Source organism: Dreissena polymorpha, chromosome 12, assembly GCF_020536995.1.
Source record: "Dreissena polymorpha isolate Duluth1 chromosome 12, UMN_Dpol_1.0, whole genome shotgun sequence".
Classification (NCBI taxonomy): domain Eukaryota; kingdom Metazoa; phylum Mollusca; class Bivalvia; order Myida; family Dreissenidae; genus Dreissena; species Dreissena polymorpha.
Window position 1 is genome coordinate 71,985,285 of NC_068366.1, and position 144,179 is coordinate 72,129,463.

The following is a 144,179-nucleotide window of genomic DNA, read 5'->3' on the forward strand; positions in this document are numbered from 1 at the left end:
TTATTTTTTGCACAAAAATGGAATCTACAGTTCGCGAATGGTAACTTACTAATGACTCATATGTCACTTGTTATGTGATTAACCAATAAAGGTTTGTTTCTCAGAGCGCAATTCACATATTACTTCATCCCTCATCTGAAGCAAAATACAAAATACCATAAATAAAATACATAGATTAAGTATGATGAAAATAAGATGTTGACAGAAGTTAACAAAGAATATAATGATTAGTAGCATACTTCAATTGATAAGGACATTGCTCATTCATCAAATATTGCGATAAGGATAGAAGTAAACACATGAAGTATCCATTTAACATTGATATTTATTACAATCCATCAAATCCTACGATAGAAATTATTGTACATAAATACATTTATTTGTTTCTAAATTATTCCGTTAACAATTTGGATTGTTCATTCGTTCGTCCGTCGACTCGACTAGGACCACTCAAGTCATCTTTGCGTCTGGGACTGGCTTTGTCTGTGTGTGCGCAAATGGCTGCTGAGGCCGATCCTGGCACGGAATATTCTTGTACAAAGGGGAGGAGTGGGACGTCTCCAGGCTTGCAACACGGGCCTTTCGGCCTTGCCTCTTCTCTGCCGTAGTTGTTCTGTTCGCCCCATACGTCTTGGCGCCATTGCACATGGAAGAGCACCAGGTGGTGCGATAAATTGCGAATTGTTCTTACGGTAAGTGTCTGGGTTGATTGCAAACTGGAACAGACGAAAGTCCCAATGGAGGCACTTATCCGCCATTTAAATTATTGTGAGGGGGCAGATATCCGCCTACTAAATTCTGACATGGGGCACTTATCCGCCCCTCCAGATTTACTTGGAGGGCACCTCTCTGCCCCCTTAAAATTAGGGGCACCTCTCCGGGGAGCACCTCTTCGAGGGGGCGCCTCTCCGGATACCAAAAATCTGCTCAATATCTGAAAGCGTTGCTTTAAAAACCTCCGCAAACGGTTGTTATAGAGAAAAATCCAAACAAATGTCGGAGTTGTAGACGATTGTGATGGTTTATCTGTGTTGATGAAGGTGAAAGTGAATATGTGTAGAAGATGATAAACATTTTAATACGAATTTATTATGAAACTTTAGAGGAAATTTGAATTCAAAGAGAAAATAATATTATGGTTATATGTCAGTCATAGGTTATTATACATTTCTTATTAAAGTTGTTTGATTTTTAAAGTTTGTATTCCTTCTTCATCAAACATCACACATTTCTGAAATACAAAGCTTTAAACATCGGTGTGAATTTCACACCAATCTGTAAAGCTCTAGACTTCAGAAAGTTGATGATTTACATGTTATATTCCATAAATAAATATCGCGAAATAAGTTTTTTAAAGCATAAAAATTCACCTTAAAAAGTGCCAAATTAAGAAAAACTTGAAATTCGGAAAGGGAGGCCCCTCCCGCACCCTCCCCGCTTGCCCCCCCCCCCCCCCGTCAAAATATCCTGCATACGGCCCTGATATGAACGCGGATAGCGCATGTTTCAAAGGGTGGTATGCATGAAGCTGTAGACAGTTTGATCCACTTTTAAGGTCACTATAAAGAAGTGTCAATAACAATGTGAAAATTTGCTTTAATTAATACGTTAGACACTAATTTAACATGCTGTTACATGGACAGACCTATTTATCTTTTCATTTGAAGAGTAAACACGCTCTTGAGTTATTTCTCTTTTTTTAAATATGTACTTTTCATCCAGTTTTTGCTGATTTTTGCACTACGAAGTGCTTTGCCATTTATCGGCAAAACAACGTTCTGTGTCTTTAAATGAATGATGACCGGTGCGGCGTGATTCATCTTTGAAATGTTATATTTAAACAAAACATTGGCGATATTTTTATGACATAATATCTTTACATTTCAATCTTTTCTCCGCAATGAATTTTTAATAGCTTCTTCTGCATATGAAAATGGTCGCTACACTATCGTCTTTTTTGATTTAGTAACCGCATTTGACGGATATAGGCCGTGATCATGCTGTTAACATTATTGGAGTATCATTTAGTAATCATAAAACACCGTAATTTTGTGTGAACTTATGTGCAAATTATTTTTTACACTAATATAAACCGCTGTATGTGAGAATAAATAAACTATAAACTCTTATTAAAAATACAATCGACTTTGGCATAACTAGTACTATTTGGATTTCAGTGTTTCCTTCTATAAATTTTAAAACAGGTCAGTTCAATATTGCTGGTCAAAGATTTGTGCATTGCTATATTTTAACCACTGAAACACTTGTAAACAAGTATGTCCTTTGTAAAAGATTCCATAAAGACGTCTTTTTTATTTTATTTTATTTTTCAATAAAAATCAATATATATCTATTTTTGTTGCCATAGCAACCAGAATTCTTGACGAGGAACAAAATGAAATGACGTGCATAATCTCCATATTGACATCTGTCAATGTTTTAAGTTTTATGAAAAGATATGAAGATTTTTTTAAGTTACTGCAGGATCCAGAAAAGTGTGACAGGCTGACAGACTCATAGAGGCTGACGGACAAACAGAGCGCAAACCATAAGTCCCCTCCGGTTTCAGAATAGAATGACATATGAAAGACACGTGTTATAAGATAAAGAGTCCTTCAATCGACGTGCTACGAGAACGTCAAACGCAAGTTTGCGCGTTTATCTTTTCAAGATGCTGCGACAAATAAATGGACCAATCAAATGGCTCCATGTTTTTCCACGTTCAAAACGGTGTTAAAGTAAAAAAGTGACGCGACAACAGACGATACCGAAAATGATCTGTTCGCTGTTATTTTTCTGCGTTATTACATCATGTCTGGCCACAATTCCTCGACCAAGAGGGGTTTCTATATCAAGTACGTTGTTTTTAATTTTAAGTCGTAATTGTCGTTACTGATCTGCTAAGATTCACGTCGGCTGCGGTCTAGGAATTTGGGTGGGGTAATGAAATGTTTTATTTTATTTATCATAGCCTCAGCGTTACCAGTTTCCGATAATTTAACAATAAAACTCACCTTTAAAAGTTTTCCGTGTTTGTTGTCGTCTTTTCGGACACTGCATCATCAAGATGAATTTTCAAAGTTTAATTTACAACGAAAAACGGGAACAAACAAGCCAAAATAAGGGATGTTAACAATAAAAACAAATGGACGTCAAAAACTGTAAAACAGAAAGTGCGACACCGGTTTCAGATTGTTGCATGAATTGTCATATCGTGCCGTCATTTCAAACACTGACTAAGGAAACAGCCGTGCAAATGTACTAACATTATAAACAAATTCAATGAAGAAACAATATTCATTGAAATAGCAACTACAAAACAAACAAAAAAAAACTTTAATTTAACAACATGGGCATTTGAAAGGAGTGTTTCTCTGGACTACTCTGACTGGTGTGCAGTATTTTAGGTGTGTCCAGTGTTGGCATACATCACATTGCGCCCATGTGTAAATTGCAAGAGACGGTCCAACTTTTGAAGTGAAGTAGGAGTGTTTTTCTCAGGAGGGCAAAGGGGCATGGCGCATCACTTTCAAAAAGGGCATTTTAACTCGCAACTTAGGCAAAAATGGGCAATAACGCTCTGTGAATACCTGGTTTTTGGAGAAACATGTTATTGCATCAGAGGCAGTTGTGGGAAAAATATAAACAATCACATTTAATAGTAATTTGTGTATTTAACTTACTTTATATATATACTTAATATGAATAGATTTACCGTGCAATGTCCATTTTTAAAAGCTCCATGCTGTTTCAGTAAACTGTACTACTACAGTATGACAAACATAAATGAAGCAATATATGCATATGAATCCGATTATACACAGATCCACTAACATATAAATGAAACCATGTTTGTCTTAACCCATTTTCTAACGATAATCTTGTCAGATGTTTTAACTTTGCGAGTAAACTGAACGCTAACAATTTGCAAACACTTGTTTACATGACATATCCTCTGCGTTATTACTTATAAATATGTTGTTGGCATCAAAAACGTGTTATGCATCGTTTATTATCACGGCAGGGTCTTCCCCAGGCCATTTAAGCGCCCCTTGCTGGGGCGCTTGAATTTCGAAATCAGAGTCCCCGGGGCGCTTGAAATTTTCCGATCAGTGTATTCTTCAGTAAAAGAAAGTGGAGATTGTCCAAAAAAATCAAGGTTTCCCTATCAGTGTATCAATATTCCCTGTTTTAAAAGAGCACTCGGTACCTACTTTCACAAGTAATCGCCATAAACACCACATGGGGTAATGGATAATCCACTGATAAGAGAATAGCATGACGCGCGTATCGATTATTCTAGCCACATTACACGGTCATTTAAATGCTGACACGGATGTATCTGGTAACTTTCCAGTCGTCAAACTGTGAAGTTCATCGTCCAATCGGTTACGCGAATGCTTATGAGGGCGGGGTTAACTAGCGACCATTATTTTTGATTGACGTCGGGCATGAAGTAAGAGTTTATCGCAGCTTGATTAGCAAGAAGTTGTACCATTGGAGTAATATCAAACCGGTAATTAGTACAGTACAGAACATTAAAGACGGTTTCAGGCATCATCATCACACCTTTTTACTGTAAACAAGTGTTACCTATGACTCATAATTAATACGAGAAATTAATTGCAAGTGGTAAACAATTAATTATTATAGCGAGTAAGTTGTTCAAATGACTCCCGGTTACAATTATGTGATAACAATTTATTTAATTCCAGTACATGTATATTTCAACATGTCCATTTATAGAACTGATTCACCTCGTTTTTCTGACATTTATTCGACACGTAATGCGCTTTAACAAATTTTCGTTGAATTAATTACGCACACTTGTAAATGTTTCGTCCGATAATCAATAGTTAGAAGACTGATGATGGCAACCGGCCGTGATCCTCGTGGACAACGTGAATTTCATGCATAATTCCGTCAAAACATTTATTCGACTCGTAAAGTGTGTAAACAAATTATCGTTGAATTTATAACGAAACGGTTAATATTTGTTGAAATCTCAAATGAGAATGATTAAATTTGTAATCCGAAACCCATTACCGTAAGTCGATGTTGACGCGTTTTTAATCCGAAACACACTTCCGAATGTAAATGTTACCGCAACGTTAAATATTTTGCTTCAAATTAGCAGTGCAAATTTATTTTGTGTCGAATCTTTTTCTCAATTAAAAAGAGCGCGAAAATTATGCAGCATGTACAACGTCGCGTCTATTGCATACAAATGGCGTGTATTGAGCGTTTTAACAAGCACACAACAGGTCAGGGGATTGACGCATATTCAGAGGCAATATTATATCAAATCTATAAATAGTCACTTAAAAAATGGCAAGGTTTGTGTTAAAGAAATAAGTGAAAGCTTTTATCGTTAATATTTACCAGAAAGAGATTGATAAAAACGGAATAAACGGGATTATCGGGTAATAAATAGAAACTTGAAAAATAGTAAGTATACAGTAATAGAGTCGGGTTGAAACGGATGTATTGGGGAATCGTTCTAGTCGGGATTTTACTATCTGTGCGGAAAAGTTTTAAAACAATTTAACAATATAAAAAAAGGATATTTTTAAATGACTGGGGGATTTTTTTGAAGAGTCATAGGGCACCAAACGACGTCTTTTGACGCTGTTTTTTTTTTTAGTTATAACGCACCACAGAACGTGAATTGACACGTTAAATTAAAAAAAATCAACGTCGGGAGGGGACACCCCTCCCAAACCCACCCCCGGGGCGCCTGAACAAATTCCTGGGGAAGGCACTGCACGGGTATTTCATTAATCCTTTTTAAAAATGATCTCCATCGTTAATTCGATCGTTATTTTCCATTTTTGCCGAGAGTCACAATTTATTTTCTGTGAACTCCGCCATCTTGTTAATTTAAATGATGTAAGCGACATGTGCGCATAGCAACGTAACGTCGTATAATATGTCCGCCTTTTAGGCGATTCGCAGTTTACGTTACAGTAATTGTTTCAATTATTAATTAAATACGATAACAAATAAGATTACACTTGTTTGTGTTTTGCAATATTTAATTACGCATGAATTTAATGCTTTGAGATTATTGAATTATGCATGAAATGCACGGGGATAACATCGAGGTTTTCATCCAGTCTCCGAAGTAGATGTCCACAATTTTATTGTGGAAGAGTACACATTACCGCTAAGTGTGCTCAAGGTATAACAAAGCCACCAAAATTATCTATTGATATTGACACCGGGTTATTCACGCATGACTAAATCACAACCGCGCGAATCTTCGCTGCCTTGGGGCCATTCTCTGATACTTGTTGGCTAAGAAGTTTGGTCGAGGGGCAATAAAGATGTTTTCAATAAGGGCACAATAGCGGGTGATCATGAAAGGGCAGGGCTGCGGTCTTTGGAAAGGGCAGCGTGGCACTAACTGGCCTTGAAAGGGGGAAGCATGGGGCTTCAAAAAAGGGCATGGCGCCGCGCCACGCTAAAACGACCTGGATAAAACACTAAGTAGTACTTGCACACGCAACATTTCTCATCGTCAGTCACATCATCATCTATGGACATGGAGTCATCATCACAGGTCTGTATTGCACGTGATGGTCCTGCTACTGGACTGCCTTTTGTCATTGCCTCGCCAGCGGTCGATGGGGCGGGGCGGACTCGGCAATGTATTGACGCACAGCATCGAACGTTTTATCTTCCGTCATTGCTTTGCCACCAACAACCTTGTGGATATTTTGGCGTTTTGACACTTTCTTCGAAACTTCAATGTGTTTATAATTGTGGTAACGAAAAAATCAGACAGTGCTTGAATATAACTGCTGTTAATTTTATTTGATGTCTTAAATTAAATACTTTTAAATTGTTATAAACGTTATTGATTGTTTCTTTGAATGGTAGGTCAGATCTTTGATTACCGAATTTTCTCTCGTATAGCGCGCTCCCATGTATAGCGCGCAGGCTGTTTTATTAATGCAAGAATGGAGAAACAAATATTTAAAGGCAATAAAACCGCAATATCGGACCGAAAATGGACGCCATTTTACTATTGCGCAATCCAATAATCCGGGGCATTGGAAAGCTTAATTACCGGTAAGCATTCAAAATAGGAAGCGTCATTATGATTTATAGGAGCATGGGTTGCATAGCACTATACTTTTCTGACAATTTTGTAATTTTCTAGCAACAGATTAACAGTCCTCGTGCATTTCGTGTTAAATGTGAGAAAATAAGAATTCATGTACATCATGTCATTCTTCCTCGGGGGGAAAGCATGGCTTTGAATTTGAATGCTGAATAACTTCGTGGCGCATGGGAGACAGTTGTTGAGAAATGTCAGTATTGACGTAAAACTGATAATCTATTATGTTGGACAAGTTGGGTTATTATTTGTCGCGTTACACAGGCGTGAATGTGATAAACAATGAATGCGCCAAAAATCTGGACCAAACTGGAAAACACTTAAGAAGTCCCTGTTCACACCTATGGTTACCTGAAAAAAAGACCAAATACCTTTACCAGTCTAACGTAAGCTGCCAATGTAGAAGTGCACAAACACAGACAAATAAATGTTCGCAAACTTTATTCAAACATTTTATTTTATTGTAAATAACTAATGCTACCCCGTTCATATATACAGACTTTTTGTTGTTTCAACAACGGCCCTTCAGTCTGTAAGATTATAGGGTGTATTTTTCTGGAGTACAAAAATGGCAGCTATTATGATTATTTTCGATTATGAAAAGAATTATTCGCAATTTAACAGCAAGGAAAGGGTTGTATCAATGTATTACGCGCACCAACTTTTTAATTTGAAATTTGGAATAAAACACTGCGTGCAATACAAAGTAATGTACGGTATTCATGTTTAATTAAATATTGGTGCTGTTTGACCTATTAACCACGAATTTACCGGGCGAAAAAATAAACAACATTGGCAGAAAGTGGTGTTTGTTTTGTTTCTTCCGCAGTTATTATTGAAGGATTTTCGTCATAAGAAGGCAATTATCCAATAAAATTAAGTTCAATGATTGTCCTTTAAATCATTTATCTGATATATGAAGATGGTTTCAAGACGCACATGAATATTCCTTAAGGCGTAACAAAAATAATTGTTTGTTTCCGGTGGCCCGACCCTACCTAATTTTTTGCCGCCGGTCCTAATCTTTTTTGAGCCTAAAATTCGAAAAAAATCGGACCGCGTATTTTTCGGCGACGGTCAATAAACTTGTCAAACTTGTCTACGTTATCTGCATATCATTTTTATTGTTATTGAAGCGCACGTGGTAGCTGGCCAATCAGCAATGAGTTTGCTCACACATGATATTGGGTCATTCATGCGCAGACACTGTACACTTGGAATACACAGTCAGTTGATCTTGTCGTCTGCCAACAATATAGTGGCCGATGGCAAACGTCGTATTTAAAGATTAGCAAATCAAATGAAGCGTACCAATAAATAAATTATTTCTAAGCTGATTACTTAACACCTTTTTCCCGACTATCGATCCGAATTAAAGGATGATAATTAAATAATTAGTTCTATTTCGACGATGTTACACCTTTTTGCCGATTATCGTTTGAAATTAAAAGGTGATAATTAAGTTGTTTTTTACCCACAAAAATGCTATTGTAAAGTTTTGCAATGTCTGCAGTCAAACTATATGCACATTTTATTTAATGTGGCAAACGCGTATAATTTTTCGGACTGTTGTTTTCGAATACATTATTTTTCGTCGATTATAATTTATTTTCGAAGTTCTTTATAGAAGAAATAGAATGACGAATGCACATGCTGTGATACGGACGGTGTGGTTTATAATATTTTAAATTGTATTCACCTGAAAATACAATTGGAAAGACTATAAAAAAGAACAATTAGTAAAGGCTCTGGATGGGGTGGTGGATCTGCCTTTTATTCCTGTTGGATTCCTGCGGCTGCGGTTCCAAGACCCCTGGCCTAATTTTCAGGATTTCAAATTTGGAACAATCGACACCTTTGGCTCACCTGGTCGGCTCAAAGAAATTTTGGGACAGCGCTTGCCCTGGTAGATAGACCTCACAACACCAGTACATAATATAATCTGAAAATGTGGTCCTTTGGAAGCATAAACTGCATCCAAGAAATATAATAGCACACCCAGTTTGATTGGGTTTGTTCATGGTGTTAATGTTACATGCAACACCACTCGCGTCCCCCAAGCATGGCTTTTGGGCTATTTAATATATTATAAATTATAAATAATATAGTATATACTCCATGATTCCAAAGGAACGGAAAGTATAACAACACTGAATCCCTATAGACACTGAGGGTCAAGCTTACTGCGACTTTAGTTATGCCTTTTATTGGTAATAAAATGGACTATTAAAGCCGCTGCCAGAAGTCAACATTAAACTCGGAAATAAGGAAAGCAACAAATGCAAAATTAATGAACAGCAAGTTTTTATTTCATTAAAGCATTTAAATAAAGCCATATTGCATTACATACATCATCAAATTTATTGTACATACAGTTGTACACAAAAAAATGAGAAGATGCACCATGTACACATTTTCTAAAAAAAAAATATTTTTAAAAATAAAATAATTTGCCTACCTACCTACCCTAATTTTTTAGGCCATGTCAGTGGAAACAAACATATTTTTTTGTTAGGCCTAAGTACTGCGAGTCAACCGTGTTGCAGTATACATACATGCACTACGCTCCCCCATTAACTGTATGGTAGGTTCTTTTTGATTCTTGGGCTCTGTTTGAGTTGTGGTTATAGAAATCATGTGAAATCATGATTGAATTTTCCCACATAATGCAGACGTTGCGGAAAAAAGTTTTGCAACAGTTGCCATCATTTTGTTGATCAAATATGCCACAAAGACAGGTCCATATTGTTCAGAACTCAATATGTTCTTAGCAAATATTTTCTCTTTTGTGTTTTGTTCCTATAGTGTTCTTATGTAACACAAAATCGTTTATTAATGAGTATTTTCCATACTACATCGTCAGTTGACATTTTTTCACAAGAAATTTACCTCTCCTTCAAGTTTTAAGGCTATTTATAGTATGCAAAACTTCAAATTGGAATAGACCATCAGAATCCATGGCTCAACAAGAACCTATTTTCAAGATAGCTGTTTGACACTATCAACACAATTATTTATTATCATTACAGACTGTAATTTTTTTAAAGCAACACATTAAAGACCAAAGATTAATAATTATGTTTATTTAGTCATATATTTATAAAATGTTTGTGATGTAAAAACTTTATGAAAATTGCCCACAACTCAAATGGTACAGGACTCTTACCCACTACCGCCTTCACACATAACAGAGTTTTTTGGCGCCTTGTTTTTATGCTCCCCCCCAAAAATTTGGGGGGAGCATATAGTCATCACTTCGTCTGTCCGTCTGTGTGTCCGTCCATCCGTGCACAATTTGTGTCCGGGCTATTTCTCAGCAATTAATGACCTGAATTCAATTAAACTTTATGGGAAGCTTCACTACCAAGAGGAGATGTGCATATTATCAGCCGGTTCTGGTCTGATGATTTTTCACAGAGTTATGGCCCTTTGAAATTTTCCATTAACTGTACATATAGTGCAATTCTTGTTCGGGCTATTTCTCAGCAACTATATAATGACCGAATTCAATGAAACTTTATGGGAAGCTTCACTACCAATCGACAAAATATGACAGCAAAACACAGACATGTTGCGAGAAAGTCGAATTTAATTAAATATTAAAGTTATTAGCCGAGCATGAGATCGGTTAGTAGTGTAATCTCGTTGCTTTTACTGTCTTTTAACGAATTCATTTGGATTTTGTCAGCAACTGCATGGGAACATGTGTGTTTTCGATGAAAAAGGTCACGTCCAGTGTTCCACAATCTTTCAGCAATAGGCATATAGTGCGTTTCATACCTTGTGTATATATAATACCTATACGAGGGTTATTTTTTCAAACTGTGTGTTTTTGTCAATATTCGTTGTTGAAAAGTCAAACCATGCACAATAGGTGTACATTTAACAATCTGGAACCCCTGGGGTAAGCTCAGTGGGGGGGGGGGGGCAAATTTATGATACTGCTGCCTGTGAGAGGAGATGTGCATATTATCATCGGTCTCTGGTCGGATGATTTTTCACAGAGTTATGGCCCTTTGAAATTTTCTATAAAAAAATTCTTGTCCCCCCAACTAGGGCTTAACACTAAGGCACGTCCAAACGACATTCACTGCCTGTACCTAGGTCAGGGCTAGCCAATGTCCCAGGAACATGCCCGACCGGTCGTGTGTATTTTGGGAGGGATTATGTGTTCTATATCAATAAACTGCATTTTAAATAAGCTTTTCAAAGATGCAACAATCTTAATACAGTATGATCAGATGACAATTAAATCCCAGAGTGAAGTTGGACACAACAAACGGATCGTATCTCAAAATAGATTTGGAATCTCCTGATTGCAAAAAAAAAAGGCCGATAATTCAGAAAATCCCCGGCAGTTTTCCTGGTAAAACACGTCAGTACCTATTTTTAAAAGGAATTCAGCTAGATACGGTTTGTGATTGGTTTCCTCATAGTGACGTGTTTTCTCGATAAAAATATGTTATAATCTAAAAGCCGGGATCGCCCAGGATCACCGGGATGGATGAAGGCAACTCGACATTAACACAAAGTTGCTATAAAATTATTAATTATTTATCAATTTTAAATAGTTGTAATTTGTTTGATCGATTAGAAGTGTTTTGACAATCTTTTTTACGCAATTCAATTAGCAAAACTAATATTAATGGTCGATCCCGGCTTTTAGTAGAGAGTTAACCCTGTACAATTGTTACGACTACCGTAACACGTTATTTTGCAAAACCAAAGATTCACTTACCATTTGGTGTCAGACGGTAAACGCGGCAATCTATGTAAAAAAAGGTTTGGCTTTACGGGTTGGGATGGGGGTTCCTCAGATAAGAAAAAAAAAGGGAAGGAGGAAAGTTAGAGAAAGTATGAGGAAAAAAAAGGAAATTTCTCCCGAAATGGCGTGAAGATTACAAATAGATGTCTTAAGTAGATGAATATTGAATTCATTAGCATTAGTAAGGCAAGCTAATAAGAATTATTGAATCATAATTGCGCATCTCTACGCACAAGAAAATACAAGTTGAATGATAAATATAAAGGTTTTGATATACTTGGGTCAGGGAACATGAAAGATTGGTCAGGGCTAGTAGGTTCTGCATTTACAAGCCCGAATGGACTAGTTGAAAAAAAAGTTAGTGTTAAGCCCTGCCCCACTACTGTGCCCTCAAGATGTTTCCTTTTATATGAATATATAGTGCAATATTTTTGGAAAAAAAAACTTTGGGCAGCATCATCCGTCTCCGACGGTTTCTTGTTTTTTTCAGCGGCCCAATCTTACATAATTCTCACTGCCAACTTAATCCTATCTTGTTTCCATACAACAACAAAAATACCTGTTTATTATCTTTCATCCATAAATGCACCTTTTAATATGATGCTCTTCAAAATAAATGTATTCATGGAGGACTTAACAATGTCTGCTTTTAATAAATTCTCATGCATGACTTGCATGTATGGAATCAGGCATGATGATATCCATATTAACAAATCTGCTCAGATAAATGGGGGGTTTCCCAACAGAGTATATATCTTGTGGTAACAGCTTTATTGATAATTTTTGACCCATGGGGGTAAATACCCCCATTTTTCAAAGCATGGGGGTAAATGGTCAAATTTTGCCTTTCTTGAAGGGTAATTTGCTAAAAGTAAAGAATATAGCCGGGATACAGACGCACTACTTTAATCATGTTAAACAAAATAAACCCTTAGCTATGTGTATTCCTTCATAGTAGCAAGTTTCTTGAAGTGTTTTTTGTTTTTTAACTGCTGGCAGATTTTACATTTAAGACGAACTTCGTCCTTATCGTTCAACACCGTGAGCCACGGAAAACTTTTTTGCCAACTTTCAACAGTTGTTTTAATAGCATTTAATTGTGTCCTATTTGATTTGAAAACATAGGAAATTAAATCAATCAGTATTGACAGTACAATGTTTTTACTCGATAAAAATTTTTCTGTATAAAAAGAATCTATTTGACTTTGAGAAGTAATTTGTTTTGGCTTCAAAGAAGCCAGCAGACCCCTTCATGTAATTTAATAAACACATTTTGAGGTCACTAGGTCAAAGGTTAAGGTCACGGTGACCTGAAATAGTAAAATGGTTTCCGGATGATAACTCAAGAATGCTCATGTCTAGGATCATGAAACTTGATAGGTAGATTGATCATGACTCGCAGATGACCCCTGTTGATTTTCAGGTCACTAGGTCAAAGGTCAAGGTCACATTGACCCGAAATAGTAAAATGGTTTCCAGAGGATAACTCAAGAACGCTTATGCCTAGGATCATGAAACTTCATAGGTAGATTGATAATAACTGGCAGATGACCCCTATTGATTTTCAGGTCACTAGGTCAAAGGTCAAGGTCACGGTGACCCAAAATAGTAAAATGGTTTCCTGATGATAACTCAAGAACGCTTATGCCTAGAATCATGAAACTTCATAGGTACATTGATCATGACTCGCAGATGACACCTATTGATTTTCAGGTCACTAGGTCAAAGGTCACAGTGACTTGAAGTAGTAAAATGGTTTCTGGATGATAACTCAAGAACGCTTATGCCTAGGAGCATGAAACATGATAGGTAGATTGATCATGACTTGCAGTTGACCCCTTTTGATTTTCAGGTCACTATATCAAAGGTCAAGGTCACGGTGACCCGAAATAGTAAAATGGTTTCCGGATGATAACTCAAGTACGCTTATGGCTACGATCATGAAACTTCATAGGTACTATGATCATGACTCGCAGATGACCCCTATAGATTTTGAGGTCACTAGGTCAAAGGTCAAGGTCATGGTGACCCGAAATAGTAAATTGGTTTCCGGATGATAACTCAAGAACGCTTATGCCTAGGATCATGAAACTTCATAGGTACATTGATCATGACTCGCAGATGACCCTGATTGATTTTCAGGTCACTAGGTCAAAGGTCAATGTCACGTTGACCTGAAATAATAAAATGGTTTCCGGATGATAACTGAAGAACGATTAAGCCTAGGATCATGAAACTTGATAGGTAGATTGATCATGACTCGCAGATGGCCCCTATTGATTTTCAGGTCACTAGGTCAAAGGTCAAGGTCACGATGACCAGAAATAGTAAAATGATTTCCAAATGATAACTCAAGAACGCTTATGGCTAGGATCATGAAACTTCATTGGTACATTGATCATGACTCGCAGATGACTCCTATTGATTTTCAGGTCACTAGGTCAAAGGTCAAGGTCTCAGTGCCAAAAAAAGTATTATCACAATGGCTGTCACTACAACGGAGAGCCCATATGAGGGGCATGCATGTTTTACAAACAGCCCTTGTTTGTTAACGTTGTACGCAGAGAATTTACATCATTTGCGTTAGTCCAGATTGGCTTGCTTAAATGTACGCACATAAATGATTAATTGAGCGTATCTTGGTATTTCGAATGCGTATATGACGCTGATACGCAGCTTATCTAGAACGCTGGGTAATGAAGGAGTTTCCTGCTGTACGTCAGGGAAAAAAATGCAATTGAATCAAACTGTTCACTTGTTTATTTTTTTGGTACTTCTTCTTCTGAACTTTTTAATATAGTTTTAGAATCATAAAATGTTTTTTGAAAACCTTTAATTGGGAATTTCCTTGACAGCAATTTGGAAGTTTGCAGTTTTTTTCTTATTGGGAAATTGCCGTTTTCCAGTACTTTATAAAGAAGGAAAAAAATAACTTCTTTTAATTAGACTGAACTGTCACCAACTCCTCAAAATTATACAAATTGTGATTGTTTTGTTATGACACTCTTTGTATGTTTAACAGTGGCCAGTTGGTACAAGCCTGGTGCAGAGTTTAGATGTATCGATGGAAGCAAGTCGTTGCCGTTTGAATACATCAATGACGATTACTGCGACTGCCCTGATGGCTCCGATGAACCCGGTAAGTCAACAACTCATTACATGTATTCACATCTGTGAAGAACTCATTATTCACATCCTGGTGTGTGAAATTTAAATGTCAATGTCTGACGTGTACAATACTGGCAATTTTCTTTTTTCAAAATGTTTTACAATCAAGTAACATTTTTTGTGTGTAAATGATTGTACAGTTGGTAGCTACCAATAGATATTATAGTTATAACAAATAACAATTTAGGTACCATCTTCAAACATTGTATGTGTTGACGAAAACTTCAACTTAGTAACTTGCTAGCTATTGCCACATTTAATCAAACCATATAGTGTTTTATATCTTATTGTGAACATTAGGTACATCTGCCTGCCCTGGTGGGAAGTTTCACTGCACCAATGCTGGATTCAAACCGTTGAATATCCTCTCATCTCGGGTTGGGGATGGCATTTGTGGTAAGTGCTTTGTTTGCTGAGGTACCATGATTAGGAATGATACAAATCTGCTGCACGCTTGTTCATGTTGTCCTTAGTAACCTTTATATTTAACCCATACTCAGTAGAGCGTTGTTACAAAATTCCATACATGCTTAATGTCCGACAAATGATATAAGCCTTACTGTAGGAAAGCAGGGCTTAATGCATGTACTTATATTGTCCCAGATTAGCCCGTTTTAACCAGCTTTAATGGTATTAAAGTCTAAAAGAATTCTCTTTTTAGAGAAATCCACTTTATGCTAAAAGCGTTGTCCCTGATTAGCCTGTGCACATGATTTCAGAGAGCAAGGCTCATGTCGGTTTCACAGTTATTAACATTGATGCAAATACCTTCAGACTGCTGTGACGGCACAGATGAGTGGGAGGGCAACATTGAGTGTGTAAACAATTGCAAGGAGCTCGGCAAGAAGATGAGAGAGGAGGCCGAGCTGGTAAGGCAGCTACAGGAGCAGGGGCACACACTGAAACTGCAGTACATGGAGACCGGGAAGAAGACACGGGCTGTGAAGAAGGTTAGGCTGTCTTAATGGTTTTGGACAGCTGTAGGTTGAGTGAAATGTTCCAATGTGATGTTCCTATGAAAATGTAACAAGTGTTTTCAGTTCTTACTTCTCACTTATTTATCATTAATTGCTTTGCACATACTTTATATTAATGACTAGTCTAATGACCCCCAACATGAAAGATAAATTTTTACTCTGGAATATATAGCACCAAAATGTTGTTTTTATCCCCTACCGGTTTCACCGGAGGGGACTTATGGTTTGCGCTCCGTCTGTTAGTCTGTCTGTCCGTCACACTTTTCTGGATCCTGCCATAACTTGAAAAGTTCTTATATTTTTTCATTAAACTTGAAACATGAATAGATGGCAATATGGACATTATGCACATCATTTCATTTTGTTCCTACGTCAAAAATTATGGTTGCTATGGCAACAAATAGACCAGAAATACTGCTGAAATCGGTGGTTTTCTGGATCCTGCGATAACTTTCAGAAATCTTCATATTTTTTCATGAAATTTTCGAACATGGATAAATGGCAATATGGACATCATGCAGGTCATTTCATTTTGTTCCTATGTCAAAAATTCTGGTTTCTATGGCAACCAATATTTATAAAAAAATAATCTGACAATGGTGGGATTTCTGACAATGGTGGAGCCGGTAGGGGACATATATTGCTTGGCAATAGTCATGTTTCAACTCCTTTTTAATTTGTGGTTGAATCTCACTCAAAATTTCCCTGTTGAGTGACCTTAATGTGTAGATGATTGTTAAGAAAGGAATAGTGACTGTGACCAGTTTTGGCTCTAATTATGTCCCTTTGTCTTTTCATCTTCTGTTGAATGTATCACCGATTTGTTTGTGCCCATGTATGTTTTGAGGAGGCATCTAGTTTGTTCTGTTCAATTCCTTCATCATGTAGTATATTGTGGTAGACTATAAAAAAAATCTGCTTTTAATGTTTAGACTGAACTTGAAGAACTGCAGAAGACAAAAGTTGAGCTGGAGACAGTAAAAAATGAAATGGAGCAAAAGAAGAATGAAGCAGAAACACCAGAAAAGGAGGCCAAAGAAAAACATGAACAAGCATGGAAAGGTATGGATTGAACGTATGATTGAAATAAATTTAATAGCATCACAGCACTGAGCGCAACAGAATTACAAGATTAATGTAGTCCTTGAGTTGCATAATAAGGCTCGTTTTACATGTTTACTGTTATTCAACATGAATTGTAACATGAAAAATGCATGGTCTCACTGAGCCAACAAAAGTTTTAGAGATGTTAATGAATTGATATATTTAGATTTTAGACTGTACCATGGTTATTAGTTGTAAATACTCAATGCCAGTTATCAAACAAACACATGGTACCAGAATTTGCATGCAGCTTTGTATATAATACCACTGCAATACATTGTCAATCCAATCATTTTGGGACTTAACCGTTGATGGTAGTCTATTAACATTTGTTGTCATTCACACATAACAATGTACTGTCATTCTATGTATATCTCATACGAGCCTCACTAAGGGAAAACAGGGCTTATTTCTTGTGCATAAATTGTAGTCCCAGACTAGCCTGTGCAGCCCAAACTGAATTTTTTGACAAGAAGATACTTCATTTTAACAAAAATTTCAAAATCAGAAAAAGCAGAATGTGTTCTCCCTTATTAGCCTGTACAGGCTGCACAGGCCAATTCAGGATAACACTTTACACACAAGCATAAAGTCCAACTGTCCTATAGCTAGACTCATATCCTACGTTGTAATTTGACTGCAATTATTTACAGAGGAGCTAGAGAAAATTAAAGCTGCCAAGGACAAGGTCAAGGCTGAGACAGCCTTCTATGAGATGGACGAGAATAAAGACAACAGGTCAGTCAGTGATTGTTTTCCTTCTTTTTATAGTACCCATAAAAGGCACTTCCCCAATCAAGGAAACATTTCCAAATTCCCAATTGATGTCTGAAAAATTCCCTAAAGAAAAGTAAGTTGTGACGTAGTTCTAAAAGCAAATTATCTGCGAGTAAAGACATAAAATAACAACTCAAACTGAACATATAAGCAAAAAAGCATGTAAAAGAATATTTTGATGGATTTTTCAATTAAGTAGGAAGCAATTAAACAGACCCATAATTCCCAATCAAAAGATTTCACAACGCAAATTCTTCTTATTTCAGTTTGTTTTTGCAAGTTATTTTCCCTATAGGCCTGGCAAGAATACTTTTTCCAATTCAGAATAAACACCATGGTCAGTAATTCCTGTATTTTAGATACACACTTTGACCCGTTTGTAGTCGCTTAGGAAGTCAAATTAAATTAAAGACCTGTCCTACTAGATTTAAGTGTTCAAGGCTTCATTTCTAACCACAAGATACCCGCTGAGCAGCAAACAGCATAAAACCTGAAAAGACTGCAAGTTACTCATAGGCTGTTCTGGTTTTATGCTGGTTGCATATTGCCATTTTCACTGTGCGTCTTTGCAAGAAAGGGTTCTGTAAAAGGCTGCAAAACTTGTTGGTGATTTTGTATCGCTGGATATTGTGACAAAAGAAAGTAACAAGTAATGGCTGATGATCATCCTTGCCTCCAGACTCCAAATATTAGCGGCATTTAAGAAGTAAATGGTCGTCAATTACTCATATCATTTGTAATGCACACCAAACTTTAATACTTGTAGATAAGTTTAGTGGTAAATTGTGCTTGTTTCACAGGTTGTTGTTGTATTTATGTTGCTGAATTCTGTCACTTTCAAATCTCTAAACAAAAATGTCAATTGATAAGGACCCATTTTCCCCATAGAATCATTGTAATGGTTAAATAAGTATTTGATGTAAGTGCAAAGCAGTTGTCAGGTAATGGATAAAGAATGTGTTCATATACTTAATTAGTCCCTTACTGGTTTCACCGGAGGGGACTTATGGTTTTGTCTCCGTCCGTCCGTCACACTTTTCTGGATCCTGTGATAACTTTAAAAGTTCTTCATATTTTTTCATGAAACTTGAAATATGGATAGATGGCAATATGGACATAATGCACGTCATTTCATTTTGTTCATACGTCAAAAATTCTGGTTGCTATGGCAACAAATAGACTAGAAATACTGCTGAAAATGGTGTTTTTTTCCGGATCCTGTGATAACTTTAAAAGTTCTTTATATTTTTTCATGAAACTTTAAACATTGCTAGATGGCAATATGGACATTATGCACGTCATTTCATTTTGTTCATATGTCAACAATTCTGGTTGCTATGGCAACAAATAGACTAGAAATACTGCTGAAAATGGTGTTTTTTTTCTGGATCCTGCGATAACTTTAAAAGTTCTTAATATTTTTTCATGAAACTTGAAATATGGATAGATGGCAATATGGACATTATGCACGTAATTTCATTTTGTTCCTACATCAGGCCTAAATTAAAATTGAGTTTGTTTGCCCTTTACCGACCGACCCACTTTTTACCCCCCGACCCAAAAATTTTTATTGCGATTTCTGAAAACGTATTTTTTTTATTTTCTTTTTTTTCGACGATGATAAAAGAGCCGAAAGCAATATTTATTCATGCGCGTATTTTAATGTCATAAATACTGACCTGTTATCGTATGCTTATACTTTCCAAGGGGAAATAACTCATCCGGAATTTTAACTGGGAATCCGCCACCTCAATACCGTAATACAGGCCAGGTTAAACATAGTGCAATGCAACCTAGCCAAAAATCGGTAACCAACCCTCAATATTCTTTCCGGATCAACCAGGTGTATACGTGTCTTTTACGGCTCTGAATTAAAATATTGTTTTTCACTTGGTTGATTGGGGTTTTGAATAGATAAATTGTGTTATTTATCTTTTTATTTCTCATTCGGATTAATTTGTGTGGATTTAATGGATTTTGTTTCATTTGTAAAAGGTAAGCCATGCTTGTTTTTATCGAACAATGGTTTATTTCTACCATGCTGGGTGTTTTCAGGCGCGAATGACCACGTGCAAAACGTGCTCTTCTAATACATTGCTAGAACGTGCAAAGCATGTTCTTCTAATGTGTTACGAGATCGTGCAAAGCGTGTTCTTCTATTGACAGATTGTTTATCATTTGCCATTGTGTGCAATAATGATTTTAACGTTCCGTATGACAATCTAATTGATCGTCATTTTATTTTTCATCTGTTTTGAATTAAACTTTTGTTTAATTTATGATCTACGGCAGTATTATTATAATTTTCATTATGGTCAAATAATGATTTTATGTGCCGTATGATAATCTGGTCTGTGACCAGTTTATGGTTGAATATGCTTTGCTCTTGTTTTTCATATATTCGACTACATGATGGTCGCAGAAACAAGAGTGGATAAATACCCGGTGACTTCGCAGATCATGGATGATAGTTGCAGTATCAGTCACCGGGTATCGGGCACGATCGCGACCGTACTATGCTAAGTCTCTTAGACAGTCGGTCAACATCAGACCATATGGCGACACCCGTCAGCCGGTCTTTGCCCGATGGCATTGGTCAAGGACATCGACCAATGCCGGACCATTTGGCATCCGCCATACGGTCATTATCCGGTGACAACACTGGTCATGATATGACCGGTACGTCACCGGGGACGTTGATCACGGACCATTGATCGACGTCTGACCGGCCGGTCCGGTCACCGGTCATGTCACCGGTCCGGTCCGGTCATTGATCACCGGTCCGGTCCGGTCACCGGTCATGTCACCGGTCCGGTCACCGGTCCAGTCCGGTCACCGGTCCGGTCACCGGTCCGGTCACCGGTCCGGTCATTGATCACCGGTCCGGTCACCGGTCCGGTCCGGTCACCGGTCATGTCACCGGTCCGGTCACCGGTCATGTCACCGGTCCGGTCACCGGTCCGGTCCGGTCCGGTCACCGGTCCGGTCATTGATCACCGGTCCGGTCACCGGTCATGTCACCGGTCCGGTCACCGGTCATGTCACCGGTCCGGTCACCGGTCATGTCACCGGTCCGGTCCGGTCACCGGTCATGTCACCGGTCCGGTCATGTCACCGGTCCGGTCATGTCAACGGTCCGGTCCGGTCACCGGTCCGGTCATTGATCATCGCTCCGGTCACCGGTCAACAGTCATCAGTTAGGCCTGCCACCGATAACACCAGTCACCGGTCAAGAAGAAGAACTCGGTTTTCTTCATTGAATTATTCTCCTATTCTTCGTTGAATACATCGTCTTCATCAAGGATTAGACATCGGACACGCTCTTCTTCGTCGAGCAGTTCTCATGGTCGCGGCTCTCGTAAGCGATCACGTCGTCACTCACGGAGACGTTATTCTAGAAGATCTCGGTCTCATCGCAGCCGATCCACATCTCGGCCGATCCAGATCTCGACATCGCAGGAAACGAGGACGTCGTCAACCTTCACGTAGACATCAGCGGACTGCATTGAGCACCACTGGATATTTATCGAACATACCTCTCCTTCATTGAGCAGTTCTCGGCGTTGATACGCTCGTAAGCGATCATGTCAATGCTCACGGAGACAATATTGTAGAAGACAATATTTCCAGCGTAGCCGAACAATATTTCGGCATCGAAGTTATATGGATGTCGCCACTTCTCACGTAGGCGTTAATGAACCTACTGGTCATATCGACGTTCTCCATTTTATTCCTTTAGGAATATCATGTCTCCATTCCACGTGTGATGGTTCTTCTTATGGCATCCACACATGTTGCAGTCACCGAGCCGTAGTTGTATACGAACACTAGTTCGTTTAACATTCAGGCTTCGGGATAAGCTGTTCTTTTCTCCACTACGACTACAAGGACACTTATGCCTATTAATACTGATAATCTACCGTTGTTTTCCGGTTAACATTATCAGATGACTTCGTGGATGGTCATTCTTCTGCACCAGATATTTCCATTCTGACGCAGTTATATTATACCGGTCCCGATCACCGGACATCGGTCACCATTCATCGGTCATATCACCGATCACTGATCACCGGTCAGAATAAGTGATGTCTCATCGCCATCGGATTGGATTTTTTTGGCATGATCTTCTTTTCCGAGCAGTGCTTGACATTGATAACAGACCATTTGGATTCCACCATTTTTTCGGTCTTTAACTGGTAACGTCACCGGTCATATTATGACTGGTCCGTTCACCGGGCTACAGTTACCGGTCATTGACCGGTCCGGTTCGGTCACCACTTACCAATTACCGGTATTCCACTGTGTTTTCATCGGTCAATTTTTAGTATCACGGGTATCGTCTACATTACATAGTTGTATACCCCTGGCTATGATTGTATTGAATACTATATTTTATGGATTCAACAATCTACATGACTTTTTTTGTTTTTCAATACTGATTTTCTACTGGCGACGGTCACCAAATCATGCTATATCTGTTATTTGTACTTCTATCTCAACCGGCTACATGCAGACTACTGGTCTTGCAGATAGATCGGCTGAAGTGGGCTCGGAGATTAGCATTGAGGTCGAACATTACTATTTGACCTCTATTAATTTATGTTCGAGACCCGAAGGATGAATTGTTTTAACCGCCTTTACCTGTCGGCTACAGACTTTGCAGTCAGTGTCACGGAACAGTTGGGACACATTAATGACGCTAGCAGGATTAGCAAGACGACATTTGTATCGACTTCTGCTTTTCTATTGCTCCTACGGCAGTGCATATTTTCAAGCTACTGGAATCAACAAGAGTTCTGATACATAGGATTGCCTATCAGATTGACCGCATAGCGGCTACAGTCTTGTAGATGGCTTAGGACCTATTGAACTCAGATCTTAGATCCTAGGATCTGGAGGGACCTCATCTTAAAGTTATTCTTCTATTACACTTCTGGCCATAACAGGCCGTCTTCCTATAACTGGTCGTATTCCTTTCGGAATTCGTCCAGGTTAGAAGTCTTGAAGTAAATGGATTAATCAAGTCAGAATTTAAGACTTCCATGCATTCTACCGGCAAGCGTGGACCCGCTTAAGGTTACCCCTAGGGTTTTCACCTTTTTCTGCCATCACACCTCCGATTCCGGAGGTACCACTATCAATCATATTTCCGTACTTCGCAAATCGATGACTTCGCGACCTGTATTATCCAGGATTTTAAAGGCGCCTGTTATTGGTTCAAGAAGAGGCTATATTCTGTAGATAGGTCATTAACTTATAAGTGTTAAACACTGTCCTATTCTACCAATTTTCAAGTGTGTTTGGAGTGGGAAAGTTCGGCTTGCCGTGGTTTCTTTGCCCACCCATCCTTGACAAATGGTTCCGGTCACCGGTCGGTATTTACCGGTCCGGTCACCGGTCCTTCTGCTGAGACGTCTTTTCTTACGTCCGTTTCAGCTTTATTTTTAAGATAATTGTATTAATCTCGGGATTATTTAATGACACAGATTTCCATCTTTTTGTCATTATTTACCACTATTCAATGGTGTCTAGACTAGAAGATTATCTTGGCAAGAATATAGTTTATTCTACCACAACCTTCCTTACATCTTATACAGATGTGAGCAGATAAGGTTATGGACGATCACATAGAACAACGTATCTTGATTTTCTCAATTATGTGGTATCCTAACGAATATCACCTGCACATATACATCTTGAAAAGCAAAAATTATTTTTAGCTGTTTTTCATTTACAACACATTTTCACGATTCCTTTGTGATGGTTTCAACTATCACACATCGGTCGTGGTTTACTTACAGACACGGAGGTGATCATATTATCACTCCTTGTAACTGGAAATCAGGAACTTATTCGTTCTTTGCAAGAACAACAAATTTTCTCTATCGTCTTTCTCATACCAGTTCGTCTCAACGCCCTGTTGGACCTTTTGTCCTGCAGTTCTTTCTTTCGAATTATTTTTCCGTTGGGTTCAATAATGTAATCGCGCATGCGCGCCAGTGAAGTTGCAGACGAGTTGCATGGTGTACATAGTATATCAAAGAATGTTGTTTATCATCAAACGCTAGTTATTAGCGTTATGCGATCGTATATCGCAGTGTATACCGGTATGCTGAACAACGTCAACAATGCAGTTCACAGAAATCGATCCAGCAGGGTGTGCGATTGTTATACATTCGTCCATTGACATAAACTGGAATATCTTGCCTTCTTGGTGAGTTTTTGCAATAACTGAGTTTTTGCCATAATTTCATGAAATATACGTAATGAACCATGGGATTATGGTTCTACGACCTTTTAAGTCTCCTGTACAATTATTTTCAGGAAACTTCTTCACAGGTCAAATATCATATCTCACTGAGACATATTTTTACTGATCCAAACATGTGCCACTTCATGTCTGGCCATTAATAACTTTTAGTTATCTCTACAGAAGAACGTTTTTCTGTTAGAGTTTCAATCCTTGTTACTTGTGCAAGGATAATTCCATCAGAACTGTATAAAGGTTCTATGGAAATTCATTTTTTTTTTTTTTTTTTTTTTTTTTTACTGGGTAATTGAGAGCATAGTTATTACCTTAATCACTCTGCTAGATACATAGAGGTTTTTCTCATCTTTTTCTTGATGATAAGAAATTTGTTCTTTTCTTCATCAAAGGATAGAGATTATGCTCTCGTATACCTAGTTTTGTGTAAGTCATCGCAACTCTGTGCTGTCTTACCTATTTTGGAACTGATCCAAACTATGGAACGTCAACACTATGTTTTTCGTTCCTTTACCTTCTTAAGCGGTTTTGACTTGTGTAACATGTTGGGATGCTTAATGAGCTCCCTATGAACCTTTTTCATCAGGCTTATTAACAGTTCCAATATAATTTTAAGACGGTTTTCCGTCTTATTATGGCTTTTACCATACGGAGAAGTGAAATTCATGCTTTTTCTGTTGAATACGACCAATTCCAGTTGGATCTATTGTCGTTTTCACTTTGTTGTGTCAGCCAGGATTCCTTGCTTAATATCAAGTCCTCTATATGGCTTCTACCTTCAAGTTTCCAAGTTTTCTTAAACTGGTAGTCATGAAGATGAGGATAAACTTCTTTGGGCAATCAGGGCTTTGAAGTTCTATCTCAGCAGTGTTAGTCAGAAGTCCATTCGAGGTTCTCAAAGACACTCTTCATTTCCCCCAAAAAAGGGGGGGGGAGATGTGTCTGCGGCTTCTATTTCTCGGGGTTAGACCTCGACTAAGGAAAGTTAATCTTATCCTATCTAAGGATTCATTCCTTTTTAGGATCTGACCGCATGAATTAAGAGCTCTGTCTGTTTTGTGGGCATATATTAATCACACCCCACTTTTTGACGTGCTCTAAGCTGTTTACTGGAGGAATCCGACCACCTTGTCATCTTTTTATCTTCGTTTTCTGAAGTGCCAACAATACAATTTGTATACGTTTGGGCTTGTTGTGGTTTCACTAACGGTAGTGTCTTCTTTACGACATAGACATATTACTCTGTCCGAGAAGTCATAATTAATACCGTTTTAACGAAGATTACTTGATATCATTAGCTGATAACCCTGTTTATGGGTTCTACTGTGTTGGGAAAATATATACGAACCTTCCCACCGCAGCTGCAAAATCAGCATACGATAACAGGTCAGTATTTATGACATTAAAACAAATTTTTTAAATAAAATTCATTTTAATTATTAAATACTTACCTGTTATCGGTAAGTCCCACCTCCCACCCCGCTATTCGATTAATATTTTTGTATATATATTGAAAGAATATTGAGGGTTGGTTACCGATTTTTGGCTAGGTTGCATTGCACTATGTTTAACCTGGCCTGTATTACGGTATTGAGGTGGCGGATTCCCAGTTAAAATTCCGGATGAGTTATTTCCCCTTGGAAAGTATAAGCATACGATAACAGGTAAGTATTTAATAATTAAAATGAATTTTATTTAAAAAATTTGTTTATATCCCTGTCTATTATTATCGCCCCTGACCGATCTAGGTCGCTCCGATGGTTGGATTTTCATACGCCCCAGAATAGACAGTAATGCAAGCGTCTATAACCAGCATCGCGATCGGCGGTGTTCCGTGAAAATGGCCGAACGACATCATACTTAACTATTGGTTCGCGAAAGTAGTTGGACATATACGAGTTTACGTTCGTTGTACACATGTTGTTAACGTGATCCAAGATGGCGGACAATTAAAAGAAATAACAATGCTCAGCGAGGACAAATGACTATCGAATTAACGACGGAGATCATATAATTAGTATCGATTAATGAAAAGAGCGTGTCATTCTACGATGGAGCATAGGTTTTAGATACAAATAAAACTCTCTTTTATTTGGAAATGTATGAACTGAATGTCACAGAACAAGTGATGAAGTGTTTGAAAATTGGAATGCAGTCTACTCGCAAAGAAAAATACATCTAACAGTTACAGGATTATCTTTCGAAAATGCAAAATAAAAGACAAACATGATTTGATTTGTATGCAAGTGGATCTGTGTTTAATCAGATTCATGTGCATATTCTGTTTTATTATGTTTGCCACACATAACAGTTTACTGTAATGGCATGTTAGTGAAATGGATATGTAAAGGTAAACTTATTTAATTTATTAATGTCTCTTAGCTTAATACATCGACAACACTCAAGTATATATGTTTAAAGCGTTAGTATATCCACAAACTGAAACTAACACCCTTAATTTATTTCCCCAAATCAAGTTTTCATACTTATGTTAGTTGCAATAATACAACTCCCAGCTATTGACCCTCTGAGCTGTACGTATGTAATCATTAAAGCTCAGAGCATTCAAGAAGAAATAATGCTTTATAATAATGTTCAGTTTGCCCTTTTATGAATTTACTTTGCCATGCTGAGACTATGCACTAACCAGTCAAACACTTAAAATTGAGGCCTGTAACAATTTCAACTGGCCTGTGAATTGTTTCTCCTGGTAGGCAAGTCTGGCCTGTAAAATGTGACGGTCTTTCGCCATGTCTGAATTTTTCCATTAAAGGCTTTGGGCTGTCTTTCTACACTCCTTCAATGCTTGTTGCATGCTAATTAAGCCCAATTTAAGGGAAAGGTTTAAGTTAAAAATAAAAGCTGTCTGGCTGTTAAATAATTACAAATGCATTTGAGCAATTAACATCATATAATGAACAAATATTTGATGTAATAACACACAAGCATGCATTTGATATTAATATATGCAAGAAACAGCAAACAAGATAATGTTAAGCTACATAGGGCTTCGTACACTGCAACAGTGCTTTAATAAAAGAGTTTTAAATATTCATAGACTATTAGTGTATTACAAATATAATTTCTCATATAAAATAAAATAATTTTCCTACCTACCTACCCACCTGTAAAATTTAGGGTCGGTAAAGGGCAAACCAACAATATTTTAATTGTGGCCTCAAAAGTTCTGGTTGCTATGGCAACAAATAGACTAGAAATACTCGTGAAAATGGTGTTTTTTTCCGGATCCTGCGATAACTTTCCTCTTTATATTTTTTCATGAAACTTTAAATATGGATAGATGGCAATATGGACATTATGCACATCATTTCATTTTGTTCATACGTCAACAATTATGGTTGCTATGGCAACAAATAGACTAGAAATACTGCTGAAAATGGTGTTTTTTTCTGCATCCTGCGATAACTTTAAAAGTTCTTAATATTTTTTCATGAAACTTGATATATGGATAGATGGCAATATGGACATTATGCACGTCATTTTATTTTGTTCATACGTCAAAAATTCTGGTTGCTATGGCAACAAATAGACTAGAAATACTGCTGAAAATGGTGGTTTTCTGGATCCTGCGATTACTTAAAAAGTTCTTCTTATTTTTTCATGAAACTTCAAATATGGCTAGATGGCAATATGGACATTATGCACGTCATTTCATTTTGTTCCTACGTCAAAAATTATTGTTGCTATGGCAACATATAGACTAGAAATACATCTGAAAATGGTGTTTTTTTCTGGATCCTGCGATAACTTAAGTTCTTAATATTTTTTCATGAAACTTGAAAAATGGATAGATGGCAATATGGACATTATGCACGTCATTTCATTTTGTTCATACGTCAACAAATCTGGTTGCTATGGCAACAAATAGACTAGAAATACTGCTGAAAATGATGTTTTTTTCTGGATCCTGCGATTACTTTAAAAGTTCTTAATATTTTTTCATAAAACTTGAAATATGGATAGATGGCAATATGGACATTATGCACGTCATTTCACTTTTTTCATACGTCAAAAATTCTGGTTGCTATGGCAACAAATAGACTAGAAATACTGCTGAAAATGGTGGTTTTCTGGATCCTGCGATAACTTCAAAAGTTCTTTATATTTTTTCATGAAACTTGAAATATGGATAGATGGCAATATGGACATTATGCACGTCATTTCATTTTGTTCCTACGTCAAAAATTATGGTAGCTATGGCAACAAATAGACTAGAAATACTGCTGAAAATGGTGTTTTTTCTGGATCCTGCGATAACTTTAAAAGTTCTTAATATTTTTTCATGAAACTTGAAACATTGATAGATGGCAATATGGAAATTATGCAAATCATTTCATTTTGTCCCTATGTCTAAAATATTGGTTGCTATGGCAACAAATAGGCTAGAAATACTGCTGAAAATGGTGGTTTTCTGGATCCTGCGATAACTTCAAAAGTTCTTAATATTTTTTTATGAAACTTGGAACATGGATAGATGGCAATATGGACATTATGCACGTCATTTCGTTTTGTTCCTACGTCAAAAATTCTGGTTGCTATGTCAACAAAAAAAATAAAATCTGACAATGGTGGAATTTCTGACAATGGTGGAGACGGTAGGGGACTTTTATTGCTTGGCAATAGTCTTGTTTAATATATGTTTGCACTGGTTTGTAGATTCTTCTATTAGAACTAGGGAGCTGAATGGTTGCATATCACCCTCACTCATAGTGGACTACGACCTTTTCTATTGTAGGGTGGATCTAGCCGAGGTGAAGGCTCACTCACAGTTTGATGTCGACAACAACGGGGAAGTGTGTGACACTGAGGCCAGGGTAAACACCAGAATAATTTGTATATTAACAAACCATAGAATATTTTGTCTTAGATATGAGGTTGACTCTGGGGAAACAGGGCTTAATGCATGCAAGGGGCATGTAAAGATGGACATATTTGTGTGTCATGGTGTGAAAGTTCGCACATCAAGAATCTTTTGACAGATGTGTTGTAGATTTCTATTACATTTTGTAATTACTTGTACTGATTGTACCTTATTGTAGAAGAGTATTATTAACCAGGTTTGGTTATTTGTTAACCATCATTAGACGGTGTGTTGCGCAAAAAATTACGTCAATATCTCCAAGGTCAAGGTCACACTTTGAGTTCAAAGGTAAAAAATAGCCATAAATGAGCTTGTCTGGGCTATAACTATGTCATTCATTATGAGATTTTAAAATCATTTGGCACATTTGTTCACCATCATGGGACGGTGTGTCGCACGAAAGAATCACGTCAATATCTCCAATGTCAAGGTCGCCACGACTAAAAATAGATTTATTTTAAAACAAACTTACAAAGGGGGTTAATTTTGTTTCTTCATTTCAAAAGTTCAGTTTGAGTTGTCTCCCTTTATCAGATTTTTTTTCACAATGAAAACCTGGTTTTGTGACAATTTTGTCCCTTGTTTTTGGTATATACTTGTGTAACAATAGAACGTAAAATGATGCAGTGCTTTTGTAAATTTTTCATCATGAGAGATATACACCAATTTTGTCATAGTTCTCCTGAATTTAAAAAAAAAAGAAAGAAACAAAACACAACCCAGCAGTGTCTGAAGTACCCTGCAGGAGCTTACCTGACTTTGGACTTACCAGTGATTGAGGTAGTGTCCATTAAAATTAGCAATATCAAGTAAACCATGATATCATGGTTATCTCAATTTCATCATCATGGGGGAATTTCCTACAAAAATGGGCACAACATATGGACAATCTGAATCTCTGTAAAACCGTCTCTTCTTTGACAATGACCCTGCAATATGAGCCTTGTTCTGGGAAAACTGGGCTTAATGCATGTGCATAATTGGCATCCCAAATTAGCCTGTGCAGTCTGCGCAGTGTAATCTGACGCGGCACTTTCTGCCTGAATGTTTTTTTCCTTTAGAAGAGAAAATTCCATAAAAGTGGAAAGTGTCATCCCAGCGGACTGCAAAGACTAATCTGGAATGATAATACATTGTTATGAACTTGACGCCTGGTTTTTCCAGGACAACTGGAATCTCTAGAAATTAAATTGTCTGTTGAAAATTACCGGTCACCTTACAATAATATTATATGATATTATATTTTTTTTATGCCCCAGGATCGAAAGATGGGGGGTATATTGTTTTTGGCCTGTCTGTCTGTCATTGTATGTGTGTGTCCCAAAACTTTAACCACAACTTTTACCTTTGTTAAAGTTTGGTCATAACTTTTTGAATATTGAAGATAGCAACTTGATATTTGGCATGCATATGTGTCTGATGAAGCTGCACATTTTGAGTGGTGAAAGGCTGGGCCAAAACACCCTTTTTGGGGAAGGGGCCTTAGCCTTTTTATGTCCCCCACCACTGTAGTGGGGGACATATTGTTTTTGCCCTGTCTGTTGGTTTGTTTGTTTGTTTGCCCCAACTTTAACATTTGCCATAACTTTTGCAATATTGAAGATAGCAACTTGATATTTGGCATGCATGTGTATATCATGGAGCTGCACATTTTGAGTGGTGAAAGGTCAAGGTCATCCTTCAAGGTCAAAGGTCAAATATATGGGTCAAAATCGCTCATTTAATGTCACTTTTGCAATATTGAAGCTAGCAACGTGATATTTGACATGCATGTGTATCTCATTGAGCTGCACATTTTGAGTGGTGAAAGGTCAAGGTCATCCTTCAAGGTCAAAGGTCATATATATGGGGACATTGTGTTTCACAAACACATCGCTTGTTTTAGGGGAATAATAGCGTGATTTTTTTCTTATTTGGGGAAAATATTTTAAGTCGTAATAGCCTTTTTATGTAATCTATTTATAGCTTTTGAATTCGGCTCATTCTGTCATTCACCAATTCGTCACGAATTACAAAATAACGTCATGCTTCGCGAGGTAAGCACAACTGATTCGATCAATACGCATACCCCTTTAGGAGAATAATACGGGAGGTAATGAAAGGCATATTCAAGCATTACGACCAATATTCAACCTAATAGAAGGCTAGACAAGTAAACAATTTTCACTTTTATACGAAGTTTATATATTATTTTTTGTGGGGAATTTTTCCAGTATTGGGGAATTTTTTTGTCAAATTAGGGGAAAAAAAGTGGTTACTTCGGTTGGGGAAGCGGCCGATATTCGGCTTCTTCAAAGAAAGGTTTTTTTGCCCTGAAAGGTCAAGGTCATCCGTCAAGGTCAAAAGTAAAAAAATACAATCCAAGGGAAGTAAGAAGCTTAAAGGGAGATAATTTTTAAATCTGCCAAATGATACATTGAAATTTTATTTCAAAGCGGCGCAATAGGGTGCATTGTGTTTCTGACAAACACATCTCTTGTTGTCCCCTACCGGTGAAACCGGAGGGGACTTATGGTTTGCACTCCTTCTGTCTGTCAGTCAGTCAGTGCGGTACACTTTTCTCGATCCTGCGATAACTTTAAAAGTTGTTAATATTTTTTCATGAAACTTGAAACATGGATAGATGGCAATATGGAGATTATGCACGTCATTTCATTTTGTTCCTACGTCAAAAATTCTGGTTGCTATGGCAACAAATAAAAAAATAAATAAAAATTACTGACAATGGTGGAGTTTTACCGTTAGGAGAACATATTGCTTGGCAATCTCTTGTTAATTATAGATATTGTGAGAATATATTATATTCGTACATTTGATGTTGCCGTTGCAGGAGCACCTAGAGCTTGGGGATGAAGACACGCACGTTGACATGGCCCACTTCATTGAGAAGGTCTGGCCAAACATTCGCGAGTTCTACAAGTCCCCAAGTGAGTTGCAGGCTGCTGCCAAGGGAGAGAAGCAGGGTGAAGTACCAGAGGCCCCGAAGGTATGACAGGGCTTGAATATTGTGATTTCCCGCTTGCCCGGGACAAGTTTTTTTAGTCCGAGCAAGTAAATTTCAAAAGATATAGTCTGACAGGGCAATTATCTTTTAAGAAAAGCTTCAATAATTTTTCCCACAGTTTGTCACGTAAAAAAAATGAAAATACAGGCTCACACAAGGTCATTATGCATTGAAGCATGTCAGAAACCCGAGGTATTGTCATAGCCAGCTCGTCGTCCGACATCCGCTGTCTCACGTCCGCCGTCTGTGTCGTGCTAAAATCTTAACATTGGCTCTAAAATCAAAGTGCTTTACAACTTTGAAACTTCATATGTAGCTGCACATTGATGATTTATACACGCCACACCCAGTTTGGGGTAACTAGGTCAAGGTCACTGACAAGCTTTCATTTATTCAAAACTGCACCCGTCGCCGAGCGTGGCACCCGTTATGCGGTGCTCTTGACTTAAAAGACATTTTCTTAAGAGATAATTATAATGTATACTTAGGTCTGGGTTTCTTACTCCTTTCCTGGGCAGCCCGGTACTATAAATATAGTTGCCCTTAGGGCTCAAATTCAAACAAACAAACCTACAAATATAAACAAAAGTAAAAAATATATAAGTTTTGGATTTGGTAAGAAAGTGCAGTGTACTAAAATTTTCCTCGTCAGTTAATCTATTCTATAAATCACTTGAGATGTCTCATTAAACCTCCCTTGGGTAATTTTGATGTGATATTAAAAAGGGATTTGAGCCTGGCTTTGGGAAAACAGGGTTTAATGCATATGTGTAAAGTGTTTTCCTATTTTAGACTTAGCAGTTAGCACAGGCTATTCAGAGATGACACTTTCTTCTTTTAAGATATTGTTCTTTGAAATGAACATTCTTAGGGAAAATGCAGTTTAGCACAAAGTGTCGTCCCTGTGTGGACTGCACTGGCTAATATGGGGCAACACTTTAAGCACATTCATTAAGCCCCATATTCCTAGAGCAAGGCTCTTATGATTGCTTGGATTAGAGTTTGACTGAAGTCTTAGAGCCCTCTTTAGTGAATTTGGTCTTGTTGACAAACACTCTTTTACAAAATAACAGGTTGGATTTTATTGGTAAGATTAAGCTTCACATACAAGAATAATCTGGAGTCAAATAACTGAAATATGGCAAGACTTAGTGTTCAGTGAACCGTTTGATGGAAATGTGAACTGTAAGGTACATACCAGGTTAAATATATTTCAAATAAAAAACAATTATTTTCCTATAGTATTAATGGGCTCAGTTGAAATGTGTATTTTTATGCCCCCCTTTGAAGAAGAGGGGGTATATTGTTTTGATGGATGTCGGTCGGTTAGTCGGTTAACCAACTTGTGAACAGATTGACCACTTGGCTTGATACTTCCCATGTGCATTGGCCTTTGCCAGTAGATGACCCCTATTGACATTAGGGTCATTAGGCTCAAAGGTCAAGGTGACAGTCACACTTATAGTGAAAATTGTTTTAGATCAATAACTTGTGAATGGAGGTACCCATTGGCTTGATTCTTCCCATGTGCATTTGGGTTGGAAAGTAGATGACCCCTATTGAAATTTGGGTCACTAGGTCAAAGGTCACTGTCACACTAAGTGTGACATTGTTTCCAATCAATAACTCGTCAACTGATTCACAACTTGGCTTGATACTTCCCATGTGTATTGACCTTGGACAGTAGATGACCCCTATTGCAATTGGGGTCACTAGGTCAAAGGTCAAGGTCACTGTCACAATAAGAGTGATAATTCATTCCGATCAATAACTCGTCAACGAATTGACCAATTGGCTTGACACTTCACATGTGCATTGGCCTTGGACAATCGTTGACCCCTATTGAAATTGGGGTCACTAGTTTAAATCCCTGTTGGGGGGAGGGGCATATGTGTCGGACCGCAGAACTCTTGTTCTTACTGCAATGAAAGCAAAAATAACCAGTTTTAAAATGGTATTTGCTAAGTAGAATAAAATATCAGAAGTATAAAAAAAATATAAATATATAAAATTACTTTCTGTGAAAAAGCCTACAAATGAAGGCAGGCACCACCGTCGCAATGTTCTACCTATGATCGAGCGCAAGAAACGACGACAGCAATTGTTAAGGGTAACCATTCTGTGACCTTTCACTTTTGTTGTTACCTTAAACCTTAGTCCTTCACCCATTTTGAAAGGCTAACATATGAATGACCTGGTCAGCGTGTGCATATTTGAGGCATGTTCTGCAGTAACATAGTTGAAATGAATATGTGTTAAGTGTAGTCCACATCATGTTCAATGGCTTAATTGGGGGAAAGTATCCTGCAAAATTAAATGCCTGGACACTTTGTGCTTTAAGGGTATTTTCTGTTTCAAAGTAGCCTTTTATAATTTTAAACCCACTATAGATCGAAAGTTTCAACATGGATTAATATGTGTGTATTCACAGACTCATCAAGGCTGGTGTTTTATGCAAGCTGACACTTTCAAAAGGCTGACTTTTTACACATGTGCATTTAGCCTATATTTCTAATGACATGCCTCACACTAAATGTATAACAATATTATTTTATTTTGCAATATTAGAGATTGGGTTGCAGATATAAGGCTGTTTTAACAAACTTAAATATTTGAAATAAACAGGCTATTCTGCTGGCATGGAATTTTCTGTTAAAAGGAAGTCTTTTCTCAACGAAAATCAATTCAAGTCAGAGAGTGTCGTTCCTGATAAGCCTGTACGGACTGATCAAGCAAATCTGGCGACACATGCATTAAGCTGCACTCAGTCACAGAGCAAACTCTATTGCACATTTAAACATTCATATATATTTTACTTTGATGTAGCCATGTACATCTTTTTTTTTCATTTATGTTCAAATGTATATATGTTTATATTAATATTATGGTTTATGTTTTTTCCACTCTCATTTGAAGTTCAGATTCATTTTCAGCTCTTTCAAAAAATAGCTTTCTGAATTTAGAACACATCTTCTAGAAAATACTAATGGTATCTTAGTATTGTCAGTGCCTAAATTTTTTTAATATCAGGGTTTGATAGAATATATACAATAGTTATAATATACATGCCTGCTACTATGGAGCATAGATTCTATGAAACTCACATCTTTGTTTCTTTGGTATTAATTCTGGCAGTGTGTAGCCAAATTACATGAATGTTTGACAAAGGATGACTTAATGTTGTTTAGTTGCTATGGCTGTTGTCGCTATAGTTACTGTTGTGATAGTTAAGAGTCTGATAGCAAATTGATGATCACTTTACAATTAACGCTTAAAGTTTTTGTTCAAACTAATTTTCAGTAAGGGTTAATTCTGGAATAGGTATTTGAGAATTGCTAATATTCGTGAATGCATTTGGTGATTAAAAAATATCCGTTAGATGTTCAGAGTTGTTCTTTTTAACCAGGTTTTCCGAAGGAAAAAACTGGTTATTAGATTGGCGAATGCGGGCGGGCTGGTTGGCTGGCTGGCTGGCGGGCGGGCTGGCGGAATAAGCTTGTCCGGGCCATAACTATGTCGTTCATTGTCAGATTTTAAAATCAGTTGGCACATTTGTTCACCATCATTGGACGGTGTGTCGTGCGAAATAATTACGTCGATATCTCCAAGGTCAAGGTCACACTTTGAGTTCAAAGGTCAAAAATGGCCATAAATGAGCTTGTCCGAGCCATAACTATGTCGTTCATCGTCAGATTTTAAAATCATTTGGCACATTTGTTCACCATCATTGGGCGGTGTGTCGCGCGAAATAATTACGTCGATATCTCCAAGGTCAAGGTCACACTTTGAGTTCAAAGGTCAAAAATGGCCATAAATGAGCTTGTCCTGGCCATAACTATGTCATTCATTCTGAGATTTTAAAATCATTTGGCACATTTGTTCACCATCATGGGACGGTGTGTCCCACGAAAGAATCACGTCAATATCTCCAATGTCAAGGTCGCCACGACTAAAAATAGATTTAAAAAAAAAAAAAACTTACAAAGGGGGTTAATTTTTTTTGGTCATTTCAAAAGTTCAGTTTGAGTTTTCTCCCTTTATCAGATTTTTTTTTCACAATGAAAACCTGGTTTTGTGACAATTTTGTCCCTTGTTAATTTATATATGTATGTGTGTGTTTTTTATAGTTTTTAGTGAAGAACATGTGTATATTAAGTGATGCAATATTTAATATGATGAATACATGTGTAGATATGCTGTCCAATTTAATTGAGAAACATGATTTACTCCGGTTTTAATTCTTGAATTATATATACCATGGAAAAAAGATACATTATTATATATGGTGCATTTTGCTACTATCAATACTTACAGTGTGCAGAAAGCAGAATTCTCTGGTTGGTTATTTGTGAAAAGGGCAGTTCACAAGATGCAGAATTTTACAAAACTAATTATGCTGATGCAAGTTCTCTGAACACCATTCAGACTCGATATCCTCTTTTCTTGTATTTATTCCTGGTCAATTTTAGCGAGGCTGTTTTCGGAGAAAACCCGAGCTATTGTCAAAGCCAGCTCGTCCGACGTAGGCGTCGTGCTAAAACCTTAACATTGGCTCTAAAATCAAAGTGCTTCCACATACAACTTTGAAACTTCATATGTAGATGCACCTCGGTGAGTTCTACGTGCCACACCCCTTTTTAAGTCACTAGGTCAAAGGTCAAGGTCTTTGTGACCTCTAATATCAAACTTTAACATAGGCTCTAAAATCAAAGTGCTTCCATCTACAACTTTGAAACTTAATATGTAGTTGCACCTACATGCCATACCCATTTTTGGGTCACTAGGTCAGAGGTCAAGGTCACTGTGACCTCTAATATAAAACTTTAACAAAAACCTTAACATTGCCTCTAAAATCAAAGTGGTTCCACCTACAACTTTGAAACTTCATATGTAGATGCATCTTGATGAGTTCTACATGCCACACCCATTTTGAGTCACTAGGTCAAAGGTCAAGGTCACTGTGACCTCTTAAAAAAATCAAAAAAATGTGACAAGCTTTCGCAGCCGAGCGTGGCACCCGTTATGCGATGCTCTTGTTACCAAGTCTGATCACATTTTTTGTGGGATTGAAATGCATTTTGAGTTCTTTTGTTCTCATAAATTTCATCAGTATTTTGAAATTGTAAGGAAAAAAAACAAAACCTATACTCAACATCAATTATGAAGCAAAATGTAATAGGAAATATTCGTTCTTACTTTTGTAAGTCATCCTTTGTCAATTTTAGGCCAATATACCCAACACAGGTGAATATTTAGAAAATGAAGATGATGATGAGGAGGATGAGGAGGAAGATATTGAATATGATGTAAGTGCTGAAAGGAAACCAGAGCTAAATACTCATTGCTTATGAATTGATGTTTGCTTTGAATTATTCCCAGTGTTTTGTCATTATTGAGTACAAGTATTGGTTAACCCCTGTTACCAAGGCATTTGGCTGTTCATTTTTCTGTTGTTGTTTTGGTGGAGTTCCAGATTTTTCTGAGGGATCATTGGTTTAAAAGCTGCACATAATGTTATATTAACTGCTTTGATGCAATACTTTTGACATATTTATGGAGATAATAAGGTTTTTAATGAACTGTGAATTAGGCAATATTTCTTAAATAGGCTAAAGTTGTTACTTTTGAGTTGTGGAAAGGAATGCGAGAACAATGATGTGTATGGAAATCACTAATGACTTGTAACTAGTGTTCTTGGGTTGAATGAATACTTTCTGAATATTTTATGCCTTGGGCTTGCATTCGCTCTTTAAATATATTATGACTTAGTCTTGCATTAACATTCCAAATTATGTTATCACGTGGGCTTGCATTCACATACTGAATGACGTTGTGAGTTGGGCTTGCATTCAGATTCTATATTCTGTAAGGACTTGGGCTTGCATTCATAATCTATTTTCTGTATTGACTTGGGCTTGCAGTTTCATTCTAAATTATGTTGTGACTTTGGCTTGCATTCACATTCTAAATGATGTTGTGACTTGGGCTTGCATTCACATTCTATATTCTGTAAGGACATGGGCTAGCATTCATATTCTATATTCTGTTTTGACTTGGGCTTGCATTCACATTCTAAATTATGTTATCATGTGGGCTTGCATTCACATTCTTAATGATGTTGTGACTTGGGCTTGCATTCACATTCTATATTCTGTAAGGACTTGGGCTAGCATTCATATTCTGTATTTTGTTGTGACTTGGGCTTGCAGTCACATTCTAAATTATGTTGTGACTTTGGCTTGCATTCACATTCTAAATGATGTTAGGACTTGGGCTTGCATTTTCATTCTAAATTTTTTGTGACTTGGGCTTGTATTCACATTCTAAATTATGTTTGGACTTGGGCTTGCATTCACATTTTAAATAATGTTAGAACTTAGGCTTGCATTCACACTCTTAATGATGTTAGGACTTGGGCTTGCATTTCCATTCTAAATTGTGTTATGACTTGGGCTTGCATTCACATTTTAAATGATGTTATAACTTGGGCCTGCATTCACATTCTAAATGGTGTTATGACTTTGGCTAGCATTATCATTCTACATTTTGTTAGTACTAGGGTTTGCATTCATATTCTAAATTATGTAAGGACTTTGGCTGGCATTCACATTCTAAATGATATTTTGACTTGGGCTTGCAATCACATTATAAATTATGTTTGGATTTTGGCTTGCATTCACAATCTCAAAATGATGTTTTGACTTAGGCTTGCATTCACATTCTAAATTATTTACAAACTTGGATTTGCATTCACATTCTAAATGATCTTGTGACTTGGGCTGATGTTGTGACTTGGGCTTGCATTCACATTCTAAATTATGTTATGACTTAGGCTTGCTTTCACATTCTAAATTCTGTTATGACTTGGGCTTGCTTTCACAATCTAAAGTACATAATGACTTTGGCTTGCATTCACATTCTATATTCTGTTTTGATTAGGGCTTGCATTTACATTCTTAATTATGTTGTAACTTCGGCTTTCTTTTACATTCTTAATTATGTTAGGACTTAGGCTTGCATTCACATTCTAAATGATGTTATGACTTAGGCTTGCATTTTCATTCTAAAAAAAAATATGACTTCAGCTTGCATTTACATTCTTAATGATTTTGTGACTTGTTCTTGCATTCACATTCTAAATGATGTTATGACTTGGGCTAGCATTTTCATTCTTTATTCTGTTATGACTTGGGCTTGCATTCATATTCTAAATTATGTTATGACTTGGGCTTACATTCACATTCTAAATTATGTAAGGACTTTGGCTTGCATTCACATTGTAAATGATGTTGTGACTTGGGCTTGCATTCGCATTATGAATTATGTTTGGATTTTGGCTTGCATTCACATTCTAAATGATGTTTTTACTTAGGCTTGCATTCATATTCTTAATTATTTACAAACTTCGGTATGCATTCACACACGTAATGATGTTGTGACTTTTGCTTGCATTCACATTCTTGATTATGTTTTGACTCGGGCCTTCTTTCACATTCTAAATTCTGTTATGACCGGGTCTTGCTTTCACAATCTAAAGTACATCATGACTTTGGCTTGCATTCACATTCTTAATCATGTTATGATTTGGGCTTGCATTCACATTCTAAATTATTTACAAACTTGGTTTTGCATTCACATTCTAAATGATGTTGTGACTTAGGCTTGCAGTCACATTCTAAATTATTTACAAACTTGGGTTTTCATCCACATTCTAAATGAAAGTGTGACTTGGGCTTGCATTCACATTTTAAATGATGTTGTGACTTTGACTTGCATTCAAATTCTAAATGATGTTTTGACTTGGGCTTGCTTCCACATTCTAACTTACATTATGACTTTTGCTTGCATTCACATTCCAAACTATGTTATAATTTGGCTTGCATTCACATTTTAAATTATGTTACGACTTCGGCTTGCATTCACATTGAAAACTGTTCACAAAGGCATAGCATTACTCAGGTAAATTTTCAAATTTAAATTGCTTTGTGAAATCATGAAATTGCTGTGTGAAATCAAAATTTATCCTGACTACGAAGTCGTGGAATGCACTGATAAAATCATATAATGGATGTTAACATGTTAAGAAAAAAGTTTAATGGTTGTATTAAACCTTACCCCTGTTATGTATAATGATCATGTCAGTCATGATAAGACCTGCCTACAATGTTGTATTACTGCATGCCTATCGCTGTATCAGTGTAGTATTAAAATAGCCACCAAACTGTCCGGTGTTCTAGGGTTGTCTTAAACCCATATACACAACAACCCTCATTAAAAGCAAAGAGAAAATGGCTTTTGCAACCTGCATAAAACTAGAACAGCCTGCAAGTAACTTGCAGTCTGTTTTGATTTAATGCTGTTTGCTGCTCATCAGTATCTAAGGTATGGAAATGAAGCCTTTAAAACTCTAAGCCTTTCAAGCCTTTAAATATCTAGTAAGAAAGGTTTTTAATTCAATTTAAATTTTCAAGGGACCATAAATGCGTCAAAATAAGTAGCTCAGTGGTAAAAGGTTAAAAAATCATAAGGCTGAGAAAACAACTTGCTGTGAATCAAAACACATGCACATGAGATTTCATTGAGGTGCTATTGGTATGATCTCTATGGGTAAAGCTAATAGCAAGAAACAAGTAGATCTAAGCCTATTGTTTGGTCTCTGTTCCAGCATAAATTGCCAGATCTCAATGGAGAAGAACAATTTCCACTCTATGTAAACGTCTGATACATTGAAATTCACATTATGTTCTCTGTCATTCTTCTTAATAAAGCTTTCTTTGTTTCTGTCTTTCATTAGCAATCTTGTACATGTGCATATGTCTGTGCTGTTAGTTGATGTGTATTATATTGTGTTGTATGCTGTTCCTGTGGTGTGTGTTTTAGCTTCATGTAAAATGTGTATCAAGACAAGAATATGCAAAGTAATGTCTAATACATTGGTTTATGATTTTTGTTGTTTCTTAAAGGAAGATTTGTGTGATATTATTTGTAAAAGAGACTTATGCAAGGTTCAGAAACATGTATATATTATATGCATTTCTCTTTTAATCAGTTTGACTGCTATCAAACCATTTTGATGCAATATTGTGTGTTTGTTTGTTCTTCTTTTTGCTGTATTCAACAGGATGTCTTGAAGAAGTAGTCAATTTTGACAACCTATTTTCTTAATTGTATGATTCATTTGCAGGACTGGCAAGTGTTGTCAATTATAAAATCTCTTTGTGGCCAGTGTTGTGAGTTTTAAATGAGCCCTGCTCTGGGCAAATGGGCTTAATGCGTATGCATAAAGTGTCACCCCTGTGTCAAAGAAACCACATTTTCCTTTTAGGTAATTCTTTCATGTATAAAGGCAGTCTCTGCTAAACAAAAAACTAGTTCAGACAGAAAGTTTAGTCCCAGATTAGTCTGTGCAGACTGCACAAGCTTATATGTGACGGCACTTAACGCACATGCATTGAGCCCAGCTTTCTTAGAACGAGATTCAAAAAATCTTTGTGGCAAGTGTGAATATTTTATTTTGTGTTTTGGTTTTATTTGTTGATGTGTCACATTTAAGTTCTCTACTCAGGAGGAGGGCCATGCTGAGCCCCATGCCACTCCTACCGCCCCGCCCTCTTCAACCATGGAAACGCCTGTATTAGTACCTCCTACCATTGTGGTAATATAGGGCTAATAGTTACCGTTCAGGATCTCAAAGTACCCAATCATAAGCTTAGTTTTTGCTTAAACTACAGACCAATACCAATTGTTATCACACGGGAGATTTGAAATTCATTGGCCCATATATTTACATAGAAATAACTTGAGCAGCGCTTTGCTAAAAGCAGGCAAAATGTATGTACATAAAGTCCCAGATTAGCCTGTGCAGTCAGCACAATCTCATCTGGGACACAAAAATCTAGTGTAGGTGGAACGTGTTGTCCCTGATTAGCCTGTGTGTACTGCACAGACTTATCTTGGATGACACTATGCAAATACATTTTGCCGGGTTTTGGAATAGTGAGGTTCAAATAATATCTGCTTATATACTTGCCAATGAATTTCAAGTCTCAGGTGTGATAAGAATTGGTCTTGGTTCGGTATTTTTAGCGAAGACTAAGCTTGTGATTTGGTACATGTGTAGTCTTTAGGCCTGGTGATTGCTAGAATTCTGGAGGGCGTTTAGGCAAAGTGTATGAAGTGAAGTCGTATGTTAATTGTGATGTAACATCATGCATGTGTGTTTGTGTTTTGGTACTCTTCAGACTTAATAATTTAAAGGCATCTGTTGATAATTGTTAAATATATGAATGGCTTTGGACAAAGGGTATAAGGTGAAATGATGTGTTCATCTCCATGTCACCTCGTGTATGTGTTTATATATTTTTGTTACGCTGGGAAGAAATTTATTAGAATCACCAATGATACCATTCTATGTTCTTGAGTTATAAATTAACATAAATCTGCTTATCTGTAAAAAGCATTATTCTTCCTGTATTAAGTTTATCAATTGTTTAAAGTTCTGTTTATTGAGCTTAGCTGTATAAATCTTAAGTAATTTTTTAAAATTATTAATTGGGAAAACACAGCCAAAATCATGGCTGGTGGTTAAGAAGGTAAGTTAATTTATATTTATGCCCCCCTTCGAAGACGATCTGTCCGTCCACCAGATGGTTTCCGGATGATAACTCAAGAACGCTTAGGCCTGGGATCATGAAACTTCATAGGTACATTGATCATAACTGTCAGATGACCCCTATTGATTTTCAGGTCACTAGGTCAAAGGTCAAGGTCACAGTGACCAGAAATAGTAAAATGGTTTCCAGATGATAACTCAAGAATTATTAGGCCTAGGATCATGAAACTTCAAAGGTACATTGATCATGACTGGCAGATGACCCCTATTGATTTTCAGGTCACTAGGTCAAAGGTCAAGGTCACAGTGACTCGAAACAGTAAAATGGTTTCCGGATGATAACTCAAGAATGCTTACGCCTAGGATCATGAAACTTCATAGGAACATTGATCATGACTGGCAGATGACCCCTAATGATTTTCAGGTCACTAGATCAAAGGTCAAGGTCACAGTGACTCGAAACAGTAAAATGGTTTCTGGATGATAACTCAAGAATGCTTACGCCTAGGATCATGAAACTTCATAGGTACATTGATAATGACTGGCAGATGACCCCTATTGATTTTCAGGTCACTAGGTCAAAGTCACAGTGACTCGAAATAGTAAAATGATTTCAGGATGATAACTCAAAAATGCTTACACCTATGATCATGAAACTTCATAGGTACATAGGTACATTGATCATGACTGGCAGATGACCCTTATTGATTTTCAGGTCACAAGGTCAAAGGTCAAAGTCACAGTGACTCGAAACAGTAAAATGGTTTCCAGATGATAACTCGAGAATGCTTACGCCTAGGATCATGAAACTTCATAGGCACATTGATCATGACTGGCAGATGACCCCTATTGATTTTCAGGTCACTAGATCAAAGGTCAAAGTCACAGTGACTTGAAATAGTAAAATGGTTTCCGGATGATAACTCAAGAATTCTTATGCCTAGGATCATGAAACTTCATAGATACATTGATCATGACTCGCAGATGACCCCTATTGATTTTCAGGTAACTAGGTCAAAGGTCTAGGTCACGGTGACCCAAAATAGTAAAATGGTTTCTGGATGATAACTCAAGAACGCTTATGCCTAGGATCATGAAACTTCATAGATACATTGATCATGACTCGCAGATGACCCCTATTGATTTTCAGGTCAAAGGTCAAGGTCAAGGTGACCCAAAATAGTAAAATGGTTTCTGGATGATAACTCAAGAACGCTTATGCCTAGGATCATGAAACTTCATAGATACATTGATCATGACTCGCAGATGACCCCTATTGATTTTCAGGTCACTAGGTCAAAGTTCAAGGTCACGGTGACCCGAAATAGTAAAATGGTTTCCGGATGATAACTCAAGAACGCTTATGCCTAGGATCATGAAACATTGGTACATTGATCATGACTCGCAGATGACCCCTTTTGACTTTCAGGTCATTAGGTCAAAGGTCAAGGTCACCCTCTCCCTCTCTCTCTCTCTCTTTCTCTCTCTCTCTCTCTCTCTCCCTCTCCCTCTCCCTCTCTCTCTCTCCCTCCCTCTCAATGAAGCCTTTACAACTTGAATCTAGTAAAAAAGGTCTTCAATTAGATTTAACTGTCTAAAAGTATGTCAAAAAATGTATCTAAGTGGTAAAATGTTAAGGATGGCCTTGTTGACTTTGTTAATAGAGTTAAGTATGTTTAATGAAATATTGACTCAATAATATAACTATGTACTGTATGGTCGTTCTTATTGATATTTATTGTATCAAGAAATATACTTTTAGCTGAAATTTGCCTATTGTATACTATTTATGACATAAATATTACTTTACATATTTGTGGATGATTCTTGTTTGTTTATTGTTGCAAATGATTGCTGATTGATACTGTGTGTTATTGTTCTTTTAATGATACATAAATAAAATGTAATTGTTATATAATAAGCCGGTGATATCATATAGTTCTGTAAAAGGGCAAATCTTGTTAATTGTGAAACAATTTGTAAAACATAATAAAAATTTCAGTATAATATAAATTAAGGTCAGTATAATACTCATACAGTGTATAGTGTTGGGCAGATAGTTGATCATACTGTAGAGTATACTGAAGGAGGTTAGAGGTCACTTATATTGTGTTACCCTTTCCTTGTGGAATTACAATTGGGAATGCTTTGATGCTGTGCATATAATATATATAGCCTTTATTTGTAGCTTTTGCATCAACGGTGTTAGTGGTGGTGGATGGAAAAAGGGGATAAATAACTACGAATTAATTTTCGTGAACTATAATACTAAATGTAACTTACCACACTCAAAGTAAACATTTGACAGCCTATTCTCTAAGTGTATATAATTTTCAGGTAACAGAAATATGTACTGTGGGTTTTAAATATGAAAACTACCTTAACATAAATAAGTTATTTAGACAATTATTAAATTTATGTCATGGCTATAGAAATGTAGAAGAATTTCAAAATCATTCTGTAGCATTGTGTTAGAAACAACATGGTCAATAACGTGTATCTAAAAGTCTTCCTGTACTTATCAAGTCCAGTTTTGTATTATATTATCAACCTAATAACAGTGTTATCATATTTATTATTTCATTTGTAATGATTGTTCATATGCTGTATATTTATTGTTTTCTATTTTATGTAGAAATATATGAGCCTCACTCTGGGATATTGGGGATTAGCGCAGGCTAATTAGGGATGACATTTTTCGCTTTTATGTTGTTTTTTAAAGGGAGTTCAGGTGGAAGGTGTTGTCCCTGATAAGCCTGTACATGCATTAAACCTGTTTTCTCAGAGCTCGGCTCATTTTTAGCTTGTCTGTTTCCCAAGGTTTTGTCATAGCCAGCTCGTCGTTCAACATCCGTGTCGTGCTAATACCGACATCCGCGTTGTGCTAAAACCTTAACATTTTGTTAAGGTTTTGAACATTGGCTCTAAAATCATAAATCAAAGTGCTTTAACCTACAACTTTGAAACTTAGTATGTAGCTGCACCTTGATGAGTTCTACATGCCACACCCATTTTTGGGTCACTAGGTCAAAGGTCAAGGTCACTGTGACCTCAAAAAAAAATATTCTGACAAGCTTTCAGTTATTCAAAACTGCATGTGCAGCGGAGCGTGGCACCCGTTATGCGGTGCTCTTGTTTTATTGAAATTGCAGACAGGTCAGTATTTGAACTTGGTTGATCAGAGCCTTACCTGTTTACTGTGTATGGTTTACACCCCTCTTTGACTTTCAAAATACGTTGTGTAATGTATTAACTGTCTGTCAATGTTTGAGTTTGATTAACCTCTCAACCAATTCTGTAAACAATTTTTATTGTTTTTGACGGTCCTTACGTCACATAGTGAAATTTCCGCCACAAAGTAACCCATTTCTTTAAAATTAATTTGTATTTGTGGCAAAACTCATTAATAAGACATACATACAACAAGTTAATTGTGTAGAAACATAATAGTTTAAAATATAGATAATACAAAATAAAAAATTGAACATGCAACATTTTTCTGCTATACGTTATTTTAACACTAATAATTGGCATTTTATTAAACCAATACCTGTGGCATATCTGTTAATTTGTTTGTCCTTGAAACACTTAGGTAACTAACAAAGTGAGGCTTTGAATATAGTTTTCATGATAAAACTGCTTAGGTAAAAGTTTTACTTAAAATTAACACCTGTTTTGGATAAATGCCATTTGGATAAAACCAAGTAGATAGAAAATTTGTACCATGTGATTGGCAAGCCTCAGGACCAATAAATTTTCCAAAAATAATATGATCCACAACCCACATGTAATATCAGGACCCAGATCATATATACTAGATTGCCGTGGCATAATGGATATGGTTTCCGCCTAGCGATCTAGTGATCACGGATTCAATCCCCACTAAGTCAGCGTTCTTAAGATTTCCCCCGCAGATGCCAAGTACTGGTTCTAGTCTCAGGAAACAGACTGGAGATTGTTTCCATAAGCCTTAGGCTTATGATGCAATCAAGCTTAAATGTGTCTTGTTCTGAGAAAACTGGGCTTAATGCTTGTGCATAAGGTGCCGTCCCAGATTAGCCTGTGCAGTCCGCACAGGCTAATCAGGGACGACAATTTCCGCTTGTATGGTATTTTTAGTTTGAAGGAAGTCCCTTCTTTCCAAAAATCAAATTTAAGCGGAAAGTGTCGTCCCTGATTAGCCTGTGCAAACTGCACAGGCTAATCTGGGACGGCACTTTACGCACATGCATTATGCCCAGTTTTGTCAGAACAAGACAAAAATAAACAGGCTTAAACTAAATCTAAGCCTCGTTCTGGAAATCGTGGTTTAATGCATGTGCATAAGGTATGCACAAATATACCTGTGCAGTTTGCATAGGCTAATCAGAGACAACAATTTTTGCTTGTATAAAATTGTTCATTTCAAGGAAGTCCCTTCGTAACAAAAACTGCACAAGCAAATCTCAAAAGACACTAGTTGTATGCAGTAAGACCAGTTTTGCCAGAATGTATAGAATTGTACCGGTAATTGAATTGTGGTCTAATGTTTTTTACCTCTTCAGATGTTGTCTTTTTTAAGATCGGATTATTGTATACTTTGACCAGTGTTTGAACATATCAGCATTTTACAATTTATTGTCAAACACTGACTGGCATGTCCTCTGATGGGCTTAACTCTGTGTACATTACCAGTTGTCAATAGTTAATTATGAAAGAATTTTATGGTAATTTCAGGAAGAAGAAAACAAGGAAAAACCATCAGTAGCTGATGATGAGAAAATGCCAGACTATGATGAACTGACTAAACAACTTATGGCGGGTAAATAAAGAAACCTGTGTGTTCAATTTGAAGTTTATTATGTCCTTCCGCGCCTAAGGTTGCATCATGACAGGATCTGTGTGTCCACATTCCCTACCTTATAATTTTACTAGACTCATGAATGTGTGGACGAATACGATAAATTTGTAATGACCTCTTGATTATGGTGTGTTCCATGAAGGGAAATCCTGTTAACCTGATGAAACCCCCCAGTCTAGTTTGGTGACCATCATCCAAACTAACATATGCAGGGAGTGGAAATTTAGATTTGGTCTTACAGGTGTGAAATGTATGTAGCAACCAGAACAAGTCAACCAATATAGAAACCCTAAGGAAGGATTGAAAGATTGAAATAAGAACCAAAACTTAGTATTGTCGTATAGTTGTTAGTAGAGACATAAGAATTATTCATTATCCTCGATAAGGGGAGGCACACAAATGAAGTGAACAAACAACCAGTTTTGTTTCTAAATAAATTTAAATAATACAAAGAGCAGGTGATCAAAATCTTTAAAACTTGTTCTTGTCCACAGATAATTTTAAAATGCAAAATGTACCTTGTCTGTTAAAAAAATCAACTTGCCGTTTTGAATTAAACTATTTGACACATTTTATTATAATCATTACATCACTTTTAAAATGACCATGTAATTTTGTGATTTATACTTTGAAAAACTCAATAATTTACAGTAGCACGTGTTAAACTGAGAAGAGCAAAACCATTTCCTTGTCCATTTATACATGCCTCTAAAATCTGCATACCTTTAGCAGCAAAGTAGGCAAGACCTAAAAACTCTTTAAAGTTAGTACCCACTGGGGGACAATTTGGAACTAGGGGGACAATTTGGAATTTGTAAAAAATGTGTTACATGATCTTAAGATAATGCTAGCTTCACTGGTAGGTGGTTTTTGTCTTACTCTGATGGTAGATGAGCTTTTTTCTGTATGAAAAATTTGAATTTGTTTGTTTATAGTTGCTGATGTCGCTAGGAACCAGTTTACTGAAGCAGAAAAAAAACTGAAAGATACTGAAAGCCAAATCAGGTACATATATATCCGTTAGGGTTTTTAACCAGGTTTTCCGAAGGAAAAAACTGGTTATTAGATTGGCGAATGCGGGCGGGCTGGCTGGCTGGTGGGCTGGCGGGCGGGCGGAACAAGCTTGTCTGGGCCATAACTATGTCGTTCATTGTCAGATTTTAAAATCATTTGGCACATTTGTTCACCATCATTGGAAGGTGTGTCGCGCGAAATAATTACGTCGATATCTCCAAGGTCAAGGTCACACTTTGAGTTCAAAGGTCAAAAATGGCCATAAATGAGCTTGTCCTGGCCATAACTATGTCATTCATTGTGAGATTTTAAAATCATTTGGCACATTTGTTCACCATCATGGTACGGTGTGTCGCACGAAAGAATCACGTCAATATCTCAAATGTCAAGGTCGCCACGACTAAAAGTAGATTTTTTTTAAAAACAAACTTACAAAGGGGGTTAATTTTGTTTGTTCATTTTAAAAGTTCAGTTTGAGTTTTCTCCCTTTATCAGATTTTTTTTTCACAATGAAAACCTGGTTTTGTGACAATTTTGTCCCTTGTTATATTAGTTGTTTTAGTATTGCCTTGAATTCTTAAGATTCACTACCTTGGCCAAGGTTTTTGCAGCCATAATTTGAGGTTAAAATAATTATTGATATTAGGCATTTATTTTATTTTTATTTATTTTCTGGCTTAAGGCAGAATAAAGCAGTCGCTATGTCTGTCCGTAAGTACGTCAAAGTGTCCCTTTTATGCCAAATTCCAGTCTCAGCAATAACTTAGCTATATACATGTACTACTATTGATGGATTTTAAAATAACTAAAAACTTAAACCATAATAATAATCTACAACAATGTTTTTGAAAATTGTAATTTTACCTAACTGTGTATCACAAAATGTGTTTCACAATCTTTAGTGTCCATTTCTGTTACGAACAAACATGAATTTTTATTCAACTCCTGCATTTCCAGAAATCTGGAGACCTATCTTGGCATTGACTACGGCCCCAACGAGGAGTTCAGCGTGTTGAAAGGCAACTGCTATGAGTACACGGATCGGGAATACACCTACAAGATGTGTGGCTTTGACAAGGCCACGCAGCGATCAAAAAGTGGCGGATCAGAGACAACTTTGGGGTGAGTGAGAATTCATCATTTGAGCTTTGTTCTGGAAAACCTGGGCTTTAATGCTTTTGCGTAAATTGTTATGCAAGATGAGATCAGTTTGCACTGGCTTATCAATGACGACACGTTAAGCAAACATTGGATTTCGGTTTCAAAGAGACTTCCTTTACATGTAAAATTGCATAAAAGCGGAGTTTCATGATAAAATTGTGCTGAGTGAACAAACTAATCTAGGATGACATTTTATTCACACCCAATTTTCCCAGAAAGGGCTTGTTATATTAATATTTTATTGAAACCTTTATATTTTAGCTCATATGATTTGAAGGCCCAGGGATAATTGAGCCTCTCAAATCTGTTTGTTGGGATGAAACACTGCTTGGTGTAGTTGGAAAAATTCATGAGAAAGCGTCCAAAGATTGAATCAATCCCTGGATTTTTATTGGTGGGGGACATATTGTTTTTGCCCTGTCTGTTGGTTTGTGTGTTTGTTTGTTTGCGTCAAACTTTAACATCTGCAATTTCTTTTGCAATATTGAAGATAGCAACTTGATATTTGGCATGCATGTGTATCTAATGGAGCTGCACATTTTGAGTGGTGAAAGCTCATCCTTCAAGGTCAAAGGTAAAATATATAGCTTCAAAGTGGCGCAGACGGGGACATAGTGTTTCTGACAAACACATATCTTGTTTGTATATGTAGATAGTGTGTAGAGTTCATTTTGGATTGCATGATTATTGAAATTATATTAATATATAAATAAATGAAAGTGTTATTTGAACAGCAAGACCTACACATGTAATATGTTGCAGTCCAGAAAGTTCAAGTTTATATTGTCTTCATATTTCAGTAACTGGGGTAAATGGGACGGGCCAGCCCATGACAAATATGCAATCATGAATTATGAGAATGGACAGTCTTGCTGGAACGGACCCAATAGGTCCGTCAAGGTATGTTACATGCAGAGAAATTGAGATTTGTATAATTCATTATCTGTAAAACAGATAGTTTGGTTATGATGACAATTTTCAAAATAATTTTTATAGATTTAAACAAAGATAAAAACACTAATTTCTAAAAAAAATATTCAAAATTATTATTGATTCATTTATTCTGAATCAGAAAATTAGTGTGTTTTTATACTTGAGAAAATACTTTTGAGTGTTAATATAGTGTTTGTTTCCCTATATGCGCCATAAGCATGTGTGAAACATTTGTGGACATTCAAGAACAGTTTATATAATTTTATGAATTTCAAATACAATTATGGCTAACAATATAACACAAAATTTCATCCAAAATATTGTTAAAAATCTGCATGCATTTAACCCTTTCCCACTTGGAGGCAAAATGAAAATTGCTATGTGTAAACAGCCTAAAACCAGAACAGCCTGCAAGTAACACTCAGTCTGTTCAGGTTGTATGCCGTTTGCTGCTCATCAGTATCTAAGGGTTGGAGATGAAGCCTTAAAAACTTTAATCTAGTAAGAAAGGTCTTTAATTAAATGTAACTTTCCAAGGGACAACAAATGTGTAAAAATACGTGTCTTATGTGATAAAGGGTTAGAGCAATTGCAATTGTGTTCCATCAGCAATGAGAATCTCTTTTAGCTGATTGTAGTTGCCCTCTCAGTTGAGCCTTGTTCTCGTAAAACTGAGCTGAATGGATGTGCGTACAGTGTAATTCCACATTAGTCTGTATAGTGTACACAGACTAATCAAGGACAAGATTCTCTGCTTTTATGGATTTTTTCATTGAAAGGAAGTCTTTTCTTAGCCCAAATCCTATCTATGCTCCAAGTGTCGTCCTAGATGAGCCTTTGCAGACTACATCGGCTAATTTGGGACTACGTTTAACGCTTATGCAATTAGCAAAGTTTTCCCGGAACAAGGCTCAATGCGTTAGCATTGTGCCAAATATGTTATTTTTTTAAGGTCCATTTAAAATGCGGTACAGACAACAAACTTACTGGTGCCTCCGAGCCAAGCCGGTGTGAATATGCCTTTGATTTTGAAACCCCATCGAGATGCTCTGAACCCCCCACCACCCACCAATTGCACACAGAACTGTAGTCAATCACCATCAGTGCAAAATAATTGAACTGTTTCAAAGTGCTCAATTTCTGTCTGACATGTTAAAGATGCTAATTTTAATCATATATGTATTTTGTGGAGACCATGAACAAATCACAATAATTTCTTATATTTATGTTGTTAAGTAAGCTTGTTATGGAAAATATTAATGTATTTGTAAATTAATATGATTTATTCTATTTGAACTATATTTTACAACAACCATACAGTTCTCGTATGCCAATGCAATCATGATGTTTAGCAGTATGAAATTATGAATATATTAACATGAAAAGTACTAACAACACAATTTGTTTTTGTTTTTTTTATGGAGAACAGAAATTAATAAAGCTTTGCTATGGAAAAACTGGGGTTAAAGCATGTACATAAAGTGGAGTCCCAGATTAGCACGTGCAATGCACACAGGTATATCAGGGACGAAACTTTCCACTTTTATTTAATTTTTCTTTTTGATCCGAGTCTCTTCTAAACAAAAATTAAATGTAGGCAGAAAGTTGCTACCTTGATTAGCCTGTGTAAACTGCATGTGCAAATCTGGGACAACACTTCACACAAATGCATTAGGCCCTGTTTTCACATAACTAGACTCAACCAACCTTAAGGGAGATTTAAATCACAATGTGTTGACCCTGTTGGAAAGCCTCCACAGTGCTGAAGACTATAATGGTGTTTGTTGAATATTTAACAAAATTGGCTATGAACCCTGTGTGTATCTTAAATTGAAATTGTCACTCACACAGAACTGAGCCAGTAATGTTTTGTTTTTTTATAAATTGCCAAAAATTCTGCCCTATTCCCAGTCTCAAAGGGTCTCTCTTTTTTTTTTAAAGAAATACCAACATTCACTTCTTCTCCCTAGGAGTTTTACGAGTTGAACCTATCAATATTATGATTAAAAAAACAACAACTTGTAGTACTGTCAATTTTAATGCACATTGCTAAGAAAAAAAAAAAATCAAGTTAAAACAACGTGATTTATCCCAAACCAAAGCTGGGTTTCAGCCATAATCTCAAAACAGTGAAAAAAACCTGGGGAAAAGCATATCCCTATTAAAGCTGATATTTATTGCTTTACCATAAATCATAAGAAGACAAACAAATGTTAGGACAACGTCTACAAGAAATGAAATAAACAATGTTGCATTGAATCACTTATATAACTTTACACTGTTCAGTTTTGATTTATTTAGAAATTAATCACACATCATAAAATTTTGTGATACAATATAAAGCAATAGCGTAACATCATGTTATAAGCACGTTTGATTTTCTTCACACCCACTTGCAGAAAGCTTGATATAGCCTTTACAATGGAGGAGGGAATGCGAGTGTGGACGTAAAGGCATGCTTGCCTTAGTTCATCCAGCTTATCTGGGCTGTTGCACTGCCTTTCTAAATGCAAATTTAAAATATCTTGAAAAAAAATCATGAGAATACCATGTGTCTTGTGTAATATCTTTCTCCCTACCTAAAGGTCAGGGTGACACGACTCAAATATTCAATTTTGTACATACTGTAGCTTGTTCGTAAGATGATTTAATTTTAAAATAATTTCAGTATGTCAATCATCTCTTAGGACTGTTGCTTACGTTTTTAGCAAAGGTCAAAGTTAGGTATGGTGAAGCTTCTTTAATAACAAGCAAATTCATTAAATTGATATCCCCCGCAAATATGCTTCTGGACACAAAAGTGTTATATTTGACACTCGGCTAAAAAAGCATCTTTAGCTCATCTATTTTTTTAAAAACGCTATTGCATTCAAACTTGGTACACTTACTATCATGAGGGGACTGGGCAGGCAAAGTTAGATAACGCTGGCATATATTTTGACAGAATTATGTGCCCTTTTTATACTTAGAAAATTGAAAATTTTGTTTAGTTTTGTGTTTAGGTCCATTTCATTCCTTAAGTATCTAAGCTATTGCTTTCATACTTGCAACACTTACTATCATAAGCGGACTGTGCAGACAAAGTTATGTAACTCTGACCTGCATTTTGACAGAATTATGTGCCCTTTTTATAGTTAGAAAATTGAAAATTTGGGTAAGTTTTGTGTTTAGGTCCACTTTATTCCTAAAGTATCAAAGCTATTGCTTTCATACTTACAACACTTACTTACTATCTTAAGGGGACTGTGCAGGCAAAGTTATGTAACTCTGACTGGCATTTTGACAGAATAATGGGCCCTTTATACTTAGAAATTGAAAATTTGTTTAAGTTTTGTGTTTTGGTTCACTTTACTCCTAAAGTGTCATAGATTTTGCTTTCATACTTTGGAACACTTGCAAACTATCATAAGGGGACAGTGCAGGACAAGTTGCATAACTCTGGTTGTCATTTTGACAGAATTATGGCCCTTTTTTGACTTAGCAACTTTGAATATATGGTTAAATTTTGTGTTTAGATCGACTTTACTTCTTAAGTATCAAGGCTATTGCTTTCAAACTACAAATACTTTCATGCTATCATGAGGGTACTGTACCTAGCAAGTTGAATTTTACCTTTGCCTTTGAATGACCTTGACTATCAAGGTAAATTATTAAATTTTGCTAAAATTGCCATAACTTCTTTATTTATGATTAGATTTGATTGATACTTTAACATAACAACTCTTACCTGACGTACCACAATAGACTCCACCAAAACAATTCCCCCCCCCCCCCATCCCAGAATCCCCCCCCCAAAAAATTATAATTGCTTTTCATTTTCTTTAAAGATCATCTAATAAATGACAACACCCTCACACGATACCCCCCGCCCCCCCCCCCCCCCCCCCCCAAATAAAAAAAAATAATCTTTTTTTTAAACATGGTTAAAAAACAAAACAAAAAAATTAATTTTATTTTTGAAATACCGTCCAACCATCCCATCCAAGAATACCCCCCAGCCCCCCCCCCAATTTTTTTTTTTTTTATAAATTTTTGGAAGATAATGTAATAAATTACCACATACACACACTATACGACCCTCTCCATCCCACCCCTCCCTCTTTTGTGATTGAAGTATTGAGATAGGTCCCTTCACCTTTAAAAGAAAAATAGATGAGCGGTTTGCACCCGCAAGGCAGTGCTCTTGTTTAAAGATACAAAGGGCCATAACTCTGTTATAAACAGATGGTGTACAATCCCATTTGGCGTGCATCATCCTCTTATCCATATATATACTCATACCAAGTTTCAATGAAATCCGCCAAAGCACTTCCAAGATATGACTCCGAACACAAAAGTGACGAATGGACGGACGGAAAGACGGACAACGCCAAAACAATATCCCTCCGCCTATGGCGGGGTATAATTACAGGCATTATTGACAAGGCACAATAAGTCTGGAAAAATGTTTGGTCTGTTGTAAAGACTTCTTGTAATAATGTGTATTTTACAATCTTTGTCATGCTCATCTTGGACCCCTAAGTGTGACATTGACCTTGATATTTGGGCACAGATCTTGCCCACGAAACGACGTCTCCACTTGTTTAACATTTCTATTAGCTCAACAAAATTCCCTTAATTATGAAGTTACAGTCCAGACAAGCTGTATCATGCCCATATTTGACCATGTGAGCTTGACAGGAGGGGTTGCATCAGACCATGACATCTCAACAAAGTGAGAGTATATTTAAGTTATTTAACAATTGCTTTATAAATTCTGAAGATACCATTAAGATTGGACAAACACACGAACATACACTAGCTGAGCTGGGAAAACTGGGCTTAATGCATGTGCAAGGCTAATCTGGGTTGACACTTTTCGCCTAGACTGGATTTTTGTTTACAAAAAGACTTTCTTTAAATGAAAATCTCATAAAAGTGGAAAGTGTCATTCATGATTTGTAAGTGATGACACAGGCTTATCTGGGATGATACTTCACACATTTTTCCCGAGTGCGACTCACACTGAGCCACCATTGTGACAGCTAAATTGAGCAGTTTGCAAGCTGGCATGAGAAAAAAAAAGTCACGTGAAAGTACAAGAAACTGCATGCCATTCATTTTTATATTGACAAGTTAAGCCCGCTGTTCTGTAACAGAGAAACATTTTGATCTGTGATTATTTTCTGAAGTACAATGTATGAGGTATATGTTTGAAAGTTTTGTTTAATACCATAATTTACCCTATGGAAGGATAATAATGAGCTATATTTAAGGTTAGTGATTATTGCAATTTAAAGACTCCAGAATGTTTAATACGAGTCTCCCTCATGGAAAACAGGCCTTAATGCATGTATCTAAAGTGTCATCCCAGATAAGCATGTATCTAAAGTGTCATCCCAGATAAGCATGTATCTAAAGTGTCATCCCAGATAAGCATGTATCTAAAGTGTCATCCCAGATAAGCATGTATCTAAAGTGTCATCCCAGATAAGCATGTATCTAAAGTGTCATCCCAGATAAGCATGTATCTAAAGTGTCATCCCAGATAAGCATGTATCTAAAGTGTCATCCCAGATAAGCATGTATCTAAAGTGTCATCCCAGATAAGCATGTATCTAAAGTGTCATCCCAGATAAGCCTGTGCAGTCCGTACAGGCTAATCAAAGACAACACTTCTGCTTTTATTGTATTCTTCATTTATGAGAGTCTTTTCTCAGTGAAAATCCAGTTTAGACGGAAATTGTCTAACCTGATTAGCCTGTGCATACTGCACAGGTATAACCAGGTGACACTTTATGCACATGCATTAAGCCCCATTTTCTAAGAGTAAAGCTCAAATGTATAGTCTCCAGAATCTTCATTGTATGCATATTAACAGTATGTACATTGATATGTACTGCACATAGTTTTCACAACTAAAAGAATCTGATATCACATTCAAGTTTAATGATGATCAAAATCAATAAAAAATATCTTTGCATACGAGTCTTGCATAAACAAACAAACTTAAACTTCTGAATAATTTTAGTCTGCATAAATACATAAAAATGTTCTTATCATTCAACATATACTCAGAGTGTTTTATTGTGGACAGAAAACATGATATTTGAATGGCAATGCATACTTAACACAATGCACTGGTATCTGTCCAGACCTTGATAAAGAATGTTAAAAAATTAAACCCAGGAATAAAGCCTTCTAAGACAAATGTAACTCAAAACATTTGTACACATACACATTATATATATATATATATATATATATATATATATATATATATATATATATATATATATATATATATATATAAACAGTATAAACTAGTTGCAATGTTTACATAATGATCAAGAAATAATGAAAGGCCACAGCTTATGATATCATTTAGTTGCGCACTTGCTGGTGTTTTCCTGAAAAGTTAATTAATAGACACAATTTATTTTAATTTCCATCATAGCTTCTCACTATGATTACATACACCACTTCTGAAGAGTACAACGAAATTAACAAAGACAAATTATATTTGATTGACAGTTTTTGTCAGGGTCAAAAATAAATTATAGTTATGGCCATCTACTGAATGTACATGCATTTAACAAAAGGCTTTGCTATGTTATTATTTTCGCACTCGTATTTGCAACAATGTAAAGACTGGTTTACTGCTTTAAAAATCTATTGTTCTAAAATACCTATCTTTATGACTGATCAGACAATGTTATTGTCAAACCATACATTTAAAACTGGTATTGCGTAATTTTTCATGAGTTAAGATTTTTAAAATTATAAACAAGTAAAGAGGAAAAAAATTCCAACAAACATTAATATGAGCTAAACAGGGCTTTATGCATGTTTGTAAAGTGTCGTCCCAGATTAGTCTGCACAGTGGGGACACTTTCCTCCTAGACAGGATTTTCGCTAAGAAGAAACTTACTTTTAACAAAACATTTGACAAGGGATAAAATTGTCACAAAACCAGGTTTTCAATAATAAAAAAAGTCTGATAAAGGGAGACAATTCAACTCAAAATGTCTATTGTTACTGATTGTTCATCATAGTTACCCCCTTGTTTCAAAATCATATTTTTAGTCGTGGCGATCTTGACCTTGGAGATATCGACGTAATTCTTTTGCGCGACACATCATTCAATGATGGTGAACAAATGTGCCAAACTTTTTTTAAATCTGACAATGAATGATATAGTTATAGCCCGGACAAGCTCACTTACGGCCATTTTTGACCTTTGAACTCAAAGTGTGACCTTGACCTTGGAGATATCGACGTAATTCTTTCGCGTGACACACTGTCCAATGATGGTGAACAAATGTGCCAAATGAATTTAAAATCTTACGATGGAAGACATAGTTATGGCCCAGACGAGCTTGTTCCGCCCGCCCGCATTCACCAATCTAATAACCAGTTTTTTCCTTCGGAAAACCTGGTTAATAAAAGCGGAAAGTGTTGTCCCTGACTAGCCTGTGCAGACTGCACACGCTAATCTGGGTAAACATTTTACGTACATGCATTACAACCAGTTTCAGAGCAAGGCTTCAATTCATTTAACAGGTAATTAAGCACAGACACACACATTTTAGAACACTTGAATCACTTCCTTCCACTCCTCCTGCGGCCACAGGCCATTGTCTCGTACATTTGGTGGACTTCTGTTCCACTCCCAAACATGAACTGGCTCCAGCCAGTTCTTTCCATAGTTGGCTTCGATATACGGTTGCGATGGACATGGCACCCGCACTTTCAGGTCGAGAAAAATTGTCCAGCACAGTGAGAACTTTGGGAAAATATATCTGTGAATTGAATTGAATACAGGTATTAAAAAGTTGTATGAATATGAACTTGTTACATAATTTGCGTTTTTATTAAAAACTGAAATAATATAAACTGCCTTAAGCTATAAATACAAGCTATTTATATCCCCCACAATGCTTAAACATGAAAACTTAAGTTGTTTATCTTTGAAAAAAAACATGTATTCAGTGACAAAACTACCTGCATTTAAGGATACAAACATTTACTTTTCACGGATCAATTGACGTTGAATTGTGGTCTTGGCATTTTAGTCTTGGCACATTGGCATGATTATCAGAAGAAGAAAAACAGATTTTGGCATGTATTGAAGTTCTTCATTAAATGCTTTGAATTGATAAATGTAATTATTGGAAGTAAATAGCTTCAGTAAAAAAATTGAAAAATCAAATGACAGAAATAAAACAAATAATTCTAAACTAGGCTCAAACCACTGACCATAGGTATAAAAGTCAAGCGCTTAAACCGCTCGGCCAACCTTGCACGCATAAGAAGAAGTGTATTTGATACTTTATATAAGCAATCCTCGCAATGTCACAAAATATAACAATAACATCAGAACTCTCCAAATTATTCAATCGTTTGGCCTTTATAAATCTTAATAATTTTCAGTTTGTTATATTGTCAAAAGATGCATATAATGGATATTTGAGAGCATGGTAAATTTTCAGTATAAATGTTTCCTCGCAAATGTCATAATTAGAACGAAAATTTGCAAATCTGAAACATTTTTTTTTTTTGTCAATTTACCAAAACGTGAAAAGGTCCCTTTAAAATCATTCAAGGCCAGCCAGATGTGCAACAAGACTAGTTGGTGCTTAATTTTGACTTTTGAGCACATTTTGAAATTTGTTTGTTGATACCGATTATTAACGAGACCTCCAAACCTGTTCATGCTTGTTCATGAAATTTCAGTTCTATAATACAAGTTATAAAAGTCATGGGGTATCATCTTATTTCTATCAATTTTAGACAAGTTAACCCTTTAACACTAAGATACGTATTTTGACGTGTTTGTATCAAGTTTTTAAGGCTTCATCTCAAAACCTTAGATACTGATGAGCAGCAAACAGCATAAACCCTGAACAAACTGTGAGTTACTCGCAGGCTGTTCTGGCTTTATGCTGTTTGCACATAGCCATATTGAGTTTGCATCTGAGTGTGAAAGGGTTAAGCTGCATCATGCAAAAAAGGGTCTTATGCCATATGCCTCTTTAAATGAGACCACACAACCTTGCATGACTGTATGGCGGACAGGGTAGCTCCTAACAAGACTGCGCAAATGCATAGGCTGGTCTGGAGTAAAGCTGGCTGCATATGGCATTAGACCCATTTTCACACACAGGGGGTCAGTTATGAAAGTCCTGTTAGTTTGAACCTTTTTATTTAAGTCCTATTGCATTGAATTCCTAATGCTTGTTTAAAACGCCCTCAAGTCCGTTTCCTTGTACTTGAACCAGTACTTGTTGTCTCTGTGGAAGATCTACAGAACAGTCCCACAGAAAGAATCGAACTTGTGACCTCCCAGTTGCTAGGCTAACACCATATCCACGTACTACACCACAGCGACTTTAAGAAAGTCCTGTTGTGACTGAAGGCATGCCTACTTGTATTTTTGCCCTGTCTCATGGTGCGTGCCACCATTCCAGGCATGGTCTGCTGCTTCATAGAAGAAAAACAGGTCCAGTTTTATGTCTCCAGACTGAAATGATAGCTCGTAACTATCGGAAACCTGCAAATAAAACAATAGCACTCTTTTCTTTGCACAGTTTGTGTCAGCAGAAATCTTGTTCAAATAAATCCTAAAATACCCTTTACTGAAGATATGGAAGCATCGTGCACTTTAATTGAGCCTCGCTCTGGGGAAAAAAGGCTTAATGCATGTGCGCAGTCTCGTCCCAGATTAGCCTGTGCAGTCCACACAGAGAAATCAGAGACAACACTTCAGTTTGTTGGATAATTGTCGGTTAAAGGAAGTCTCTGCTTAGTAATAAATCCAGTTTAGGTGGAAAGTGTTATGCCTGATTAGACTGTGCTGTCTTTACAGGCTTTTCTAAACAGTCACTTTGTGCACATGCATTAAATCTATTTTCCAAAAAAGAAGCTCAATTATTATATTTTGTAAGCAGCTTAATCTGTTGACAAAATGCCCCCCCCCCCCCCATTCCCAGGTGCAGGCAGAGCATTGTTATCAATATCTAGTTTTACACAGGACAGTTCAGACTATGATTAAATGATCCCAACTTCTGCAGTAACTGAGTAAGCTAGACCAAGATAAAGGTCATATCAACATTGCCATCAAGTTTAATGACAATAACTTGAATATTGTTAAACAGTTAGACTAAGGGGAAAGAAAATGGCAAAGAATAAAGTCTACCAACTGCCTGACAGACAGTAATCATTCACACAAAAATATACTAAGGCAAGCCATAAAATATTTATTAACCATATGAAATCTGCACATGTTTGTTCACTGTCTACTTAAACATCAATTGTAGAAATATTCAAAGAACCTTTCTGAAGTGATAACCATATATGTGAATCAAAGATTTTTTATAGTTTACCTTTCCGAAAATATGCTTCAAGAAAAATCCCCCTTGTTCAAAGGCATGTATGAGATCAGCATTGAAGTGTTTTATGAAGATTCCAAGGTCAACATCCTTGCTGTATGGGATGATGTCACACTGTCTGAACCAACCTGCAAAACAGACAAGGTAGAGAAAATGAACAATGTTCTGGAAAAACTGGGCTTAATGCATATGTACATAAAGTATCCTTCCATGCATATGTACATAAAGTATCCTTCAATGCATATGTACATAAAGTATCCTTCAATGCATATGTACATAAAGTATCCTTCCATGCATATGTACATAAAGTATCCTTCAATGCATATGTACATAAAGTATCCTTCAATGCATATGTACATAAAGTATCCTTCAATGCATATGTACATAAAGTATCCTTCAATGCATATGTACATAAAGTATCCTTCCACATTAGCCTGTCCACACAGGCTAAGCAGAGACGACACTTTCCATTTATACAAGATTATTCGTGTCAAGGAAGTCTAAATGAAGATCCAGTCTAGGCGGAAAGTGTTGTCCCTGTTAAGCATGTGCAGAAACGCTTATGTGGAACGACACTTAACACACATGCATAAATCCCAGTTTTCCCAGTAAGAGTCTCAAATAATGTGCATGCTTACCGTAATTACATGTACTCTAAGTTTTCGGACACTAAGTCTTCGAACACTCTCATTTTTAGCAAAAATAAATATTTTTAGTGACTCTTAATTTTCGGACAGTATATTTTACAGCAATATTCTAAAGACTTCGGCCCTTATTTAGCTTCTCTTGTGACACTTCAATAATAAATTGTCACGACAGGATTAAGGTCATAAAACCTACCAGATGCATGCCTGAGGGCAATTGCGTAAATGGGTAAATAACCAGGTAAACTGGTAGACAATAATGAATTCACCCAACAGCAATTGCAACAGGGTCGTCCTATAAAGAAGCAGAATGTTTTCTGTTTTTACTTTTTTGTTCTATTTCATTTATGCCAAGAGTTAGCAAAGCTGTGAAGTTGTATTAATTTTTTAAAGCAGAAAAAGAAGAGTCAATCACAAGAAAATTATTGTACATTGATTAATTGCGTCTATATTTTAAATATAATTATAATTTTCGGACAGCTTCATTTTTATTGCTAAATTTTCGGACACCTTACATTTTTGAATATTTTTTTATCTAAATTTTCGAACACAGAAAAAAACAATTATTTTTAAGTGTCTGAAAACTTAGTAATTACGGTATGTTCAATGTATTATAATAATAATTTTTAAGCATTTTTAAACATAAAGATTTGTTTCTGGGTTTTAATTTTAAGGAAATTGTTTGAGATATGAAATTAAAGACAAAGCATACCACATTGAGACTGACAATAACACCCCTTGAGCACTTTGTTCTCAGATGTATAAATTATTATAAGAATGTTAACTTGTGTACCTTAAATAGACAACCAGTGAAACTTTGGGAAATCCCCATCATGCCTAGTTTGTACAAACATTAGTCATGAATTGAGCCTTGCTCTGGGAAAACAGGGCTTAATGCATGTGGCTAATATGTTGCACCAGATTAGCCTGTGCAGTCTGCATAGGCTTATCAGGGAAGGAACTTTCCGAACAGACTGGATTTTTGTTTATAAGAGAGTTTTTTCAACATGAAATTTGTTAAAGCGGAAAGTGTCGTCTCTGTTTACCTGTGACAACGCTTTACACAAGTGAATTAACCCCTATTCACCATAAGAAGCAAAGTGAAAATGGCTTTTGCAACCAGCATAAAATTAGAACAGCCTGCTCATCAGTATCTTAGGGTTTGAAATAAAGCCTTTGAAACTTGAATCTAGTAAGAAAGGTCTTTAATCAAATTTAACTTTCTAAGGGACTATAAATGCGTAAAAATACATATCTAAGTGGGAAAGGGTTAAGCCCCCTTTCCCCAGAACAAGGCTCTATTCTTACCCAGACAAGTCCCACTGCTTAACCAGAAGGGGATTCCCATTTCATCTAGGTACTGTTTAGCTCGGGAAACAGTTTGACGAGCCTTTCTCATAAACACTTTATCCTCTTCGGTATAATTCTGTCCGTATTTATCCATGTATTGCCTTGCTCTTGTGCGATTACACTCCACTAACTGACTGTCTGGAACCTCCTGAAGGAATTTCTCTGTTGGCGATGGAACAAGAAAAGCTCCTCGTTTGGTAAGGTTAAAACTGAAATAGTAATAATGCAAAAGTAGGAAAACAAATGGGCACAATACAATTTTTAATTAAGCCTCATCTTGCTCGGGGAAAACACGGTTTAATGTAATGCATGTGTGTCAAGTGTTTTCCTAGATTAGCTTGTGCAGTCTGCACAGGCTAATCAGGTATGACACTTTCTGCTTTGAAGCAATTTAACTTTTAAAGGCAGTCTCTTCATAGTGAAAATTCAGTTTAGGTGGAAAGTGGCACATAAAGTTTAAATATTGAAGACCCCCATTCAAGCGCTCTAAAATAAGTTGCTTGTTCAATGACTTCCTATTCATAATGTATTTTTTTTATTTCTAAAGACATTTAACAGGTACATATATTTAAATAAAGCCTAATGTCTGAAACAATCATAAGCTAGGGTAATGTGCAAAGAAAATCTTACTAGCGATGGCAATTGATGAAATTAAATAAATAAAATTGTCTGATGTTTGAAGAAAAGTGTCTCTCATTTAATGTAACTTGAACTGTATTTGTTGCGTATAAAATACCCCTCCCCCTACACAGATTTGCCATTTTCATGTTCAGCTTGGTTTAAAATAAACAATTAACAAGCTGTCAAAATTATTCAAATGTGGAAACAAGAGTTATGGTTATAAGGCTTTGCATTTCCCCTCTTTGAGAGCTTTCGACCAATGAAGTGTCCGTTGAATATCTCTAATAAGTTTTTAGTATGAAAATTGACAAAGGTCGATAACTGTGCAAATATGAAAGTAAAAGTTATGGCTTTTAAGCAACGCACTTCCTCTCAATGAGATCTACCTCCTTCTGAAGTTTCAATTGTGTCCACAGTGTCACATCTCAACATGTGTGCGTATCTGAGTCATATGATGGGATGTGCTACTATCATTTTCAGCCAATATGTGCACAGGACACTTTCACTAAACATTTGCAAATGCCTCCATACTATCAGTTGGGCGTAACCTCATACTTAAAATTCGCATCATTTCAATGAATTATACGATGCCCATCCACCAGATAATTAGCCCTCGCTTTTTGGAGAAAAAGTGGGGATTATGTGGTTATCTCTGCCGTCCGTCCTGGCCACTATCTCCACCTACACTATTAGCACTAGAACCTTGAAACTTACACAAATGGTAGCTATGAGCACATGTGCAACGGTGACAGCGACGGAATTTTGATCTGGCCACTGGGTCAAAAGTTATGGGGGTTGGGGTTGGGCCGGGTCAGAGATTTTCCTGCGACCGCAATTCGAAAAAGGCTCATAACTACTGTGTCCCTTCAGATGTTGCTTTCATATTATGTATGCATGTGTATCTAGACAACACCTATCCATACGCATACAAAAATTTACCCCTGTGACCTTGACCTTGAACTTGGGGTCAGTTTTCAAGTTTCGATATCTGCGACCACAATTCGAAAAAGGCTCATAACTACTGTGTCCCTTCAGATATTGCTTTCATATTTGGTATTCATGTGTATCGGGACAACACCTTTACATGCACATAACATTTTTGACCCCTGTGACCTTGACCTTGAACTTGAGATCAGCGTTCAGGTTTTGAAATCTGCGACCGCGATGTGAAAAAGGCTCATACCTGCTCTGCCCCTTCACATTTCAGCAACATACCGGAACATATAAGAGCATACTGTTTCTAGTGTTTGAAATTAATAAACTGTTAACATTTTTATTTTAAAACATGACTTTTTATGAAAATGCAAGACTGAAGGCTTGTTTAGAAATAGTGTCATTCTTCCATTGACTATGTCTTAGTGTAACACCTAAAGTATTAGAGGCTTAATTGCGTTGCACCTCTATGCACTGCGTTTACAACTTTCATAATGCTTCCTCTTACAGTTTTCAAGATATGCCCCCCAAAAAACTTTAAACATAAAATTAACAAAGGGCAATAACTATAAATATGGGGACAAGAGTAAAAGGCTCTTGTGGACTTCATTAACCCTTATAGATAGGCAATGTAAGAATGAAGTTTTAGTTATAGCTTTTACTATTAAAATAAGTTCTGTACAAAAAGTACAATGACTGACGAGAGTGACAACCTGATTACAGTTTATATAATGAATAGAAACATGACTTCAATATATGTATAACCCTTTCCAACTAAGAAGCCAAGTGAAAATGGCTATGTGCCAACAGCATAAAACCAGAACAGCCTATGAGTAACTTGCAGATTATCATTAGCTAGTATTTCACATCCAAATAAGTCTGAGCAAAAGAATAAGACAAATACAATTTACATGTAAATTGAGAACTATACAGGATAAGTGAACACATAGCTGCGCTGATTATTGAAAAAATCTTTCACTTAGTGATGCAAGCATGAAATTTGGCATAAATTACCTTTAGGTACCCCTTTCTTCAAAAAGCACGTTAGCCACTTGAAAATTCAAAATGGTGGCATTTTTTTCAAGATGGCCGCCAATACTGTTTTTAGCAGGAAGTACAAGAAGGGTCAATATATGAAAAAGATACCTTCAACCACCAAAAAATTGATACAAAGGGTATTTTAACTGATCCTGGTAGGGTAGAAGGTTCTTTAAAACATATCAAAAGTTTACCACAATCGGACCTCTGGAAAGTTTTTTTTTTAAGATGGCCACCAAGATGGCCGTCAATTACCTATTAATGATCATAACTATGTAATTATACAATCAAATTTGATGAATGTGTTGTCTATATCAAAGTTTCAAGGGGCAAAGAACACATAAAGATCATCAGACATTGTTTAAGTTTACAATAGTACACACAAATCCAACATGGGGTCCAAAATGGCCACCAAGATGGCCACCAAAACCTATACATGATCATGACTATGTAGATATCCACACAAATTTGATTATTTTGGTGGCTATACATAGGTTTCAAGGGGCAAAAAACACATTAAGATCATCATACATTGTTTAAGTTTATTATATTACACACAAATCCAACATGGCGTCCAAAATGGCTGCCAAGAAGGCCCCAAAACATATTAATGATCATAACTATGCAAATATCCACTCAAATTTGATGAATTTGGTGTCTATTCCTAGGTTTCAAGGGGCAAAGATCACATAAAGATCATCAGACATTGTTTAAGTTTACAATAGTACACACAAATCCAACATGGCGTCTTAAATGGCCGCCAAGATGGCCGCAAAACCCTTTTAATGATCATAACTATGTAAAGATCCACTCAAATTTGATTGTTTTGGTGGCTATACATAGGTTTCAAGAGGCAAAGAACACATTAAGATCATCAGACATAGTTTAAGTTTATTATATTACACACAAATCCAACATGGCGTCCAAAATGGCCTCCAAGACGGCCACCAAAATCTTTTAATGATTATAACTGTGTAACTTTCCCTTCACAATTGATGATTTTGGTGCCTATACCAAGGTTTCGAGGGGCAAAGAACACATCGTCAGACATATTTTAAGTGTATTATGTTACACAGAAATTTCACATGGCGTCAAACGACACAATACGAAGGACCACAAGTCCATTACTTTTGACGTGGTGCTTGTTATGTGAAACGCCATAGTTTGGACCTGCCGTAAGTTTTGGATTTTGACAAGAGGAACGATATTTTTCAGCTTCAGGCAACACTGAATTTGCAGGAAATAATGCGTATCTTGCACCAGAAAATACAGTACCCTGGGCTTCAATTGTCATTCAAATTCTTACCTGTGATTACTATGTACAATGGGGACAAAGCTTGCATTCTGTCAACATAAGGCTTAGTTTGCAACATGCCACAACCTTCACACCATTGTAACGTTTGACCAACCCTTGTATTGGAAGGCTGCCGAAATCATCACTGATGCGCCACATAGTAGTTTAAAGTGTTGATAATCTTGGGATGTTTCATAAACGTTTGAACTTGCGGGGGGGATGGGGAGGGGGGGTTGGGCAAAGTGAAATGGCTGAGGAAATGAAAACCCCTTGGACCCTATGATGTATCTGCATTATCCGAGCACAACCGTGGGATGCAGGATTTCACAGATCTGACCTATACTTCAATTCCACAACACAAAGATACAACTGAGGCGTGCATCAAACACAGATTACTACCTGCGCTCCATACACAGCTAACCCTACCTTCAGAAACATGGTCAATAAGATAGTGGCTGGGTCAGATGAGAATGTTCATGCAGTTTAGGCGGTTGGGAAAACGATCATAAGAGATATCATAGGAAAGTCGGTCTTAGCTTATAAATTCACGAGAAAATACAGAGCCAAAGCTCTTGGGAATAGCTTGGCTGTTAAGATCGCTTCTGACTGTGCTTTTTATCCTGCTCTTCTGTTCCAGCTTTTCCTGGTGGTGCCAAAATCTGGAGATCCTTCCCTTGCAGTCGTATTGTCTTTTGAACTGAGCTCCCATCCTGCTGCCTTCTTTGAAACCAAGAACATACTTTGTACAACAGATAGGCCTCAGATCGTTCAGGCAATTTGAGAGTATGCTATAGACACATCATGTGAGGCTGAGATGAACTGTATTCATGACACAGATGCATGATGGTGGCACTTTGCTGAATCCTTGACCATGGAGAAGGGCGACTTATATAACGCAATAGCCTAGTCTTATGTAGATTCATAGAAAAAGCATTACGGACAAGCAACAGTGGGGTTCGATGGCTACGAAGACGGTTATAACAAAGACAACACGCACCGGAGACGATGAAACAAACATGAATCATATTGTGAGTTTCAGCAAAGAAATAGAATGCTCATGTAAAAAAGGAAGACTTTTTGTCTCATGACAGAAACAATGCCGGCATGATTGCTCTGATCAGCACAACTCTGCATTAAATGGGATGCTATGTTGTTCTGTCTTCAGTGGATGCAGACGTTGAAATTGTTAAAGAAACAGTATAACGATCCCGTCGTAGCACCACACAGTTGGCGGGCGAGGATACAGATTTGCTCATCTAGATCCTGCATTACTCCAAAAGGGACGATACGACCATCTACTTCTGCTTTGGTGTAAATAAATAGTCAAAGGAGCACAAAGTGTATAATATTAACCTTTTCAGAGAACTCATGCTTATTCAGGCTGTAATTAATATTCAATGATTTTCAGCAACGGTAAAACATAAAGTCTACAGAAGTTAGTAAAACCTGATCCTATTTTGAAGTCATAATGCTAGTTCATTCTCTCTTCCAAATGTCATAAATTGGAGTTTATGATTATTCAACTGCTTAAGGGGTGTTGCTGCAGTTTTGCTGATTTTTTTCCATCTAATAACTTTTGCTCAAAATTTTTATTCAAGTACTACATACAAATACTATATGAAAAATGAAATAAAAACATAGGGTCACCGGCCTTGTTTTGATTTTATTCACCATTATATAACATGTACTTTTTCATTAAAACTGAAAAATCTCTAATTGCATAAAAATTATTAATAACCTATAAAATTGGCAACATGTAGATATTATATATGCTAATATATATCATATACCATTTAATTAAACCACAAACAACCAAAACAATGGAGAACACAAGTTAAATTTGAAGTAATTTAATTTTTATAATTTTTATGTCACCCAAAAAACATTAATTTTTTACTATTTTAACCACAAAAATGGAATTTAAAAAAGTTCTATCTAATAACTTTTTGCGAAACTGCCTAAATATGTTCATCTACGTATTGTTATCATAAGACAAAAATAAAAAAAGGGGGTCACCGTACTTTTAACAGAGATTTTTTTGTTAAACTATCCCTACTGTCTGTGTCAAATTTCATACAATACAGCAATTAGGCGAAACCCAAGTACCGGTACATAGACTGTTAGAGATATGCAAAAAATTATATATTGTTTACAATCTTAATTGGGATCACAACGGCTTACTAAAAAACAACAACACTAATACAATATTTAATCACAAACAAGACCATACAGTATCAAACTCGACCTTAATCATCAATAACAGGGACTTGTTGACAGATTTCGGCATGTTTTAAAGTTTCTGATTAAATACTTAAAATTGATGAATGTAAACAACAGGACTAAAGAGCTCAAGGAAAAAAACAAGAATGAAATAAAAGAAAGAAAAAAAGAATTAAAAAAAGTTAACCGCACCTGGGATCGAACCACTGAGTACCTATTATGAACCTACTCGGTCATCAATTTGTGATGATTCGGATAACAAAACTATTGGATTGTGATAATAGCATCGGTGTTGCTATAAATATATCCCCGGTTAAATAAACTGCCGCAACACCCCTTAATGATAACCTCAACTCGATTAAAGTGTTCCTTATCTCCTAAACTATGGCGTTTTACATAACAACCATAACTTTTGAGTAACAAGTTATGAACTTGTGGTCCTTCCTATTGTGTTAATGGTCATTGTGGTCGCCGTTTTGGATGTTTGTGTAGCATAATTAGCTTACATTTTGTCTGAAGATATAAATGTGATATTTATGTGTTATTTTCTCCCTGAAACCTGGGTATAAACGACAAATTAATCAAATTTGAGTGGACAGTTACATAGTCATATTTTATGATCATAAATAGGTTTTGACGGCCATCTTGGCGGCCATTTTGGATTTGTGTGATATATAATAAACTTAAAAAATTTCTGATGACATTAATGTGTTCTTTGCCCCCCTGAAACCTATCAATAGACACCAAAATCTAGATCTAAAATTGAGTGGAAAGTAACATAGTTATGATCATTAATATGTTTTTGCGGCCATTTTGGCAGCCATTTTGGACACCATGTTGGATTTCTGTGTGACATTATTAACTTACACTTTGTCTGACATAATAAATGTGTTCTTTGTCCCTTAAAACCAGGTTAAAGACACCAAATTCATCAAATTTGAGTGGATAGCTACATAGCTATGATCATAAATAGGTTTTTGCGGCCATCTTGGTGGCCATTTTTGAAGCCATGTTGGATTTGTGTGTACTATATTCAACTTAAACAATGTCTGAATTTAAATTCAAACTAGTCAAATTACTGTGTACGAAATCAAAATCAAGTAATATTCACAGCAGTAAAACCTTTTAGAGAATTTGTTTCTTTTTTTTTTCAATCCTGACGGCGGCCATCTTGAAAACGGACGCATTTTGAAATTTTGTATTGGCTAACGTGCTTTATCAAATCTATAGTTACTGAAGAGTATATGTGCCAAATTTGGTGCTTGCATCACAAACTGAAAGATTTCTTGATATATAGACTTAATCTGCTGAGCAATATAGTTTTCTCATCTAAATAAGCATTAGGTAAACTTAACCTTTTCCCAACCCGAGGCAAAGTGAAAATGGCTATATGAAACCAGCATAAAACCAGAACCGCCTGCAAGTTTCTCGCAGTATTTACAGGTTTAATACCGTTTGCTACTCATCAGTATCTAACAGTTGGAAATAAAGCCTATAAATCTTGATTCAAGTAAGAATGGTCTTTCATTTAATTTAATTTTCTTATGGACTAGAATGTGTACCTGTATTGTACAGGGTTAATCAGCAAAATCGTAATTTACCTGTCAAACAGCCTAGAATAATTATAGAAGTATTTCCCATCCAAATGGCACGAGTCCTCTGGCTGTGACGGGTATAGCCAGTTCACTTGGTCGGTCCAGACTGTGTCCCTCGTGCGGTTGAACCACACCACCACGTGCACCGTGAGTGCCTGAGAGCACAGGAAGTGGTGGCTGGGACTGCTGAGGCCCGTCACAGGACTGAACGATGCCGTGCTGACATACCGGTACCCAATGGTCTCAAAATGAAGTCGGTACCTTTCCTGCAATAGAAAAGAAAACAATGTAAACAATTTTTAATTGTTTATTGAAAACTCAAAAATAAATTTAGTCAAGATGCAATTCCCGAGGAAACTATGGAATTTTCATAGGAAGATAGATCTAATTGAGAGGAAAAATGTGACTGTTAATGAGGGATTAATAAAACTATGATGAGCACAAGTCGTATTGTTAAGTCTAAGTAATACAGTGAGCGCTTTTCTTTCAAAATATTCACTGGATATATTCTTGGATGTATTGTGCCATGCGAAAAAACACAGCCACATTTATTGATTAAAATTTAAATCAATTGCTTTAATAGTAATATGCAATAAACACTGAACCATCTTAATAAAACCCAATGTTTTTAGAATTGAATAACAGGTTAAAACATTTTTATTGCCATACAATATTGGAGGTGTGCTTACAATTCTGCACAGAAATCATATGGTGGCAATGACATTACATCTCTGCGAATAGAATGAACATGTTTCATATTGATTCCTCTCAAAGTTTCTGGCAAAAATTTAAACATAAAACTAACAAAGGGCAATAACTGTAATTATGTGAAAGCAAGACTTAAGCCTCTTGTGCACTTCAATTCCTTTTAAGGCCTGCCGCATCAATTAAGAGATGTAGGAAACCAACCCTGATTAAGGTGTGATTACCGCAGACATTTTCTTACCATTTTGGGAAAATGATTTTTACTACTTTAATTTGGAATTCAACTTTAAGTTAGAAAAAAGTACTACTGTCTAGTTAATAACTTTTTAACAATTATTGATAAAGTTTACATCAAACAGACTATCATAAACATAAGCACACCAGTTCAATGGAAATATTAACTTCAAATCTTTGTAGTCCTTCAACAAAAGCATTACTTCAAACCATCTGAAAGTTAAGTCAGTGATTGCCAATTTTTGGATTCCATAAAATGAATACTACTTTGCTACTGGAAATATTAGGTATAAAATAAAGACTACAAAATCAGCCAAAAGTACCCTGTTGCAGTGACAAACCCATAAAATGAGAAAAACAATGCATTCTGATCTATCTTCATCAAATGTGGATCCTCCTCTAAATGGAAAGAATCTTACAGTTCATTATAAAAAAAAATAAGTTTCACCTGGTTTAGTTTCTGACATTATCTTAACAAAATTCACAATGGGCCTAGATATTGACAAATCAAATATTCCCATCAAGTTCCATAAAAAATGAGTCTAAATTGTGGATTTTAGAATGATATCATGCTAAACCTTGACCACAAACAACGCCGGACACTATAAGACTGACCACAATATGTCACCTGGACCATTCTTATTCAGATGAGCTAAAAGATACAGGGTGCTTCCAAAATGTACGAGGTCAGAAGGCCAGATCAGTATCAGGACAATATCAAATAATTTGCGATATGAGAGAATCTCTATGCCTATATTCGTTGATCATTACAAAATGAGCTATTATAAAATTGTTACCATTTGGTGTTTTGTGTGTATTTCATGCAGATGGCCAAAGGTGATTGATTTCCGCCCAGAGACTAGATGTGACGGGTCCTCCCATGAAAGCTGTGTATCTGACAGGAGTTCTGGATCAATGACGAACACTTGCAGTTGCAGAGCAGATAACAATTTTAACAGCCTCTCAAATTGCCCAGCTGAAATCTACAAGATGAAAAGTAAAAAGCTGTTTTTAGTTTACAACAAGTTTCTTGTATCATTATAACATTTTATTAAGGTTCAATTCTCATAATTTACATCTCATTCAGACAAATCAGATCAACACAATAAAGGTGAAAGTTAACTTTGACCAGTGTTCTATGTTCAGAAAGATATGGTAAAGACATGATACCTTCAGTCAATAAATTCAACATTTCAGTCTCGGTTTGGGAAAACCCGTCTTAATGCAATTGCATGTGTGTAAAGTGTACTCCGCACAGCCTGGTCAGTGGTCAATGACAAAGCTTTCCACTTTATCATTTTTTAATTGAAGGAAGTCTATCTTTATCGAAAATTTAGTTTACACTGTATGTGGTAAGTGTCATCTCTGATTAGCCTGTGTAGACTGCACAGGCTAATCTAGAACAAAACTTAACACACATTAAAAAAAAACTTTCCCAGATTGCGGCTCAATTGAATTTAAGATTAAAGTTTGCCGAATGTATCATTTATAAAACAATTTCACAGTTTATAACCATCTATCTATGTATACTGCCAGGCTTTTTCCGCCCTATGCCACGGGTCCGAAATTCGGCCCCATTCCCAATGCAAATCTGGTTGTTTTTTTCCCAATTGAAAAAAAAATTCCCAATTAAAAAAAAAAAAAAAAAAAAAATTTTTTTTTTTTTTTTTTTTTTTTTTTTCACCCTTTAAATATATAAGTTGACCTGATCTGGTGTAGAAAATAGAAAGTATTGCATAATTAAATTATCTGTTGCCTTGAATTTGTTTTAAGAACTGTAAAATATGTTAATGATTATTTAAGACTTTCCTTTTTTTCCTCAAAATCCGGCGCTTCCCGCGATTTTTTTCACCTCAAAAAGGCCAAGCCTTTTCCCCAAATTCAGATTAAAAAACCTGCACTAATCACACATGTTCATAATATTTCGTAAAATTTTAATAATAAGTTATCAAAATAGTCGTTATTTACCAGTTAACGGCTTCTTTGAAATATAAGAAACACTGTTTTTAATAATTTACATGCGATAATTTTTCCCAATTGAGCCAATTTTGCGATTAATTTTTTTCCCAAAATGGGGGTTTTCACGACGCGAAATTCCCAAAATTCCAGTGTGGCGTTTTCCCAAAACGGAGCGGAAAAAGCCTGACTGCCAAGTGCCCTTTCGAGCATTATAGGCAGATACATGTATGGACATTATCGAGTCCGTTTCCTGGGAAGAATCAATGCTAGGTGTCTATGGAGGAGATAATGAGAATGCTCGAGTAGGGAGTGAACCCACAAACTCCCTTTCGCTAGGCGGACACCTCATCCACTACACCACTGCGACCTCGTATGGCATATCATCATTTCTCAGTTTCTGATAGCATGGTATATTGGAACAATTTTATTGTGTTGATTGCTTTCTGACCGAGATTATACTTAGGAAGTTAAATGACTCTATAGTGTATTCCGAGATGAGCTGCCATGAATTACATGCGCTAACCTGAACTTTTCGAACTTAGTAGAGTGTAATCTACATCTGTAAATAAATTAATTTCCTATTTACCTTTAAGTTTCGTTCTTCCCTATCTAAATAAGCTGGCGCAACAAATACTTGTAGACCTATATATATAAATGCTATAATTATTATTGCTTTGATCACTTCGGATTTCTTCATATCGAACCGTTGCTTTCCTATTTATCAATTCTTGATTTTTCCATTAAAACTCAAATTGAAAGTTGATTGATGATGGAAGCTGACATATTGTAGGATCGCACTTAATAAATCAATATTTTTCTATAAACAAACAAGTAAAAATAATTAAAACATGTAAATACGATTTGATGTCTATACAAACATTATATTGTTCTATTATTTTCCATAAAACATTTTATTTAAACGACTACTATAAAGTGAAAGTAGGATAATATCCAATTAAATGCCGACGTGGTATTTACCATAACACCGTCTGAAAGTGGAAACGTGTACCTAGCTGTCAGATGTGACAGATCTGTGCATCTTTTGAAAATGAAACTAGATAAGTCCATATGTGTTGCAAGTTTTTGGTTCCCATCATGGATATTTTAAGTTTTTAATCGCAAACGGGTGAAAAATGGAGAACAGGGATTTTCTGCACGCTCTAAAGCTGTGTTTAGTGTGCATGTTTTGGTATGCATCTGGAGCCAGTGGCAATGTCATTGGAAAGTTGGTGCTTAATGAATTTCCATACCCTATGACAATGACAATGGTGCAGCTATCCTCAGCCGCTCTGTATTTAGGCCCCATTTTGAAAATACTAGGGGTGCCAAAATCGGGTGAAATCAGCCGCAGTTATTACCTGAAGATGATCGTTCCACTGGCATTGGGAAAGTTTGTGTCTTCAGTGTCGTCTCATATCAGTATATGGAAAGTCTCTGTCTCCTACGCTCATACTGGTATGACAGTTTTCAACTTTCAAATTAATTAACAGTCAAACTAAATTTGAGATGGGCTTAAAGGGGCCTTTTGGGGCCGGGCCTTTTCACGTTTTGGTAAATTGACACCATTGAAAACAGTTGTTTCAGATTCGCAAATTTTCGTTTTAGTTATTTCATTTATGAGGAAACAGTAATACTGAACATTTACCATGCTCTAATATAGCCATTATATGCATCTTTTGACGATTTAAAAACCTAAAAATTATAAAGCGTTGCTACGCGAAACGATTGAATAATTTGGAGAGTTCTGTTGTTGTCGTTTAATTTTGTGAAACTACGAAGATTGCTTATATAAAGTATAAAATACATCTGTTATACATGCTTGGCAGGATGGCTGTGTTGTCTAATTGGTTTTTGCTCCAGGACTCCAGGGGTCACTAGTTCCAGCCCTCCTGAGGGTTACTTTTTAAAATTTTATTCTTGATTTTTTTTACTGGAACTTTTTAGATCCAATGTTTACATTTATCAATATAAAGCATTTGATGACAAACTTCAAAACATGTTAAAATTTGTGAAAAGGCCCCTTTAATGGAGTCACTGAACTGTTGTTTGGTTTGTCATAATGCGGGCCATAAAACGATATGTTTTTCACAAATTGTGAAACAGCATATGTCTTTATGCCCAGTGAAAACACATTTCTTAGTCCTCTTGGTCCTTTAACAATGCTGACTGTCCCAGTATGAACTTTTTTGTGTTAGTCGATCTGTTGTGTGGCGGCCTGGTTAGTTCATTTTGTAGAGTTCGAGTCTCTGAAGGGTTGGAACAACCTTCTCGCCCTGTGACATTTGATGCCGAATATTGAGCCGTCACATTTACTGGTCTCATTTCTTATTCAGTTTGGATGAAACTTGGTAAAAATGTTTATTTTGACAATAACTAGAATAAGTTCAAATGTGGGTAACTAGTCTCCAAAAAACTAGGTCATTGGGTCATATTTTACAAAAACCTTATTATCATGATAAAACCCACTTTTATGACTTGTATGCAACTTTGTCAGAATATTTATTTGTACAATATCTGTCCTCACTTTGAATCTGGGTCACTTGTGTCAAAAGCCATGTCATAAGATCAAATCTTAAAAAGACAAGTACACATTTTTGGCTCAATCTTTATGAAACTTCATCCGAGAATTTTGACAATAATTGAACGGCCTGGCCCAGAGCTGCTTACATGTGTAGGTTGGGTTGTCAGTTGTCCTTATATAGAGAAATATTACCTGTTCTAAAAGTATTTACTCGCAGCGTTTGGTTTTGTGTTTGAACAACCAATACATTTCATTATTACGAATATTTTTGTTTTTTTAGTACATGTATAACAGTATATTTATATGTTCTTACAATGATTTGTATTCTTTCAGTAAAAGCTACATTGCCACTGTTCACAGTTATTTTTCTACGACTGTTTTTCCGAGAAAAACAGGCATTACCTGTAAGTAGATTTAGGTCTAGTACAGACCACTTAGGGCCTCATAAGACTAAAGTGACCTACCAATCAGCCAAAAATGATTGAACAGACTATGGCAAACTGCAATATGAAACCCTCATTAAGAACACGTCCAAAATTAGCCAGTGCGGTTCACAACGGCTTTTGGCTTTAATTGAATTTTCTGTTTAAAGAAGTCTCTTCTAAACGTAAATCCATTTAAGCAGAAAGAGTTGTCCCATATTAGCCTCTGTGATGACACTTTATTCACATGCATATAGCCTAGTTATCAAAGCGCGGCTCTATTTAATGTATGCAGGCTTACTTGTAGGCCTATGTTACATGAGGAGGTCTAAAGTGATCTGTGCTATTTCTTACATTACACTGCACATTGCAGTTTGAGTTTGTGATGTAATAATGAAATATAAAAACAATGATATTTTCATGTTTTCATGTATTTTAGATGTACATCTTTGTTTTTAACACATTTTCTGAATGTAGATATTAAAGTAATAATTTGGAAAGCTGATTAATACATATAGATTGAGTAAACATCTTAAATGTCTTATATCAATAAAATTGCCTAAAAGCTTTGATACTTGCATAAATGTTATCTTTGAACACTTCTACATTGCCAAATCTAATTTGGACCATGACATTGATCTACTTATGTGCTCAAGGTTCAAATTGTTGGTTAAACTTAAATTTCTCATTTCGTATTACCAGGTGTTTGTTTTTTCACCATTTTGAGAATGGGGCCGGGTCCCTTTGGACTGGGACAATTTACAGGGTTTTGTCTAAAATTGGGAAATCAGTGTTGTTGTTGTTTTGCTAAAATATGCTTCATAATTGAGAATTAAAGTGTTTTCATTATTATTATGTCCCCCTTTGAATATATATTGTTTTGCACTTGTCAGTCGGTCCGTCCGTCAACCAAATGGTTTCTGGATGATAACTCAAGAACCCTTAGGCATGGGATCAGGAAAGTTCATAGGTTCATTGATCATGACTGGCAGATGACCCCTATTGATTTTCAGGTCACTAGGTCAAAGGTCAAGATCACAGTGACTGGAAACATTTCAATGGTTTCCGGATAATGACTCAAGAAGGCTTAGGCCTATTATCCGGAAAGTTCATAGGGACATTGGTCATGACCGGCAGATGATCCCTATTGATTTTCAGGTCACTAGGTCAAAGTTCAAGGTCACAGTGACTTGAAGCAGTAAAATGGTTTCCAGATGATAACTCAAGAACGCTTAAGCCTGGGATCAGGAAAGTTCATAGGGACATTGGTCATGACTGACAGATGACCCCGTTTGATTTTCCGTTCTCTAGGTCAAAGGTCAAGGTCACAGTGACTTGAAACAGTAAAATGGTTTCCGGATGATATCTCACGAAAGCTTAGGGTAAGGATCAGAAAAGTTAATGGGGACATTAGTCATGACCGACAGATGCCCCCTATTGGTTTTCAGGTCTATGTCAAAGTTCAAGGTCACAGTGAAGCAGTAAAATGTTTTCTGGATGATAACTCAAGAATGCTTAGGCCTAGTATCATGAAACTTCAAAGAGTTATTGGTCATGTCTGTCAGACAATGTAGAAGGGCAATGGCTGCCACTACAACTGATAGCCCATTGGGGGGGGCATGTGTTTTGTACAAACAGCCCTTGTTATCCCCACACTTTTCGGAGAAAAAGTGGTGATTATGTGGTTATCTCCGGCGTCTTGAGGTCAGCATTCAGGTTTTGAAATCTGCGACCGCGATTTGAAAAAGGCTCATAGCTACTGTGTCCCTGCAGATATTGTTAACCAGGTTTTCCGAAGGAAAAAACTGGTTATTAGATTGGCGAATGCGGGCGGGCTGGCTGGCTGGCGGGCTGGCGGAATAAGCTTGTCCGGGCCATAACTATGTCGTTCATTGTCAGATTTTAAAATCATTTGGCACATTTGTTCACCATCATTGGACGGTGTGTCGCGCGAAATAATTTCGTCGATATCTCCAAGGTCAAGGTCACACTTTGAGTTCAAAGGTCAAAAATGGCCATAAATGAGCTTGTCCGAGCCATAACTATGTCGTTCATCGTCAGATTTTAAAATCATTTGGCACATTTGTTCACCATCATTGGACGGTGTGTCGCGCGAAATAATTACGTCGATATCTCCAAGGTCAAGGTCACACTTTGAGTTCAAAGGTCAAAAATGGCCATAAATGAGCTTGTCCTGGCCATAACTATGTCATTCATTGTGAGATTTTAAAATCATTTGGCACATTTGTTCACCATCATGGGACGGTGTGTCCCACGAAAGAATCATGTCAATATCTCCAATGTCAAGGTCGCCACGACTAAAAATAGATTTAAAAAAAAAAAAAAAAATTACAAAGGGGGTTAATTTTTTTTGGTCATTTCAAAAGTTCAGTTTGAGTTTTCTCCCTTTATCAGATTTTTTTTTCACAATGAAAACCTGGTTTTGTGACAATTTTGTCCCTTGTTTTCATATTTGGTATGCATATGTATCTGGACAACACCTTCCCATGCGCATAAAAAATTTGACCCCTGTGACCTTGACCTTGAACTTGAGGTCAGTGTTCAGGTTTCAAAATTTGCGACCTCGATTCAAAAAAGGCTCATACCTACTGTGTCCCTTCAGATATTGCTTTCATATTTGGTATGCATGTGTATCTGGACAACATCATTCCATGCACATGAAATTTTTTAAGTTGGGGTCCGCGTTCCAGGTTTCGAAATCTGCGACCGCGATTCAAAAAAAGCTCATAACGTCTGTGTCCCTTCAGATATTGCTTTCATATTTGGTACGCATGTGTATCTGGACAAGACCTTTCCATGCGCATAACATTTCTGACCCCTGTGACCTTGAACTTAGGGTCCGCGTTTAGATTTTGAAATCTAATATGTGGTTATCTCCGCAGTCTGTCCACCAGTCCGTCCTGGCCACTATCTCCTCCTACACTAGAACCTTGAAACTTACACACATGGTAGCTATGAGCATTTGTGCGACAGTGCACTATTTGGAATATTGATCTGACGCCTGGGTCAAAAGTTATGGGGGTTGGGATGGGCCGGGTCAGAGATTTTCACTCATTTTTATGCCCCCGAAGGAGGGCATATAGTGATCGGAGCTTCCGTCTGTCTGTCATTCCGTCACACTTTGCATTTAGGTTTGCTGATAACTTCTATGTCCCTTCCGATGAAACCTTCATATTTGGTATGCATGTGTATGTGGACAAGGCCGTTCCATACGCACACAAATGTTGACCCCTGTGACCTTGCCCTTGAACTTAGGGTCCGCGTTTAGGTTTCAAAATCTGCATTTAGGTTTCGAAAAATGCTCATAGCTTCTATGTCCCTTGAGATATAACCTTCATATTTGGTATGCATGTGTATATGAACAATGCCCCCTGTGACCTTGAACTAAGGGTCCGCATTTAGGTTTTGAAATCTGCGTTTAGGTTTTGAAAAATGCTCATAACTTCTATGTCCCTTGAAATATAACCTTCATATTTGGTATGCATGTGTATTTGGACAAGGCCTTTCAATACACACACAAATTTTGACCCCTGTGACCTTGAACTTAGGGTCCGCGTATAGGTTTCAAAATCTGGGTTTTAGGTTTCGAAAAATGCTCATAACTTCTATCAAAGCGTTTAAAGGGGGCATATGTCATCCTATGGTGACAGCTCTTGGTTTAGGTTATTTTACATTAACTTTTTCATTTCTTGACCGATTTACTTCAAATTGATACTGACCATCTCTTATGACAATACAGTCAATATCATCTATGCATGGCCCCATTACCAACCTTGGGATGCTCCTCGGTCAAACATGCAGCGTGGGGATTAGCGTCCGCCTTTGCCGCGCCATTTCTAGTATTTACTAAGGTTGAACTTATATGGATGGAGTTGAACAAAATATTGAGTGGATGGAGTTGAACAAAATATTTAAAAAAAAATTATAACATCACTCATGCTTCCTACAAGGTTGATACTTGCATGGGATATCTCTTAATACTATCAACACACCCACATCACCTGAGCATATTTGTACCTAGCCATTGACCTACTTTTGAACTACTAAAGGTCAGAATTCTTGGTTTACCTAATTGACCAGTTGCTAAACAATAATACTTGCTTACAAGCTTTATACTTCCATAAAAAGCTAAGCACACTCACATCAATCGATTTGACCTTGACTTTTACCTACTATTGGACTTATTCAGATTTGCCCATGAATGTATACTGAAGGGGCCATCTGATTAAATAGTTGGCATTATCTTGTAATTTGTATGCCCCCAGACATAAAACGATTAGGCAGTCCGTTGGTTATTTTTTTCGTTTGTTCATCCGTTCGTACAAGGTTAAATCAAAATAACATGTTTCATATAACAACAATAATGCTTCTTACATACATGGATGTTGTCTTTGAAATCATTAATATATCTATGTACTGAAAATTGTACTTACTTAATTTAAGCTTTGACATGTCCATTCAACACTCAACACACTCACAAAACCTGACCTAACATTTACCTTGACATGTATCGACTGCCAGACATTAATTTATTCCTGAATTAAAACTGATGAGGCTTCCATCGGGTGCATCTGCGTTTATTGAATGCAACATTTTTCTTAAATTAAAAATTGAAGTACTATTATGTGCTTTTGTTAAACAATTTACTTGTTTTGATGGTTAGATAATTGTGTCATTTCTTTTCAGGTTTATCTATCGCTTATACCAATTATCGGGGGCGTGTGTATAGCTACAATGACAGAGATATCGTTTGATATCCTAGGACTCTTGAGTGCTTTATTTGCAACACTTGAGTTCTCGTTGCAAACTATTTTCTCTAAAAAGGTAATCTCTTAATCTTGTGACCATTTTTGTATGGAAAAAATAGTATTGTAAGTTAACAAAAGTAGTATTATACGTTAACAAAAGTAGTATTGCAAGTTAACAAAAGTAGTATTGGAAGTTAACAAAAGTAGTATTGTAAGTTAACTAAGGTAGTATTGTAAGTTAACAAAAGTAGTATTGTAAGTAAACAAAGTAGCATTGTAAGTCAACAAAGTAGTTTGTAAGTAAACAAAGTAGTATTTTTAGTGAACAAAAGTAATATTGTAAGTAAATAAAAGAAGTATTGTAAGTTAACAAAATTAGTATTGTAAGTTAACAAAAGTAGTATTGTAAGTTAACAAAAGTAGTATTGTAAGTTAACAAAAGTAGTTTGTAAGTGAACAAAAGTAGTATTGTAAGTTAACAAAAGTAGTATTGTAAGTTAACAAAAGTAGTATTGTAAGTGAACAAAAGTAGTATTGTAAGTAAACAAAGTTGTATTGTAAGTAAACAAAGTAGTATTGTAAGTTAATACATGTAGAATCATACAAATAGTAAAACTCTTAGCTCTTGGAAATAAATGTGGAATAAATGGCAAAAGACACAACAATTTTTCAGTATATATCACACACAACAAACATTCCTAGTCTATTTTCAAAAGGACTTTACCCAAATAGTCACTCAGTAGAATATTATTATCCTACAATTTAAGGATGCTTAATTGATCGAAGGCATTGGATGATAATTTTATTGGACTACTAAAGATGCAAAGAAGATTTTCAGTATTTTTTTTGTTTTTGTTAACATCTGTGACATAGCAGTCTTATGGCCAGAAATGTATATTAGAAAGCCAATGACAATTAAAGATAAGAGCAGTTCTGTTAAAAAAAAAATGTTGATTGCAGTTTTATTGTTCAATGAATGGTTAATACCATTGGTCTAAGGAACTGCTGCATGCAACACAGTTAGATATTAAGTAAACTTTCTGTATGATATCCAATTATCATAGTTTATGAATCATGTAGAGAACTAAACTGTTACATGTCCATAATGATAAAATCTCAAAGCTGACTTCAATTCAGCATAATTAATTCAAATATTATTGATTATTTTAGTCAACTCATTATAATTTTGTTCAATTTAATTTCAGGCATTGAAAGATACGGGCATACACTACATGAACTTGCTGCTCACCCTGTCCAGGCTGTCTACACTATGTTTCCTGCCTTTCTGGCTCGTATTTGATCTCACGAGAATTGTTGGGGATGCGAATGTGGTACGTTATGTTATTTAACAGTGTGCCAGAATTGTTAGGGAAGGTATTGTAGTAAATGTCACCTAACTGGATAAGTTATCTTGATCTAGCCACAAATCCGTGGCCCTCAAGGTTCCAAGGAGAACACTCTACCACAACAATGTTTAAATACCTATCTAAGTGGTAAAGTGTTAAATACGTATCTAAGTGGTAAAGTGTTAAATACCTATCTAAGTGGTAAAGGGTTAAATACCTATCTAAGTGGTAAAGGGTTAAATACCTATCTAAGTGGTAAAGGGTTAAATACCTATCTAAGTGGTAAAGGGTTAAATACCTATCTAAGTGGTAAAGGGTTAATCTCATATAGCAAGGCAGTATTCATTTTACCTCCCCTTAGTATAGAATTTGCACAGATTTAGAAAACATGAGGATTATTGATGTATGTTACCCATCTATTTAGCTAAAATGTGTTTGAGATAATGTGCAGCATGTTAAATGAGGTTCAAAATTTAATTATCATCAAAATTTTAAAATAAAATGTTTTTGTTATAAATGCTATATTCACTATTTTTTTCAAAAAAAGTTCCTTACAGTGTTAATGAGAACAGCTATTTATTAAGACTTTAGCTGATCAAAAAGGTATATTTTTCCTCCTCAAGGTACAATAGATTTGATGTAGATTTTCTATAGGTTGAGGAATAAAATAAACCAAAACAACATCAAGCCGATATTTAATACTTATTAAAGTTAAATGTGACGCAAATGAATAGAGGTTTGTTTTTCTTCTTTCAATGTGATTAAATATCCGGATGATATACGATGTAGAGTCCACATTTTAAAAAGGCTCAACGTGGAGGCAGTTTATTGCATCAAAATTTCCACATTGAAAAGCAATAACCAAATTATGAGATTTTCATGTGAAATGTAAAAGATAAGTTATGAATACATATTTACAAATGCTTCAGATGTACTTTATTGCAAATTTATTCTTTCGTATTGTGCAAAATCCATCACCATCTATTTGTGATATATTCAGCAAACTTATTAGTGATACATCTATTTTAATGTCCCCCACCCACTATAGTTTTTGCCCTGTCTGTTGGTCTGTACGTTGGTCTGTTTGCTACAACTTTAACATTTGCAATAACTTTGCAATATTCAAGATAGCAACTTGATATTTGGCATGCATGTGTATCTCATGGTGCTGCACATTTTGAGTGGTGAAAGGTCAAGGTCATCCTTCAAGGTCAGAGGTCAAATATATGTGGCCAAAATCGCTCATTTTATGAATACTTTTGCAATATTGAAGATAGCAACTTGATATTTGGCATGCATGTGTATCTCATGGAGCCGCACATTTTGAGTGGTGAAAGGTCAAGGCCAAGGTCCTCCTTCAAGGTCAGAGGTCAAATATATGTGGCCAAAATCGCTCAGTTTATGAATACTTTGGCAATATTGAAGATGCTAACTTGATATTTGGCATGTATGTGTATCTCATGGAGCCGCACATTTTGAGTGGTGAAAGGTCAAGGTCATCCTTCAAGGTCAGAGGTCAAGTATATGTAACCAAAATCGCTCATTTTATGAATACTTTGGCAATATTGAAGATACCAACTTGATATTTGGCATGCATGTGTATCTCATGGAGCCGCACATTTTGAGTGGTGAAAGGGTAAGGTCCTCCGTCAAGGTCAAAGGTCAAACAAACAAAAAAAATCAAAGCGGCGCAGAAGGGGACATAGTGTTTCCGACAAACACATTTCTTGTTGCATTTTATTTAAACTGATATATATTGCATATTAAAACATCAGATTTGAAAACAATATTTAAATTGGAAAATAATTAAAAATTATTTTGAATAAATATGAATATCAGTTGTATTTATCACAAAGTAATGCATGTCCAATAGCGAGCCTCTGGTATGGTGAAGCTATGTGTACGTGCTCTTATATATGGAAATCTCCATCAAGTAGTACTATTCAAAGTGTTTGTTTTTTCACCATTTTTGGAATGGGGCCTGGTCCCTTTGGATTTGGAAAAATTGCAGCGTTTTGACTAAAATTGGGAAATTATTGTTGTTGTTGTTTTGCTAACAAATGCTGCAAAATTGAGAGTGACAGTGTTTTCAATATTATGTTTACTAAGGTTCAATAAGGAATTTTTTCCATTTGGGAAAAATATGTACTTTTTTCAATGGGGAATGGGGCCATAAATTTGATGGAAAAACTACACTTCTACAGATGTAAGCATATGCTAGAAAGTAACTGCTGTACTTGTATCAATATGTGTTCCAGAAAATGTTACTACATTTAGTGGAATGGATTTCTGCAATGAATTGTATGTTCAATTGTCAAGATTGAAAAGATTTGAATAAAATATTCAGGTTTTTCAATGTTTATTCCTCTTCAGCTATTTCACCTTGATGAGTATCATCATTTGCATTTTCATATGTTTATGCAGTCAAGAATATGATCAACAGCTGACACAATCTTTTTTCAAATATCTCAGATCTTTTAACGACTGTTGCAAAGGAATATGAACAGAGATCAGCTGATAATGAATGTGGAAAGTTGAACAATATTCCCGCTTAATTCACTGAATGGGTTAATTTTGTAAAAAAACAGTATTGGTTTCAACTTTGTTTCCTTAATCTCCAGTATGTAGTATTAAAGGAAATAGTAGAAGCCTATTTTTCAATGGTGGATGTTGTTTGCAATATGCTGTCAGTCTGTCTGTCCGTCCATCCATCCGTCTGTCCATATTTATTTTGTGTGGAAGCTCCATTTATCATATACAATTCTACAGATTTTCATGTAAGTTACCTCTAATGTTAAGGGCTTTTAGACAATGTTGGAAATGCATGAGACTTTTGCATGCTTAAAGTCAAGGTAGTTCATCGAGGTTAGAGATCTAGGTCTCCGTTCTCAAATCTAGTCCATATCTCCTATACTCTTTCAGGGTTTTTCTTGAAATTCACATTAAATGTTAAGGGCATTGAAACAGTGTCTAGAAGGCATGAGTCAGCTGACTCAAGTTAAAAGCAATATTTAAGTGTCAAATGTTAGAGCCTTTATTTGTATCCACTCCATACGAAACTGTTCATGTTTTTGAGACCCTGTGCAGAATGAATGAGTGGGACATAAAGGTCAAGCTCATACTTAAAGGTCAATTGCATAGCTGTCCTTATTTTTGTATCTTAAATACAGATTGAAGGATTTTCATGAAAAATTAATATTATTCAGAAAATGTTTTATTTAATTTAAATCTCAGAATAGCATTAAGTTTTGTACATTTCGGATAGAGCATTAAATCAAACTCAAATATTCCATTACTAGTCCAATTATTGAGTATCATATATTACAGATAGATCATGAACACAAACTCTTTGCCCTGTTCCTGATCTGGCTGGATGGGGTCTGTAACATGCTCCAAAATGTATTCGCCTTCACCGTCCTGGCGATGGTTAACCCCCTTAGTTACGCAGTTGCCAACGCCACCAAGAGGGTGGTTATCATTGGTGCTTCACTCATGTTCCTGCATAATCCTGTCTCTGGGACCAACGTTTTTGGAATGATGGTTGCAGTTTTTGGTGTGTTCTTATATAACTGGGTAAGTTTATAGAACTGAATTGTGTACGTTTCAAGCAAATAAATAATTAAATATTTGCAGCTCAGATATGCACTTTGACGTGTTTGTAGTATTTTAGAAAATCAAATTGAATTTAAGACCTTTCTTATAAGATTCATGTTTGGAAACCTTATTTTGCAACCATTAGATACTGATGAGTAGCAAACAGTATGAAACCTGAACAGGCTGCAAGTAACGCAGGCTGTTCTGGTTTTGTGCTGGTTGCATATAGCCATTTTCACTTTGCTTCTGTGTGGGAAAGGGCTAAACTTGTGGTCATTACATTTGTCCCAATTATATCTTGGCCATGTTTGAAACTGTCAGTAAGGGAAAAAGCTTATGAACATTATGCAACATTTATGATTTATATCATCATGACACTTGTTAAGAATATATGAGACAAACTAAAAAAAGATTACGAACACTCTTACCCTGACATTTGTTTGTGCAATCTTCATGCATCTTGCTCAGAACATCCTGAGACAGGTTAGTTTTCCTAATATGTCTACACTTTTATAATTGTCCGCAAAGGCTAATCAGGGATGATACTTTCCGCCTAAACTTGATATTTGCTAAGAAGAGACTTTCTCAAAACAAAATATATCATTGAAGTGGAAAATGTCGTCCCTAATTAGCCTGTTCAGACTGCACAGGCTAATCTGGGACAACACTTTACGCACATGCATTAAACCCATTTTTTTTTGACAGTTCATGGCCCAATTTGCTCTCTTGTTGTGACCCACTCATTAGGGAACTTGAACATGTTATTAAACTATTTTATTGTTATGATATCTGGGCAGTGTTCCAAAAAAATGTGTGATTTGTTCATAAACATGGCTGCCAGAGGTCCTGCAGAAACCTTTCCAATCTCTAACTATTATTTGAAATCAGTAATTTTGTGATGATTGCAATTTAATTCAGCATTTAAGATCAAATGAAGCAATACACAATTAAAACTGATTGGTTTATTTTCAGATGTTTTTAGCTCGGCTGTTTTCGGAGAAAACCCGAGGTATTGTCATAGCCAGCTCGTCGTGTCATCCGCGGGTGTCGTGCTTAAACTTTGACATTTTGCTCTAAAATCAAAGTGCTTCCACATACAACTTTGAAACTTCATATGTAGATGCACTTTGATGAGTTCTACACGCCACACCCATTTTTGGATCACTAGGTCAAAGGTCAAGGTCACTGTTTATGATGTTCCAAAATAATTTTCAAGACTATTTGTTGAGTCCATGTCACTGTAAAATAAATTTTATCAAATGTTTTTGGAATAGCAAAATTGGTGACCAGTATGTACCATTCTCTCTCTACAATTTCAGGCAAAACATCATCAAAGGATTCAAGAAAGTCGACAAAAGGTTCTACCGTATATTCAGAGTACAACAGACATGAAGCAGTTTGCTCATCAAAACAACTTGCTGCCACATTCCAAGACTCTATCGAATCTCAACCAAAATGGTGCTATACGTAATAATGTGTTCCTTGAAAACTTGAACGATTATGGGCATGGCACGCTTATTCCTGCTCCAGAGGATCCATATGAGAAGAGAAAGAAATGGGAAGATCTGCATTCAAGGGGGCCTCACATCTTTGATGTCTGATTTTCTCTCTTTATCTGTGGTGTGCGTTGACATACAGGTGTCTTTTGATGTGATTATGTCAAAAAGTGTATGTACAACGAAAATTAAGGGTTATGACATTCATGCTTAAGTTAATATTAATTTATTTAATTGCCAGCACCTGTTGATTTTAATTAGATGTCAAGTTCCAAACATGTGTCTTTTGATAAGATAATGTCAAACAAGTCTTAAACTGTTGTTATTTTAGTGATTTACAACAAACATCTCTATTACAACATGAATATACATATGAAGCAACAAAACATTTTGGGCTGTTACATATACTCAATTATCATATATGTTTAATATGAATGCACATACAAGTGTTTTAGGTATATACTAGATTTTTTGCTAAGAACCAACTTGCTTTAAGCGAAAAATACCTTGAAAGCGGAAAGTGTCGTCCCTGATTAGCCTGTGCAGAATGCTGTGGCCAATCTGTGACGACAATAAACGCACATGCATTAAGCCCGGTTTTCCCAGAGCAAGGTTCATTTTATAATAATGTGTCAATAGTTTATGCATTGTCAAAATAATTATGGTCATTTATAAATAGTCACTATCATCATTAGATTGCATTTTTAAAAGCGGCAAAGTAGCTTATGTAGCATACACTATATGAACACCTTTTTATGCCCCCCAACCAGCGGTTCTGGGGGCATACTAAAATCACACTGTCCGTCCATTAGTTAGTCCATCCGTCCATCCGGATTAGTTTCCGCTCAATAAGTCAAGCAATTGTCTTCAGATCTTCACCAAACTTCTTTAAAATGAGTAAGGCAATAACATCTAGGTCAAGTTTTATAATCGGGCAAAGTGACCCAGACACTCCTGAGTTACGGCCCTTGAATCATCGTAAAATTTGTTTTTTTCTCGTTTCTGCTCAATAACTCGAGCAAATATCATAGGATCTTCGTCACACTTTATGAAAATGTGTAAGGTCATAAGATCTAGGTCAAGTTCCATAATCAGCCAAATTGACCAAGACACTTCTAAGTTACAGCGCTTGAATTATCGAAAAATTGAGTTTTTTCTTGTTTTTGCTCAATAACTCAAGCAATTGTCATCGGATCTTCACCAAACTTCATAAAAATGTGTGAGGTATTAGCATCTAGGAAAAGTTGAATAATCAGTCAAATTTACCCGGGCACTTCTGAGTTACGGCCCTTACATGTAAATCATCAAAAAATTGCGTTTCTGCTCAATTACTCAAGTAATTGTAATCGGATCGTCACCAAACTTCATGAAAGTGTGTTAGGCAATAAGATCTACGTCAAGTTACATAATCAGCCAATTTGACTCAGACACTCCTGAGTTACAGCCCTTGAATCATCAAAAAATTGCGTTTTTTAGGTCATCTATTTTTTGAAAAAAAATTATGAGCTATTGTCATCATCTTGGCGTTGGCGTTTGCGTCGACGTCCAGTTAAGTTTTGCGCTTAGGTCGACTTTTCTCAGACAGTATCAATGCTATTGCATTCAAACTTGGTACACTTACTTACTATCATAAGGGGACTGGGCAGGCAAAGTTAGATAACTCTGGCGTGCATTTTGACAGAACTATGTGCCCTTTTTATACTTAGAAAATTGAAAATATTGGTTAATTTTTGTGTTTAGGTCCATTTTATTCCTTAAGTATCAAAGCTATTGCTTTCATACTTGCAACACTTACTAACTATCATAAGGGGACTGTGCAGGCAAAGTTATGTAACTCTGACTGGCATTTTGACAGAATTATGTGCCCTTTTTATACTTAGAAAATTGAAAATTTGGTTAAGTTTTGTGTTTAGGTCCACTTTATTCCTACAGTATCAAAGCTTATCAGTATCTTCATTGATACAATTGCTTTCATACTTGCAACACTTATTAACTATCATAAGGGGACTGTGCAGGCAAAGTTATGTAACTCTGACTGGAATTTGGATGGAATTATGGGCCCTTTATACTTAGAAAATAGAAAATTTGGTTAAGTTATGTGTTTTGGTCCACTTTACCCCTAAAGTATCATAGATATTGCTTTCATACTTGGAACACTCGCAAACTATCATAAGAGTACAGTAAAAAGACAAGTTGCATAACTCTGGTTGTCATTTTTACGGAATTATGGCCCTTTTTTGACTTAGTAAATTTGAATATATGGTTAAATTTTGTGTTTCGATCCACTTTACTTCTAAAGTATCAAGGCTATTGCTTTCAAACTTCAAATACTTTCATGCTATCATGAGGTTACTGTACCTGGCAAGTTGAATTTTACCTTGACATTTGAATGACCTTGACTCTCAAAGTAAAATTATTAAATTTTTCTAAAATTGCCATAACTTCTTTATTTATGATTAGATTTGATTGATTTGATTTGACAAAACTACTCTTACCTGACATACCACAATAGATTCCACCCATACCATCCCCCGTGCCCTCCCCCCCCCCCCCCCCCCGAATCTTTCCCCCCCCCCCCTATTTTTTTTTTTTTTTTTTTTTTTTTTTTTAAGATCATCTCACAAATGACCACCACACCCTCACACTTTACCCCCACCCCCCACCCCCAATTTATTTTTTTAGAAACGGTTAAAAAACACAAATATTTATTTTTATTATTTTATTTTTGAAATACCGTCCAACCATCGCACCCAAGAATCCCCTCACGCCCACCCCCCACCCCCACCCCCGATTTTTTTTTTTTTTTTTTTTGCATTTTTTTTTTGCATTTTTGAAAGATAATGTAATAAATGTCCACACACCCACACTATACACCCCTCTTTACTCCACCCCTCCCTCCTTTGTAATTGAAATTGAGAGTCCCTTCACCTTTAAAAAGAAAATAGATGAGCGGTCTGCACCCGCAAGGCGGTGCTCTTGTTTCTTGTTTCCGCTCAATAACTCAAGCAATTATCACTGGATCTTCACCTGGTCCAATTTTCATGAAAATGCGTTTAGCCATAAAATTTTGACCCCCTTGACCTGGAACTTAGGGTCCACGTTTAGGTTTCAAAATCTGCGATTATGTTTCGAAAAATGCTCACAACTTCTATCAAAGCGTTTTTCGGGGGCATATGTCATCCTATGGAGACAGCTCTTGTTAATGTTTTTAATTTAATTTGGGTATTGGACATGCTGAGCGAATATGTTTTTGAATTAATCAGTATCATGATGGGAGAATGAAGTTTTAAATAAAATTTGTATTAGTTTTTGTCTTTTTGAAATTATATGTTTATATTTTAAAGATTTATTTAAATATTTAACCATGTTTGATATTTTAAAGATTTATTAGAATGTTTTCATATGTGGCATAAGATTTTGAAACAAATTGTGAACATGATATATATGTTGGCGTTAGCAATTTTGAATGCTAAGGTTGAAAGCCAAAACTGTTATTGTTGCGCAGATGTTTGTTAGTCCCATACCAGTGAACCGGAAGGGACTATAGGTTTAACACTGTCCGTCTATGTGTTCTTCAGTCCGCCCATCCATGTGTCCATGTGTCACTTAAATTCTGGATCCTGCAATATCTCAATAGACTCTCACTCAAATTGTGGTTGCTATGGTTACAGAAGTAATTGAAACAAAAATCTGCACCTTGTCATAACTTTAGGCACTTAAGCGATGTTAATTTAACTTATGGAGATCCTGTGCTGTGCTTGCATAAACCAGTTTGGGGACTTTTGTTTATTCTGTGACAAAGCTCGTGTTTATTATGTGTTTATACAATATTTTACTTAACCCATTCCTGCTCAGAAGCAGAGTGAAAATGTCTATGTGCAAACAGAATAACACTAGAACAGCCTGCGAGTAACTCGCTGTCTGTACAGGTTTATGCTGTTTGCTGCACAACAGTAGCTAAGGGTTTGAAACTTAGCCTTTACAATTGTAGTAAGAATGGTCTTTAATTAAATTTAACTTTTTGAGGGACTACAAATGCCTCAAAATACGTATCCGACTGGTAGAGGGTTAACCTATGAAAATATTTGTATACCCTTGGCATTTACCGTTACTGTTTTTGAGAGGTTTAAAGTAATTGGCCTGTCCATTTTTCTGTCTGTCATGTGATACAAATTTAACATTAACATTGTTTCCTAAAAAGCCTGACACTTTCGTGGATGTTATCTATGAACAATCTCAACACAGTTCAAATCTTCTTTGTTAACCCAAGATGGCATGTTTTCTCTAACATCAACACCTCTTGCTACAAAAGCTTAAAACTTGCATAGGGCTTTATCTATGACTCAGACTTGTTCAAATAGGCTTATGAGTTGAAAATGAAAAGGCTTCTACAGGGGGCATCAGCAATATGAATAATTTTGTATTAATCTATACTTTTCTAGTCAGATATGCTTTATTTATCTGATGTTTATTTGAATTGTTATGCTGTACAAGCATTTTGAAAAGTAATATATAATTTTGAGTATGCATGTTGATCATTTATATAGAATATTAAATAGTAGTTTTTTGTTCTGAGAACTTTGAGCAAATGAGTTTTACATGAACATTTAGTCAGGCTTCAAGTATAATTGGCAAGCAATCACTAGTAGCATGAACGGAATCATGTATTTTAATTAAGAATTTAAAAACTAATTTCTGCATCTTATCGGTGTATGACCTGTGTGGAAAATTATGCCTACCTTGAATAGACAGCATTAATGCATAAATAAGACGTAATTTTTCAGACAGTAAATGCACCCATAAAAGCTGAAAATTACTATTCAATTCTCATATTACAACACCATGTGTAAACTCTGTACATCAAACAGTTGTATGGGTATCAACTGGCTAGTTAAAATTTGCCAACAGAGAAGTGAAATGTTTTGCTGATTATGTGTTCATACAAGAATTGTGATATTCCTTGAACAATTTTCAGTTTACTTTGTGTTCAAAACAAAGATCCATGTATTATGGTTCTTTGCTTGTCTCTGTTTATTAATGTGTTTTTAAATTGGCTTTATTTTGCAATTGTTTTTTTTTTCATGAGTAATATTTACAAAACATCGACTTTTTAAATATTATCCTGTTAAATTTGTATATCTTGTATTTTATACATGAATGAAACATGATGCTGATATATGACAGACAACATGTTAGTAATGATCCTTGTTGTACAATTTTATTTTACTTAGTTGGCATATTTTATTTTATAGTGTAAAGGTTATTGTTCAGTCTGCACATTTTGTGTTACTTCAGTGTAAAGTTAATTGTTCAATTTCAGTGTAAAGTTAATTGTTCAGCCCGCACATTGTGTGTTACAGTGTAAAGGTAATTGTTCAGTCCGCACATTTTGTGTTACTTCAGTGTTAAGATAATTGGTCAGTCCACGCATTTTGTGTTACTTCAGTGTAAAGGTCATTGTTCAGTCCGCACATTTTGTGTTACTGCAGTGTAAAGGTCATTGTTCAGTCGACACATTTTGTGTTACTGCAGTGTAAAGGTCATTGTTCAGTCCACACATTTTGTGTTACTGCAGTGTAAAGGTCATTGTTCAGTCCACACATTTTGTGTTACTTCAGTGTAAAGGTCATTGTTCAGTCTGCACATTTTGTGTTACTTCAGTGTAAAGGTCATTGTTCAGTCTGCACATTTTGTATTACTTCAGTGTAAAGGTCATTGTTCAGTCTGCACATTTTGTGTTACTGCAGTGTAAAGGTCATTGTTCAGTCCACACATTTTGTGTTACTGCAGTGTAAAGGTCATTGTTCAGTCCACACATTTTGTGTTACTTCAGTGTAAAGGTCATTGTTCAGTCTGCACATTTCGTGTTGCTTTTGTGTAAAGGTCATTGATTTCCGTGTTAAATAAGATTGTTGAATGAAAATAATCAAATTACCGATAATGATTATCACTTGCACATTTTTGCAATTCTGAATTAAAAAACCTTTTACTGTTAAAAAAGATGCATACTATATCCTGAAAAATACAGTATAATTATATTGTTTCAAAAGTTTTTTTAGAACACTTTCATTTTATTTGCTTCGATACATGCAAGCATTATTGTTGTCCCCCTTGTTTGTAACAGTGGTTTATAGGCTTAACTTTTTGTTCATTGTGAACTAAGTATGAAGGGTGGAAGCTAAAGTTTACCTGGATATATATATGTTACATGTAATGTAAATGTAATAAATTGTGGTGCAAATATTATATATTGCTTTGCTTTATTAGCGTAATTAAAATATTGTTTGATATGTAAGGAACAGTTTTTTTTAAATATGTATTTTTTAAAGATCTGCATCTTTATAACATATGACCCAAGTTATGCGAAAATTGGTCTTCTGCCATGAGTTGCCAGTATAGCTCCAGACCTGCGTGTATTGTTGCACTATTTTGCTGAGTTTAGTAGTTCGCTATAGAGTCACATTGAGGTCTTATTAGCATACAGAATAGCTCCAGACCTGCGTGTATTGTTGCACTATTTGGCCGAGTTTAGTAGTTCGCTATAGAGTCACATTGAGGTCTTATTAGCATACAGAATAGCTCCAGACCTGCGTGTATTGTTGCACTATTTGGCCGAGTTTAGTTGTTCACTATAGAGTCACATTGAGGTCTTATTAGCATACAGAATAGCTCCAGACCTGCGTGTATTGTTGCACTATTTGGTCGAGTTTAGTTGTTCGCTATAGAGTCACATTGAGGTCTTATTAGCATACAGAATAGCTCCAGACCTGCGTGTATTGTTGCACTATTTGGTCGAGTTTAGTTGTTCGCTATAGAGTCACATTGAGGTCTTATTAGCATACAGAATAGCTCCTGACCTGACTGGTCAAAGGCATATGTTGGTCTTGAGCTACGCCAGCTGCAAATGGCATAAGACCCATTTTTGTGTTGCACCTGTAATATGATGAATTACTGGTAAGTGCCCTACTTTTGCTGATACTTTATTTTATATTATACTGTCTTGTTTTTGATGACCTTGAAACTTACACAAGTATATGATTTGATGTGTTTGATAGATATTAACGAAATATGTTTTTAAACATACTTAAATTTGTATGTGATTATATATTTCAATATCTGACATTATATACATTCGCATTTCTTACAAATATTTTACCATTATTTTGAAAGTTACGATTATGTCCACACAGTCTTGCAAATGAGCAAATTCACAAGTTGTATACATACATTGCTTATTATTGCAGTTGATGTAATGTTGTTATGGTATTTTGATAAATTCTAGTCGCAAAATACACTTATTGAACACTGGATGTTTTACGTTATTCTTGAGCAAACTATAAAGTATGCATATTAAAAGATATTTTGATAAACAATTAGATACTTATTATGCGGACTGCAAAAGCTAACCTGGGATGAGACGTTGCGCACATGCATTAAGCCCCGTTTTCGCAGAACGAGGCTCATTTACGTAGTTTGTGATAACTTTTGCAAGGATTCTGTGCAACACATCCGGATGAGAAACATTACTTTCAAAAGAGCACAAAGTGGTTCTATACAACTAAATCATTTACGTAATTGCAATTTATTCAACCTACTCCATTAGGTAATTTATACAAAGTGAATCACAAAAATCTGGACAAGATCGTTCCATGTCTCTCATTAAACATTCACCGTATAGCTTAAACACAAATGTAGTGAGCAAACATATAATTCGATGTTCTTTGGTCGAGAATTTACATTGGAACACAAGTTTCCAATTTATATACATGTGTATATTTTCACCAAACTTATTCACTATGTGCATCATCTGAACAACAATTAATATGTTCGCCTCGCAATTAGTTGTTATACGTTAACGTTAAGACGTAACACTTGCTTACGTTGTTCAACGTGGCATTTACTCCGTTACACGAGAACGTGCGAAGGGCACGCTGTTTGGTTAAGGTTCATGGGAGGGATAAACTTCATTAAAACTTTGCTTTGGTTTTCTTCATTCAATGTGGTACAATATGGTCAAACTATATATCATTTTAAAGGTAAAGACGGATAGAATAACATAAACACATTTTTGACATTCAATATTTTTTTTGCTTTATTCATATTTTTGTTTAAAACCAATACATTTTTACACTAATTTACAAAATCTCAATCTAAAGTTAGGAAGGATATGCACGACCGTATTAAAGTTCAATAAATACAAAACTATATACATATACAAGGTCAAGTTAGCAACATTTCACAGAAAATTATTGTCGGAAAACAACAAATGAGTTATTATTCAACTGCATTTTTTTGATAATTTTCCTAAACAAAGTTCTAAAAAGAACTAAACTGAACTACTTTTTAAAAATTCAGGTATGGTGGATAATAAGAGTCATCATTCTATTTCAAGGGCTAAACAATGTTGCTATAACCAAATGGAAAATTTTAAACCATCTCTAATTGAAAGAAATTGCAGACGACATATAAGATTGTAAATAAATATAAAGAAATACGTTTGGCTGTGTAGAAATCATTGTGATAAAAGGAGATATTGCTCATAACAAGATTTTATGAGTTTTGTGCAGACGACTCTAGAAAGCATAGTTTTACATAGAAATACACAGCTAGGTATCATGGTTTTTTTCGTTCTTTCCTTCCTGAACAACTACTGTCCTTGTTACCGTTTTGAATAATGTGTTCCTTTTGGCAAACCGAATCTTTTTATACATCTGTATATATCGATTCCTTCTACCCATTTTGAAAGCGTGGCACTCGCTGTGCTCCGTAGAAAAACGTGCATTACAAATCGGTCGAAATCACGTGAAGTAGTAAGAAAACGTGGTATGTGTATACACATACCTGAGAAAACACATCATTATTTTGACAGTTGGGACGCGACTTGTAAAACAACTGTTAACATTAATCAGGAAGAGATCGCGCCTAATAACAGAAATGATCACACAGAGATATAATAACTTACCCCATTTCAAATATTTTCCAGCTGAAAATCCCCCACACGTTTTTTTTAAGTGTATTTGTATTGTTTTTCTGGAGCCGAAGTTCATCTCGCAGAATATCCATCCGACTTCCGTTGTTTTCACTTTCGTTATTAAAAACTCCGTTTAAAAGAATTATTTTTACATTTAGGTTGTTGAAGCAAATTATTATTATATATTATCAATTAAATAGTATACCGTGATGAATTGAACGGAGTTTCGTATCGATCTTTCTGTCAGTCTGTAAGGGTACTATTTTGTGCGCAATAATACAAGTGCATGTGATTCGACAACAATTGTATACATTGGTGAAATGCTTCTTACAAAGTTATTTTTTGGAATGTTAATGAGGTCTGATCATGCAGTTTGAACACATCAACGGAAAGATTACAATTCAATGCATTTGTCATCGTCAACCTTTTGGAATGTCAATTAGGCGATGAGTGAGTTTTTAGCATGTTTCTTTCGATTTTATTAATTTAAATGGCTATAATGACATGTGTTCGAGTTTTGATATTTCTAGATGTTTTAACTTTTTTTACTATTTAAGCGTAACTTGCCCCCATCAATGTCGATATTATTAACTAGTTATATAATTTTCCGCCGAAATACGATGAATAAACATCATTCAGATTTTTGAAAATAATATCTATTTTTGTGTCAAAATTGCTTTGTATTTTGATTGATTTTGTCGATGGTATGATACGTTGCTGCACAAAATTGGTTGCAGTTTGAAGGAAAACCATCCTTTTAAGCAAATATGTATACATGTTCAATGTTGCACTCTTCGTTTAGTTTAATTTGAGTTCAATGCTAGGGGTCCCACATTTTTCAAACTGAAGCCTCTACATGAACCTTAACGTGATAACTATTCAGAAACTACAGGCAACGAAACACACTTCATAACGCAATTGAGGGTCGCATTATTTAATAAATAATGCAGAGCTATCAATATGAGAATGTGTAAATGAATGCACGATTTAACGTCCTAAACGTAATGATTTTGTATCACCTGGATTATCCCCTAATTAATTTCAAAATATTCCCCCGCAAACGTAGTTTTGACGATTCATACTGGAATCCCCCTGTCGTTCGGTCTGTTTATTTGTCACGTTTCACATGTGTATTTCGTGTTACACTGAAACACGCAAAATGATTACATTCATTTGTGATTGCAATTTATTCCTGTGTTGTTATTGTAGAATGTTGATTTTATAGCCAATGGTTGTCAGGTTCTCAATTCAATACTGAATATAAAAGGGTATAATTTCAGTTGTTAATAGTGACACTTTATTTGGTAATTAAATATTTTCACTTGAATTTCCGGAACAAACGAACGTACGAAATATACAAAAATGTCCGTCTAAAATCCAAAAATCAAGATGATCGATATTCCCAACCTAAGGGAGTTAGCCACCCGTGAGTATGTTGAATAAGAGCTTACTGAATTATTTCTCTGGAACAAAATATATCATAAAATAAAACTTCTCACAAGTTTCTTTATGATTGTAGACAAGATATGGCAAATGCACAGACTACAACAATTGTAAACTGAACAGCGTTGCCTCAATTTGGAGTCTTCTTAAAGGGACCTAGTCGCTTTTCACGTTTCGGTGAATTGACAAAATTGAGAAAAAAAGTTTCCGATTCACAAATCGTCGTTGTAGTTATGATATGTGTGAGGAAACAGTAATACTGAACATTTGCCATGCTCTAACATTTCCATTATATGCATCTTTTGACGATTTAAAAACCTGAAATTTATAAAGCGTTGCAACGCGAAGCGATTGAATAATCTGGAGAGATTTGTTGTCGTCGTTATATTTTGTGATAGTACGAATATTACTTATATATAGTATAAACTACAGCACTCATTGTATGAGCGCGGATGGCCGAATGGTCTACGCGATAGACTTTTACACCAGGGGTCAGTGATTCCAGCCCATTTGAGTGTTACTTTTTTTTCTTTCTTTAATTTTATTATTTGTTTACAAGAGCTTTTTAGATCCAATGTTAACATTTATAAATATAAAGCATTTAACGAATAACTTCAATACATGACAAAATCTGTGAAAAGGCCCCTTCAACGCAACATGTTGTTTGAATTCACAAGACTTCACTATCAGGGCCTGTGGGTCGGCGACTAGCTAGGTTAACAGTGAATTGTCTAATCGAACTGAGGAGCGAAAAAAACCGTGATGCCTATCATTAATATACAGTGTGTCAAATATTAGATGCACGTGAACCAAATGAGCCCATGAAAAGGAAGATACCGCTCGAGACAAGCTTGCGATCAGTGACGGCATCTTTGCTCTAACGTTGGAGCACTTGAACCGGCATGAGTACTTTAAAGCCGTAGAGATCGCTACGTGCAGCATCAAGCAAACATTCGAGCAGGTACTGTATTAAGCGCAGTTTGCAAGACCTCATAAAAGCTGCCCAGACCGAATTCAATGATTACGTGGCGAACATGGACGCCGTTACCAACTTCTATACAATCGACGTGGATTAAGAGTGTCCGACAGTGCGGTTGAGTAGGTAGTGAAAATATGTATTTCCCCTGGTCAAACAACGCTTGCAACATCTGGCGTTATAAACGATCTCCGATTGCAGAATGCCCCGTCGACAGAACTTTTCTCCGATGTACATGTGTGATTGTTGAAAATAAGTAATTCCCTCTACAAATACGACAGGTGCGATGACCTTTTTTGAGTTACGCATAATCAAAAAGACTGTAAGTCGCTGTTTCGTAGTGTGTATTGTGTCCGCCTAGTGACCCGAACGGTGTAGATTCGATTCAGCGCTGTGGGAGCGTTCTTTTTAGATCTCACCAAACACACCAAGTACCCGCTTTTCCCAGGAAACAGACTAGAGTGTTTCAATAAGCCGTTGGCTTTTGACGCAATCGAGTCTAAATAAAAAGGTTTTAAACAAAATAGTACCTCCGTACACCGATGACACAGTCGCGACTCAATCACCAGGTGATACTACACATGAACAAAAAATATTATTCTGCATGACTTTCTTTCTTTCTTTTTTCGTTTCGTGCGACCTGGGAACGTCGCCGTTTAGGTTTTTGCCTTTTTTTTCAAATTTATACATATATTATATGACATACATTCATATTATAAGATGATGTTGTATTAACACGACGTGATTTTTTATTATCGTCTGTTTTCTTCATTTATGTTAACATAATTGTGTTTAATTAAACTCGCACTGCTTTGCAGAACAATTGAACATGATGTGAAGGGCCGATCAAACATTGACACTATCAGCTAAACACCGGTATGCTCATTTACGCAATACTTTTAACGATATTGTTTTTTTTATAATTATAAGTAATTTTATCACCAGTGATATCAGGATAATGTTGTTCAATATATTTTCAACAATAATACTGCTAAAATGTGGGATTATGAATTGCCTAGTTTCCGATAAACTGTTTAGCACAGGGGACAATTTGCACGTTGTCTCACACCATAACAAAATGAAACGAAGCTTGACGCTGGTTAAACATTAAAGGGATCTTTTCACGCTTTGGTAAATTGACAAAATTGAAAAAAGTTGTTTCAGATTCGCAAATTTTCGTTTTAGTTATGATATTTGTGAGGAAACAGTAATACTGAACATTTACCATGGTCTAATATAGCCATTACATGCATCTTTTGACGATTTTAAAACCTAAAAATTATAAAGCTTTGCAACGCGAAACGATTGAATAATTTGGAGAGCTCTGTAGTTGTTTTATTTTGTGAAACTGCGAAGATTGCTTATATAAAGTATAAAATACGTCTCCTTTACATACTTGGCAGAATGGCCGAGCGGTCTAAATAGTTTTTACTCCAGGACTTCGGGGGTCACTGGTTCGAGCCCTGATGCGGGCTACTTTTTTTTCCTTTTTTTAATTTTATTCTTGATTTTTTACTGAAGCTTTTTAGATCCAATGTTTGCATTTATCAATATAAAGCATTTAATGACAAACTTCAAAACATGCCAAAGTCTGTGAAAAGGCCCCTTTAAGCAGTTGCAGTGTTGAGCAGATGTAAATAATATTTAAAATATAAAAATATATTTTTGTTCGCCCAACTCTAACCCTGTCGACGACTTATATGTTGAATCTAATGCAGATTCAATATCAACAAACGCACCGTTTACTTCCTTCGTTATTCTTTTTTAGTTGGTCGCGTTAGCGGCCAGCTAAATTTACAGAGCATATTTTGCAGATCAATATGTGCTTAGAAGCCTTAAGTACGGTAAGAACCGCAACTCACTCTGCTAGGGACGATTACCGCTGCCTGTCTTCAGCAGACGACAAATGATTCTGCTCTAGCATTGAGTGTATATACCCTCTAGCAGTGAGTGTATAAACCAGCATGTAAGACGACATTGGCCAGCATAGTGTTTATCATTGAAATCTGTACATATTGGCTGCTTTCAGGGAAAACGGGGCTTAATGCACGTCAAATAAGATTAGCCTGTGTACACTGATTAGCCTGTGCAATGCGCACAAGCTAATCAAGGACGACAACAGCGAACAACTTCAGTGCCTTCAGCGCTTTGATTTTGTTAAACCACCAGAAAATGCGCAACTTGAACAATTCTTTCTTTCAAAACATAATCGTTAAAAAAAAGAAAAGAAGTTGTCCAATTTATTAGACTTTGGTAAATTTCTTCGCACGAGGGTAACAAACGTGATTTCGGCTCGTGTTTTCTGTGGTGTGTTAATGGCTGGCAATATTGACATGCAGTCGCGTTGCGGTTGAGTGGACACAAATCTCGTAGTATTACCTCTCAGGTAAACAGCTAATAACAAGGAAGATACATACAAAGCTAGTTAGTTACGAGTGACAGTCGAATTCCCACGGTTTAAACTTTGCTTAAGAGTTAAACGTGTTTTTGTTTAATCACACATAAATAAATTCAAACCAACGTGATTTAAAATATGCCATAACGTGAGTTTTAACATCGCTTAGAAATTGTTCATTCCTTCAATCGACGCTGGTAATTAAAGTGCGAATGGCAGGTGTAATTTAAAAATTTTGACAATGGGGACTTTTGAGTGATCGGGAAGCAATGTGCAGAAAAATTTGAAATCGGACGATAGAAGAATGTAAGGTATTAATTAAAGGCAAGTATACATGATGCGAATATATAATATCATGAATTTTACAAATTAAATGATTTCATTACTTGTAGCTAGTTTGCGATGTTTTGTGCTGTGTTTGTAACACAGTTCTCACCTGTATTGGTAGTTTGTTTGATACATACATTTGAATATTTTAATGCTATTGCAGAAGTTGCGGTTTAAACATAAAACACTCGATTGTTCATGCCGTCTCAGATGGCAATTAAAATTCAGACAGTTATTAGTCTTTAGTTGTGAACGCATATTTGTGTCGGCTTCATTCTTAACCACATTTACTTTTAAAAAGCTTAATACAGCGCTTGAGTCTTTTTATTATGTATTATTATGTTTGTAATTGCAAGCCCATCGTACAGATGCACCAGCTTACGCGCGGGATTTTCTTTCTTTCTTTTTTGAATCGTTGAATTGCGTTAAGTGTTAAATTGGCGATCTATTTTTGTATGAGTACACCTGCATACACGGCATGCACAAACAGATCAATACATTTATTAAGTTTTACGTGAAGCACGTTGAGTGTGAATAGGTGAAATAACACCCTGATATGCCTGTGATATTGTCTTAAAATCGCGCATTTCTGTCGTACAGACATACATTTTAATCCAACTTCTCATATTGCTTAACTCGGGATACTAACATGTAACAACCCCTTTGGCAATGTGAACTTCGATACGAACAAAGATGCAGATCTAGCCCTTATAACTATATGACAATGTTGCTCATATACACGGGAAATGTTTTCATCATATACTTTAAATGCCCGTCGCGTAAAGTGCGACTTAACCCATCAGGGCGCATTTCAAACCTTCTAATTAACTTACATCAAAGAAGCGCACAGACTGTTCGAAGTGCGAAATACCCCATGAAGTCTTGCTTTTTATTCCGGTGGCATGTGTCTATAAACCTATAAACATTCAGCAAACGATGGGATGCACCTTTATAGAAAGTGTTAATTGGCGTCATAATTTAAAGTTGTATGTGACATCTGTTTTGAAAGTTCTTCTCAATATGAATACATGTATTCTTCCGTTTTAACTATATATAAACTGGTATTTGAATTATATAATTTGTATGACCCAATGTTAGTTTATGATAATACGTTGCACTTTTAAGAAAATAGACAGCACAATCCCCACAGAAAGGCAATATTTAAATTAAAATGCGTCCTTGTAAAAATACTTTTATTCGCACTATAGATAGTAATCAATCGCGCTTCCGGTTAACGTTTTCATAATGTGGTACCATAGGCAAATTTATGTTAATTTTGTGTAAGAATTGTGATAATCGTAGGCACTTAGTATCACAAACATACTTAAGTCATTATTATGACTCAACTTTGTTTTTTTGTTTTTTTCTCATTTTTTGAGATAAGGTTGATTAGCATACTCAACTCTGAGCTTGACCATGAATGTGAGCGTTTGACCATATATTTGATGTAAGATTTTTTAATGGGCTGACCAACATTCGTAGTGCTCACTTGGGAGAAACTCAAAACTCGACTTCTGAGTTAAGCTTACAAAATTGAGAATATTCATGATACAAGGCCCCGAGCATGAGTTACTTGAGTCTCGCTCTAGGGAAACAGTTTTAACCCTTTACCCCTTAGATACGTATTTTACGCCTTTGAAGTCCCTTAGAAACTTAAAAAGACCTTTCTTACTGTATTCTAGTTTTAAAGACTTCATTTAAATACTGAGATACTAGATACTGAGGAGCAGCAAACAGCATTAAACCTGAAAAGACTGCGAGTTACATTTTTACTTTGCTTCTCAGTGGGAAAGGGTTACATTCCTGTGCTTTAAGTGTCGTCCCACATTAGCATGTGCAGTCCTGACAGGCTAATCAAGTACGACACTTTACGCTGTTATTTAATTTTAATTTTAAAGGAAGTCTCATTTAAGCGCCAATCGAGTCTAGGAGTACAATGCCGTCCCAATCGAGTCTAGGAGTACAATGCCGTCCCAATCGAGTCTAGGAGTACAGTGACGTCCCAATCGAGTCTAGGAGTACAGTGACGTCCCAATCGAGTCTAGGAGTACAGTGACGTCCCAATCGAGTCTAGGAGAACAATGCCGTCCCAATCGAGTCTAGGAGAACAATGCCGTCCCAATCGAGTCTAGGAGTACAGTGCCGTCCCTTATCAGCCTCATGTTAGGAATGCACATGCTAATCTGGTACGACACTTTATGCACATTCTTTAAGCCCCGTTTTCACAAAGCGAGACTTATATATGACAAAGATTCAGCATACAATGATTGACCCTTTTTATCACGTTTACTTTGCCCCATTTTTTGTAGTTTGTATAAGTATTCCTTTATAAAATATAGCCTCCACGTTTTCGCTCATGGTGCTTGTTCACTTATAAGTGCACCATATTTCCTCATCTTCACAGTAAAAGCGATACAGATTTCGCAAGGCATTAAATACATGCAACCAATCAGAAAATTGGACTTAATGCATGATTGGAAAGTGTCGCCGGAGATTAGCCTTTGCGCTTCGCACATGCTAATCATTGACGACACTTTCCGCTTGTATTGAACTTTTCTTTTAATGGAGGTTTCTTGTAAATGACAATCTAGTCTAGGCGGGAAGTGTCGTCCCTAATTGGCCCGTGTGGACTGCACTGGGTTATCTGGGATGGCACTTAATGCACATGCATTAAGCTCAGTTTCTGAGAACGAGGCTCGTGTTTTAGACGGAATACCGCATGTATCATTCAACCTAACTAGACGACCATGCGACCACCGTTAGAACTCAACCGTCTCACCATCCTCAACATCGTCGCCATCGTGTGCTACTGCCTGTCCATGATGTTCCACATCATCGCCTACGCCACCCACAGCTGGGCCTCTCTGGTCCTCAACGGCGTCCGCTGGGAGATGGGCCTCTGGCAGGGTTGCCGACAGACCGACGACGGCGGATGGAAGTGCACCACCGACGTGTTTCAGGATGACGTATTTCAAAATGGTACGAGTAAGTGTACGCTTTCTGGGCCCGTATTCGCCAACCCATTCAAATCATTCTTAGATTTGAGAATAAGGAATAGACTTAGAACCACGAAAAATACGCACAGTGTTTGAGTATCTGCAAGTACCATTAAGCTATACATTTTTACTTAACTATGCTATTAACTGCTGAATATACCCGGGAATCCCTTCGTAACACACATATAATGTGGAACTTAAACGCGAGATTGTGCATTATTGTGAAGTAATTTGATACCCTAATTAAGCACATCTACAATATGTGTTTGTAGTAAATTCAGTTCAATGGACAATAGCATCAATCAAAATGGAGGAAGACTAATTTTCGCAAATTTATGACCGTCGCAAATATTTTTTATATATTATCTCAGCACGGTGCACGTAAATGGATGTGTGCACATGCACGGGATTGATTTGACCCTTGAAGTGAAAAGATCATTAAGATCTTTTGACCGAAACTGTTACTTAAAACACAACTACCTGTTTTTGTATTCCACTGATAGAATGCAAGCTATCAAACATGCCTTGGGAGCGTAATCTACGCATAATTTTGTTTGTTTTCACATTTAAATGATACGTTAGTAGAGTGCACAGTTTAGATCATGACTTGGCAATTCTATTTTCCGAAACATTTGACTTTTTAAGCATTAAAAGAGCAGTTAGTAGAGCTGAAAGTTTGTTGTGCAAAAAATGACATAATTATTGTTTGAAGTATTAGTTTGTCGGATCAATCGTGTGTGTGTGTTGGGGGGGGGGGGGGGGGTTGCGCGTGTGCGTGTGTGAGCCATTACATTTTAAATTTGTACGTTAAACATTACACCAAAGACATGTATTTAGTCTTCATATTATTCTACTAACCTTTTTAACCACAAGCAGGGAAATGGACCTCTTTAAATTAAGAACCTCATAAAATACCGACTGGTGGATGTAATAAAAAGTTGCTAAATAGGCTAGGCCCTCCCACATGCGTTTTGCCAGGTTTGCCAGGTCAAGCTGTAATTACAAGCTGCTATCAATCGAATAATTTGTGTAAACTTTTTTTTCAATATTGAATGTACGACCGCACGAAATTGTCGGTCACTGAAATTTCGTGAAATGTGTACGCCATTCATATTGCCCGGCCCTTGAAGATACAAGTTTTATTTAACTGAATAAGTCAAGATCAATGTACTTTAACAAAAATCATACAATTACATATTATTTAAAATGATTTGTTTTTCAATTTAAAAAGAAATCATGCTGTCCATCACATTTACGTAAGCGAAGGGGTGATGTTGTCCTCGTTAAATGTATTTTGTATTAAATAAATTATCTCGATCTTGTTTAGTTTTTACTTCAGGGGGTGCAGCTGGATTGCCAGAGTGTTTGTATTGTATAAGCTCCCATACAGAAACAGAAGAACTACTACAGACACACAGAATATTTTATTTGCTATATTAAACTTACGTAAAAGCCTTGACTTTTCTCTACAATTGTACGTTATGTACACTGGTACATTGATTCATATTTGGTTGAATAACTAGTCATTTATGGAGTAATTGCAAGTCATTCCAAAATCATGCCCAATCTATTCATTATTTCTGTGTCATGATAAATCTGCTAAGTTTTGTGAATAACTCTATTTAAACCACATGAATCACGCACCGGTATGCGGTCGTTATTTTTAGGCAGTGACTGGCATACAGGAAGTCAGATTATGATGACGTTGGCGCTTGTCATTCTGTTTTTCCTCGAGTTCGCCCTTCTGGGATACCTGTGCATTCACCGACTCCAGAAATACAAATCCAAACTACTGGGCTTCGTCGTCGGCCTGTCAATGTCCGCAGGTAACTTGTGTATTCTTTTATATAGTAGTAGTCTCTATCTCTGGGGAAACTGCTGCGTTCTATTCATCTGCCATATGAGTCGCGCTCTGGGTAAACGATGTTTAATAAATGTGCGTAAAGCGTCGGCCCAGATTAACCCTTGCAGTCAGCACAAGCTAAGCAGGGACGACACTTTCCGCGTTGATGCTTTTTCTCCTTTAAAGGAAGTCTCTTCTTGGCGAAAATCCATTTAAGGCGGAAAGTTTCGTACCTGATTAGCTTGTGCGGACTGCACAGACCAATCTGGGATGGCATTCTACGCATATTCATGTAGCCTTGTTTTTCCAGAGCGCGGCATATATTATATAAAGCATGTCAATCTTTCCTTAAAACTCATTTTTAAGCGATCCTATAACATATGTTGTTTTCCTTTTAAATTTGGATTAATTGTTCAAATTAATAAATAAAGATTTCATCACATTTAATACCTTAACGAATTTGCAACATTTAATACTTTAACGAATTTGCATGTCTCTTGCTTTATCCAAATATATTTACCCATCAGTAGGTGTAATTTAAAATAAAATCGCAGATGGTAATTAATCTGTCATGTTAAGATAGTACGTAAAATATAGTAGTAATAAAGTACAGATACGTAATTTACAGTGAAGTTATTTTCTTTTTTGAACAGCCTTATTACTTAAATATGTGTTGCCATTTATAAAATTTTTGAAAATATGCCATATTTTGATAAACTAAGAGTAAACGTTTAATTCCATTTATTAAATTACTAGTAAATATGCCACGATAAGTATTTAAGTTAGACGCTTTTTACCAATGTCTTCTTTATATGCCAAATTAAACAAGCGAAAATGTGTGATGCCATTTATCAAAATTTTTGTTAATTTATAAGCTGAGATGTCTGAGATTTATGAAGTTTAAAAATATATTATAAAACTTTATAAAAGTCTTTATAAATAATTTTAGACACTACAGAAATATATAAGGTTATAGAACATACCAGTATTATTGATTATTCGGCTTTAAATTGGCGAATAATCATGTATTATTGTCTATGGTACTTACATACTGTTATCCATGATAACTTCTTATTATATAGTGTGTGTAAACATTCAACAAAAAGTAAACATAATATGATTACAAGATGTTACAGCATGGAAGCAGAGATTTAACGTTTTCCACATTATTATTCACGGTACTGTTTTAAATATATGTAAACGCATACATGCTTTCCACGTGTTTTTTACCTACCGGACCGTTACGAGTGGATCAGCGAAGGGTGTTCCGGCCCTACGGATATTGTTTCGCGTCAAATGACGTTATTTGGTGCGTTATGAATCTGAATAAAAACATCTCTAAAGCTATTGATAGCGATACACTTTTAAATTGTTTAGCCCTTTCACGAAATATACAATGTACGTATAATCTTTACTCGATCCATTTCCCAAATACTGCATGAACAGAGATAACATAAAGCAGAATACAAAGCATGTGATCTTTTTGTATTAAAGTTAGCATGGATTAATCAAGAATTTATATTAAGCATGACTTAATTTAGAATATTTTAAAAAGGATTCACTCTTAAGTCTTAATATGAGTTGGTTTTTCAATAATCATCACGATTAAAGGTTTGTTCCACGAATATTTTGTTAAAAGTACACGTATCTACTTGTTAAGGGCATGTTTGAATTCATACATGCTCAAAACAAGCAGATTACAAAATAATTCGAGGAGTCCTATATGATTTTATGTTCTTGTTTTTTGTCTTGGATAAGGCTATATGTGAATTTAATGTTGCATCTTGTTAAATAACTGTTATTCAATAGGCATTCTTAACTCAATAACTGCAAATATTAGATTTGTGAAATCTAAGGTTGTTGGTTGGTTTGGTAGGTGCAGAAAACAGCAGCCAAAATATGGGAAATTCGATGGAGACGAAAACATTTATTTTTAATTTATTTTTTTTAGTTATAGTAACTGCGAATACCTCATGGTCACCGATGTCCGATACGATTTGGATTTATGCAGTGAAGTCGGCAACCACTAACCGCCGCTGATTTGACATAAATATATACAGTAATACGATATTTGATTGAACACGATGTTAGCGATGATAATATAGACACCATAAACACGAAACAAAATCAATAATGCGCCTGTAAATGCATGTATATTATATTGCATCTCCGCATTAATTATTACCATCGTTTTGCTGCATACCGAGCTGGAATACCGCATACAAGATAAGTTGCCTGCTTGTGTTGTGTGAATCTTTCGTTTTTTTCTAAGACAAAACTTATCCAGCGGTTTTTAAGTTTTAACCCTTTCCCACTTAGAAGCAAAGTGAAAATGTCTATATGCAAACAGCATTAAACCAGAACAGTCTGCGAGTAACTCTCAGTCTGTTCAGGTTTTGTGCTGTTTGCTGCTCATCAGTATCAAAGGGTTGGAAATGAAGCCTTAAAACTTGAATCTAGTAAGAAAGGTCTTACATTTAATATAACTTTCTAATGGACTACAAATGCGTGAAAATACATATCTACGTGGTAAAGGGTTAAGCTCAATGCGGTAGCTATTTAAACAATGTTTACGGTAAATACATGTATAGCTTTTTACCATTTAACGCTATCATATTTTCCTGTTTAAATTTTAATATGTTTCATACACATATACCACTTATTATTTATAGTTGGAGTACCTTGTTGGATAAGTTTTGGATGTTGTTCGCATAAACCATCTTTTCTGCGCATGTCTGTTTTGCATTTACCGCATGCTTGTATTTAATCAAGATCGGATCAAAGATGAGGCAAAGATTCGTCGCATACAACTGTAGCTAAACTAACTTTCTCTCGTTTTAGGTATCTTAACACTCGCGACAATAATTCTGTGCGGCGTTCGAGCTCTGGAGGCACATAGCGGAGCCCTCGAGTGGTCCTTTGGAATGCTCCTGTTGACCTTATCATTCGAAATCCTTTGCCTTTGCATCGTTTTATTTAATGTGTATAAGAACCACCTGTTAGGCAAGTCAATGAAAAGGACGCGAGATGTGTACGGGATCATAGATACAAACTTGGTCGATGACAAACCGTTTAGTTACGTCAATCAAACCTTCACAGTGGTCGATCTGAATTTAGATGATGCCGCGTTTTAAATTTGAGGCACAGCTTATTTGATTAGAATATCCTTTAAAGATATATATTCAGTTAATTATACAATGAGAGTGTTACAATCAGAGTGCTGGGTAAATGTGCAAAATGAGAACCAGTGTCTTGTCCCAGAATAGTCAACCACGTGATTCCACAGATCAGACATTCAAATGAAAAAATTGAATGAATTTTGCCCTTAATATAACAAAGGCAAACAATAGTTCACCAGTTTGAAGAAGAACATAACTGTATGTGTTCATGCATATTAATGAAGTTAACGACACGACTGGTGTGTCGTTTTCGATGACTTTAAAAAGTGTTATGACCATATTCAACAGTCATCGTTATGATCATGGATGAATCGTCCCTCTGCATAGATAACTTTGAACGAATGAAACAACATACGATGTTTTCAAAGAATGTGTCGTACCACAACCATTAACTTATTATAGAGTTTTAAATTGTGTACATACATTAATATCAGAAACAGTTATGATGTTTTAATTAGAGCTACTGTTGTAAACTACCATTTCGAACACAGTTAATTAGAATGACTCGCTATTTATTCCAGTCCCGATATGTGTCTCTATTTAACTAAAAAACACATCGTTAATTATAATTTTCTATTTTTAATTTCATATTAAACTTTTGCAGAGTTCATTTTTACAAATGCTAACATCATATATATATATATTTTGACGTTGTAATATATTGTATTATGCCCTGATGAGCTATGCGAAACGCGTTGGCTAAATCAATATATATTTAAAATCCCAGACACGTGTTTTTACTTTTATTATATATATATATATACATACATATATATATGTACCTTTATAAAACCATGTCAGATATACTAATTGGTAAAATGTAACTTTATTCACATCATTACCAAACAATGTATCATGACAATCGATAAAATCGCTATATAGAACGTTTCGAACTATTTAATACGATCCAAACGATTTCTAAATAGCGATGTTCAAATATGCATTAATAAAAGCATTAAGATGTGTGTGTCTTTCGGTTTAATTGATATACACATTTGTATAGCAAGTGTATTCTGTTTACTAGATGTAATAGGTATTCCTTATGTACGTTTTGCTAATTAACATTTTTAAAATTTCCGAGACTATCTGAAAATGTGTGTATAATTGTAGACTTTGCTAACGCAACACTTTTCAAACTTGAATATCTGATTTATTAGCTAAGATTCTGATTTAAAATTTTGCGTGTTATCATATGACTACATTCTGAGCACGCTCACGGTGAAATCATTCATCCTTGACGATCGGACGCTTCAGCACGTGGGGTATGTATGGTTTCATCTGTTTGCAAGTGGATATCACGAAACGCAATACTATTCTAAAATTATTTCAATTTTATCATTTAAGGTGGGTTCTTATATCAGGATTACATAAAACTAGTTGTTTTTTAGTGTATGGCTCATATGAATACGAGCCATGCAATGTTCAGCGCATTTTGGCATATTGCAGGTTGCCTGCAAGTGTATTGGAGACTTTTCTGACGCAACAGTTTTCAAACTTGAATATCTCTGTTATAAGTAAAATTAAAAATTGTAGATGTGATGATTTGACTACACTCGGTGCAAGTTAACGATAAAATCACCCATTCGTGACGATCGGACGCTTTATCACGTGGGGTGGGTAGCATGCAATTTGCCAAAATGCGCAGTTGCGCTACTTAATATTCATATGAGCCGTACATTTTTTTTATTAATTTTATGTTTTCCTGGTGTAAGAACCCACATTAAATGATGAAATTAAAATGAATTAATAATAGTATTGCGCTTCAACATTTCCACGTGCAAAAATACGAAACTATACATTCCCCACGTGCTAAAGCGTCCAATAGTCACGGATGAATGTTTTTATCGTCAGCTTGCTCAGAATATGTAGTCAAATGATCACATTTAAAAAATTTAATCAAAATCTTATCTCATAACAGAGATATTCAAGTTTGAAAAGTGTTGCGTTAGAAAAGTCTCAAACTGAAAGTGTATACTAATGGTGCATATTTATACACTATAAAATTGAAAATTGCATATAGCACCGAATCATGAAAAAAGGACAAAATAATATTTAAGTTGCAAAGCTCGAACTCAAAATGCTCAATATTTAATACGAACATAGGTTACTCCAACACTTTAATATTTGTTAAATGGCAATCGATGGTGTGGACTCGGATCGTGTTGATGGTTTTGCTAACTGATAAAATTGCAAGCAAACTCTAGAAGACTCAGATCGTGCTGATGGTTTTGTTAACTCATCACATTGCAAGCAAATACCAGAAGACTTTTATCTTGTTGATGTTTTTTTTAACTCGTCTCATGCCAAACAACTACTACACGACTCGAATCGTAATGATAGGATTGTCATCTCATTACATGCAAAGCAAATACTAGAAGACTTTGATCTTGTTGATGGGTTTGTTAACTCATTACACTGTAAGCATATACTAGAATACTTTGATCTTGTTGATGGTTTTGTTAACTCGTCATATTACAAGCAAATAATAAGACGTGAATCGTGCTGACGGTTTTGTTAACTCATTACAAGCAAATACTACAAGACTTTAACCGTGTTGAAGGTTTTGTTCAATAATCTCATTACAAGAGATACTTCATGACTTGGATCTAGTTTATGGTTTTGTTACCTAATCACATTCATATTAAACACATCAAGACTTGATTCTTGTTGATTGTTTTGTTATCTTATAACATTGCAAGCAAATACTTCAAGACTTGAATCGTGTTGATGGGATTGTTAACTCATTACATTGCAGGCAAATACTACACTAGCAAATACTATAAGGCTTTGATCTTGTTAATGGTTTTGTTCACTCATTAGATTGCGAGCAAGACTTAAATCTTGTTTACGGTCCTGTTAGCTCATAACATTCAAAGCAAATATACACGACTTGAATCCTGTTGATGGTTATGTTTTATTATCACTTTGCAAGCAATACTACGTGACGACTTGGATCTGGTTGATGTTTTTAACTCATCATATTGCAAGAGAATACTGTAGGAACACCATTGGTATGTTTCACGAGAATGGTATAATTGTGTCCGTTTGGAAAACCTTTAACGGGTTATTACAATTCACACTGTTTTATCTCTGTGTCGTTTTAGGTATAATTACAGCCATTGGGATGGGGGGTTTCCGAAATGAAATTAAGTACGTCTATCAGGGCGAGTTTTCGATGGGAATGTCCTATGGCTTGGCGGCCGTAGCTTGCACCTTGGAATTTGTATGCAGTGTGTTTGTTTGTGTCGTCCACGCGCGAACCACGTCTCTTGCACAGAGTGTATAACACATGGAAACGACTTAAGACTGTGTAAGATATTTACAATACGAATAACAACAGCAAACATAAACATCGTTGCATGTATAAATTATATGCACTGAAATTACAACAGCCTGAAAACAGTCTTTATGCATTTACCATATGCACTAACATTATAAATACTAAGCTATCTATCTATCTCTGATTACTGCCAACCGCTCTTTCGAGTATTATAGGCAGAGGGACATTATCGAGTCCGTTTCCTGGGAAGAACTAGTACTTGGTGTCTATGAAGGAGATAATGAGAACGCTCCCAGAGTAGGGAGCGAACCCACGAACTCCCGATCGCTTGGCGGACACCTCATCCACTACACCACCGCGATCTTGCTAATTAAGTTCATAAGAGGAGCGTGTACAAATTGTTTAAAAAGTCAAACTTACATGTTAAATGTGCTCATGCGTTGATCTTTGTTGTTGTTGTTGTTGTTGATTTTTACTTTTGTTAAAAGTGAAGGCATTATTAATATAATTTTCTTTGCGAAGTCTTTCTGTTGCATTTACCGTTCATGTATAGCAGAATTATGATCCTTTTGTAGAAAATAAAGGTTAAGGTTTGAGTTAAACTTTACACTTGTCTTCGAGCTAATTATTAGAGTTCAGTTACCAAGGCCTATAGCTCAGATCTGTTATTTAGCAAAACTATGCCTCTTAGTGTACTTTATTGGTTAGTTTACATATATCGTTATTACTTCTTATATTTAGGTTTACTGAGAGAAAACAAAAAAGTGTACACTAAATGCAGAGAAATAGTCGAGGGCGCTCTTGAATAGTTTATTTAATACATCTGATTATTATCAATTGAATAGTACTTTCATCCACCAAAATTGTATTTGTTGTATTGGCTTTCTATATGGAAATATCTAGTGTGTGTATGTATTCTTTATAAGTATACCTGCTGTGAAATATATTATTGGAGTTATCAGATAATATAGCACAATTAAATTTTGCATTTCTATTTTAAACGTGTTAAAAGTAATACGTGTCTGATAAATTAACACATGTCTTTGTATTTTATCCGACAACTTTGCAAAAAATACAATTTGAAGTCGAGTCAATGCATATATCAATAAGTTGTTATCTTCGAAAGCTTGCAATTATAAAAATTCAGGGTTATATTTTTATGCAATGCATTCGAAACATTATTCGTCTTTGTCCTTGCAATATGTGTTTGTTACGAATTGAACGGCTTTAGTGGTTTCGTGATGACATTGACACTCATTTATGTTGAAAACTTACGTCAAAAAGAAGTATTTAGCAGCATGTTACGCTAATTATGAGTTTCTTCGATAAGAACTGAACAAATAATGACGATCCTCAAGCTTGAATCTAAAACGGCTGATTTATATCAATTAGGTTGTTGTTAAAACAATGTTTAGTTTCACTTTTACACACAGTTATTTTTCCACTAGTATCAGTTCGAATCACTACTGTATCAATAAATGAGGGTGATATAGATAAGAAATGGCTCTTGCGACTTTCGATTATAATAAAATGTTTACGATTTCCGAGTGTGTTGTTGTGTGTTTGGAATAGCCAATACAAATACAAGTGACGTGCAATGTAATCATCAAACCAAACTTGTGGATATCTATTATACTTTTTAAAATTTATTTCTGAACTTAACTTTCGATAACCTGTCGTCGACTGTTCATGAATTACAGTACGAAACGAAAATACCTTTTTATCAGATTCAATATATCAGTATACACGACTGTCCGCCGGAGTGAGAACTAAAAAAATGATGACGGAATTATAATCAGTAGTAAGGAAGTTCGAAGCTGTTTGTTTGGTAGATCAACACCTGCATATCAACTGTCTCCGAGACTTTCACCTAATCGGTTTTATTATAGAAAAACTAATTTGTATGTGAAAACACAGCTAACATTCTTCTAAAACCCTTTCAAAATCAAACACCAGAGCTATACTTATATGATTTTAACCACAATTGGTCCATAATATGGGAAGGTTTGTTTTTAACTACAAGAAAGATGGTTGGTTTTTCAAACAATCGAAGGTCTTGATAACAACTTTTGTCAAATATTATGCTTTTGATGCGAGTTTATATATGACCAGTATAACCATACTCCAGCGCTTTATTAAGTCTATATTCAAATTATGTTTATAATAATTATTTTATTATCTGTTGGCTGAATGCGCTGATTATAAGTCCGCAAAATGGATAAGAATAAAAATAACATCTGTTCATCCAATTCCTTTGAACACATTTACATGGTAATGCATACGAATCGGACTGATCGGTCTACTGTTCTCGGTGACAACTACTTAAATAGTAGAATACGCCATAAATGTTACCAAACTTTAATAGAAGTTTGTAAAAATAGTCATTTAAGTTAATGTTTACGTTGAATATTGGTATCAGATACTTAAAGGGGCCGTCCAACAGATTTTGGCATGTATCAAAGCTTGTCATTAACTGCTGTAAATGTTTTATATTGATAAAGTAAAACATTTGAACTAAAAATCTCCAGTAAAAAATAAGAATACAATTTAAAAAAAGAAAAAAAACGTAAACCTCCACAGGGCTCGAACCACTGACCCCTACAGTCATGGAGTTTTGGAGTAAAATGTCTTCCGACTTTACCACTCGACCATCCACGCTCACATCAAATGCGGAGGTATTTTTTAGCTATTGCAATCCTCGTAGTTCCCTTAAAATATCAATTCGCGTCGAACGACGCTTTTGACTGTTGGGCAGTCCCTTTAACTTGCTGAAGCTCAAAGTATTTACTCAGGCTAAGTAGTGCTTACAAAAGAGGCACTACATTTGTCTCATATAAGCCTCTCTTTCCATTGTAGCATTCTGCCACTTTCTTGTCCTCATCATGTACGGATCGGAAGTCGAGAAGGTGCCGGACTCATCCGTGAAAGGGTCGTTTGGTGTCATCATCATCAGCTTCTTTCTAGAAATCGCCATCCCAATAATCCTCCGAATAGACAAAGAATCCGAAAATGTGTTTATACTGATCGGTCTCAGAAAACGACCGGTTCCTAGGTCGAGACGGGACACACCTGACACGAAAGACACAAGGTCTGTGTATAGTGTACCTCGTCGCCAAGAAAATGTTTCCATGCATCGTACAATAAATCTTGAAGATAAGTCGCAGCCTACGCGGACCTCTGCTACGTCATTAACGGAGACAGAGACGTTTAGGAAGTTCGCCTTTCATGAAAATCTTACCGTAAATGCATCGACTGCTTCGTTAGCAAGTTTTGATTCTATAAACGTGCGCTCAGCTGCCTATGTGAATCATTCGTATATGACTGACAGATCGTCCATAGAAAGTGGTGTTTAGTATTACTTTATTCAGTTTGGTGAATATCACTTCACCATTGATTCGAAACGTATTGCATCATCATAATGTACATGGAATCTGAGCAACAGTTTGTGCTATGAAAGATCCTTCCGAACTATTATTTTCAAATGGTTAATGGTTAAATTAGTGAAATTTGAGCCTTGTATTTAAAAAGGTTAGTCTCAAGCTATGTATTTTATGTCGATTGCATCGAAAGCCTGGGGCTTATGGAAACACTTTTTAATTAAATACTTATAAAGTTCTTACCAAATGTAGTGATTGTTACCATGACAAAATGTGTTGCGAGCATTGAACACAAACTCATGAATACATCTAACGCAGTAATACATTTTATTGAATGCTTATTACATACATTTGTTCTACTGTGTGCATATTTTACTGGTTATTAATTGACAAACAAACTCGGAGGCTTAGCTTCTCTTTTTTTCTGATAAGCATGAAACATGAAATGTTTTCTGAAATTATGTGTGACAAATGTGTTACTTGATACTGGAACAGTTCTCGTTTGCGTTTGTCTGATGTTTATGTAGTGATTGTTTGATTTTTAGAATGTTCATTGAAGGGTTATTGCATTTTGTAGGCGATTTGTCCTGTCTTAAATAAAAGACTTGATGATTGAACCAGGAGTTTCACTCCTGATAACCTTTGTGGAGTTTCAATTTTTCTACATTTTATAGTATTTTTTTATTTATGTGTAGTTATTGTGACGTGTATTTTTATTTTGAAGAACGTAAAATGTGTGTTAAATTTACAAATGGCCGCATTGCGTGTACTCTTACCATCGCAGCAACGAATTATATTATGCTATATGTACATAATAGTGTTTCTTTTCTGACTTTATGTGTGTGTTAAGAGCAATTATTTTTTATTCTTTAGACTTTTGAAAAGATTAATTAGAATTACAATCAGAGTTAAAGTCTAAAAAAAATTAATGTGACTCCATCTTCGGTTAACTGTATACAATGACTAATTTTTTAAACAACAATTCACATACTTCTTTCACTTTATTCGCAACACGTCTTATCCGTATTTCTTTTATAACTTACTGTTACAGTTTATGTAAAAGTTTCGTTCGTTTGAGAGTGTCCGTTATAGACGAAGAAGGCATTCTACCTAAAGGTTATTGCAAAATATCACTTAATCAATTTATTAGAATTCCATGCCAGTGCAATCTATTCCATAACCATTATTTAAACATGTAGCAACTTCATTTTATATTCTCGTTTAAAACGAATTTTTATTCATGTTTTGTGTTTATTTACTCATTTTTAAATATGATATGTGGTTCATTCTAACTTTGTTTAGAAGCAAACGCATACGTAGGTTGTTTATAAAACACTAAGTTGACTTCTAATTCCTTTTTTACAATTTTATTTCAATCCTAATCGTTATGTCCTCAATCGCACATACGGATTAACCCGGCCTTTGCATGCTGGGAAATGTGTCATCTGCTAAAATGTCGTCTGCTGAATTTCTAATTCAAAGGGTTAAATTGTATTACTCAGTCGAACTGTGTTTTCTCTATATACAAGAATAAGCGAATTCAACCATCAATTGTTCATGAAAAGTATACGTTCGTTCGTGTTATTATAACAAAATAATCATAAAATATGAACTTTTTGGGATAACAATATGAAAGCGTTATCTTTAATTATTGCATGCGCTTGGTTTCCTTTGCCATAATAGTACCTTAGCTAATCGATCGGTTGTTGTTTCATTTGTATTCGTTGTAAGAAAATAAAACGACTTACCATTATTCAGCGCAGTCATCTTGCATGTTCAACTGCTGTTATCGACTGTGTTTACCCTTTAAAACGGGAAGAACAATTTATCCAACGTTGCCAATCCACACGTAATTACCATTTCACTGATACTAATGCAGCCTGTATTTAAGATTTATATTTACCTGCATAACGTAGTTTGCATTCAGAATAAGTATGTGTGTTGGTTTTTCATGTATAGACACTGGAGATTATTAATTGTATATACAATTCATTTAAAATTAATTAACTAAGCTTACATACGATAAACATGTACGCTGTATTTGCCTCTAATATTATAACGACATATATATTAATATGAACCTTCTTTGCAATTGAAAGAAAAATGGTCATAAATTATAACTTTTCTTTCAACAGGTTTATGTGATTCGTCTTACATTTGTAGAAGATATAAATAAAAACTATTTTCAAGCTATTATATCAGTGTTAACGACATATAAATCACAAACGATTAACATTTCAGTGCCGTTTTTGTTACAGGAGCATATACCATGTGTGCTTGAAGCCAGAAATACGAAACTACTTTTCCTGCTTGCAAAATAAGGCTTTAAAAAATTCCTTGCCATTGAAGCCTTCGCATATTTTTCAGTTCTGTTTCAGCTGATAAAGATGATCGTCTACAAAAAAGAAATGAAATCTCACCAAACTGATGTCAAATTTTGGCGAATAAGCTGCATTATTTTTGTATTGCTAATCGAAATTAGTCTGCCTTGAGTGAAATCCCTGTCGATTATCAAACGATATCACATTGACCAACGTCGTCTTATTTGTTTTTTGTTAACTTGGCGGGCATGAATACTATCAAGAGTCGTACAGCACATTGGCATCAATATCGGGAACCGTGGATGGTGTCTCGAAAATTGACCGCTTTTCAACGGAAACATCCATGACGCCATCGTCTTTTGAAGAGACGCTCCATCCTTTTTCATACCCAGATGGTGTCTTACCGCATGACTGTTAAATGCTAGAATTAAGGACAAATTATAGAAACAAATGGGAATACCGTTGAAAATCTCGCATAGATATTTAGAATTTAGCGCGAAAAGAACTGACTTGACTTCAACGTCGAACATGTATTCTCACATGAAACAGTGAACTACATTAACAAATGAATAATTCATTTTAATTAATTACAATTATTTCGCGATTCTAGTTAAATAGAACTCACTTTATTGTCAACGACATACAGTTTGTTAAATTACACTTGAGAGCTAAATAAATACACATACGATGCTTGAAAAATAGCGTCTGCCTGTCTGTATCGCAATCTGAATAGCCTTAAGTTAAGGTGATTGTATGAATCTAATAATTAATAAAAAAAAATAATAGTATTAAATACGTCGATCACTTGACCAGAACGTGAGTTAACTTTGCTTAAATGAAGTATATTATATTGTTATTTTCTTCTATATATGGTAGTTTGTAAGATTATAAAACAATGTCGACATAGTTATAATGTAAACGATACACCTGTATATGTTTTGCCTGATAAGAAATACCATGATGAAAATATTGTATTGTCAAGGCAATTACCGGATTGGATGAGTAAGCAAGAAAAGGAACATTTGGTATTGAGATAATTCTTGAATTATTATAAAGTTAAAATTTCCAATTATGAAATGAAAGGAAGTGTAATATAACTCATTATATTTAATGAATATGCCATACTAATCATTTGTGTTGCGTGTCATTCGAGGAAATTTATTTAAATGAAATTAAGCTAATTACTGGACAGCACGTGTATAACTGCCATGTGGGTGTAATAATGCAATTTTACCAATACATATATTCAATTGTATACTGCCTGGCTTTGAAATATAAAAAACTATTAAAACCAACGAGACATCGCAGCAAGAAAAAACATCCGTCAACGTCTTGAGTCATTGAATAGTGACAATAATTCACCCTGTACTTAAATTGATTTAAGGTGGATAAACGTATTGAAGCTGCAAATGGAAGGACTTTGAAGATTTAAGACATGTCCCTCATTTATCGAATCGAACAATTTCTATGTTAGCAGTCCCAACTTGTCACATTAACCGACTGGTGAAACCTGGGAAGCGGACAACGACAACGAGCGAGGGATGGTATTGTAATGCGCATGGGGGGGGGGGGTTAGGGTAAGGGTTATGGTTAGGGTTAGGGGTCGGGTATGGGTTGGGGTTAGCCTTAACCCATACTTTAACCCTAACCCGACCCCTTACCCTAACCCTTCCCTAACCATAACCCATGGTTATCGCCCCTATACCATGCCTCGCTCGTTGTAATTGTCCTCTTCCCGTGAAACCTTGACGGGACATGATACAATTTTAGCATTGTTGTGGTTAGTCAAACGGCAGAATGCATAATTTTATTGCGCTTTCGTTTTGAGTGCAGCCATCCGAAATTCGTATTCTCACACTAGGATTATTAACGTACGGTTAAGTTAAGTGTAAGTAAGTTGATTCTAGATAATAAATACTTCAGTTTTCGAAGAATATTTACAACAGATTATATGGTCGAACCAAGGAAAGGAGGTATAATCACTCATCTTTTTCAGCTCAAGTGACTTCAGCATCTCGGTGACACAGTTACTTGCGCGAGGTGTGTTCTTCCAATATGACTCAGTCTATTATGCCCGACTTTGCACTAACTCCACTGTATTCAAGTTGGCTTTTTTTCAAGAACACTAATGGCAACTCCTACTTTGACGAGGGAAAGTCAGTTAAGAACATTTTAATCTATTTATTTATTGTAAGTTTAAGTATATTTGTTTATATTCTTTTATGAAGGAGTCGTTAACGTCAAAATATACATCAATACATGGCACCAGTGTGTTGTTTGAATTATCCGGGTGAACAGGTAGTGGAATAAGTCAGTAGTAAGCCAGTTACGATGATATGCTGTTTCCTACCTGCTGTTTGATAGTTGGTTAGGTTCGTTTTCAAGACGCTGATAGTAGAACTATCATTGTTTTTAATGCTCATTATGTGGTTATTGCATTTGATATTTCGGTGATGTTGACACCTTACAATAAAAACTTCTTTTCACAAAATGATATTCGACAAATGCCCGTAGAGTTTCCCATGAATTACGGCCCTTGGTGAATCTTTCGTTTGTTTACAATATGGCGTCGATTGGATACGTTGTTACATTTTTACTTTCATGTTTACTGCACCAATCTTTGTGTATGTATCAATCTTTCACCAATACTATCATGGCTTAGGAAACTACGCTGATATATACTTGACAAATGATCAAACAAACTATGTTATCAATGCGACCATGAGTTGCTTGTTACCATAGTCAATATAAATTGCCGCCTTAACTTGGCTTAAGAGTCTTTTGATGATTTTTTCTTTGGCAGACTCTTGGCGTCAATAGTCCACTCTATCTTTTTAATAGCGAGAGTTTTCCTTCTTTGTCTATATTGATGCGCAAGGAATTTGGTGCGCAGCATTCAAGCCCCGATATCAGACAGTTAATATCAACGGATTGCAATAATATTTACATACCTGTGTAGATAATTCATTTCTCAATAATGTTCCGTAAGAATTATGTAATGACTCTTTCAATTTTGCACGCCTGACCAATTTAAATCAACACACTACTCACATTTTCAATTCCAATCGCTGTGCCCGCTGTATACGGCCACAGGTGGTTAGCGTGTGGCTATGATATTAATTAGTGAAAACATCATTTTGAATGATAAATAATCATATTATAACGAAAAATTAACTTTTCTGGAAAAAAAAATATTTCACTATCAAATATATATATATAACAAGGTATGCAACTCAAAATCAGCCCAAAACGGGGTGCATCGCTTTGAACAGCCATATCTTCATAAATTTTGCAGCGATTTTCACGATCTCGGTCTTATTCAACGCAGAAATGAATTTCCTTTCTGGAAATGTATATGTCTTGCAATATTTTAACAAATGCTGGGTCAACTTTTAAGAAATAACACGATACACAACACGCATGACCCAGTTGACAGTGATCATGCTGTCTTTAAGACTGAAATCTTCACGGAGTAAAGGGCAACTTCCCTACAAAGTTCATGTAGTTCGATACCATAATTCAATAAAACGTATGAAAAAACATTATTACCGTTCTTGTCGTTACATTCTGCATCAAGACTAACTGTCCAGCGCCGTTTGAAACCTTTGTTTACATACATTTCAACTAACTGACATTTTAAACATACGAGTGATTTCATTGGTCCAATGCGGAGGTGTGTCTTTACGACTGGAGATTTCATTCATAAAGAATACATGATCACTGTCAACTGGGTCATGCGTGTTGTGTATCGTGTTATTTCTTAAAAGTTGACCCAGCATTTGTAAAAATATTGCAAGACATATACATTTCCAGAAAGGAAATTCATTTCTGCGTTGAATAAGACCGAGATCGTGAAAATCGCTGCACAATTGATGAAGATATGGCTGTTCAAAGCGATGCACCCCGTTTTGGGGTGATTTTGAGTTGCATACCTTGTTATATATATATTTGATAGTGAAATTTTTTTTTTCAGAAAAGTTAATTTTTCGTTATAATATGATTATTTATCATTCAAAATGATGTTTTCACTAATTAATATCATAGCCACACGCTAACCACCTGTGTATACGGCAGGTAGATTTTAATCGATAACGCAGCCTATTACACAGTATGCCTTCTTCTGATTGGTTGATATTTAAATATTTCATAACATGGCTAGAGGTCAGTGATTGTATTGCGATTTAAGCAGAAGTTTAACTGAAACAAATTATGCCTTTTAACTTCAATTCGACGCTATTTGAGGTAAAAATGGACTCATTAACTAAAACTTTATGAGTTGGTTATGTTCTTTTGCAATTTTAAGCATATTGATATAATAGTATTGTATTTAATTTTCGTTATGGTTTTTGCAGACCGGAGTTTCAGCGTTCAGATTTCTTCTGAACGCGAATTATTTCAGCTACTTGTTACCACAACGCACAAGACTTATTGCAATAATCCAACTCTAGCTAAAGAAACTTCAGCCTACAGTTTATAAAGTATTGACATACCTGTACGCTGAAGCCAACCCCGTATCGAAAGTCAACCAGAGTCGTAACATATTTATGTCACGCTATAAATCAAAGAATGCTCATTTTCTTGGATACATTTCTACATATATTGGTGGATGGATATAAATTACTGCATCGAGGAATATTTTAAGGTTCAAATGTTTCAAATGCATCTTACAATAGATGAAAATAACTCTCATCGGTCTGAAAATCACAATTTTGACGCCATTGTCGCTTTGTCATGTGACGAGTTTTCATTTGGATACTTTCGTATCGACCTTGACATTTTATGCTGAAATTGTAAACATTACTTTCATTTTCTGAAATCTATTATTTGTGATTAACAACTTACGTCTGATGGATTATAAGCTGAAATAATTCGCGTTCAGAATAAATCTGAAAAAGAGTCTGCCAAAGCAAAAATCATCAAAAGACTCTATGGCGGCAATTTATATTGACTAGTGGATTATAAGACTGATTTCAGTGTGAATCAGGTAGTTTTTAATAATATTTACTTTGAGTTTGTATTTACACTACAATTTGTTTACAAAACAAGCCAGAATAATCTGAAATACCGGGAAATGTCATTCTGAATTTGAAAACACTTGAGCACATGGTATGTTACTAAAAATAGCAATAACGTCATATGACCGTGAAATCTCGGGAGATTCGCATTTCAAGAAAGTCTGTCACATCGCTGTTTTCCTCGATATGTAGGAGCAGAATATATAAATTTTTAATGTTTAAGATAGTATTTGGTGGAAGAATATATCAGTTAAATGTGAAAAATGTCAATCTTTCCGATCAAGTGGTTAATTTGGGCCAATTACTGCATTTAAAAGCTGTTCTGGGCCGGTCTTTGTTAACTGTTAACTTTTCGGGAATTTCTGGTTGACTTTCCTAATGGGGTTGGTCCATAACTATAAAGTCATGCCAGTCAAAAATCATAAAAAGCGACATTTAAAGTTATGGTAACCAGAACAAATCCAACTCCTGCTCGATTAGTCATTGTCGGCTCAGGTACTGCTTACATGTACCCCGGGCACTCTTAAGTAAACTAACAGGCTATTTTTTTTATTAATTATATGCTCATTTATATCAGTTTTCTGTAAAAATTGCCTCTATATTATTGAAACTCATACTCAAAAAGCATGTTGATGCAGTTTTTTTTAAAGACAAGTTTGTTTAAGATAAACGGCAGAGCGTTTTACTACATCAGATTTTCGGCGGGAATACAACTCGGGTACAGTCTAATATCGACCCGGTACAATTAAGTATATTTACCGTACCTGGGGTACATGAAGCATACTTAAGAGTACCCGGGGTACATGTAAGTAGTTCCCGAGCCAACAATGACCAATTGAGCCCAACTCCCTGCTATCGACCAGGTCGCTGGGAGTTGCAAAGGTTTTTCATAAAGTGTTTTTTTTCAATGTAAATATTCTGCCAGGAATCCGTGCGACACTTCAGTAATACGGGCAAAAGCTCGCGAAGCGGGCGTTGACCGTTCATACATATGGAAATTTAGACATAAAATTACATAAGAATACCACATAGGGATGCGTCTCAAAAACATTTGCCACACGACATATATTTTTGCGATGCTATTTATGACCTTGAACAAATCAAAAACACTTTGACATATGCTAAACCACATATAAATACATACCTCAGGAAAAATTATATCAATGACATCATAATTGTGTAGCGAATCGCACTAAATATTCTTGCATTATTTGTTTTTCTTCGCAACCGTTCCAGAATTAAGTCATTACTCAGTTATCTCCCCTGAATACTCATCTTTAGTGGGTATAAGCCGAAGACTGGTTCACTACATATAGTGACAGCCTTTACCAAACACAATTTACGTGAACATAACCAGTCTTAAATATATTGCCGAATCTTAGATTTCTGTCGAAATTATTTGCTTTGATCTTTTCGATGTCTTATTGTTATTATTATCCTGACAAATCACAAACACTTGTTAAAAAATTATTTGTTTTAAACATTATAGTTGGCATCTCTATTCTTCCAGTATTCTCGCGGTATTTCAATAACGACACCCTATTTGTCAGAATTTGTGACGCATTTTCCATTCGCTCTCAGAAAGAAGTTTTACGTGTGATCATGAGCAATATTCTGGTAAGTTGTCGTTGTTATCCATCAGAAACACATTTATTCACAAAAGTTTAAGAAATGCCGATTAACTTTTTAGTCCTTTAGCTTTAATTTTTAATGTATTTACACCTCGTCTGCTCGCACTTTACCGATATCCAGAAAGGTTACATATCACTATAATAAGTTTAGGCCTAAAACCACAAAATCCGATACCGTTCAATTTTTGTACCACAATCTTACGTAAAAAATCTTCCAGATTCGAAATCAACAAAAAACAAGAGATTTATAAATTGTCTGCATTATTGATCAAATTTTAAGATATTTATTGGTTTTCCGTTTTTAGAAGCTGTTCTGCCAAGGCAAGAGCTGGGCATCACACAAGCCATTCTATCCAGCAAAACTGACAGTTTAGGTTTACAGAAATCAACAAAGGAGGGATTCCTGAACTTTCAAAATTTCCAAGCTATACACACAGTTATTATCTGTGGTGATCTTTATTGGTTCTTTTGGTTTACTTGGATGGAACATGTGTGAACTTTTATAGAACTTTAAAAAGTCTATATCTGTCTATCTATCAACAAAAATCAGCTATGGTATAATAAGATCAGATGTGCAAACAATGTCAAAGGGTTGTTAAATTAACAATTTAAAGGCAATTATGCAGAAAAAATATGAAAGTTCCCATGCAAATTTAGTCTGTATATCGACAAGTGTCTGCCAATAAATGTCAAACTAGTAATACAAAACTTACCACAAGTATGTAAAAGCACCTGTTGTGATCATTTTTAGTAAGATAGTGTAATTCTAAACAGTAGCAAATAGCTTGCTTAGTAAATGCATAATGCAATTAATATGAAACCAGCATTGTTAATTTTGTAAAAGGTAAAAAAATAACACCACTTTGTAATTTCATATACTTAAATATTCTTGTACTGTAGGTTGATGACAGTGTTTTAGTATTACTTATTTTGTAACTATTATTTTATGTTCAAATAAATGATGCCAAGTGTTTTGTATCTCCACACAATACCACATACCTTTTAATATATGTACTGTGTTATGTGTTATTTGAATGTTTAAATAAAAAAATATGGATGATATAACATGATGCATTTTAATTTTTGCATTCAAATTGTAACTATAGAGCTAAGTGTATGCAGTTTAGACTGTGATTTAAGAATTGCTACAAAATGGCTAGTTTTTTAGTGGCAACAAAATTTAAATTCAACAATAGTTTGCGAAAGAAAATTAGAAACCTGCAAGATACCTGTATTTATTAAATATTTTAATTGCAAAACAAGTATGTTGTTATGCTGTTACACATAATTATACATTGATAATAAATAAGAAGACAATTAGCGTTATTAACGTTTCCCAACAGTAGAAATCATTTTTCTGATGAAGTCAGTGGTATACAGACGAAAGCTCCAGGTATGGTTTTCAATTCGTAGTGTGTGTTATTTGACAGTCTAAAACTTATTGGATTAAAAAAAATCCTGTCAAATTTGTCAATCAAAATTGATTTGACACATCACATGATTTTGATTATGTTAAATCAGTGTACTGTATGCTAAATGCAACTGCTTTAGCAAGCTGTCAAGTTGAATTGAGACATTTGATGAAACAAACTGTTATCCTGGGTAGGACCAGAACTTAGTGTCTATATGACGTACCATTACGTTGAAAGTCTACAAGACCTACTAGGTAGATCGAGAAATGTACTTCGACGTACAATTTTCACTGACCCTTGAGTGTTAGCCAATCAGAAGACACCTTACATCTGTTGCTTTTAGAGATATTTGACATTGAACAATTTTATTATTATTATTTATACCAAATTATGCGACTATCGACCGCTTACTCATAGATATTGTGCATATTTATTAAACATTATTATTATTATAATTTATACCAAATTATGCTACTATCGATCGCTAACTCATAGATATTGTGCGTATTTATTGACCTGGCGTGGAGGAATTTACCTCTGACTTATGCAAGTTATGGTTATCACCAAATACGACCAACGGGGAGGTTATTATACATTATTTATCCCTTTAATGTTTGGTAACTGTTTTCTACACAGTAATTCGCTGGACGGTCGTGATACTCCGCCAGCATGGTCAATAAATACTCACAATATGCTGAATAATTTTAATTTTAAAAAGGTAACAACAATTGAATCTTCTTCAAATGTGTATATAATCTATTTCAATGCATTAAATACTTGAAACTTCTATGTGTTTTTTTTTGCCATTCTGATATTTTTATTCATTGTGTCCACAATTAAAAAAGAGATGTTAAACATTTATTATGAATAAATCTGAAGGAAAAGCGGCTCAAGAGACAAGTGTTTTGATTGGCTGTTCAGAAAATGTGTACGTCGAAGTACAAACATGTATGTCAAAGTAAAAATTGTACTTTGACGTACAAATATATACTTCAAAGTGTATTTTATATTTGTATGTCGACATACAATTATTGTTCTTCGACGTACATTTCATTTTTAACCTTGTATGTCTTCATGACTTTCAACCCAAATGGTACGCCATAGTATGTCTTTAGGGTTATCTTAAGAATGCTCCCACTTAAGGGATAAATACAGAGACCTCCCAGTGACTAAGCCAGTAAGCAGACACCCCATCCACTATACCACAGCCACCGAACAAGCTTTAAATTCCTATGGCTAGAAAACAAACAAAAAATAAGATGCTAGATCTTTAAGCTAGGAACATGTAACTCGTTTATAGATTGATTTTTTTGGATGCATTACTTAATTATTGCAACAATTATAATATTTTGAACACAATCATGTCCATACATTTATTAAAAATACATGGTTATCAAAAAAACTTAAAAAGCTTTTGCCCGTAAATTAGGTAGCACCTATAATCAATCATATTATTAGCTACATTAACATTTTTCTGTCATAAATAATGACAAACAAATCATAAATATATCACTATTGCGCAAATAAATACAAATTTAGTAATTATTATTTGGTATGCTGGAATAATAATGATAAAAATTCAAAGTTTTAAACACATCAACGGTTCATGAAAATGTGTAATTTTTTGCGAGTATCATTGCCTAGTATTCTGAATTTGAAAATAAGCTATCGACCATCTCCGGAAACCTCAGCGAGCTGGATCTCAGGTCTAATCAACAATTGTAATTATTGACTATCTGCGGAACCTCCGTTAGATAGATCAAATTGTCAATTCAAAACTTTTGTTTCTGTTTGATAATTTATTTTTATCAAGTTTTTGTTTTTGAGTATTTCTCCACAAATGATATGCAAATTGATGTCAATTGCAACAGGTATTTAGTTTGTTACGATGTATGAGGTTGATTGAACCAGATTTTAAAGAAATACCTGAGACCTATTTTTTTTACATGAAAAAAGCTCCTATCAATTAAAGCTTTGAGCTGTATGTATGTACTCATGAAAGCTCAAAGCATTCGAGAACAACAGTACTGCTCACAAGACGTGATAAGCATAGTGAAGTCATCATTTGGGTCCTGAACATTCCCCAGTTCTGACCCAAAGCATAAACAAAAAAAGTGTAACACATATGATTTAAAAGTTTGTGCTGTTAGTATTAAGAATACAATTGTATGTTGTTTCCACAACAAACCCGAAAGTTAAGAGACCATTGTAAACAATGACAATTATCTAAACGCTCACACACATTGGTGCTCAAACTGCGAATATTTTATGAACAAATTGTCTATGATAAATGATAGTCTTCATTTAAAGAATATTTATCAAAGAAAAAGAAAATAACTAGACCTTTCCTTTTTTAATTAAACTGTAGATTAAAAACTTAAAAAAAAGACACACCGCCACAGATTTTTGTTAAAAAATACTCATGAAGTAAACCAGGGTTTTTTGCAAATCTATTTTGATCTGCCATACAGTTTTTTAACCTGTTCAGAGCCATTGCCAATTCTATTAATTGCCTTTACAAAAGTACTCAGATGAAATGGAGTGCATACAACATTATGACTAAAATAATATGAACACTCATTTGTGTTCAGAAACTGTCCGAAAATCAAGGTGACTAAAGGATCAAGGTTTAGGTTTAATCTGTAAATTGCTTAATATCAGAAAACATAAGAAGCAATATTTTAAGTTAAGGTTGCCAGAACTAGAACCGTAGCTTAAATATTGCTGCAATAAATAATGTTTGCTTTTGATGTGAGCAATGCTATGGGAATACAAGGTTTAATGTATGTGTTTTAAGTGTTGTCCCAGATAAGCCTGTGCAGTGTGACCAAGCTTAGTAGGGACAACACTTTCAACCTAAACTGAGTTTTTGTTTAGAAGAGACAAGCTTTAAATAAAAATATCATAAACGCAAAAAGTGTATTATCCCACTTATACAGCGAATTCGGTTGATTAAAGCCCCGTTGATTAAATATCATCTATAATCAACGGCAGGAAATGACGTCAATATTTCGACGAAATGACGTCATAAATCCAGCGAAATTATCCAGTCAAACTAATTCTGTTTAAATAAAAAGGTTTACCTAATAAAAAGTGGGATAAATAGAATAACAGATTAGTGTTGATTATAGATCAGGTTCATCATGCTCGGCACGAAAACTAAAAAGCACTCGCCAAGGCTCATGCTTTTTGTTTTCTAAGCCTCGCATGATAAACCTGATCTATAATCAACACTAACCTATTATTCTCTATGTCCCTGATTAGCCAGTGCTGACATCACAGACTCATTTGTGACATCACTTTACCCATATGCAGTTAACCCACATTTTTCCTGGGCATGGCTCCTATCTTAAAAATTTCTTTGCAGGCTATCAGAGTTATTTTCAAGATATTCCGACCAATGTTCTACAACGACACATCAAATTTTCAAGGCATCAGCCGTTCTGTGTGGTGTTCAGACAGGCAGGTAATAAACAGTGGCTACATTGCTTTTGATGTTAAATTAGACATAATTAAGTTTTTTGCCTTGTTAAATTCATCATATACCTAATGAAAATTGCACCCAGTGCAGGGCTTGAATCTACAGCCACTATAGCACTAGTACAGAAGTCTATGACCAGAGCTGATGAAGTTGGTTGTAAGGCCTGTTCCCCTATTTTGTGAAGTGGCTGCCCCCTTTTACTTGTTAAAAAATGCTGTAGAAGTACCATAATAATCCCTAAGTTTTCTGACACTAGTAATTTGTTGACACCCTCTTTTAGACCAAAATTTAAAAAAATTGTTACTCCATTTTTGGGACGACCAGCTTTTACCCAATAATTAATTAATTGAAATTTTCAGACAGCTGCATTTCAAAAATGACAGGTTGCGATGTATAACAGTGTTTTTATTTATTTGCTCTCAATTTTTTGGAAGCACCAAGAAGCAGCACTCACAAAGCTAATTTTTATCCCCTGCCAGAGGCGGAGGGATATTGTTTTGGCGTTGTCCGTGTGTCCGGCTGTCCGTCCGTCTGTCCTTCCGTCCGTCCGGCACTTTTGTGTCCGGAGCCATATCTTGGAAGTGCTTTGGCGGATTTCATTGAAACTTTGTATGAGTATATATATGCATAAGAGGATGATGCACACCAAATGGCATTGCACACCATCTGTTAAAAACACAGTTATGGCCCTTTGTATCTTGAAAAAATGCTTTTTACTATAGGCACTTTTTGTGTTTGGAGCCGTATCTTGGAAGTGCTTTTGCGGATTTCATTGAAACTTGGTATGAGTATATATATTCATAAGAGGATGATGCACGCCAAATGGCATTGTACACCATCTGTTAATAACAGAGTTATGGCCCTTTGTATCTTGAAAAAATGCTTTTTACTATAGGCACTTTTGTGTCCGGAGCCATATCTTGGAAGTACTTTGGGGGATTAAATTGAAACTTGGTATGAGTATATATATGCATAAGAGGATGATGCACGCCGAATGGCATTGTATACAATCTGTTAAAAACTGAGTTATGGCCCTTTGTATCTTGAAAAAATACTTTTAACTATAGGCACTTTTGTGTCCGGAGCCATATCTTGGAAGTGCTTTGGCGGGTTTTATTGAAACTTGGTATGAGTATATATCCCGCGCCAGAGGCGGAGGTATATTGTTTTGGCGTTGTCTGGCTGTCCATCCGGCTGTCCGTCTGTCTGTCACTTTTGTGTCCGGAGCCATATCTTGGAAGTGCTTTGGCGTATTTCATTGAAACTTTGTATGAGTATATATATGGATAAGAGGATAATGCACGCCAAATGGCATTGTACACCATCTGTTAATAACGGAGTTATGGCCCTTTGTATCTTGGAAAAATGCTTGTTGACTGGCATTTTGCGAGTGTATGAGTGCTTATTTTAAGTACTGTATATCACTTGAAAAATATTTATTGAACTTTTGTTATCAGATTTGAACTTATATGCTAAATATGATAACAGATATGATAACGAAGCTATATTTTTATGTTCTTGGTAGTAAATGGTATAAATGTCCTAATAAATAATTGTAGCCACAAACAATAGACAAAAAAATAATAAGAAGAAGAATAGTTTGATTTTTTCATATTCCATCTTTTAAAAAGTTGCAGTTTTAATGACATGTAAGTGTTGTGAAGGGCATTTTTTAACTTCTGTTTTTGTTAAGGGGCACATGGCTGCCCTTGATGTTATGGTAGGGTTCTATATTCAGCACATGGCTGCCCTTGACAATAATGTTATGGTAGGGTTCTATGTTCAGCACATGGCTGCCCTTGACAATAATGTTATGGTAAGGTTCTATATTCAGCACATGGTTGCTCTTGATAATAATGTTATGGTAGGGTTCTATATTCAGCACATGGCTGCCCTTGATAATAATGTTATGGTAGGGTTCTATATTCAGACCAAGGCTAAAAAGCAAAACAGCTTAAACAGAGTATTGCCCATGCACAGAATATTCAATGATTTCTTTAATTCATGTTAAAATAACTGCAAATGATACTCTTTTTTATAGGAATGTATTAACTATTCCATTATAACAATGAATTTTCTACAATTTAATTCCATTCTTCAAGAGGAAGGATCTAAGTTGGAGAAAGTAATGTATGACCTTTGGCAAGCAAAAAACAAGGCTGGAAACTTCACCCAGTGGCAAGTTAACGCGTTCAATCCGTACGTCTCAAAGATGCCCCCAAACAACGAGCGTCCCGACTCTCTGCCGGCCATGAGATGCTACCTAGGAGAGACCTCGTCCTATCAGTACCAGGGCAGGCACAAGAAATCACTGGTCAAAGAATGGCTTGGCAGACTGGTATGTGTGCATCAATAAATAATACAGCCTCGCACTGAAAAAATGGGGTTTAACCCTTTCAGTGCGGGAACCGAATTTTGAAGGCCTTTGCAAACAGTTTGGATCCAGATGAGACGCCACAGAACGTGGCGTCTCATCAGGATCCAAACTGTTTGCTATTCTGATAATATTCTTTGAAAAAAATCGAAGAAAATGCTAATTTTAGAAATTAAGCAGACGACATTTTAACAGATGACAAATTTCCCAGCATGCAAAGGGTTAATGACTCTGTGTAAAATGTTATCCCAGATTATCCACAGTCTGCAAAGGCCTATCTGGGAAGACATGTTCTGCCTTAACTGGATATTGTAAGAAGAGACTTTAATTTTTAAAAAAAGCACAAGAAATTTGGAAAATATTGTCTCTGATGAGCTTGGGTGGACTGCCTGTGGGACAACACTTTACGCATATTCATTAAGTACAGTTTTGAATAATAGCTAAATAATTATCTTTCAATCATGTTTTTCATTAACTAATAAAAATAAATGCATAATGCATCATAATTAATGAGTCATGTCATACAAAAATGGGTCTTATGTCATTTGCAACCAGAGTTGCTCCAGACCAGCCTGTGCATTAAGCACTGTCTGGTCAGGAGCTACCCTGTCCGCTATAAGATCACCCAAGGCTTTGTGGTGTCATTGGCTTTTTTCACAGGCTGCACTGGAGTTACACTTGAAACATATTGCATACCTTTGGTATATTAAACATTCTAGTGACATTGTTTTTGCATATAAAATACTACAAAATTAGTGATATTGGCTTTGATGATTTTATTTGGGCATGGTTCAAAGAATGTCTATTTTAATTTTTGCAAAATCATTGAAAACTTTTCTATTTAGAAAATAGTTTTATAATATTGTCCTAACATGGAGAATTGTGTCATCTTCCAGGCGAGCCTCTTTGCAGAGCAGAGTGCCGAGGTCAATCAGGAAGCCATTGAGATCGCGCAGAGGTCACATGACATTCTCCTACTGGCATTTCCGGACGGGCCCAGGCACCATCAAGTGGAGGACATGATTTATGGGGTGCGTATTTGAGAAATACTCTGGGGGAAAACAGGGCTTAATGAATGTGGGTAAAGTGTCATCCCAGATAATCCTGTGTGGTCCGCACAGGCTAATCGGGGAAAACACTTTTGGCTTTTATGGAATAATTTGTAGAACGGAAGTCTTTTCTATTCAAAACTCCATTCTGGGCTGAAATTGTCTTCTCTACCTAGCCTGTGCAGACTTTCTTCATCTGGGTTGACACTTAAGGCACATGCATTAAGACCCATTTTCCCAGAATGAGACTTATTTGTTTGGGCTTTATATACCCTCACACAATTGGGACATATTTGAACCACTCTTGACAGTCAGTTTGTTGGTCAATTGATCCGTTTGTTTGCATAACATGTTATTAATTTGTGGAGCAAACTGCTTCCTAATGTCTCAAGGGTGAAATTTACTTTTTAAAATCGTCATCAACATTAAGTGTAGATGGACACTCTATTGTATCTTTACTATTCCACATATTCCTGAGCTATTTTCCTCGGAATAAAGCTGACTAATGTATAGGCATCTGACTCCTGGAGTTATTTCCCATATGCTGTTTGGAAAAGCCCTTAATTTGTTGATGATCAGTACAATGTAGTAAAATTACCCGGGATTAGTTTTTTTGTGCTTCACATATTAGTCTGCCTTTAGCTTTTGTGAAAAGGGAAATATTTACATGTCAGGTAATTTTTCTACTTTCATGTCATGTTATTTGAAATTATGAGATTTACATCATGAAGCTGTGTTTAAAGTACTGGGTTAGATTATATGTCTTATTCAAGACTTAAATGTTGGTTAAATTTAATTTTATAGTGCTGTAACAGTGCTCCAGCTAGGATTTGAAAAGGGCAGGGGGGCTTTTTTGTCAAAAGGGCACTTTCCACGCGCAGTATTTTGTCAAAAGGGCACTTTTGACGCGCAGTATTTTGTAAAAAGGGCACGTTCAAGCGCGCGGGTGTTTCTGGAATGCTTCTTATTGCATGTTAATTTATATGTTATAAATAATTGTATTAATCCCATTATTATTAAGCCATTTAAATATAATGGCTACAATGAGGATTAAACTAATTACAATGTAATAAGAGATTTATGACTTATCATATGTAAAAAAAAAAAAAAAAAAAATTTTTTTTTTTTTTTTTTTTTTTTAGGGGGGGGGGGGGCAGGGCGGAGGTTCGGGGGGGCAGGGCGAATGTTCGGGAGGGCAGGGCGCGGCGCCCTTCGATTTAGGCCTGGCTGGAGCACTGTGTAATTTTGCAATTTAATAAATCATAAACACATGATTAATTTATTTTTTTCTATAATTTTTACAAACTTACAATTTTACATTCCAGTTGTAGAAAATGGTCTATCCATTTTAAAACAGGTTTCAAAATAGTTGAAAACACCTCGTTATTAAATTGGGGAATGTTGGGTGGGAGGAAAGACCATCAAACAGGTGGTTTCCTGTCAATAATATTAGTTTTCATTGACCAATTTTCATGAGGTCGTGTTTGGTCGAATAGCAATTGAGAAGTGATCGTGTACGGTTGAAGAGCCGTCGGGTAGCAGTCTAGTAAATCTTTAATCTAATCGAATAGAGGTGGAGTGGATCGTGTTGCGATCTAAAATAACTCGGGTAGAGGTGGAGCGTATCGGGTAGAGATCATGTAAAAGATGTCAATCCGATCGCCACACGATTGCTTCATGATCAACTCGATATTCTACTTGACTAATACACGACCACTTGCTGTGTGCTTCTCGATCCATTTCCTACTTGACCGCTACTCGATATTTTTTTACATGTTCGGGTAGGAGGCCTGACCAATGCCGACCTACCCGACCGCCCCCAATCAAGCATGCCGACCGAACCAGACCAGTACCCGACCGCTTGGTCGGGCTTGATCGAGTTGATCTGATCGGCAGTGGGAACCCAGCTTAAAGGATTGAGACTTAGCTTGAGATTTATTGTGGGCGTGTCAGGTCAAAGTCACTGTTACTTAAATTAAAAATATTTCCAGGTGATAAACTTGAATTTAAATGAAGGTTTTTGCACTGATGAGGTATCTTATATGCAGATTTAGCATGGGATTCCTCCCATCAATATCAATGTATCTGAACAAATGGTTTCTGCTCATTAACTTGAGTTTAAATGTAGATAAAGTGCAGTTATTTTCTGTGTTGATAGCTTTACAGGTACACCTTGGAATTTCATTTGAGACCAGTTGGGTCACTGTAAAAAAATGATTCCAGCAATTTTTTTGCCCAATCGAAAAAAGTACCAGTACCAGTCCAAAAGGGAAAAATTAGCGCAAAGAAAAACTCATGTCTAGATGATATGTAGGACGAGTTCAAATATGGGTCATGGTAAAGTTATCAAGTTGTCCAAAACATTCAAACAGGCGTATCTTGTGACAGTTTGGCACTGTTGTTAACATGGTGTACTGGTAATTTACCACTGTACCATATATTTTCTCTTGAAGGCCAGAATGTGTGATCCTTACAAGAACACAAATGGCTGATAAGCTATTCTGGCATCAATTGAGCCTTGTTCTGGGAAAACTTGGCTTAATGCATGTTCATAAAGTGTCCTCCGAGATTAGCCTGTGCAGTCTGCAAAGGCTGATCAGGGATGACACTTTCAGCTTTTATGAAATTTTTGGTTTGGAAGCACACAGGCTAACCTGAGAGGATACTTTACACACATGTATTAAGCCTAGTTTTTCCAGAGCTAGGCTTCAATTATTGATGCGTTGTTATAATTACCGCCATAGGTGGAGGGATATTGTTTTGGCTTTGTCCGTCCATCCTTCTTTCTGTCTGTCCGGCCGGCACTTTTGTGTCCGGAGCCATATCTTGGAAGTGCTTTGGCAGATTTCCTTGAAACATGGTATGAGTATATATATGGATAAGAGGATGATGCAAGCCAAATGGCATTGTACACCATCTGTTAATAATAGAGTTATGGCCCTTTGTATCTTGAAAAAATGCTTTTTTGAGTGTCAAATATAACACTTTTGGGTCCAGAAGCATATTGGCAGGGCATATCAATTCAATAAATTTGCTTGTTGTTAATAGATTGCTAGGGAGCTGGACTCGTGCAAGGCCATGGCGGTGCATTTGAACTCCAATGAAGTGGTGTAAGTTCCATAATTGAAATACTGTGAAACCATTTATTTTCGACAGCACAAAATTTCGTCATTTTTATAAAAATGACGATTTCGTCAGCACTTAAATTCGCCGATTTTTTATTTTGAATTTAAAAAAAATGCGGCAGTCAATATCCGATTTGTGTGTAATACATATTCGCGATCAATCGCAGTTGCGAACAATGGTGGTACGAATGCGGGAACACACTTGAGAATCACTGCAGGAGGTGGGGCCTGTTTGTCACATGCCAATTAACTAGTCTTTTTTTATCAAGGGACAGTAATGGACCCTCTTAACGTATGCCATTCACACGTTCATTGTTATGATTAGCGGACAAGTGGGATCGAATAACCGTTAACGAGTGTTTGTAACAACGAAGCCAATTGCCAATTAGTCTTATTCTATCAAATAGCAAATCAAACTAGTCACTTTTGTTTATTTTCTTGGGTATGTGTTCTAGTTGGTATGATTTTTATTAAAATGCTGTCAATACCGTTTAAAAACTGTTTGTGTTATACGAAAGAGGTTCCAGATTGTTAAGTGTTTTTATTTTCAAATAAAATGCTTTTTTATTCTGATATCAACATTAAAATTATAAACTCTATGTGTGTGTTTGTTCTTAAAAAGTAAACTACCGGTATATAAATCAATAATGTCAATAATTTAAAAATATAAAAAAATTGATACATATAAAATAGTAATAAGTGTGGTTAAACGCAAACAACAAACAGCAATTAAAATATTCTTTATTAATTTGTGATAAATTTGTTGATCACACATCGTCATCTTTTCATTTGGTTTATTGTCTTTCGTCGGCATTCGCTGCGTGATGGCTAATATGCAACACCCCTGAAAAACACAATGCACCTAATGGGTAATAAAGTTATAAACAATTAGCGCTAATTCATTACCATTCTACATAAACGAAGTCAACGCATTCGATACAGCTGTACTGCACACGTGTTTTAAAGAAGTGTAACGTGTCAGTTAAGTACCTTGTGTAATCAACATCCCTTTGTGTCAGAACCGGATTAATCTTGATTACGAAACAGCAGTGAATGTGTGCATGGATTATGTTGGAATTTAATGCCTCATGTCTACGGTAAAGTTTTAAAATATTCATCAACTTAGTGTTTGTTTTTGTTCAAACATAGAGCATAATTGTTCGTTAGGATCTTAAATTCGCCGATCGGTCGACTGACGAAATTTATGAAAATTAATGCCTGACGATTAATAATGGTTTCACAGTACCCAGTTGTACCCACAGGTGTTGGGCGTGTGGCCAATAAACTGAAACACAGAATCAGTGAATTGCCCATGCGTCCAACACCTGTGATTGTACCCTAATTAGATGATGGCATTAAATAAAATAACCTTCCTTCTGTTATATTAAAACTGGCTGATATTCCTATTTGCAAATATTAAAATGATAGCTTTGTTAGCTTCATATTTCAGAATGCAAAATAACTGTTCTTATAGCATGATAGTAAACATTTAAAGTGCATTTCAACTGCCTGAATATTTTCTCGATCATATTATAATTATTTTTTTCATGTTATAATTGCGCAGCGCCTTTAGAAAAAGGGGCTGAATGCATGTTCGTTAAGTGTTGACCCTGATTAGCCTGTGCAGTCTTTGCAGGCTTATTAGGGGCAACACTTTTCCCCTAGATGGGATTTTCATTCAGAAGAGACTTCTTTTAAATGACTAATTCCATAAAACCTGAAAGTGTCAATCCTGATTAGCCTGTGTAGACTACACTGGCTAATAGGGGATTACATGTTATGCACATGCATTTAGCCAAATTTTCCCAGGGCATAGCTTAATTGTTTATTGGCCAACAAACAACTAATGGTTGTTTTTTATGTATTGCTTGTGATCCACTTGTTCTTATGCTCTTGTGTCATTTTATGCCCCCCTTCGAAGAAGAGGGGGTATATTGCTTTGCACATGTCGGTCTGTCAGTCGGTCGGTCTGTCGGTCCGTCCACCAGGTGGTTTCCGGATGATAACTCAAGAACGCTTAGGCCTAGGATCATGAGACTTCATATGTACATTGATCATGACTCGCAGATGACACCTATCGATTTTGAGGTCACTAGGTCAAAGGTCAAGGTCACTGTGACCTGAAATAGTAAAATGGTTTCCGGGTGATAATTCAAGAACGCTAATGCCTAGGATCATGAAACTTGATAGGTAGATTGATCATGACTCGCAGATGACCCCTATTGATTTTCAGGTCACTAGGTCAAAGGTCAAAGTCACGGTGACTCGAAATAGTAAAAAGGTTTCCGGATGATAACTCAAGAACGCTTATGCCTAGGATCATGAAACTTGATAGGTACATTAATCATGACTGGCAGATGACCCCTATTGTTTTTGAGGTCACTTGGTCAAAGGTCACGGTGACCCAAAATAGTAAAATGGTTTCCGGATGATAACTCAAGAACGCTTATGCCTAGGATCATGAAACTTGATAGGTAGATTGACCATGACTCGCAGATGACACTTATTGATTTTCAGGTCACTAGGTCAAAGGTCAAGGTCACTGTAACCTGAAATAGTAAAATGGTTTCCGGGTGATAATTCAAGAACACTAATGCCTAGGATCATGAAATTTGATAGGTAGCTTGATCATGACTCGCAGATGACCCCTATTGATTTTCAGGTCACTAGGTCAAAGGTCAAAGTCACGGTGACCCGAAATAGTAAAATGGTTCCCGGATGATAACTCAAGAACGCTTATGCCTAGGATCATGAAACTTGATAGGTACATTAATCATGACTGGCAGATGACCCCTATTGATTTTGAGGTCACTTGGTCAAAGGTCACGTGACCCAAAATAGTAAAATGGTTTCCGGATGATAACTCAAGAACGCTTATGCCTAGGATCATGAAACTTGATAGGTAGATTGACCATGACTCGCAGATGACACTTATTGATTTTCAGGTCACTAGGTCAAAGGTCAAGGTCACGGTGACCCGAAATAGTAAAATGGTTTCCGGATGATAACTCGAGAACGCTTATGCCCAGGATCATTAAACTTGATAGGTAGATTGATCATGACTCGCAGATAACCCCTATTGATTTTCAGGTCACAAGGTCAAAGGTCAAGGTCACGGTGACCCGAAATAGTAAAATGGTTTTCGGATGATAACTCAAGAACACTTATGCCTAGGATCATGAAACTTTATAGGTATTTTGATCATGACTGGCAGATGACCCCTATTGATTTTCAGGTCACTAGGTCAAAGGTCAAGGTCACGGTGACCCGAAATAGTAAATTGGTTTCCGGATGATAACTCAAGAACGCTTATGCCTAGGATCATGAAACTTCATAGGTACATTGATCATGACTGGCAGATGACCCCTATTGATTTTCAGGTCAAAGGTCAAGGTCAGGGTGACCCGAATTAGTAAAATGGTTTCTGGATGATAACTCAAGAATGCTTATGCCTAGGATCATGAAACTTGATAGGTAGATTGATCATGACTCGCAGATGACCCCTATTGATTTTGAGGTCACTCGGTCAAAGGTCAAGGTCACAGTGACCCGAAATAGTAAAATGGTTTCCCGATGATAACTCAAGAAAGCTTATGGCTAGGATCATGAAACTTCATAGGTACATTGATCATGACTCGCAGATGACCCCTATTGATTTTCAGGTCACTAGGTCAAAGGTCAAGGTCACAGTGACAAAAAACACATTTACAAAATGGCTGTCACTACAACTGAGAGCCCATATGGGGGGCATGCATGTTTTACAAACAGCCCTTGTTATGGAATGCATCAGTACTTCAAATGGTTGGTCTATGACAGAATTTACTCAAAGTTATTGTTTATTGGCTGTTAAACAGTTATGAGTGAAACACACTTCTTACACATACTCATCAGTTTGCTTTCAGGGCGAAACAGTTCAATAGAGTTTTATTTTTATAAAATCTGAATCATCTACCCGATATGGAACAGCACCCCAAACAACTAGTTTTAAGTTACCTGCGAAAGATAAAGAATACAAGTAACATACCTGTATGATTGCATGATTATTAGCTCTCTATCCAGATTGTTTATAATAATAAATGATACTACAAAATAATGTTTGTATTTTGTTTGTATATTTTAGAGCATTGAGGCATAAGTATGCAGTCAACCGATACCCTTCTGTGGTAGTGATACATAACAAAGGTACAGTTTAAACAGAGGATATTTGTTTGATTTGGTGGAATATTGATTTTAATTCACAAATCATCATTCAAAATGATATTTTCACAAGTGGCGCCAAAATTATCAGTTTTAGATCACTGATATTTCTCTATAAATCAGAGGAAAGCATTAAATTAAAGCATAGACACAAAACATATGTATGTATGTTTAAACTTTCCAGTATATAATATAATTCAATAATACACTTGAAAGTGCAGGAAAAATTCACTTTTAACAGATTAAAGTTTATTTTTTGTGCATTTTTCCTGTATTAATACATTATAGTGCATTAAGATGTATTTGTCCTTGTGAAAAATACACTACCATTCAATAAGTTTGCTTCAGTGCGCTCCAATTGTGTTTTAGAATATTTTCAAGTGAATTCATACATTGATTTGTAAAAGATGCAGAAAAAAGATAGAAAAAGTACACAATGGTATAAAATGCGCATTAAATATGTATGTAATGTACATTAAATATGATGCAAATACTGCGGTGTTTAATGTGCATTTAATACTCTTTGTTCAAGTCACTAATGTAAGAACAATTGTCTTTCATTCTTACACTGTGTCTTTGAATTGTGTTTGTTTATCATTCTTTGAACATTTATCAGGAATATCCTATACATCCTAGCATAAAAGAATATAAAGTTGTGTTCATTTTTATTTATAAAATTGTCAGAAAAGTTAAAGACTTTCCATCAACATATACGTTTCAATTAGAATGATTTATGATACCTTTCAGGCTAAAAAAATAAATATATGAATTATGGAGTTTTAATTTTCCATAGAATATTCAAATTGATCTTAATTATAATTATTGTTTGCCTTGACAGCATTTGTGTGTGTGATTCAGTCAAAAAAATGCAGATACTGGTACATTTGTCTCACTTATTTTTACATAGATCTGGTACAAAAAACCACAAATTTGAAGATATTGCACGTTGTATGCCATTAGCTTCAGTTTTTGTTTCCAGTGATAAACAGCTCCATCCATGAAACATCTCAAGTCTTCACCGGTCATGAGGTTGACCGCCACGTGATTAAAGTGTACATCGAGGCTAGAAGCATTGGCGTACCTTACCTGAACTTTGTATGTTGCCTTTTCACATTTTTGCTTCAGTTTATTGACTCAGCACATTGCCTTCTCACATGCTTAAAACATTTTAAAACGTGATTGGGAGGCAAAAATATCTTCTTGAGTCTGGTGTTTGTTTGTTCCGAGTGTGACAATGTATGTTAAATGACTCAGTGATGACGTAGGTAGAATGTAAATATTGAGTCACACTCTGTTGTGTGTGTGTACATGGAAATGAAAGGTAACAGGAGTTATTAGCACATGGTAGAAGGTGTGAAACTCATCACATTTGACTGTATTGAGGTCATGAAGTTGATGGGAAGTCTATTAATTGTTACTGCTTATGCTTTCATTTATAATGCAAATTGGAAAAAAAAAATCATTAAACTAAGTATTCTTTTTATGCCCCTGGAAGGGTGGCATATACCAGTCGCACTGTCCGTATGTCCATCTGTCCGTCCGTCTGTCTGTCCGTCCAGCATTCCGTTTTTTCCTGAGGTTTGTATGCAACGCTTTCAGATATTGAGCTAATATTTGGTATGTGAGTTTGCCTACATGACCTACAGATTGTTCCAGTCAATTTATTTTTGGCAAAGTTATGGGCCTTTGGCTTAAGAATTTTCATTATAGCGACCGTTTTCCAGGAGGTTTTTTTCCCAAGGCTTTCAAATATGAGCCGATTTTTGGTATGTGAGTCTACCTCAAGACTGATGAAGTGTTAGTTTAGTTCCGGTATGTTGATTTTTGGCAAAGGTATGACCATTGTTTCTCTAAAATAGCATGCTGTGGGACTTCAAAGCACAGTTAGGGGGATTTTGTTTCACAAAAGCAGCTTTTGTTTACTCTTTAAAATACAACATCCTTTGCAAGCAAAATACAAAAAATGTGCATGACATTTTTTACCAATTAGCGCTTTTACCCAAATAAACTTTGCGGTATTAACACAGCTTTACATCATTTTAGCAGGAAATGTCAAGTGTCAACTTAGTACAATGTATAACACACTACACTTTTTGTGTGGTATCAAGCAAACGCAATATATTTTCTTGGATTACATTTTATATTAATGCTTTTCTTGCCAAAAGTAATTTAGTCTTTAAAAATTAAATATTTGACTCCATTATTTGAGATCTAAAATTGGAAAATTGTTCTACGCACAAAATCAACGAAAATTTATGTTCCACTAAACATAATTATGTCACAGTATCCATCAGGTAAGATGTGTATCTGGCATTCTCTCCTTCTTCAGAACTAATTGATAAACACATTAAAAATGGCAAGATTTTAAAACAGCCAGGTTTCATATGTCAAATTGTAGTTATATGAGTACTGTATTATTGGACAAAAAAAAGTTACATGTAAATCTGCAGTTGTTAGCGAAATGACAGAATAGATTAAGCTTGCTATCATATTACCTGTTTCCCATCCGTCTGTCCCCTTCTAATTCGTTGCCACTGCTTGTTTCATGTTCTTTGCTTATAAATACCGGTAGTCGCTGTATAGATATTAGATATGGAACTTTTGTTTGTTTTGTTACTCAATGAATTAAAAAAATCATAAATAAGAGATTTGCAACATATTTGTTAAACCTAGAAATAAATCTTAGAAATCACATGATATGCACCTATGTTTTGTGTGATTTATAATAATAAAAGAAACATTAATCTAGTGTAAGCATGACCTATTTTCTGTTGAAAACACGTTGTCATGCGAATTATCATTATAAGACAGCAAATAAATGAAAACTCCTTAAACATGATAAAACATCAAGTGATCAACATGTATAGGATGCTATTTAAAGTTGACTTTGTATTCTTCCTGAGTGATGCGAAGGTCTGGCCCAATGAGGAAAAGGGAAACATGTATACATAGTTTTCAGATACATTATAATTATATTATATGAACATATCTCTAGGAAAATAGGGTTAAATCAATGTGTCTAAGGTGTCGACCCAGATAGGCTTGTGCAGT

At 35.8% G+C, this 144,179-nt stretch overlaps 5 protein-coding genes and 2 long non-coding RNA genes across 28 annotated transcripts in view; 6 read left to right on the top strand and 1 right to left on the bottom strand.

The window, feature by feature from the left end:
- The first annotated feature begins 2,688 nt into the window (after positions 1–2,688).
- Positions 2,689–52,025, top strand: LOC127853588 (glucosidase 2 subunit beta-like). 4 transcript variants are annotated; one of them, XM_052388248.1, is made up of 15 exons: positions 2,689–2,855; positions 14,911–15,027; positions 15,357–15,452; positions 15,831–16,006; positions 16,966–17,095; positions 17,791–17,875; positions 28,936–29,014; positions 31,892–32,047; positions 37,291–37,371; positions 41,619–41,720; positions 47,394–47,478; positions 48,453–48,522; positions 49,489–49,653; positions 50,493–50,592; positions 51,578–52,025. In XM_052388248.1, the coding sequence occupies exons 1-15, from the start codon at positions 2,774–2,776 to the stop codon at positions 51,713–51,715; spliced, it is 1,662 nt and encodes a 553-aa protein (XP_052244208.1). In that variant the 5' UTR covers positions 2,689–2,773; the 3' UTR covers positions 51,716–52,025. The 4 variants fall into 4 exon arrangements, with proteins under 4 accessions (XP_052244208.1, XP_052244209.1, XP_052244210.1 ...); XM_052388249.1 differs by having other exon boundaries at positions 41,631–41,720; XM_052388250.1 differs by lacking the exon at positions 41,619–41,720.
- A 4,513-nt stretch (positions 52,026–56,538) lies between these two features.
- Positions 56,539–81,242, bottom strand: LOC127853589 (ribitol-5-phosphate transferase FKTN-like). 2 transcript variants are annotated; one of them, XM_052388253.1, is made up of 7 exons: positions 81,052–81,242; positions 72,427–72,612; positions 70,697–70,956; positions 62,948–63,198; positions 60,990–61,123; positions 60,033–60,157; positions 56,539–58,406 (listed from the first exon to the last, which is right to left on the bottom strand). In XM_052388253.1, the coding sequence occupies exons 2-7, from the start codon at positions 72,427–72,429 to the stop codon at positions 58,193–58,195; spliced, it is 987 nt and encodes a 328-aa protein (XP_052244213.1). In that variant the 5' UTR covers positions 72,430–72,612; positions 81,052–81,242; the 3' UTR covers positions 56,539–58,192. The 2 variants fall into 2 exon arrangements, with proteins under 2 accessions (XP_052244213.1, XP_052244212.1); XM_052388252.1 differs by lacking the exon at positions 81,052–81,242 and adding an exon at positions 74,175–74,405.
- Positions 74,356–88,052, top strand: LOC127853591 (solute carrier family 35 member E1 homolog). Its single transcript, XM_052388255.1, has 6 exons — positions 74,356–75,043; positions 76,443–76,513; positions 81,239–81,376; positions 82,506–82,631; positions 85,974–86,219; positions 87,560–88,052. The coding sequence occupies exons 1-6, from the start codon at positions 74,722–74,724 to the stop codon at positions 87,839–87,841; spliced, it is 1,185 nt and encodes a 394-aa protein (XP_052244215.1). The 5' UTR covers positions 74,356–74,721; the 3' UTR covers positions 87,842–88,052.
- Positions 78,306–78,705, top strand: LOC127853599 (uncharacterized). The gene is made up of 2 exons (XR_008036690.1): positions 78,306–78,509; positions 78,672–78,705. It is a non-coding gene; the product is annotated as an uncharacterized LOC127853599 (long non-coding RNA).
- Positions 88,053–90,584: 2,532 nt separating the features above from the next.
- On the top strand, positions 90,585–95,044 carry LOC127853597 (uncharacterized). Of its 15 annotated transcripts, none has more exons than XR_008036677.1 (3): positions 90,585–93,232; positions 93,276–93,318; positions 93,362–95,044. It is a non-coding gene; the product is annotated as an uncharacterized LOC127853597 (long non-coding RNA). The 15 variants fall into 15 exon arrangements; XR_008036685.1 differs by having other exon boundaries at positions 93,491–95,044; XR_008036686.1 differs by having other exon boundaries at positions 93,577–95,044.
- A 6,473-nt stretch (positions 95,045–101,517) lies between these two features.
- On the top strand, positions 101,518–117,162 carry LOC127853595 (uncharacterized). Of its 4 annotated transcripts, XM_052388263.1 has the most exons (5): positions 101,518–101,845; positions 104,556–104,833; positions 106,512–106,670; positions 112,971–113,176; positions 116,003–117,162. In XM_052388263.1, exons 2-4 carry the CDS (start codon positions 104,596–104,598, stop codon positions 113,150–113,152), a joined length of 579 nt encoding a protein of 192 aa, XP_052244223.1. In that variant the 5' UTR covers positions 101,518–101,845; positions 104,556–104,595; the 3' UTR covers positions 113,153–113,176; positions 116,003–117,162. The 4 variants fall into 4 exon arrangements, with proteins under 4 accessions (XP_052244223.1, XP_052244220.1, XP_052244222.1 ...); XM_052388260.1 differs by lacking the exon at positions 112,971–113,176 and having other exon boundaries at positions 115,985–117,162; XM_052388262.1 differs by lacking the exon at positions 112,971–113,176.
- A 4,244-nt stretch (positions 117,163–121,406) lies between these two features.
- LOC127852720 (uncharacterized) overlaps positions 121,407–144,179 on the top strand; it is a 64,445-nt gene continuing 41,672 nt past the window's right edge. The window contains exons 1-7 of the mRNA XM_052386672.1: positions 121,407–121,468; positions 130,270–130,368; positions 132,486–132,721; positions 133,654–133,788; positions 136,855–136,916; positions 141,052–141,113; positions 142,108–142,223. Coding sequence (XP_052242632.1) covers positions 121,408–121,468; positions 130,270–130,368; positions 132,486–132,721; positions 133,654–133,788; positions 136,855–136,916; positions 141,052–141,113; positions 142,108–142,223 — 771 coding nt within the window. The 5' untranslated portion in view covers position 121,407. The remainder of the gene's footprint in view (positions 121,469–130,269; positions 130,369–132,485; positions 132,722–133,653; positions 133,789–136,854; positions 136,917–141,051; positions 141,114–142,107; positions 142,224–144,179) is intronic.

Bases quoted from the DNA above. Each gene is read 5' to 3' on its own strand.
- LOC127853588 (XM_052388248.1), top strand. From the start codon at position 2,774: ATGATCTGTTCGCTGTTATTTTTCTGCGTTATTACATCATGTCTGGCC. The intron at 48,523-49,488 runs GTACATATATAT...CTGCATTTCCAG, and splicing joins GATACTGAAAGCCAAATCAG to AAATCTGGAGACCTATCTTG. The intron at 49,654-50,492 runs GTGAGTGAGAAT...TTCATATTTCAG, and splicing joins GGATCAGAGACAACTTTGGG to TAACTGGGGTAAATGGGACG.
- LOC127853589 (XM_052388252.1), bottom strand. From the start codon at position 74,285: ATGAAGAAATCCGAAGTGATCAAAGCAATAATAATTATAGCATTTATA. The intron at 61,124-62,947 runs GTAAGAATAGAG...TCTGTTTTGCAG, and splicing joins AAGCAGTGGGACTTGTCTGG to GTTGGTTCAGACAGTGTGAC. The intron at 58,407-60,032 runs GTAGGCATGCCT...TTCAATTCACAG, and splicing joins GAGACAGGGCAAAAATACAA to ATATATTTTCCCAAAGTTCT.
- LOC127853591 (XM_052388255.1), top strand. From the start codon at position 74,722: ATGGAGAACAGGGATTTTCTGCACGCTCTAAAGCTGTGTTTAGTGTGC. The intron at 75,044-76,442 runs GTATGACAGTTT...GTATTCTTTCAG, and splicing joins TGTCTCCTACGCTCATACTG to TAAAAGCTACATTGCCACTG. The intron at 81,377-82,505 runs GTAATCTCTTAA...ATTTAATTTCAG, and splicing joins AAACTATTTTCTCTAAAAAG to GCATTGAAAGATACGGGCAT.
- LOC127853595 (XM_052388260.1), top strand. From the start codon at position 104,596: ATGCGACCACCGTTAGAACTCAACCGTCTCACCATCCTCAACATCGTC. The intron at 104,834-106,511 runs GTAAGTGTACGC...CGTTATTTTTAG, and splicing joins CGTATTTCAAAATGGTACGA to GCAGTGACTGGCATACAGGA. The intron at 106,671-115,984 runs GTAACTTGTGTA...GTCTCATATAAG, and splicing joins CGGCCTGTCAATGTCCGCAG to CCTCTCTTTCCATTGTAGCA.